Here is a 144,179-nt window from a genome sequence, read left to right as displayed (position 1 = left end):
GAGGTCATTCTGTCCACTAAGCCTAGCCACCAAGACTCAAGTCAAAGCATTACCAACCAAGTAACGTGAATCATCCTGACATATAATAGACAACATCAATCTATTCGCAGAATATTCAACAAAAACTGGGGGCGTGGCTTACCGCCGACGGGAATGGCCGCTCGGTAGTTTTACTCCGGTGTGCCACTCCCCAACAATCCTGAATAACTTTGCTCCCGCTGGCCCGATTCCTGCCCGTCGGTGTGTGGCTGTGGTGCCCGGCGATCGCCCTGGTGATTTTCATACATATCGGTGAGAGTGCCCCACAAGTGCTCCAGGGACCGGGACCTTGCGGGTATCTCTGCCTGAAGGAGTGAAGCGCTGCGCCGACTGCGCGCCATGCAAGACCGCTGCTGTGGCCTAAATAGACGGGACCGTGGCAGACCCCCGGAGAGACTTCGCATTGGCGTGCCCGCTGCAGGGTCCATTACGGCAGTTGCTGAGACCCTCCCTGGGAGCCTGGTGAGTTACGGGGGCCGAGTGAATGTTGTGACAGCCCCCGTGGTGAACACTAGCACGGACCGCAACAGACGCGTGCACGCAGGCCGGAGACGGCCCTGAGGCCTGTGGGCGGCTCAGAGGCAGACGCAGCGGGCGGCCTCCTGACAGGAGAGTGTGCGCTGGGGGCCCCTGGACTGCACGGGACCTCATGTGATCAAGGCACTGCCAGGGAAATTGCTGAGGAGACCTGGAGTGGTGGCGTTTTGCTACTGATCGTCGCGAGGGAGCTGGGGCCTGGACAACAGCCTCATTGGAAATTTGGTGGCCCCCAACAGTGCAGATAAGAGCGGCCGAGGGGCGGCCAGAGAGAGTGAGTTAGAAGTGGCCCTCAGACTGTATGGCATTCTCCAGTGGCCCTGCTGCTGATAGTCTGATGTGGGTTTTGTGAGGCGGTTTAATGGCCCCAGACCCTACACTCTCCAATAGACACAACGGCCGGACTGGGGTCAAGCTGCTGAGACCCACACTGGACGCTAACATAGAGCCGGTCACCACTAGGCGCTGGGACCTGGAGAGTGCTACCGGATGGTCTAGAGCGGCACTGACCCTTGCAAGGTATAATATTTGTTCCCAGGGAGCTGCAGACGTAGTGGAGGTCCTGGTTCTTCAGCACGCCCGACACGGCTGGAGGGGAGACCTTTGTCCCATGTGTCTCTAAGACTTCCGTCCCCTCTCACAACTTACTTGCTACACAGGTGGGGCGAGACACTCAGTTGCGAAGAAGAGATCTCTACGACTGAAGGGGTCTGTTTCTGATCCTAAACTGACCGTCCACAGCTAGGAATTTGGTGCGCATTATCTTTCCTGCTGCCCGCACTACGTGACAAACCTAATCAGACACCCCTCTGTGTAGGGTGCTTCCTGCGAAAACCGACAGGCCGGGTTGAGGTTCCGTGTGAGACGGAACGACACTTTTTGAGTGGTGACGAATATGGATGAGTTTGGTGTCTACGAACCGCAAATGACGAGCATAGTGGGTGTACGCAGTTTCGCTACGCAACCACGTATGGTTCGTCTCATTTTTGGGTTTGTTCATCCGAACCCTCGGGTTCCATTTTAGATACGACATCCATTTTGTTTCTTGCCCTCAAGTAGCCAGCGAACGGACGTTGCCCGCTTCGTGACCCTGGGACTCCCAAGCTTACATGAAGGACACGTGTTTCTTTGAGGGTGACTTTTACGATAAGGGAAATGACACGTCGAAGGCAGATGGCCCCGCTCGGGACTCATCTTGCCGTGATAGCCTATTGTTTCAGTCATGCATGCATTGGACACGAGGTCTTTGATCCTGTCATCAAGTTTCCTTTATTACTCCCGACACTCTTCTTTATCCTGTTGTGCATCCTTGTCCTTTCTTTGCATCTGTTTTTGTCCTCTCTCCTAATGTGTTTACGGTCAGAATGGAATGTGTTTTATTGCGGGGTAGATATGTTTTTACAGTTGGGAACCGGCAATGCTGCTGTAATTATGTTCCGGCCTCCTGAAATATGAACACGACTCTTTTGAAGTTTATTGTGGGAACTGAGTTGTAACCTTTGTTCGCCATACTGTGCAATGGCAAAAACGTGTATAAAAGGAGCGATCCACTTTTGCAATTTGAAGCAGTCTCCGAGAACCTACACGTTGTGTACTTCTTGTGATTTCTGTATCCCTGCAGTAAATAAACGCTGATCTCTGACGTCGCTGGAAGTGTCCGGTGTCTCTGTGTTTTGTACGCCAGAACAGGTAACCCACGAAGGTTTCAGGTGTTGTCCCCTGGCACCGCTGGGTCTTAGAATAACCCAGTCCTTCAGTTGGCGCCCAACGTGGGGCGACATCAGCGGTACCGGTCCAAAGCCCGACGATCGTGAGGAACTTCGTGTGAAATCTCCGAGGGAAGGTGCACCCCGCTTCATCGATCCAGTTGTCGAAATAAGTGGCCCGACGTCTTTTCCCGCGAAGATCCCCGCCTCCTGGCGGCTGCGACGGACTGATGCCCTGCCTGTCAAGCTGTTTTGGCGCCTGGCGTAGTCCTTTGTACGGCGAGACGATAGACGGGCCTTCCTGGTGACGCCATTGCTCTTTCAGTTAAGTATTTGTGGGTCGCTCCCAGTGTTCCTTTGTTGTTCGCATGGTTCCATAGCGTTTGTGGTTCTTAGTTGTTGGGTTTTATTTGACGATTACAATTGCCAAAACCGAGGGTCTCGCATTTTTGTGCGAGGACATCATAATTCGATAGCCCTTGAAGTTTGTAAACTCGGTTAGTGTGCACGATGCCTGGCCGTAGTACTTTGTTCGGGTTTCTTAAATGTTGCAGAATGGATTCCCGGCTGGAGGATTCATGTCCGATACCTCCGGTTGGAACTCCCATTTATGAGCTCTATAGTCGCCATGGCGTGGGTCCTATCGTATATAACGAATATTGGGTCCGTTACACTAAAAATGATGGTGTTCTTAGTTGGCCATCACATGGTAGTTTCGAAACTGCCGTTTTAGATAATTTGGAAGCTAAACTGTTTAAAAAGAAGGCTAGGCCAGCCATGTTTGATTCCTTCCGGTTATGGCGTAAAGAGGCCAAGCAGAAAGAAATCAAACAGAGTAAGAAAAATAAGAGAGAAGGTGTCATTACGGTGATGCGAAATGCTGAACAGTATCAGCGAGACAAAGATGAGAAAGAGCAGGAAGTTAGTGCTCGACTTCATCATATGGCGGTGGATAAGTGTTACCCGGTGTTACCGTCTAATGCTGATAAGACGGGAGAAGACGTGATAGAAGATTCGCTCCTATCTTATTTGTTGAAATCACCACCTCCCTATGCTCCAGATACTGTGGGTCCTATGATTCTTCCTATTCCTCAACCTGCTGGTTTGGCGGCTGCTGGTCAGCCCGTCGTTCCTCCCGCTCTCCCGAATCCTCTGGTGCCGCAAATTGTCCATCCTCCTTTACCGGCTTTTCTTCCTACTGCGCTTTTCCCAGCCCCTCCTCAGCCTGTCGTTCCCGCTACTCCTGGGGCCGCGTCCACCTCTACTGTTTCCACTCATACTGTTGTTGCTCCTGTGCCTTCTTCTTCTTCTCCTTCTGTTCGTAGCCGTCTCCTGAATGCTGTTGCTACTCTTTATTCTCCGCTTTTTGGGCCAATACTTGGATCGACTCTTTCTGATGTTGCTCAGAGGCGTAGCCAGCTTCCTGATGGTAGGGAACGTGACTCCTTGGTAAAAATAGCGCGTAAATGGATTCGTAATCCTGTTAAGTACACTTCGCGTATAGTGTTTGAAACATTTTCCCAGTTTAATGCGCCCACGCAACGATTCGTGTTTGAGGAAATGTGTAAATCGTTGAGGGAAGAATGGGATCATGATGTGGTCGACGATGTGGTCGACAATGTACCGTCTGAGGTTTCTGAGCTCCAGCATCAATTTACAACTGGTGTGATTGTAGGTGATAAGGTTCGAGCTGCTCTAGAACGTCTGTTATCCTTTCGATGTACAGTGCAACCTCGAGCGTTGTTTAAAGACGAGACCGAAGAGTGGATGGCAAAACCTGGTCAATATCCTATGCGAGAAGTTCCCCCAGTGTGGATGCCAGGTGATCCTAATGCTAATCCTGCTGTCCCAGGACGTTTTCAGAGAGTGTGGATACACCTCCCTTGGAAGCGATCGGAAGTTTTGCAGGTGAAGCAAACTTTGCCCGATCCTCGTAAAAATCCTGCAGGTTATTATAAGGAGTTGTCCCAACTAGTGGACGCTACTGTTATGAATCTTGCTGATATCGACATGTTGTTTGGCAATGTAGTGCCTCAGCCGATTTGGGCGAAAATTCATCACGAGAATCACGCGGCTGAGTTAGGCGGTGACTGGGCTGCCCTTACGGCGGCAGACGCCCAGCAAGTTGGTGGGGCTAAACCTGAACAGCTTATTGTGGATTTGCCCCAGAGGATAATTACTCTTATGAAAACGCTTATGCCAGCAATGCGCGTCAATTGGGACAAATTGTCCGCGTGTAAGCAAAAGAGGGATGAGAGTGTCTCCGATTTCTTTACGAGATTTGAGGAAGCATTTGTTGATCATAGTGGTCAGGACATGAGTTCGGAGGGTGGTCAGCGGTTGTTCGTTGATGAATTTGTATCGAACTTGTTGCCCGAACTCAGCAACAAGTTGAAGAATTCTGAGAGTTTGTGGGCTGTTTCTACCACTGCTCAAATATTGGCTACGGCCCAATATTATGAAAACAGAGAAAAGGAAGAAAGTGAACGTGCAGATAAGAAAACGAAGGATCTTAAAACTAAGGTCTTATTGCAGCAAGTGTATCCTCCGCGCTCAAATTTCAATGACTCGCAACAGCCAAACCGCTCACAATCGCAGTTTCCCAGATCACAGGTGCGCAATGACTCTCCCGCACCTCGCTTTGTGTTGGGGTATAATCAATGTGCATATTGTCGAGGGGAGGGCCATTTGAAGTTTAATTGCCCAGTTCTACGTGATAGGAACAATGGTGTGTCGGCTCGAGGAGGTCGTAGTGGTCCTCAACAAGCTTCATGTGGTAGAGGTCGCGGTGTTACTCAGACGGAGGCTGAGCGTCTTGCGACTTCGTCAGACTCGCAGAATTGTTTCGATCGACGCGATCTCTCGTCTGGTAGATCTGCGCAGTATCATGTGGACGACTATTATGTCGAGCGTGATGTTGATACGGACGGTATCTACTAGGACGGCCATAGACAAAGGAAGGGAGAAGTATCAGTTCCGGTAGATCAGAGAGGGCCTTATGTCGCAGTTGCCACATTGGGCGTCGTTGAGCCTTTTCTGTTGGACACTGGTGCAGCAAAAAGTTCCATCATGCATTCGAAACTCCCTGGCGCGCCTTTGTCTGGCTTAACGAATGTTTCTGTTGGATTCTTTGGCGCCCCCGTTAGCAATCCGGTTTCTAGCCCCTTGCCCCTTACGATTGGGTCTCATGAGTTAGAAGCTCCTTTGATTTTGACTACTGGTTGTGGTGAGAATCTTTTGGGCTTGGATTTGTTGAAAAGGTTACATGCGACTTTGTACTGCTCTCCTACGGGAGTGGAGCTTACATTGGGTCAGAGAGTGATTTCCCCTATGTATCTATCGATCGACAAGCTCCCACCGGAATTGAGTTCTCTTCCGGCTTCTTTGTGGGCGACAGGTCCCAATGATGTGGGCCTGCTGGAAATACCACCTTATGTTGTTCAATTGAAAGTTGATGCGCGATTACCGCGCATACCCCAGTATCGTATCTCCCTTGATGGTGAACGGGCACTATTAGCGATCATCTATGATTTGATCGATAAAGATGTTATTGAGGAGACACGAGGTAACATGTGTAATAGTCCTGTGTTGCCTATTCTGAAGCTAACTGATCCCTCCAAGCCCCCTGTGTACCATCTAGTTATTGACTTACGGGAGGTAAATAAAATTGTTGTCCCGCAGTTTCCTGTGGTGCCCGACATTACAGCTTTACTGACTCTGATTCCAGCCTCTGCATCATGGTTCTCGGTAATTGATCTGAAGAATGCGTTCTTTAGCATTCCAATTGCTGAGGAAAGTTGAGATTTGTTTGGTTTTTCATTAGGTGGTCGTAGCTTCCGGTTCAAACGTGCACCTCAAGGCTACTGTGAGAGCCCATCGATCTACAGCCAAGCTCTCAAGAGCCAACTTGATGCATTCGTGCTGCCAGCTGGTGCGGCCTTGATTCAGTACGTTGACGATCTGTTGGTAGCTGCAGACACTGAACAAATTTGCAAGACTGCTACTGTGGCACTGTTGCAGCATCTATGTGACTTACACCACAAGGTGTCACCTTCTAAATTGCAATATTGTTGTCAAGAAGTTACCTATCTAGGTCACTTATTGTCAAAGGCGGGAAGGAAGTTGACCCCTGAAAGAATCGCAGCAATTGCCCGAATGACTGTGCCGACGACTCAGAGAGACGTGCGTGCCTTTTTAGGTATCACGTCATACTGTAGACAGTGGATTCCAAATTTTTCACTGTTAGCGAAGCCATTGATAGCTCTTACGTGCAAGGATGTTTCGACTCCTTTGCCATGGACGGAGGAATGTCAGAAAAGTTTTTCTGAACTTCGTGATGCGTTGTGTTCGGCTCCTGTGTTAGGTACTCCTGATTACAGCAAGCCATTTACACTATACGTCCACGAGAGGGAAGGTTGTGCGTTGAGTGTTTTAACGCAACAATTTGGTGACAAGCAGCGCCCATGTGCATATTTTTCCTCGACTTTAGACCCGGTAGCTAGAGCGTTGCCGAGTTGCTTGATGGCGACGGCGGCAGCTGCGGCGTCTATTCGACAATCCGCAGGTCTTGTCATGGATAATATGCTCATAGTGATGGTTCCGCATGCAGTTGATACTCTTCTGAATCGTACAAAAACTCAACATCTGACGAGTGCAAGGTTGTCTGGGTACGAGCTGACCCTTTTGGCAAGTCATATACAGATCAAGCGTTGTAATGTACTGAATCCGGCGACATTGTTGCCGAGTAATACGGAATCAGATGATGTACCACCACATGATTGTTATTTACGAACTGAGGAAGAAACAAAGGGTCGTGTGGACCTGAAAAACACTCCTTTGGTAGATCCTGATGGTACTTTGTATGTTGATGGCTCTTGCTTTAAATTGCCGAATGGCGATGTGACGACTGCGTATGCTGTAGTGACGTTGAGCACGGTTGTGGAAACTGTGATATTGAATCAGAATTCAGCACAAGCGGCAGAGTTGATTGCATTGACAAGGGCATGTGTCTTGTCTAAGGGAAAGCGAGTGAATGTGTTTACCGACAGTCAGTACGCATTCGGCGTTGCGCACAGTTTTGGAAGACTTTGGAGAGAAAGAGGATTTATGACATCGCATGGGACGAAGATCCAACACGGGCAGCTCGTGAATGATCTTTTGGATGCACTTACCTTGCCTAAACAAGTGGCGATTGTTAAATGTAGCGCACATCGGAAAGTGACGGATGATATTGGTCGTGGTAATGCATTTGCGGATGAGATTGCTAAGGAAACGGCTAAGAATCTTACAACTCGAATGTACGTGACAAGTTCAGTGAGATGGCCGACGGAAACTGGTATGTGTGAAGACACTGTTGAGAGTGTGAAAGCAATTCAGAACGAGGCAACTGAAGCTGAAAATATCAAGTGGAAAGAAAGTACGGGAAGGTTGGATATGCATGGATGTTGGGTTGACTTGCCGGAACGTCAGAGGTGGATGTTACCAGATGCGTACATATTAGCTGTCGTGACGATGGCTCATGGGTTGTCACATATTAGTGCAAAAGGGATATGTAAGTTCTTGTCCCCTGTATGGAAGAATGAGGGTATTACTAAGTGTGCTGAGAGAGTGGTTAAGAATTGCATGGTGTGTTTGATGTACAATCCTGGCAAGGGCACCCCCACTCCACCTGGTCATTTTGCTCCCCCTGTTTGTCCCTTTGAGGTGATCCAACTGGACTTTATCCATATGGAGAGATGCAATAACCTGAAGTATGTTTTGGTTGTGGTTTGCGCGTTCTCTAGATGGATTGAGGCCTATCCTCTTAAGGATAATACTGCCCTGTCCACAGCGAAAATCCTGCTGAAGGAATACTTTCCTAGGTATGGAATGCCACGGATTGTGTGGTCGGATAATGGAAGTGAGTTTGTAGGAAGTGTGATGCAGAGTGTGTGTAAGGGCCTTGGAATCCGTCAAAAATTCCATAGCGCTAATCATCCTCAGGCAGCGGGTTTGGTTGAAGGGTACAATGGTACCCTGAAACTGAAACTTGCAAAAATACAAGCTTCCACTGGTCTATCATGGCCTGATGCCTTGCCTCTGGCTCTCCTATCAACCAGGGCGACTGTACACTCTCGAGTAGGGCTTAGCCCATATGAGATTGTGTTCGGCCGCCCTGCGAACATTTGGGGAGTCCCGAGACCTAAGGCCTTTGATAGTCTTGAGTATCCAATGCTAATTGATTACCTTCATGATTTGACCACTAAACTACGGTTGATCCATCAACAGGTCTTTGAAGCTCTACCGGCGCAGACAGAGGGTCCTGGACATCAGCTCCGGCCAGGCGATTGGGTCGTTACCCGAAATTTTGGTCGGAAACGTAACTTGGAGCCAAGATTCGTAGGACCCTTTCAAGTCTTGTTGACAACGAGGACTGCGGTTCGATTGGAGGGCCGGAAGAATTGGGTTCACGCCGGCCACACGAAAAAGGTACCGATCCCCTCACCAACAGACGGTTGGGTGAGAACTGGGATTGCGGCAACGGAAACTGAGACTCCTTTAAACTTTGTGCCGTTTAGTGACGCTCAACCAGTAGGAGATGATTTGTCGCTGCCAAACCCACTTGTGGAGTCATCAGTAGCAGAGAACCCAAGGTCCGACTCGTTGTTCACTTTATCGAACACTGTTGCGCCAGCTGAACAATTGTTTATAGAGCAAACTCGACCTGGAAGAAGTCGATACTTTCTTCGTTCAAGGACTGATAAAAATTAAGTCGTATATTTGGTTTTTTTCCCCTTTTTCGGTGCTATGAGCATTATGGACAATTACATCCTTTCTTTTTGAGTTTTTATGTGTTTTTCACTGCTAAAGAGATTTGTATTAAAACTGAACGTTTTGAGGAAACCCTACCATCCGGGTTACCGTAGGGCCGTGCGGGTACTCCTTTCTGTTTAGCAGGTTTCTGACGCTAGGTCGGTTACTTTTGTCGATTCCTGGGAACTCCTGGGGATTGATAATCGCTACTCAGAACGAAGTGCGTCAAGTACGTCACGGACGGTTTGTAGAGGATGGCATTCTCTAAGCTGTTGGAAGTAGAAAGGATGTCGGCGCAGAGATCAGAGTTATATAGGATTGTACGAACAAAATGTTTTCGGTTTCAGGTATTCCTACTGTTTCTGACTGTATCTATGCTATTGGTGGGCGGAGTGTATTTTGGAATACAGTTGTTATTGCCTTTTGTTTCACCTACCCTTTCTCCTAAACTAAGCTCCATCACCACTGTTTCCCCACATTCTTTTCATCCTTTGCCTCAACACGAACAGGTTAGACGTGCGGAATTTATGAATAACTCCTTCGTTCAACTCCTACATCAGCATCAGTTGGTGATGAATACTACCAACTGTTGGGTGTGTGGGTTAATGCCACATACCATGGATAGGGGTATTCCGTATTTGGTCCTTCCTTACAGCTCCCAGGGTTCCGCTCGAGCATTCCAAACTATGTTTCGTAGTGCACTAGATTCCTACCCCAGTCGAGAGCCACGCTCTGTTAATTTTGGTCCCGGTCCGTACCACAAGCCTTTGGCGATAGCGATAGCGGATTTAGATAGAGATGTTTTTGATGCATCGCTTATCCCAGATGAAGAGGTGCAAGCCTATAAGGATCTGAGTGAGGCTGATTATAGTGTTTCAGTGGGTGATAGACAGCTTAAGAGCTCTTCCCCAATATGGATTGTACCACACCTCGGTAATTTCTGCTTGAAAGGTTTGGGTCGAAATCCGAGAGCACAACTTGGGAACAGTGCTTGTACTGACACGTATGTCCTACCGATGCTCTCTTCCCCTGTTTTCTTGACTGCTAAGGGCACTTATTTCATATGTTATGAACGCGCATATACATGGTTACCCCGTGATTTTTCGGGTACCTGTTATATTGCGAATCTTTTACCACCGACTTTTACAGTTGCCTCAGACTATCACAAGACTAGAGTTGTGAGAGGCGTTATTAGCAAAGAGGATACTGCCGGTCAAGAAGCAGGAGATTTCTTTAAGGGTTTCCTGCCGTTTTGGGGACCTATGGTTAATAGTAGGAACCTAAGACAGTTGACCCGTGTAGTCGAGTCAACTGCTAATATTACCGCGAGTGCCCTTGGTAACTTAACAGCTGAACTTCAGGCGGATAGACTCATGACGTTGCAGAACCGGATGGTTCTAGACGTCGTCCTCGCAGATAGAGGTGGTGTGTGTAAAGTTATCCATTCGAGCTGTTGCATTTTCATTCCTGACAATGCTCCAACTGTCTACCAAGCCATCTCAAAGTTGCACAAGATTTCCGAGTCCATACATGTGGACGAAGGTAATTGGACACTTCTAGGATGGTTTTGGGGCTTGATATCCACTTGGGGTTGGAAAATTCTGATGATCGTAGGGGTTGTTGTAACGTTTCTATTCACGTGTTGTCTTTGTGTACAGTGTGGTCCTGCCTTATGTGGCCTTTGTGCTACAACGTGTATAAGACGGCCATCTGTTACCAAGGAGACATTGATGAGTAGAATGATGTTCCAGCAGCAGGTGAACGATCTGATGAATATTGAAATCGATTCCGATCTTGACTAGTGCTTGCCTACCTGAGGGCAAAAGGAGCGTCTGAGGTTCCGTGTGAGACGGAACGACACTTTTTGAGTGGTGACGAATATGGATGAGTTTGGTGTCTACGAACCGCAAATGACGAGTATAGTGGGTGTACGCAGTTTCGCTACGCAACCACGTATGGTTCATCTCATTTTTGGGTTTGTTCATCCGAACCCTCGGGTTCCATTTTAGATACGACATCCATTTTGTTTCTTGCCCTCAAGTAGCCAGCGAACGGACGTTGCCCGCTTCGTGACCCTGAGACTCCCAAGCTTACATGAAGGACACGTGTTTCTTTGAGGGTGACTTTTACGATAAGGGAAATGACACGTCGAAGGCAGATGGCCCCGCTCGGGACTCATCTTGCCGTGATAGCCTATTGTTTCAGTCATGCATGCATTGGACACGTGGTCTTTGATCCTGTCATCAAGTTTCCTTTATTACTCCCGACACTCTTCTTTAACCTGTTGTGCATCCTTGTCCTTTCTTTGCATCTGTTTTTGTCCTCTCTCCTAATGTGTTTACGGTCAGAATGGAATGTGTTTTATTGCGGGGTAGATATGTTTTTACAGTTGGGAACCGGCAATGCTGCTGTAATTATGTTCCGGCCTCCTGAAATATGAACACGACTCTTTTGAAGTTTATTGTGGGAACTGAGTTGTAACCTTTGTTCGCCATACTGTGCAATGGCAAAAACGTGTATAAAAGGAGCGATCCACTTTTGCAATTTGAAGCAGTCTCCGAGAACCTACACGTTGTGTACTTCTTGTGATTTCTGTATCCCTGCAGTAAATAAACGCTGATCTCTGACGTCGCTGGAAGTGTCCCGTGTCTCTGTGTTTTGTACGCCAGAACAGGTAACCCACGAAGGTTTCAGGTGTTGTCCCCTGGCACCGCTGGGTCTTAGAATAACCCAGTCCTTCAGTGTGAAGGTATTCACTGCAGGCGGCGGGGAGTAGCAGGGGCGCCTTGATCTTGAGTGGTGTTCACGTGCCAAGGAGAATGGCGACTGGTCGAAATAGTCGGGCGACGACCCAGACCAAGTTTGAGAAATTCGCCTGGCAGAAACAGCAGACCGAAGACTGTATGGAGAAGACGACACCGGGGACTGCTGCCGAACTGTCGAACAGGAATCTCCTAGAGGCAATTACGGTGAGAAAGACCTCCCTCGAGGTGCGAATAGACACGGTAGCCACTGACGTGGCACTGAGCCGAAAAGATATGAAAAAACTGCAGAAAGGGTGGGAATGGTGGAGAACACTACTAAGAAACTGGTCACTGACGCTGCCCTACTCAAGAAACAAGTTGCTGATCTGCGCTCGTCCCACGAGGCGATGGCCCTGCAGCTGGACGACTACGAAGGTCGAATGCGACGGAACAACAGCCGCATTATTGGCATTCCGGAACGTGCAGTGGGGCAAACGGCAGACCTTATTGTGGAGGAACTGGTCCTCAAACATCTGCATCCCAGAGGACTCTCCAAATGTTTCATATTAAAAGAGCACACCGAGTGCCTGGGGGTTGTCCGAAGCCGGGAGCGCCCCCAAGCCGCTTCTGGCACGGGTATTTAACTTTAGGGACTGTGATGTTATTCTTCAATTGGCAAGGGTGGCCCCGTCACTTACCCTTGAGAACAACAAGATTATGTTTTTCCCAGACTTCACGCTACAGGTACAGAAACAGCGTCGAAGTTTCCTGGAGGTGAAGCGAGGCCCGACGAGACCAGGAGGTCAAATATGCAATGATGTTCCCCGCCGAGCTGCGAGTGGAAGCCAATGGAAAATTGGGGTTTTACACTCATTCGGAGGATGCCTGGGACTGGCTTGATGGCTGGCATACGGTCGAAAAGAAAGGGAAAAAGACACTCTTGATAGCAGATGACCACGCAGACTGGCACCAGCGGAGGCAATCTCCTCCGCCTTTTGACTCGGACTCCCAGGGACATATGGGAGGATGTTGATCTGGCGATTGGTAAAACTGTATGGGGGCGACCCTGGCTTCTTGAGGCACTCAGGAACGCTTTGGCGCATGGTCTTGGAGCCATGGCCATCAGAACGAGTGATCACAGATATCTGGGGTCTGGGGGAAAGCGGGGGTGGATTCCTTATACGTACGTAATGTTTTTGGTCCTGGGTCCTGGGATTGTCCTAGCGTTTGAATAGCCTATTTGTATCTTTGATTGCTATGATCGTCCTAGTGGTTTAACCGTTTTGAAGGTGATTGCTTTTCTTTCGGGGGTTCGTCGCTGTTCTACTATTGAGAGCGTGTGCGTCACATGAAACGGGGCCACAGTATTGCGGGTTGTTGGTGGGGTGGGGGTCGGGCCGGGGGCGATGTACTGATTGCATAAAGATTGTAGGATGGGGAGTGGGGTAGCTCATGTTCCCTGGAATTTGTTATGGGTGGGCGACAGGCACTCTGCATGTTGGGGGAGGTGGGCGGTTTCAGTCCCGTTCAGCAGGGAGGGGGGTGAGTTTTTTGGGTCATGGATTGTTTTGGGGTTATTTTGTTTGGGGTGGTTACATTGTGAGGTATTTTGCAGCATGCTAAAGTAATAGATTGTATATGCACATCTTAGCTGGTTTCTATGTTCAGATCGCAGTGGGTGAGGTTGAATACTTCAAGTTCGACATGGTGGGTCTGGGGGTCACCCAGAATGGGCATTGGAGGGTTTGTTGTGTAATATATCCTCCATGGATCTTATACTATCCATACCGGTGATAGATGGCGAAAGGTCAGGGACTTAAACTTGTCACCTGGAACGTCAACGGGTTGGGAGATAAAATTAAGAGGGGTATTGTGTTGCAGTATGTCCACCGCCACGGGTTTGACTTAGTGTTGCTACAAGAAACCCATTTGATCGGTAACTCTTGCATGGCCCTCGACAGGTAAGGGTATCGAATGGTAGCACACTCAGGTTTCACCAATGGATCCAGGGGAGTGGGGGTCCTCCTTCGTAAGGGCTGTCCGTACTTCATACAAAATATCTGGACGGAACCGCAAGGTAGATACACAGCTTGTACAGGTATGTGGGAGGGCAGAGTCCTAAATGTTATTTCGGTGTATGCCCCACCGGGTCTGCAGCGTTTGACATTGAAGGGTGTAGGGACACTGTTACTAAACTTACCAGTTGGGACGTTGATTATGGGAGGTGACTTTAACCTGACTATGGATGGTCGACTGGATAGATCCCCGCCTAGATGTGACTCAGTACACGGCTCCCAGCTACGAGAGTTTATTGACGCATTAGGGATGGTGGATATCTGGAGATGGGCGCACCCCCCAGACACACACTTTACGTTCCAGTCTGGTGTGCAGGGCAGTCAATCACGAATCGACTTCCTATTTTCACATGCACAACACATACATGAATTTTCGGAGTCTGCGTGTTTGGCGCGGGGGTATCAGATCATTCCCCTGTGTCTACGGTTCTTGGTGTGCAACACCCGCCTCAACCTGGTCCGATAATGATTCAGCCCTGGGCACTAAAGATTCCACATATTAGAGACACCTTGCGGAAAGACACTGACTATTACTTTGCGGAGAATATAGGCTTGGTTCAGTCAGCAATTACGCTCTGGGGGGCATACGGTACAGTGATCAAAGGGAGGGCACTTTCTGTGATGGCGGGCCACAGGGCTGAGCGCCATCCGAGGGTGCTGGAGCTGGAGACCGAGGTCCTGCGCCTTGAGGTCGCCGTTTCCCGGGATCCTGACCCGATACTCAACACTTGCTTAAGGTTAAAAGACAAGATTACAGACAGTTACTCCTAGAGGATGCCAATAGGCGCGCGCTGGCCACCCGGCATTGGATTTATACGAACATGGAGAAAGAACCGGCAAGCTGCTGGCGTGGCTGGAGCGCAAAGAGCAATCAGTGAGATGGGTGCGTGCAGTAAAGGGGCCTGATAATGACTTGATTACGGACCTGCAGGGCATCGCTGAGACCTTTGCAAATCATTATAAAAAAGTATATGGTGTTCCACAGGACTCACAAGCTTTAATGGCGGCGGAAATCCTTGCCACTATAAGAATGACGTGTCTCTCTGAACAGGGAAGGGAGGCATTGGAAGCTGACCTATCGGTTGAGGAAATCCACAAGGCAATTCAGGAGATTAGTGCGGGTAAAGCGATGGGCCCGAATGGGCTCCCGATTGAGCTATTCAAACCTATGGCTTTCAAATTAGCACCCCACTTGATCAATTTATATAACGAAAGTGATGAAAATTCCCTCCTCCCAGAGGATAGCTGAGCGGCCGCTACTGTGGTCATCCATAAACCGGGTAAGCCGGTTGAGGAGTGCGCCTCGTATGGACCTATTTCTTTGATTACAGTGGAGGTTAAAATTTTGGCCAAACTATTGGCGACTCGTCTGCTCCCCTATCTCACTGACTTGATCCACCCAGATCAATCAGACTTCATGCCTGGACAGAACACAGTGCGCAATCTGCGTCGGGTGCATGGGGCCCTGGACCGTGTATACACAATAGAGGAGAAGGCGATACTACTTGCTCTTGACGCCAAAATGGCATTTGATACAACAGCGTGGGAGTATTTGTTTGCAGTTCTTGCCCGCATCGGGTTTGGACCCAAATATATTGGGTGGGTCATATTGTTATACACACAACCTGTGCCCCATGTTTCAGTAAACAACCATCGCTCCGCACCTTTCCCCCTGTGTCGGGGCACACGACAGGGATGCCCGTTGTCGCCACTCCTCTTTGTCATGGTTCTTGAGCCTCTGGCAGTTTGAATCAGGGGGGACCCAGGAATTAGGGGTATTAGATGGACTACTGACCACGAAGATTGCATATCGCTGTATGCGGATGACATTCTGTTGTGTCTGACCTCACCGGCGCGCTCACTTCACTGTGTACTCCATATTTTTCATATTTTCGGGGCACACTCTGGGTATCAGATAAACTGGTCTAAATCCCAGATGTACTCCCTTTGGGGAGAGCCACCGCAAAGTCCTCGGGGATATGATATTCCTGTGGCGTCCCTGGTCTTTCGTTACTTAGGAATTTTTATAACCACTAATGCCACACTATTTTTTGAACGAAACATGATCGGGCCGTTACAGAAGTTTTGCTCAGACGTAGCGCATTGGAAGACGCTCCCCCTTTCTCTGTTAGGATGTGCGTCGTTGTTCAAAATGCTAGCTCTACCACGCTTTCTTTACGCCCTACAAAACACTCTCATTCCGGTGCCTAACACTTATTTTCTGCAGATTGAGGCAGCAGTGAGGGATTTATTGTGGGACAGTAAACAGCCCCGAATAGCCATTGCCAAGCTTACTATGGGATGGTATGATGGGGGTATTGGGCTGCCAGATATGGGTCTCTATTATCAGGCTGCACAGCTCACGGCTATCAGCTGTTGGGTATTCGGACGGCACGATGATCCCAGCTTTTGCACTGATCACTGGTTGCTGGGGAAGGGAGGATACAACAGAGCGCTCTGTACAAATCACAGGAAATTGCGCCTGACTGGCCCCACGGCGCGTACGGTGGAGGTGTGGCTTGGGGTGCAACGACAGCATGGGGTGGCAGAGGCGCCTTACAAAGGCTACCCCCCTATGGGAACCAGACATTCTGGGCCGACTTAGTGCCTATGCAGAGTTCGATAAATGGGATACGATAGGGATCTCCACGGTGGGCGATATGTGGATTAAGAGCAAGAAGGCGGCGTTCACTGAACTCCAAACTAAGTATCAGCTAGCACCTTCAGAGGGGTTTCGGTATATCCAGATCAGCCACGCCATTGACTCCGCCCTCCCTAAAGATACTCCCCTTCCTGACTCCTCTCCTCTGGAAGACAGGCTCTTGCTGGACCCTATGAACCGCAAGGCCAACTCTCTCACATACAAGAAGTTGATCAATATTTGAACCGATCCGATGGTAAAGCTAATGGTGAGCTGGGAAGCTGATGTGGGAGAATTAGCCGACGAAGACTGGACGGAGGTGTTGCCCTCACCCCGAGAAGTAGCCATCCCGATGCGACTCCGCCTGGTTCTTCACCGGGTATATTTTGATGCCACACTGCTTTACCGACTGGGAAGGAGACTTGATCCACTCTGCCTCCGACACTGCAATCAGACAGGTACATTCTTACATATTTTATGGGACTGCCCTCGCATACAACAGTTCTGGACGGACGTCACCAGACAATTGACTAGGACTTGTGACAAACCCATCCACATGACTCCCACACTATGTCTCCTAAATATCTTAACTCACACAAGCTGAACAATCCTGGGCCACGATGGGGTGGAGTATAGCGAAACGGAATATTGCTCAGAAGTGGGGCGTAGACACAATCCCACAGCTGAGAGATTGGGCAATAGATATGGACCATGCCATGATTGCTGAAAAAACAATCTACAAGGGGAGGGGATGTCCACGCAAACGGGATCATAAGTGGGGGCGCAGGAATAAATATAGGGGAGATATATGTGTTTCTCCGACGGTGGAATTGAGGAGGGAGAGACTCTTGGAGTTAGATGAGGGAGACAACGAGATTGTGGCACATAATGGGGGTAGTCGGGAATAGATATGGATTGATGAAGTTTCCTGACCCGGGCACATAATGCAGCCCGCCTACTGACTGTTGCAAGGTTGTTGAAGTGTGTTTCTCTGGGCTCCTACAGGCTCATCAGTCAAAATGGTAATGCTGTATTTATGAACATTTTGCTTAAGATGTCAATGTAATGTCATAATTGCTGCTCATTGTTTCTAATAAAAATTGTTTAAAAAAAAAAAATGGGGGCTGGTGCGCAATAATCTGGTACTGAGTGAGCAAATATCTAAAACCCCTGACCTAACATTCAGAAAAGCACGCTCTGTGAAGAGTATGCTGGTAAAAAGTAGCCCAGAGATTACAAATGTTAAGAGCTGGTTGTCCTCTCTTAAGGGATTTGTGAAATGTTCCTCATGCAAAGCATGTAAATTTGCTAGCAGTAAAACGGCATACATTAGCCCATTCAGATCAGAAACAGTACCCATTACCAAGCTGTTAACATGCAAAACAGAATATGCGGTATATGTGCTGGAGTGACCCTGTGGCCTGCGATATGTTGGTAGTACCAAGCTGCAGGTCCACAAGAGGATACTTCAGCACATTAGGGCTATCAGTAATTGTGACCCATCATATCCTGTTGCAAGGCATTTCAAGGACACACATAGCAAAAACCCTGAGCATCTGAAATACTATGTGATTGATACAATCTCGCCATTAAGAAGGGGAGGCATTCTCGAAGCACGCTTACGCCTATTGGAAACCACGTATATCCTGGAGTCAGACACAAAATCTCCTTTAGGTCTTAACTCCAGTGAGGATTTTTATACCTGCCTTTAATAACTGCCAATATCTTTTCCAGCTCAACTGCATAGATTTAAGACTTATTGCTCATGACCATTTTTTATCTGTACATATGCTTCCTCACTTTTAAAGTCTTCAAATCTAGCACTTAGCACTTTATGAGCCGTGATCGGTTCAATTGGGTGGCACTTTTAGCACTGGCACTTTAAACACAGTAATGGAAGAATTGATTTTATGCCCACTACTGGCAATATTGAGTAACAAAATAGTAAACTGCACTTCGACATATTGAGGTGCAGCTCTATCTTTTATGGTTTTTAACTGAAACAATAGAGTTTGCACAGTACTGTTTACAGTTGATACAAATGCATTAGCATGGTATAATATATCTGTTTACAGTCACGCTATTTTATATAATTATATATAAAGTGTATAACAGGTTTTTTAAGTTACTGAACTGGCTTACATTTTAACATATTTATATGTTTTAAGGTTCCTGAAATGCAACATGCCAACATTTCCTTATAATCTGTGGTTACGTCCAATTGGTGTTTTTTTACGATTTATATGAATGAATTCTTCTATTTCTATCAATATACCATGTGATTGGTCACGAGTCAATGCACGAGCACTTTAAATTTATGAGGGCACTCTGCATGAGCGTAATGTGAACAAGACCTTTTGAAGGTCAAAATGCGCCGTGACGGAGGAGCAGGGCATCTAATAAATACCTATGCACTGCAATCTGGGTCCTTTTTCGTCCTTATCTTACGAGTGGATGTTGTGTGGTGAAGTCCTGTGATATATATATATATATATATATATGTATATATATATATATATATATATATATATATATATAAGAAATGATCCCCAACCAAATCTGATTAAGGAGGAAGCACTCGTCTCATGGGGGTTCTCTCGTTTATAGCGCAGGTTACATCGGGCCAAGGATGTAACCTGCGCAATAAACGAGAGAACCCCCATGAGACGAGTGCTTCCTCCTTAATCAGATTTGGTTGGGGATCATTTCTTGTACATTACATAGCGCTAGCGGTAGCGCTATTCTTAAAGCACCACCAGTGATTTGGTAGCACACCAGCATTGCCGCAATTTGGATCGCCTGCATTCGCCAGAAGTAGCTTAGTTTGGGATCTTAACCATAGGAATTCTCACATATTCAATTATGCTTTTAATACATTTTAGGATATTTTATCCAGAATCACCCCAGGCTGCCCACGTAACATTCGCCCAGATTATAAGGTAGAGAAGTCATCCTACAAAACCCATTAGGTCTTTTTCTTACCGATTGAGATCTTTATGCAATTTTATATATTTTATATATTCATGTATTTAATATATTTATGAGGTTATATTTATATTTATATATTTGTACATATGTGTGTATTTTGAAAGAGGCTATCAGCTGAAAACCATTGAATCCGCTATCTCCAAGGTATCTAACATGGATAGAAATACTCTTCTCCAAGACAAACAAATAGTGAAAAACTCTGAGACTATTAATACCTCCATCAGTATGAAAACAAAGGAAGAATTCCGCCTTATCATAAGCTTCAGCAAACAACACAGGGCAATTCACAAGATTATCCAAACATGTTGGCCTTTAGTTCTGTGTGACCCAGTAATAGGACCCCTGCTACCGCAGAGGGTGTCCATTACCTATAGCAAGGCACCATCTATGAGGGATTGTTGGGTATCAACTAACCCTGAAATTTTGGAAAAAACCTCGTGGCTTCAAACACACAAAGGTTTTTTTAAGTGTAAAACATGCAAAGCATGCACCCACGGGGTTAACACACTTTTCTATACCACTCCCTTTTGCCAGACAATGTACAAAATTACTAAACTGCTCACATGCAAAACTGAATTCGCCATATATGTATTGATATGCCCCTGTGGCCTCAAATACATTGGGAGCACTAAACTCCAGGTTCATAAGCGCGTTCTTCAACATCTCCGTGCAATTTCGAATGAAGACAGCACATATCCAGTGGCGAGACATTTTAAAAAATCCCACCAATCCAACAACAAAGGTCTCAATTATTTTGTAATTGATGCCGTACCTCCTAGTAGGAGAGGAGGAGATCGTGAATACAAGCTCAGAAAACTCGAGACTAGATACATACTACAATTAGACACCAAGTACCCCAATGGTTTGAATGTGACAGAAGACCTGTACACCTGCCTTTGAGCAAGTGGATTTACCCTTCGCCTGCATTCGCCAGAAGTAGCTTAGTTTGGGATCTTAACCATAGGAATTCTCACATATTCAATTATGCTTTTAATACATTTTAGGATATTTTATCCAGAATCACCCCAGGCTGCCCACGTAACATTCGCCCAGATTATAAGGTAGAGAAGTCATCCTACAAAACCCATTAGGTCTTTTTCTTACCGATTGAGATCTTTATGCAATTTTATATATTTTATATATTCATGTATTTAATATATTTATGAGGTTATATTTATATTTATATATTTGTACATATGTGTGTATTTATATTTATATTCATATATTTATTGTCTGCATTTTGCACATCCCCTTCCCTTTCCTTTTAAATTCATATATGGGTGACTATGTAATTGGGTACTCCAACGAGTAATCTTCCTATATGGATCATCAGCCTGTTTTGTCAGATACAACATGTGGTAATTAATTACTCCCTTGTTCATCTGCTTACCTATCTGTTTTTGAGCATAGTTTTGGGAATTTCCTGATCCTAACTTTTGGCTTCCAGTCCTAATTTTATATGTTTAAATTTGTTAGGTCTTTTATAACCTGTACCCCCTCCTAGGAGTTGTGATATTTGGTATTTGAGATTTGATATTTGATATGATATTTTTTATCTGATATTTTTTATCTGATACCTTACATTTGATACGTGTTGTTTTTACATTTTGGGACACTATGCCACTTTGCGTCTTTTCAAACTGTATTTTACATTGATTTGTTAGCAGAGATGCATAGCAACCACCTATGTGTATAATATCAAATTCTCTGGTATTCCATCAGTTTTTTCTCATGGCTGCTCGATAGTTTTCAATACGGTTTATCTACTGTTCTCCGTGTATATAGAAGAATAAGTAGAATTTTAATGCACATGTGTTAATTCACATCAAGCACTGTTATTTGCACATGCTTAACCCCTTTTACCCTTGGTCAAATTTGTGATTCATTTTCATGATGTAACACTTCTAGCGGAATATGTAAAAAAAAAAAATATATATATAAATTTTTTTTTAATTTAATTTCAGTACACTAAACCAGGATGTTTACAGTATTAGTATCGTCCATCCCCAACTGTATTTTAAATATTGTTTAGATACATGTTATTACACGCTAGTATTTTGTTTATGTCCACTTTGTTTTGACACCACGTGGGGTATCACGTTTTCATGCACGGTCACTTTAAATTTACGCAAAAAATGCTTCCATGTCGAGTGAACAAGGCTCGCCCGAGCCGAAACGCGTATCGACGACATATGGATAATAAATAATATCGCAAGCACCTACTCTGGGTCTGTGTCCATCCTTTTGGTTTCCCATCAACTTGGAGCCTTGCTGGAAAGAAGTGATATTTTAGACCGTTGCGATCCACCCGGTCTTACACAGATCCCTTCTCCGTCTTTGGTCGGCGTCTTCAGTGGATTAACACTTCCGGGGCAACCCGGCAGCTCAGCAGTCCGTGGAGGAATCAGACGCCGGACCCCCCCCTTTGGACAAGACACTTCGTCCGGACCCTGGACTAACCCGTAGGACACCGAGTCGGAGGACGAGGCGAACTCGGAAGTACTCCAGGTAGGACTGTCTGAAATTTCGGGGGTGGAGAAGTGTGCAAGTCAGTGGAGACAACCGCATTTGCGAGAGTTTAGCTCCACACGACCAAATATACATATATATCCCGCAATGTCGTCGGACATGGTGAAAGAGAGGGAGGCGGCTGCTACGGAATTGTTTTCCGATACCCCTCTGACCACACGCACTTACAAACCAATGGAAACAGCGAGCACTGAGGAAACAAGTTCAATTAAATACAAATTTAAAATGCTGGAGAAGAAAATGCGTGCAGAACAAAGTAAATGGTGGGAGTCACGCTCATTACAACGGTATATTGAAGTGGAGAGAATTCCACGAGGTTTGCGCATACTTACTGCCCCCACATATGAAGACCCAAACCCCGATCTCATGCGTGACTGGGCAGAATGTAACCTCGACTAATCCCGTAAACTTACACTTATTCTAATAAAGTATGCGGATATAGACCGAGCCAGGTTATTGAACGAAATTGATGAAATTAATGATGATCTTGACAAAATCGCTATCACTGAGGAAATTACCAAACTCCGTAAAGAGATGCTTATAAGACTTAAGAAAGAGGAAGACAAAATTAAAGAACGCAAAGCCATTAAATTCATAAGGGACAAAAACGATTATGAATTAGGCCAAATATTTACTTTCGCTAAAAAGTACGATGCCCTCAGAGTCTCCAGAAACAATAAAAAAACAACAACAACTGCATCTAAAACCAGAACCAACATCGAATTGGCACAATCAGATCTCAGCTCAGGTGCAGGGAGTGACTCAGAGTCAGAAATGCGAGTGGTTGAATCTACATCGGCACTTAACAAACCCTCCCCAGGGGAAGAATTGAATTTTTTGTGCGAAGAGCGGCGAGCAACTCTCAGACCAAGGGCGCAAAAAAACTTCTCAGGACCAATGCCAACTACAAACGAAGACAGAGGCGGAAAGCGAACAGAAGACGCCGGCAACAAGAGAAGGGGTCGAGGGTACTGGAAGCGCAAGTGAATATAACTAACAAAAATAAGAACAAAAATACGATCATTCATCTTTTGAAAATTGAACTATCCCCTGAAGAGATTGACATCTTAAGCTTAGGCCTTTCTTACTGCCCACCGAACAACTTTGACTACGCATCCACTAGAATGGATATTTACAAAGGGGTGAGAAAATTAAAACTTAAAAAATTCCATATGCTGAGGGGACCTGACAAAAATAACAGCAACTATTCGTTGAGTAATCTCCAAATACATCAAGACAATACCAACGACACGAACATTTTGTTAACCCAGGAGTTACAGGACCTTTGGGATGGTAGGGAAACACAAAACCCCTCTCAACAACTCGACAATGATACAACACAAACAGTATCTATAAAAACTGCATTGACGCATTTCAAACCCAAATCCACCTTCAACCCTATAACTTTGCATGATTCTATCGATACATTCCACGAAGCAGTGACCACCAAAATCAAGAGGCTTAACAAAACAATCATGATGGCCAAGAGACAATATCGAGACAGAGATATCAAATATAACAAGCTGATGTCTAAACTTAAACTCAATAAAGAGACTGTAATACGCAACAGTGATAAAGGAGGTAACATTGTTTTATGGGCTCAGGAAGACTACACAAATGAAGCGTTCAGACAACTGAATGATAGAGATTGTTATAGCCGCACAAATACGGCGCATCTGAAATCAACATACCAGGAGTACTACATCAAACTAGCAGGTTGGAGAAAGAGTGACCTTATCAGCGAAGATGAATATAAATACTTAAGAAAAGACAATCCTACAACTCCGTCTATCTACTTCATCCCCAAAGTTCACAAAGACATTTCCAACCCACCAGGACGCCCTATTATCACTGCTAAAGAAGGCCTCCTAGAAAATACATCCATTTATGTGGATTACTTCCTACAGGATTTTGTGAAAAAACTGCCGTCATATGTTCGTGATACTAGTGATTTTATAAGAAAAATTCAGGGATTTACATGGCATAATGACTATCTAATGTTGGCACTCGACGTTACTTCCCTCTATACGAGTATTCGGCACCCTGATGGCATCAATGCAACTAGATCTTTCTTGGCCCTACGAGAAGTTGAATTTCTGTCACACAATGAAATGTTGATATCGATGATTGAATTTTGTCTTACAAATAACATATTCATGTTTAATAACCTTTTATTTCAACAGACCAGAGGTGTAGCTATGGGGGCCAGCTTTTCCCCCAGCTATGCCTGCATCCATATGGGCTGGTGGGAAAAGCTGGTCCTCAACAATGAGTACCAACATACCGTGGAGAACCATATTAAAATATGGCTCCGTTACATTGACGATTTATTTGTTGTGTGGCAAGGCAGTACAGAAGAAGCACATGAGTTTGTCAACAACCTGAATTGTAATCAACTTAACCTACACTTCACGGTTAATGTTAGTGACACTTCGGTTAACTTTTTAGACACTCAAATATATGCACACAACAACAGACTAGAGACCCGCATCTATAGAAAAGAAACTGCTGGTAACTCAACTTTACATGCTTTGAGTTCCCACCCCCAACATCTCATAAACAGCATCCCTTATGGGGAAATGCTTCGTTTGAAACGGGTCTGCAGTAACGCCACTGACCTCTCTATAGCTCAGGAATGTAGCAAAATCAAATTCCTTGAAAGAGGCTATCAGCTGAAAACCATTGAATCCGCTATCTCCAAGGTATCTAACATGGATAGAAATACTCTTCTCCAAGACAAACAAATAGTGAAAAACTCTGAGACTATTAATACCTCCATCAGTATGAAAACAAAGGAAGAATTCCGCCTTATCATAAGCTTCAGCAAACAACACAGGGCAATTCACAAGATTATCCAAACATGTTGGCCTTTAGTTCTGTGTGACCCAGTAATAGGACCCCTGCTACCGCAGAGGGTGTCCATTACCTATAGCAAGGCACCATCTATGAGGGATTGTTTGGTATCAACTAACCCTGAAATTTTGGAAAAAACCTCGTGGCTTCAAACACACAAAGGTTTTTTTAAGTGTAAAACATGCAAAGCATGCACCCACGGGGTTAACACACTTTTCTATACCACTCCCTTTTGCCAGACAAAGTACAAAATTACTAAACTGCTCACATGCAAAACTGAATTCGCCATATATGTATTGATATGCCCCTGTGGCCTCAAATACATTGGGAGCACTAAACTCCAGGTTCATAAGCGCGTTCTTCAACATCTCCGTGCAATTTCGAATGAAGACAGCACATATCCAGTGGCGAGACATTTTAAAAAATCCCACCAATCCAACAACAAAGGTCTCAATTATTTTGTAATTGATGCCGTACCTCCTAGTAGGAGAGGAGGAGATCGTGAATACAAGCTCAGAAAACTCGAGACTAGATACATACTACAATTAGACACCAAGTACCCCAATGGTTTGAATGTGACAGAAGACCTGTACACCTGCCTTTGAGCAAGTGGATTTACCCTTCGCCTGCATTCGCCAGAAGTAGCTTAGTTTGGGATCTTAACCATAGGAATTCTCACATATTCAATTATGCTTTTAATACATTTTAGGATATTTTATCCAGAATCACCCCAGGCTGCCCACGTAACATTCGCCCAGATTATAAGGTAGAGAAGTCATCCTACAAAACCCATTAGGTCTTTTTCTTACCGATTGAGATCTTTATGCAATTTTATATATTTTATATATTCATGTATTTAATATATTTATGAGGTTATATTTATATTTATATATTTGTACATATGTGTGTATTTATATTTATATTCATATATTTATTGTCTGCATTTTGCACATCCCCTTCCCTTTCCTTTTAAATTCATATATGGGTGACTATGTAATTGGGTACTCCAACGAGTAATCTTCCTATATGGATCATCAGCCTGTTTTGTCAGATACAACATGTGGTAATTAATTACCCCCTTGTTCATCTGCTTACCTATCTGTTTTTGAGCATAGTTTTGGGAATTTCCTGATCCTAACTTTTGGCTTCCAGTCCTAATTTTATATGTTTAAATTTTTTAGGTCTTTTATAACCTGTACCCCCTCCTAGGAGTTGTGATATTTGGTATTTGAGATTTGATATTTGATATGATATTTTTTATCTGATATTTTTTATCTGATACCTTACATTTGATACGTGTTGTTTTTACATTTTGGGACACTATGCCACTTTGCGTCTTTTCAAACTGTATTTTACATTGATTTGTTAGCAGAGATGCATAGCAACCACCTATGTGTATAATATCAAATTCTCTGGTATTCCATCAATTTTTTCTCATGGCTGCTCGCTAGTTTTCAATACGGTTTATCTACTGTTCTCCGTGTATATAGAAGAATAAGTAGAATTTTAATGCACATGTGTTAATTCACATCAAGCACTGTTATTTGCACATGCTTAACCCCTTTTACCCTTGGTCAAATTTGTGATTCATTTTCATGATGTAACACTTCTAGCGGAATTTGTAAAAAAAAAAATATATAAAAATTGTTTTTATTTAATTTCAGTACACTAAACCAGGATGTTTACAGTATTAGTATCGTCCATCCCCAACTGTATTTTAAATATTGTTTAGATACATGTTATTACACGCTAGTATTTTGTTTATGTCCACTTTGTTTTGACACCACGTGGGGTATCACGTTTTCATGCACGGTCACTTTAAATTTACGCAAAAAATGCTTCCATGTCGAGTGAACAAGGCTCGCCCGAGCCGAAACGCGTATCGACGACATATGGATAATAAATAATATCGCAAGCACCTACTCTGGGTCTGTGTCCATCCTTTTGGTTTCCCATCAACTTGGAGCCTTGCTGGAAAGAAGTGATATATATATATATATATATATATATATATATATATATATATATACAGATATAGATATATGTGAACATTTCAATAACAGAATTCATTCATTTTGCCAATCGATTAAATAGTAAAATATTGAAACCCCAAAAACATATTTACTAAAAAATAATATAAATATTTTTAAAAATGGAAAATTATTTATAACAAATAAACAAATAATGATATAAATTCTCTGTCACCAATATTCGGAAAAGTTTTGGGCTCCGAAAATATTAGATATACCATTCCCACTCCAGTTTAAGAAACAGTAGGGAAAGTTTTGGACTTTGGAGGGGGTAGATTTACTATTTCCACTCCAGTCTAATCAACAGTAGGGATAGTGTTGGATTTTGGAGGGGATAAATTAACTATTCCAACTCCAGTCTAAGTAACAGTAGGACAAGCGTTGGATTTCGGAGGTTTTAGATTTACTATTCCCACTCCAGTCTAACCAACAGAAGGGAAATTGTTTTGACTTTTGGTTAGATTTACTACTCCTACTTCATTTTCAGCAACAGTGGGGAAAGGGTTGAATGGTGGAGGGATTAAATTTACCTTTCAAACTCCAGTCTAAGCAACAGTCGGGAAAATGTTAGACTTTGGAAGCCAAAAATGTACTATTCCAACTCCACTTAAAGCATCACTACGGAAAGTGTTGGACTTCAAAGAGGTTACATTTACTATTCCCACGCCATTCTAAGCAAAAGTATGGAAAGTGTTGGACTTTGGAGGGATTAGATGTATTATCCCACTCCAGTCTAAGTAACAGTAGGCAAAGTGTTGGACTTCTGAGGGGTTAGATTTACTAGTTGCACTCCAGTCTAAGCAACAGTAGGGAATGCTACCTACAAGTGTCTGGAAAGAAATTAAAATCAACCTTTTTGCATTCATTACCGCACAACAGCATCTATTAGTTGTAATAAATTCATATTTTCTTATCACAATGTAATCGCTGTGCCAAACTGTGCAATAGAAGTAGTCATATCTGCTCTGAATAAATTATTATTACTTTTGGATTCTTGTCCACAGACAAGTCAGACAGTGATCCTCCATTTTGAGAAGAGAAATCAACAACTTTCCTGCATATTTAAGCTTCATTCATCAGAAAGTAACTCCAGTGCGGCCTCAGGCCATTGACATTTTTGAGTGCTCCATAGCAATACTAAGGAAAGCACTCTAGGTCGCCACGACTAGGCTCTACGTTTATAAGACTCAGTCAAGACAGTACGTGATCTGAGTGACACCCCACATCGTATAAATAATGCCTCAACAGCAGTACACTCATTTGGGCGGCTGGACAGAACCAAGGTTACTGACTTCACAGAGGAGCCAATGCACAACTACATCTGAAAGCATGGCCTCATGATTCAGCCAGAAAGAAAAAATATAAGATCATATGCCAACAAACTATGGTGAGCTCAACTTTTTTTCTGTGTCAAAGAGAGGCATTTGAACTTCCAACAGCAGCCCTATCTGGCCACAGACATCAAGGCATCTATTGTCACTGCATGGTGAGACTGCATCGCCATGACATACACCTACTTGTATTTTTGTATTGTGCAAGGTGATCCATGTGAGTTGTCTATGACAGAGTAATCCTCAGATCCTGAAGTTCACTATTAAGAATATATGCAACCAACATGGACAATCTCAGTGATACAGACAATGGCCCAAAATGTCATCCCTACGATATGGATTCCTACTGCATTACTACTTCTTGTGCTTCCTCTTCTCTTCCTTCTTCTCTGTAGGAAATTACTATCTTTTGCATGATACACCACCTTAATCTTTGCCCTGTCGGTTTTTCTGGCTTTAGAACTCTGCACTTTACCCCTGCCAACCAGTAGTAAAGTTCCTATGCTCCATTTACTCATGGTCTCATTGGCATACTTATAATTGGTATATTTAAAGTCTTTAGACATTTCTACAGCAAAGTCTTTAAGCATAGGATTAGCACAATGCCATCCATGCCCGGCTGTAACATGACAAAAGTCTTTTAGCACTCCAGCACAGTATTACAGCTTTGGGTGTGTAAAACACCATTCAAGCAAAAAAAGGAATGAATGAAAACAACCCCTGACACGTGTTTTGCTATCATTATAGCTCTTCAGAGAGGTACTATTCCTGGTCACTCCCACATGTACTGCTAATTTGTATGCCTATTTAGGCGTATATCTTCCCCACCGTGGCAGACATCTTTGTACAGATAAGTTGGGAAAGGTGAGATCGTTGGTTTATGAATTGCATTTTATAGTACGAGTATCACTACTTTATGTAACACAAAATGTAGGGGGAGATTTACTAACAATTTATGCAACGCAGTGCAGCCCCCCACGAGGCTGTGCTGCGTTGCGCGACAGGGAGGGTGAAGGAGAGCGCCATATCTTCAAAGATATGGCTCTCTCCTCCCCTTTCCCTTGCGCCAGCGCTGATTTCAGCTGCCGTGCACCATGCACACACCTTAGTGCCGCAACGCTAGGGTGTGTGCATGAGTGTAGCATAGGTTTTGTACAGGAAGGGTACCCTTCGTGTACAAAATACTATGCTACACACGAGGGAAAGCTTTTCCCACTTTGCATACGCGCTGCACGGTGCAGTACACATTCAAAGTCAGAAAAGGAAGGAGAAATGAAAGCATTTCTCCTTCCTTGTGCCTAGCTGAAAAGGGAGCAGATTTCTCACGCTAAACTCAATCTACTGTTTTTAGTAAATTGGGTTTAGCGTGAGAAACCTTGGGTGGTTGCATTGGAATGCCCATGCACCACCCTTGGTACGCTTTGCATTACTTTTACGTCATTTCCAGCGCTAAACAAATTTAGCTCTGGAAAGTTCACTAGGAAAAAAAGATTTTGCTCCATTTTGCGTCACTTTTGTGACACAAACTCAGGCACAAAATCTTAGTAAATCTCCCCACAAGTGTGTGAATTGGGCCCTTGGTAAGTCCTTATATAAACGCAAACCATCAGTATGGCAGCCCTCACATTCCTTAGCAGTATCATCAGACAAGCACCCACCTTACAAACCCACGCACCTCTCACAAAACATTAGCTAAATCTCCTTGTGCTTGATGAAAAAAAATCTTTACAAATGCAGTTCACTCTATAAAGATTTGTTCTATTGATTTGTTGACATATATTGACTCAAATGAATAATATGGGGCATATCTAACGCATCTATTTGCCACACTTACTGCAAACAGAAAGGCTATGATATCTTTTTGCTTTGTAAAGCATTCCAAATCGCCCTTTGCGGTTTTAAGGTGCCACTAATCAGCTGAGATAGGTCTGGAAACATGGCTACGTCAGAGAATCAGAAGGGTTTACATAGTTTTTATGTGATCAAGGATAGGTTTAATGACGCAGGGAAGTTCCGTGCACGTGCTACTGCACTCGAGAAGACACCCAATCCGAACCTGCGGTTCCTAAACTTTGGGCCAATAAGATACGTGATTTGAACTCAGCTCTGTTGACGCACACGACTGCCGGAATTGAATACCATGCCTCTGGCGCTGCTTTCCAAGTACCAAGCCATCTTAAGGAGATATGAAACGACTCTTTTGCTATTCAATTTCTGCTAGTAGTCTGGAATAAACAAGCTCTGTTGCGAAAATAGCAGACATGGCAATTTCTCTGTTTCCGTAGTGGTGTGCTCAATGTGTCTGAAAGGGGTAGTATTGTTAATTACAATTTTTTCCACCGTTCGTTAATGACCACAGGCATGCCTTCTAAGCTTTCAAACCAGCATAAACTTTGACCTCACATTTCTTTCAAATAAAATCAGAGGTGTGGGGCAAATGAGGGACTACAGTTGTGTAAACAAAACTGTTAGCAAATCAGTACTTTTAAGGGATGATTGCAAGGTGGCCAGAGTAAAGGGTATAGCATGAACCAAGCCCCAGCATAGAACTTTCGAGAATAAACTAACAAAAGGGTTGTTTCATCTCTGTTTAGTGTGGCATGGTATTTTGAAAGCATCGCCAGAGGAGTGGTGGTACTCGATTCCGACAGTCGTGAGCACCAACAAAGCTCTTATAAGTAAGGTTAAAGAAAACTGACTTGCAAGTGGGTACTGTGATTAAGTAATGTTTTGATTACTTAAAGGAATTATGTGATTGTGCGGCCGCTGCGATTTTCGCTTAATGTGAGATTTTCGGATTTTGCCACATGATCCTTCATATGTCACATAATTTGCATATTTTAATGAAAAAATAATTTTGTTTCTAGCTTAAACGGTTCAAAAGTTACTAAATATGCAACGACACATGTTGCCAAGCACAGGGCCGTTTCTAGTTGTTCTGCCGCCCTAGGCGAGAATTGAAAAATGCCCCCCCCCCTCCCTTTTACTACCATCACTTTCTCCCCCTGTCATCCAGGCTAGGAGAATTAATGCATTAGATATAAAATTACTTGTATCAAGCGCTGTTTAAGGTTGCGCCATCTCAGCATTTAGGCTTTCGTTTCGAGGGATAAATGTTCATAGTTTAGGATTGTTGGCACAATTTGTTTTGTAAAGTTGTATTGTTCAAAGGAAACGGATGAGCGATTCGTGAATGCAAGTTTCTTGTTTATTTGCTGAAGAAGACAGTTCAATACAAGCGCCCCATCGGTCTGTACAATCCTTCATCCCCAGTCTCCAACCGACCTCCCACTCGAATCCCGCATTCCACAACCCGTCACAGAATCCCCTCGAGCTCATCACACGTAACCAAACACATCCATACAATGGCTTGCAAGCCAAGAATGTAACACATCTCCTTTCTTCAAAACAAAAACAAAATCATAACTATATACACAATAAACAAAACAACTAATGACATGAATGAGAGAAATTCGGAAACTACTATGATATTGAAAACTTTCGTTGCAAATGACCAAACTGTACAAACAAAAACATATTACTTGAATCAATACACCATATGACCACAACCTAGTTAAGAATACACATAATCTTTTTGCCACACAGGTTTTTGAATGATTCGTCCAGATAATCTCCTAAAACCAGTCTGATGTGCAACGGATGACTTATCTTCAACCTTATCTTTAGTGGCAACCAACTCAGGAATACCCTGTTTAGAAGAAGGGACATTGTCCTCCCTCTTAACCCACACTCTAGATTCCAGCTCATTACATAGCGTCACTTTCCTGAGATTCCACCATCTTCCATCACTTAACTTAACACAGTTTTCTCTAGTTCCCAAAACCTCCTTGGGTTTAGACCATCTGGACATACCCATTCTGGACAGTCCCTCAAGAGAAGTTCTCACCCAATCACCTACTCTGATTGGTCTCACTTGCCCTTTGATTTTACAATTATGTCTCAAAGCATATTTGTATTGATAATCTTCAACTCTTTGCCTCATAATTTCCTTAGGAACTTCCCTTATACTGTCCTTATGCAGCCAAGCAGGAGTGATTTTACTGCATGCTAATCTACCTTTGAGCAAACTGAAAGGAGTCTCCCTAGTAGCTGAATGAGGAGTATTGCGGTAGTTCCACAACATTCTCTTAACCGATACTCTACAATCCTCACCCCCTGTTTCAGCCAACTGTATACACTCCTTCAATACCCTGTTAAATCTTTCCACCATCCCGTTACTCCTAGGGTTGTAGACTGCAGTGGTAATATGTTTAATTCCATGAACCTTCATATATTCTTGAAATTCATTTGCTAGAAATTGTGGACCATTGTCTGTAGTAATACTCTCCGGATAACCCTCTCTGAGAAAACTTTCCTCGCAAAAACTTATGACATTCGATGCTTTGATTTCCTTAACAAAAGCAACTTCAGGCCATTTGCTATAATAATCCATCAATACCAATGCAAATTTGCCTGTTATATAGCCTGTACTAAATGGACCACAAATGTCCATTGCTAACTTCTGCCACTGTTTATCCGGAAAAACAGTAGGTGCAATAGTGGTGTCTTGTGATATGTGAGATTTGTCACTACACATGCAAGCTACACAGTTCCTTACAAATCTATCAATGTCCTTATCAATTCCAGGCCACCAAAAATCACATATTGCCCTCCTTTTCATGCTGGACATACCAGGGTGTCCTTCATGTAAAAGTTCCAACAATCTATGGCGCAAACTCTCAGGCACCACCAATTTATCAGTTCTTCTTACTATGCCTGTTGACGATTTCACAAATAATTCCGACCAGACCATTTTGTATTCTGATAACTCCATGTTGTCCAAACCCTGATGGTTATAATTCTTACCTAAACATGATACAATACGTTGTAAAACCGGGTCTGTTAAGGTTGCCTGTTGCCATTCTTCAAAATTGATTGCACCATTGCATACTTCCTCAACTGAAGCTATCAAACAATCATCATCTAGGTCCATAAAAGGAACATCCTCCTCGGAAACTATTGGAAGAGGTAACCGTGATAAGCAGTCCGCATTAACATTTTTAAGGCCAGGTACATATACCGCTTGAAAGTCGTATTCTTGAAGTTTGTACAACCACTTCGCAATTCTGGGGGTGGCCTTCCCTGCTCCTTTAGTCGTGCAAATATCAATTAAGGGCTTGTGATCAGTCATTAGTTCAAATTGTGTACCCCACACATATGCTCTGAAATGGTTTATGCCCCAAAAACACGCAAGAGCTTCCTTTTCAATTACGGAGTAAGTTGCTTCCGCACCTTTTAAGGTGCGGGAAGCAAATGCAACTACCCATTCCTTGGTACCTTCCTTCTGCATTAGAACAGCACCCAACCCATAAGAACTGGCATCTACCACAATGATGGATTTGTTGTGGGGATCATATGGTTTAAGGGCTACTGCTTGACTGATGACATTTTTAAGGTTATCAAAAGCTAGTTGACAATCTGAACTCCATTCAAAATTTACACCCTTCTTCATTAACAGCCTCAAACAATGCACCTTAGAAGCAAAATTGTTTACAAATTTAGAATAATACTCAACTAAACCTAAAAATGAGCGCAGTTGTTCTTTATCCACAGGAGAAGGAGCATTGTTAATAGCATCTAAGAGGTTCTTCTTAGGTTTGACACCATCAGCTGACAACGTGTGGCCCAAGTAATCGATCTGGGTCACAGCAAATTTACATTTGTCAGCTGAAAGCGTCAGACCAGCTTGTTGAAGTTTACATAATACATCATTTTAAATTGCATCATGAGTTGCCATATCCTTTCCCCATACCAGCACATCATCTTGAAAAACTAGCATGTTGTTTATACCTTTGAGAATATTACACATGATTCTTTGAAAAACTGCAGCTGCAGAAGCCAAACCGAAAGGCATTCTAAGAAACTGAAATGCTCCCTCCGGAGTGATAAAAGATGTGAGATGACGTGATGTAGGGTGCAATTTTATCTGGTGATATGCGTTAGATAAATCGATTGTTGAAAAATATTTGGCATTTTTGACACAAGCTATCATTTCATTTATGCGAGGTAGAGGATGACGATCTATCCATATGTTCTTATTTAAGTCCCTTAAATCCACACACATGCGTAAATTGCCATTGGGTTTGCGTGCCAAAACCACAGGACTAAGCCATTCAGATGATTCAATAGGCTCTATTATCTTCTCACTACATAATCTATCCAGTTCTAACTTCAATTTTGATCTTAATATCATAGGAACATTCCGAACTTTGTGAACAACAGGCTTTGCATCAGATTTTAGTATTATGCGATGCTCAAACTTATTTAAACAGCCTAGCTTGACTTTGAACAACTCGGGAAATTTTTCTCCCCAACTTGACATGTGAGAATCACTTGTAAGTAATACCTGGTTAGGATGATTGGGATCTAGAATTATTCCCAAACCCCTTTGTTCTTTCCACCCCAACAAGGCTCTACCTTTGTCGACTACATAAATTTTAGCTTGTGTGTTCCTGCCTAAGTAGGATAAGTTGCTGATAAAATATCCTAAAACAGGGAGTTTGTTACCTCCATATCCGACAGGTTCAACGTCAGGCGGTAACAAATCCTTCTTGCCAATAGATGACCACAAATGTCTATCTATAATGGTGAACGGTGAACATGAATCTGCCCACATAGATATCTCTACTTGATTGATTAATATCATACATTTGGGTGGTTGATACATGTCTGACAAATTGTTTACCACCAAATCCCAAATTACCATTACCTCAATATCACTGTCCTTGTCACTTAAGGGTGAATCATTGGTATAATTAACTGTATTTACAGACTGTTTCCAAAATTCACGATCCCCCGTTTTGCACATTTTGGAAAAATGACCCGTTTTACTACATTTAAAACAAGAAACATTGATGGCAGGACATCGTGGATTGCCAGCAATGTGCATGTTGCTTCCACATCTGAAACAAAAACGTTTAAACCCAGCTGATTGTACTTTTCCCTTGTTAGTATGAATACGAGATTCATTCTGTCTATCTGCATCAGACTTTGTTCTTGGTTTAAATTTGGACATGTTGTTATGATCTTTAGGTGTACTACTTGTGGTCCTGGTTGCACGGTTGTCTAAAAGATTTACATCACTCTTTGGACTTTCTCCTTTTAATTCTTTTACATACGTGAGGTATTTTCAATTCTTCTTGTTACGCTAATTGTTTTCAGTAGGTTAGGATCTTTTAAGTCAAGTAATCTCTCTTGAATTTTTGGATTGTTAGTTCTGTTAATAAATTGATCTCTAATAATTTCTTCATGCAAATCTTTGAATTTACAAGTTGCTGCTAATGTCCTTAAAACAGCAACATACTGTTCTACAGTTTCCCCAGATAGCTGAGCCCTTGAAAAGAATTTGTGTCTTTCCACAACTATACTAGTTTTCTTCCCATAGTTTGTTTTCCTCTAATGCCATTAATGCCTCAAAATACTCATCAACATCTAAAGATTGTACTTTAGAACTGTCGAATACAGTTTCTTCATCAGTGGAGTTTCCACCATCATCTCCCAATACCACACTATTTAGTGGTGCTTTAATATTGCAATGTGTAGGTAAGGTTTTTAACACTTTTCTACCTTCTACTCCCAAATTATGTTTTAACAAAGCTAGCTTACGTGACGCTAAAAATGTTTCACCACCTATTGCTTCTAGGTAGGTTTCGAATGATTCTTTCCAATCCTCCCAAACCATGGGAGGTAAGCCCGGATCTTGCAAGAATTTGGGTGGAGCTAATATTGCATTAGTTTCCATTGTGGCCGAAAAATGTGTAAATATGCTAATAATAACCCACAAAAATTACTATAATGCCGTCAAACAATCATTACCAGGTTCTAAACCCTTAACATTTCAGTCTTAACATGAGAAAATGAACATAACCATGTCACAATGAGTCAATGTGGTAAACAAAATAAATTAACATAAAAAAGGTAGTCACCGTCGTCAGATGTTTACTTCCAAAAGCTTCACGATTAGATTACACTGTGAAGGGAAATCGATTTATTTATTTATTTATTTTTTAAAATAGTTCACACTGTCACCGTTGTCTTTTCCTTATTGAGCCGGTTTCTTTTAACCTCTTGTACCATAAGTTAATGAACGTTCTAGAAAAGCAAGTTCACACTTTAAATGTTGGCTAACTTATAAGTAACCTTCGTGAATGAACATCGTTACTAAGGAAATAGAAACCATAACATGATGACGATGCACGTTTCACGATGCAAGCCGACGATCACTTCCTCTTGCAAACGGAAACACCGCTCGTTTGCTTTAAGAATACGAACAACGTCGCGCGATGGCAGCCGTCTGCAACCATTCGAAGATAATCCGTGTCACAAAGTTAACGGTACAAAAAAATGTTATATTCTTGTTTTGATGTGAATCGAAAGGTTTGTGGATCTCGTGCCATACATCCAATTTGTTTTTTTTTTTTAAACAGATTAGGATTACTTTAAGACGAATCAGCTCCGGAATTATTCAATTAATATATGTCCGATGGGGCCATCAATGTTTTACCCCTACTTATGGTGCAGTATGAGATAAATAATGAGGCTCGATGTGTGCCCCCGATTTTAAATAGATTATGCGTCCACGTACCTTCCCTTAGATGGTCCGCAAAAAAAATCTCTATCCGTCTCTCCCTTTGCACGCCGGGTACAAATCGTCGCCCCTTTTGTAAAGTTGTATTGTTCAAAGGAAACGGATGAGCGATTCGTGAATGCAAGTTTCTTGTTTATTTGCTGAAGAAGACAGTTCAATACAAGCGCCCCATCGGTCTGTACAATCCTTCATCCCCAGTCTCCAACCGACCTCCCACTCGAATCCCGCATTGCACAACCCGTCACAGAATCCCCTCGAGCTCATCACACGTAACCAAACACATCCATACAATGGCTTGCAAGCCAAGAATGTAACAATTTGTATGAACTTTGTTTTACTCTTATGTATGTATTCATAAAGGCTCGGATGTCCGTTCCTTAAACTCCTTTCAAAATTATTGATATTTGATAAAAACATGTTTAATTACTTACGTGATGAAAAAGGTACCCTTGCTATTTTTATTTGCGTTTGTTTAATATAACTTTGCCAAATTTTTATTGTGCTCTCTGCTTTCCAGAAAACTCATTTTAAATACTTACTTGCACTTCTTATTTACACGGGTTTAAACAGTTAAGTTAGCTTTTTAGGGAACATTTACTCCAGGGTGACACTCCCATTCACATAGTAAACATTTCCTTCAAAAATAGTGTCTAAAGGTGCTGCTGTTGTCACTACTTGATGGGCTCGACATGAAAAGCAGTAATTGTAGTGCATTATGGGCGCCATTTACTGCTGAAGCACTATCCTAGTTTTCTGCATTTTTCTAAATAATTATTACAAAATTAAATAAATGTCAGCATTAGGCCACTTTTTAAATATATTCATTTTTATTGTTAAACGCATTGTTGATTAAATTCTTGGAACAGAACCTCAGCACTCCACCTAGTGACTATCTGAGTTGCTACACTTGTATATCTATTACTACTCTTCAGAATGTTTATGACGAGCCCTATTTAGTAAAACTAAATTTTGTCGAGGTCCCCCAAGTGCAATTAGAAGCTAAAATGTTTAACAGTGAACACAGAATACTGTTGGCCTAGCATGTAAGAAGTTAGGGCAAATGTGTGGGTAAAATCAAAGCTAGAAGAACAAGCATGATATTTAATGGTACAAGCCTTGGAAGTTCCATACCTTGCAGACTACAGACCCAGTCTTAGGGGGTATCTGATGGACAGGCACAGGGGATAAGCCATCATTTCCCCAAACCTCAAAGACTTGGCTCTACACCTACCACAAGTCAAATCCCCCTGACAGGACCTGCCTTGAAGTGACTGTTCCTCATTTCAGACTTTTGTGAGGAGACAACATTCTGTTTACGTGTACATGACTGTATACGTCGCCCTTAAAATCGGGCATTTTCTACATCAGAAATTATCCATATATATGTATGTGTGCTAGCTTTCCTCTATTAATATAACTGGCCCATTTCGAGTTTCCCCATGTTATATTAAACACTTAGGCCGGAAATATTCCCTAAAACGTTGCGGCTTTAAATGCCGGGCACCTCTGTCGAGAGTCTTTCTGAATAGCGGCGAGATTTTGATGGGGGCTTTCTCAGTTACTTCAATGGTTTTCCGGGAGCTCACCCCCTAAATGTCATATATTGACGAGTTTTTCAAGTATATTGCGTTATTTTTAAAAACGTGTATGATCCGACACCAAATGCGGCGTTTTTATGCGCAATGCTGCTTTGGGGAAGGATGTTTCTCTGTTGTGCGGCAGCGTCTATAGAATGCTTCCCCTCACCTTTTGCAGAGACAGTTTCTGCTCAGTCTTTACCTTTTCAAGTGGGGGTCACTAACGTATAACTTTATTGCCACATTTTAACAGGTTTCATGGCGCACATATTAGGCCCCAAACAGCGCGGACACTGCCATGTTGAGTGTGCGGGAACATCTGTCAGCATTTCCCAGGGCTTCACTGGCACATGGACCCTGGGCAGGATGCCAGCCCAGTAGGACTTTCTGAGACGGGCTTGTCGGGGTCTGAGCGCCTGGCCCGTGATAGCTTTCAGCGCGCACATGACCCCTATGCACCCTTTTCAGTGTCTCCAGTGATGTGCGGCCCCTAGAGGATTGCTTCATTCCTCTGCAGTGACATTCACCTAAAGCCCCATGATGTCACAGGGTCTAATCCTGGCAGGCAGGAGGTATTGCAGACATCCATAGAGCACCCCACAATGGTACTGGGTTTTCGCCGATATGCAAACCGTCAATGTGCAAGGTCAAAAGACAAGGATTTGACGAGACGGACAACCCCAGATGCTGCTGGGGGTCTGCCCTCTTTGGCAAGATGTTGTAAGGGCCTTCTCACATCTGTCACGGTTTGTAGGGACACATGTCTTAACTTGGGCCGGGTTGTTTGGGGGGCTACCACTGCTATAAAACGAAATGTGTGGGAAGTGCCCCCTCATTTATTGCCTAATGGCATAGGGCCAGGCAAGCAGAACATCAGAATTAAAAGCGTCACAGGTTGTGTGAGCGGCGGGGGGGGGTGGAGGAGGGCACTACCATAGGGACTCTTTTCGCAGAGGTTTCCTTTTCTGTTTGTTGCCGGGGTACGCCGATCTGTTCTGCTGCCGCACAGGTGATTTGCAGGGCTGTATCAATTAATGCAGAGTCCAGGTTTGCAGGACGTAGGGCCTTCCAGGACATGGCTCGATTTACAGGGTCCTTTCTAACAAAATTACTGGCAGAACGTGCATGAGCACGGCGCCACATCTTGTCCCGAGTTGTAGAACTACAGCGCACTAAAGCGTTTCGTGTCCAATCACTAGTACACACTATTAAACACTGGAGTGAAATCGGAAGTTGCATATTTATAGCAGCGCGCACTAATGGTTTTTGCCGCCCTAGGCGGCCGCCTAGTCTTGCCCAATGGTAGAAACGGCCCTGGCCAAGCAATGGAAGACCTTTGTAAAGCTGGAGTGGTCTCCTTTCTGTTGCTTATTGATATATTTGAGTGTTAAATTGGCACTAATGTAATGCAGCCAATGCACAGAATGTGATACCAAGTTTAAAAATGATGAAATAATGAAGTAATACTGTTACCTCATAATATGCCTTTTCTTTTTAACCCTGCCCTATAATGTGGCCCTCTCCCGCCACTTAATTCCAGTGGCCCTGCTTATAGGTAATCTTCATTACTCTGAGAGCTAGTCTTCCTCATCCCTTTCTTGTTTCCCCTCTGAGTATACTCTCTGGGTCCCTGACTAAAGGCACTCGCTTAGTTCTGTCAAGTGTTGTCCGACTGTGGAAGGATTGAGATGTGGGGAAGATTGTTGTTTTAGTATTAGAAAGGTAAGACAGAGTGGTCATTAAAGAATAAACAGCTAACAAAAAGTCTTCCCAGATAAGGAATTGAGGATTATCTGTCTCATAGGTAAGTAATGAAATGAGATGGTAATGAATGGGCCTCCATTGGTCCAGTGGCGTAGTAAGATCAAGTGGTACCCAGTGCAGAAAAGTTCTTGTTTCCCCCCCCTTTGAGAAACGCTGCTCTAATACGACTCACAGTGATGAAGCCAGCAGATTGCCTTCATGCAAGATACACACAGCGCGACGACACAAAGCAGGAAAGATGTACCGCTACTATACAAACACATAACATACATCCTAACGTTTACGTTACTTACCAAACTCAATATCATAGAGATGTGGATGATCACAATGAATCAATAAAGTAAAACATTTAACAAAACAAATTCAACACAGCCCTTATAAGCTTCAGTAATAATGCACAACTAACTCAACAGAATGACGTGGGGTGACTGACCGGCACGGCTGCGGTTAGGATTGGTTGCGGGTTGAGTGATGATGAGTCACCAGTTGTTTACGTCTTGCTCGAGTACAAACTGCAGAGACAGACTTTGGCGGAAAGAAACACCCCTTCCCCTTCCTTATCCATACGCACTCCACTACACAGCGTTGAGTTCAGCAGCAGCGGATAGGATTGTGTGTTGAGTGATGATGAATCACCGGTTGTTATGTCTCACTCGTGTATAAACTGCAGAGATAGACTTCGGCGGAAAGAAACACCCCCTCCCCTTCCTTATCCATACGCTCTCCACTATACAGCGTCAAGTTCAGCGGCAGCAGATAGGATTGGTTGCAGGTTGAGTGATGATGAGTCACCAATTGTTTATGTCTCGCTCGAGCACAAACTTCGGAGACAGTCTTCGGCGGAAAGAAACACCTCCTCCTCTTCCTTATCCATAAGCTCTCCACTACACAGCATCGAGTTCAGCCACGTTTCGTTGCGTTTGTTGACTGAACTAAAACGTTTCAATACGTATTATGTTGACTTGTTGAGGTTAACTAATTGTCAGACGAAGTAATTAAAGTCGTTTTAAATATTAATATATATATTTTTTAAAGTGTTGTGTGCCCCCAATTTTTATTTTTATTTTAAAAACACATATTTTTGCCATTTTGTCAACCTCCTCAGTGATGAAACCCGTGGTGGCTTGCACCCACCGCACCCCCCTTCCTACGCCACTGCATTGGTCAGGGCAGAATGTGTAAATCTGGAAACTGGTTGTGGTTGCTACCCCTGTCCACAGGGGCTCAATCCACCTGGTCTGAGACTGACTCCAGGCTCACAGCTAGAACACACTGTTGTGCACGTGCAGTGTACTTGCTCCCTCTGTTTAATCTGCAGAATTTACCAGATGCACTGAGGTCAGAAACTGGGATCTGAAATTTTCGAAATACGCCGGGCCTGGAAAGGTATGGGGGCTGGGCCTTAAAATGTGACGTGCTAACGGTAAAAAGGCTGGCCAAAAGCTCACTCTGGAGAATCTACTGCCTTGCAGAAGGAAAAACGACTCTACTTTTAGATTTACCATGCCTTAATTTATTACTAAAAAGAAAATATCTTATTTACAGCAGGAGTTCAAGTATTCTGCACTCGGGGTCCAATTTAAATAAGAGTTCTCTAGTTAGCACAGAAGAAGAGAATCAAGAATAGAGCCAGGCTCGGAACTAAAGCATCCCTGACAATAATGCTCACACAAGTCCTTCCTAACTTCTCACTCTCTCTCTCTCTCTCTCTCTATCTCTCTCTCTCTCTCTCTCTCTCTCCCTCTCTCCCTCTCTCTCTTTCTCCCCCCCCCCCGCTGTGCCTGCTGTCATAAGTCCCATCGTCAGGTGACTCCATTTTTGATGCAGAGCGGGGCCATTATGAAGGTTTTTCTCCTAGGTTAAGACTCTACTTTTTTCTTCAGTTCTGTCTGGCTCCATCGGTCTTTTGCCAAAATTCCAGTAACGTAGACCCCTCTAAAGCTGACTTTCAAAAATTTATCAGGAATTCCTATGGTCTCTGATTAATACAATGATTGGTCTTGTGAGATCTTGCTCTCCTGAGCCTTCATTAAATTTTGAACCGTTTGGACTTTTTGGGACAAAAGGTAAAAACGTGTTTTATGTCTTGTAGGAGGGAATGTTTTGATTACTTAAAGGTTACATTCATTGAAGAAAGGACTGATTTTTAATAGTGCTCTAAGAATCTTCTCAGACAGAAGGTTGGTAGTCGGTGCAATAAGACCCAGCGAGGTGCGGCCCACACTCGATCCTATATGTGAACTGAAAATTTCCATTCTTTAAATGACATGTCACTGGCCGCTCACCAGGGGCAGCATCAGCCGCCACCCGACAGCTTCCCAAGTTGTCATCGTAGGTGATATCCTTATCCCAGGCTTCAAGTACCAGCTGCTTGCTTGGAGAAAGCGTTACCGTCCCCATCGAGAAGGCTGCATTCCAACGAGGGTTTGCGTTATCTTTCACCCAGTTTGTGCGATACTCTTTTCCATCATAGAAGACCTTTACGTATGGATCGGGTGGGTTCCCTGCAGCGTCCCCTTTAAGACCATTGGCTCCTACCACCACCACAGACATGGTTGCCAGGCCCCTCCTCTTAGCACAGCAACCAGTGGAAAGGAGGCTGCTGGATGGACAGACACAGTTGCATTTCACCTGTGGATCGGGGGAGGCCCCGCTGGGGCAGGCAGCGCAGGTTTTCGTGAGAGACTTCTCAATAATGTAGTCGGTGATGGCCTTCCTCAGAAGTTGCTTCCTGGAGTCTCCATAGGGCACTAGTTCATGGAGTGCGGCTAAGGAGTACGTTGTGACATCTGGGGTTTCCTTGAGGGACAATATCCACTCCTTATATGGGCTGACCTGGTTGTCTCTGGGGAACAAGATATCAATATGTGCATCCAATTTTCCTCCAACAATGTCAGATCTCCTATCAATATATTTTTCAGAGAACTTCTGATTGAATAGCTTCTGTTCTCGAAGATTCTTGCATTTGTTGATTGCCGACTCAACTGATATGGCCTTGATTGACAGTGAGGCCTCCACCCCCAGGCAGTCCTTCACCTCCACAGTGCTGAGTTCATCCTGGGTCACCTCACAGGTTCTCAGGGCTGTGACCTCATTGACACTGCCCCCTAGCCACACTTGCTTGATGTAATGGGTGCCATAGATGTCAATAAGGTTTCGGAATCGAAAGTGGGTCGTGGAGTTGTATACTTTTGGGAGCAGTTTCAGTTGATCGGAGAATGTTCGCGATAGCTTTGGAAAATCGTGCACTCGATATCTGTAAAAGAAAAGAAGAATGCAGCCATTATCTAACACTTTGTAACAGCATGCAGACCAGAGATAACTTGTGACATCACATGCTCTTCAACCTGGAGTTTTCTCAGGAGGTCATATCACATGATCTTAACCCTGATGACATCACAAGTGCCATCACTTCACTGAAGTTCCATAATACCTGCATGATCAATAAAACAACATACCAGGGATATATGTCTATTCTGGATACCATCTACATTAAGCTGGAGACATGCTTTTGAAAGTTCTGGGGGATAATACTTGACCTGAACCGCAGAAAGTGAATGAAGCAAATGAAACAGGCCTCTTTTAAGAGGGTTCAAGGGGTTCTGCCACAAAGAAAATATTAAAAGCCAAAATGGGATTGAATACTGCATTTTAAAGCACAATTTCCACAAAAAATTGTTAAAATGCCATAGGTTCTGAAAGGACACTCCTTAAATATTCAAATCCTTTTTATAGTGTTTCAAGCCAAGAAAACCTCACATTCCCCAGGAGTTGGTCCCGTTTTGTCAAAATGTGGTATGGATGCCCCCATATGTTCCATTGTGCCAGGGACAGCACATATTGTCGTGGGTGCCCTCTTAGGCGAAAAAGAATGTCAGAACGTTGGTTTTTCCATCCATCAATGATTTCCATTGGGACTCGAGCCTATGTGTAGGTCTGTAGGCTCAGTGTCCCCCGTCTGGCATCTTGAGTGCTTTTGGTGTGGCCCCCTCATCCCTGCTTCCCCATGCCTACTGTGGATAGTCCACAAGTACAGATGGTACTCTCCACAGCGGGCAAAAGGTGGGTTTGTGTGAGGTCTCTCCCCCTCTGCCTGTCGGGGGTCCCAGTCATCCCCTCCAGGCTGTTTCCCCCTGTCTGGGGTGTCTCTCCTGCCTTGAGTATGTTCCTACAAGGGATTAGATCACTTCAATGCCTGAGTAAACCTTATGTCAAAAATTAGCTCAGTGTATCAGGCCAGCATTTTGTCATGTTTGCACCCATCTAATATGGCATGGTTGACCTTCCTCATGACAATAATTATCTACAGTGTGGTAGTGGCAGTATTTTGCCCCATGCTTACTATTTACTCACATATGCCAGCGCCAGCAGTTTTCCACCGGTGCCCTATGTGCCAATTATTACCTCTAGTATTCCAGTATCAGAATTTTAGCATTAGCCCAAGAACTGCCTGCAGTGCAAATTACCTCTAGTTGTAACCGTAATCTTGATTTGCCGGTGGACACCAGGAAGGAGAGGAGGGGGACTCCGCCCTCCTGCCAGGAGGCGCATAATTGCCCAGCGGGTCTCCCGCGGCACTGGACATGCGCGGGGGCGTGCCCAGGTCGCATCCAGACAAATCTGGGCAGGGGTGGGCACGTGTGCACCTGTCCACGGCCGTCCGAGGCCGGGCCGGCCCAACCCTCTAGGCCCCACATTGGTGGGTCAGTAACGTCTTCTATGCAACCCACGACTGGAGCGGTGTGATTTTGTTGATCGGCGGCTAGGTGCCAGAAGGAGAAGGAAGCGGTTGGGGCTGGGGACTGCCGACTGCAGGACAGTGACGATTGAACCAGCTTGTCAGGGAGAGCAAAGGGGGGCTTATTACATTTGTTTCATAAACCGTCCTTGGTATTTCAGTATCTGTACTTCATGCCTCGCCCAATGTACAAGTGATGTTGCTGTCTAGTGGCAAGAGTAGACTCCTCTTGGTAAATTTTACAATGAGGGAGCCATATTCGAGGGTGAGTGTAACATAATGTAGCTGGGGTTAGTATTACGGGGTTGTATCCTGAATGTTCAGAAGTGTCATCATATCTTCTTAACAGGGGACTTTAATATCCACATGTGTGGGGATATCAGAAAAGGAGGAGTGGAAGACAAGTGTTTTGCATAACAATCGGGCCTGCACATGGAGTATACCCCTCAGGGTAGCAAGCTTAACTCTTTTCTGCTTGAATTTGATTTAACATCAGTCATGAATAAGTTGCCCCCAGGGAAAACTGACATCACCCCCACTTTTATTGGTAGAGGGTGTGAGACTTATATAGATTTTACTTTTGTATCTACCCCCTTATTTTCTTTAGTCACAGATTTTTTAATTCATACAAGTGAATTCAGTGACCACAATCCTATTTGCATTACTAGAGGCTGGTCCCGAGGACATGGACGTTCCGAGGGGGGCGGTGGAGGAGCCCCTCTCAAAGTGGCCGAGGCAGGGAGGAATTTAAAATGGGGGTGTATATAGCACCAGAGGCATTTCACGTGTCCCTCACAAATCAGTGTTGTAGGGAGTTTGCTATTTGTCTTGATGGCGAGGCTGGTGCCTAGGACATCTTGGGTGCTTTCAGCACTATGTCCACCGTCATCCAGGGGCTACTGTGTGATCCGGACGGGGGCAGGGAGCCTACAGGCCCAAGATGGTTTGATTCTGCATGTTTCCAGGCTTCTAGGAAGTTGAGACAGGTTCTGAGCTACAAGCCCCGTGACATGGTGGCGGTTAAAGGTCTTCGTAGACATATAAGGCTGCGTTAGCAAACCGTTAGTCCACCTTGAAGGACGAGGTCTGGTCGGACGTAGTGGAGGCAAGCACATTGAGAAACAGCTCTAAATTCTGGGCTACCATTAACAGCCCATTTCTCTCAGAAGAGAATGCTCACCTATTGGATGCTCACATCACGGAGGATGATTGGGATCATCATTTTGAGGGTATCTTTCAGCCAGACTCCACGCCTATCGAGAGGCAGAATATGGTGGAATGTAAGCGGATCTCGTCTTCTCCAAACTAGTGGTTAGAGCGGGCATACTAGGCATGACAAAGGGTTTTTGAGGGATCTTCATCGAGACTCTAGGGTCGTAGTACGGTATTCAAAGGACTTGAAAGTGTCCCGCCAAAACCAACATAAAGAGGGGGGTGTTCCAGGAGTCTATCCTCGCACCCTTCCTTTTCAACTTATCTATTAATTCTTTAGAGAAGGTTCTTTTAGACACTAAAGAAGACACTCCTCAGGCAGGCAAGTGCAGTTTGCCGGTCCTCTTATATGCGGACGACGCAGTCCTCCTGGCTCAGACTGCAAGGGGCCTACAACGTCTTCTCAACTCTATTGCCTCTTTTATGGAGAATCTGGACTCATCAGTGAATCATTCTAAGTCATACATCATGCAAGTGGGCCCTGGTAAGGCGAAGGCAAAGCAGCCCATTTTTAAATTAGGATGTTCGGCCAATACCTAAAACCAAAGTCTTCTCCTACCTGGGAGTAGTGTTTGACAACTCCCTAAGCTGGAGCCCCATGATTAACTGCAAGAAAGGGGACCTATTGATAGCCTCTGCAGACGTTTTTAACTTTGCCAGCAGAGTGGGAGGGAAGCCAATAGGGGCCCTCCTGAAGATTTACCAAGCAAAATGTATCTCTAAGGTTAGATATGGGAGTGAGATATGGGGTCATATTGAACTTGGGGCCGTGCAGAGCACTGAGAACTCATTCTTGCGAAGAGTCCTTTCTGTTCCGCAATATACTTCATCTTATGTTGTTCACGAGGAACTGGGGATGTCTTTCCTTGCTGATGATCTAGCTTTCCGCCCTTTGTCCTTGTGGCTCAAAATTTGGTTGAAGCAGGAGAATACACTTAGTAAAGACATCATATGGGATTGTCGATTGTCTCACACTTGAATATGCCTCGCGTACCCAATGGCTCCAGTACATAAGAGTTGGCCTCGCCAAGCTAGGAAGAGTAGATCTTTATACGAACCCAAAGGGTATTTGTAAAAGGGACCTCGTTTGGGTCAAGAAGGGTTTTTTAAGAAATTGTCATCATGATAGAGAGGATAAAGAGCTGTGTAAACCGAGTGTGCGAAAATATGTCATAGGGAAAACTGTGCCTACCACTGAGCCTTACCTTTTACGACTCAAAAGTACCTACGACCAGTTTCTATTGACGAGGTTCCGGCTTGATCTCTTTCACTATTTATTGGCACACCCCCAAGGTTCCCATAGAGGTCATTGCGTTATGCCCTGTGGCTGCGATGGAGAGTCTCCGCAGGACATGATGCACTTTTTAATGTTTTGCACTTTTATTTTGTACCCAGAAAGTTATTTATTATCCTCATTTAGAAAAAAAAAAGCGTTTTAGGAGGGTCAGACCAGCTTTCATCTTTTTACAAGTTCTTTCTAGCGATACTGTTTTGCACACTCTTAGATTTTATGGGATGCCATTAGACTTAGGAAAAGCTGCAACTAATATTTGTATTGCAAATCATGTATTTTATCTTGTATCTTGATTATTCGGATTTCAGTCCATCTGTGATTTTGTAACTTGTATGATGGTACCTTGTAGGCCAAATAAAGTTTCTTTATGATGATGAAGCAGCTTGTGTGAGTACTTTATCCCTCGCTACCCCTCCCATGGAGCTCCCCTAAGCACTTTGCCTCGTATTAGGGAGGTGGGTCTATTATGTTGATAGTTTAAATACGCCATGGGGAAGAGGAAAGGTGCCCCCACGTGTTCCCCACAGGACTTAATCAAGAGAAACATTGACTCTTTTTTGGTAAAAGCAGTGGTGGCGATAACCAAAGAGATAGATAGAGCAGAGATGCGTCTCGCTCTAGATAAGGCAGGGGCTGCAGCGTTGCGTCGCTCCTGGAGGAGTACGTGCCCCAGGTGCCTGAAAATTCAGCAGAGGGTGTCCTGGGACAAGGCCACGATGAGGTAGTGGATGACGTAGAAGGCTCCAACCCTGGCACTATTCTAATTAACACAAAAGTTGGTCAGACTATACATAATAGGGCCATGCCGACAATCACCCATGGTATGGATTTAAATGGCCCACCAGCTCCGAAGAAACAACGGAAAGAAATGAAGAAAATAATTCCCGACAAAGAAAGGGGAATTCACCGTAGGCTTAGACATCAAGGCTGCTAAGGACTTTGAAGACCTGTGGGGGCCCCTGAAACAAAGAATTGTGGAAACAGTGACTCGCCTTTTGCATGACTTTTTAAATGAATTCCCGAAAGTACTGGCAGAAACAAGGGCAACACTTGATAAAATTGATAATACATTGTCTCCCTTCCACCAGGCTATGAAGAGCGCAGCTCCCAATAATAAGGAGGATCAACAAGTAACCCCCCTATAATTCCTCCTGTAGAAATGCACATTGAGACCCAGTCCCCTCAAGTTATTCCACGTGCAACAAGGTCTGTGACACAGGTCACGAATCTGGGGTCAAGGATGTCTGAGCCGCTGGCTTCTTACATCAGCGAGCCGACTCATAGGGGTCACCAAGGCGACTAGCAACTGCAACAGCAGTCATTTAGGAGTGTTACCTTATCTGCCCCTAACACCCGAGACTTACCAGTCAAAGACATCCCACTGCTGGGTTTCTTTTACAGGCCACTATCGAGTCTAAAATTGTCTCAACGGTCTGCAGTGCAGGATGCGGGTTCCATCCTGGGCGAGGGACCCCTGACTTTAAGAAATGCATTTGCACCATTGAAGGACCTGAATGATACAGACTGACTAGTCAAGTCAAGTCAAAAGCACTTTATTCGATTAGTTAAAAATCATAAAAGTATACTATATAGTTACATACAGTTAAAAAGTTTCCAAAGCATTTTATACAGATAAAATTTTTAAATATATAAAAAGTCAGCGACATATACATATAAATCCGCACATACTAAAATTTAGTAACAAATATGACATGATACAAAACCCCAATATTTCATGTATTACAAGGGGATTGAATTAAATTATGTCATACAAAACTCGGGTAAACATTTACAAAACCAGAACCTACATTCAGCTTAAGTCTTTTCCTTCTAGCGCGGATACAGGCAATCAGAAAATTGGCTACGCCAAACATTACTAAAGGGGTCTCCATTAATTGAAGAAAATACAATGCAGGTTTGAACTGTACAAACCCCTTTTCTCTTAACAGCGGTCTAATAAACTTTTTCCTACTTTCAGAAAAGAAAGAACAGAAAAACACAAAATGTGTCTGATCCTGATCAGAAAAATTATCACAGTCACAAGGTGCGTTTTCCTTTGGGTGACACCACTTTTCATAAGTTCCCAACAAAAAATGAGCTTGATTAAATCTGAATTTTGTTAGGAGCCACCGATGATAGGGTCTGGTAACGATAGTCAGATAGGGTTGGGTTGACAAAGACGAGATCAACAAAAAATGTGACCTGACTGTAGGCTTAGTAATTTCCTTTGCTTCTCGTTCTGATTCACGTAAATTTATCAATTGTGTTTTTACCCATGGAATATCTTCTTTAGTGAGATTTTCCGGATTCAGGTATAATTCAGGGCGACCCAACAATACTGCATATGTTTTAATAAAATTCAACCACAAAATATCCGCCACTCCATCCCTCTCCATACAATCTCTAATGATCCTGTGGTTCAATGTAAGGTTAGGGTTCAGCCAGGTTCTGATCCAGAGTAAAAGTGGTGCCAGATTTAAAATATCCGTAATATACCCTATCCCGAGCTCCATATGAGCTGCAAAGGATGATGTAGATTGGGAAAGACCCAAAACAGATCGGAGAAATTTATTTTCTTCTCTCTGAATCGGTGCTAGATCTTTATAGCCCCAAATACCTGCCCCGTACCTTGCTATGGCTAAGGTTTTAGATCTATAAATCATCAAAATGGCCTCAGCTGGTTTGCCACCCAGCCTTTTGGCAAAGCCTAATATAGCCGCCGATGATCTTTTCATGGCTGCTACTTTATTAGCAACTTGGGGCACCCAAGACCCAGTGTCATCAAACACTACACCAAGATAGGTGAATACTTTCACACTCGATATTACTAGGCCATTACAAAAAAGGGTTCTCATGTTCTTCCTACCTTTCCCTATGGCCATGACATGCGATTTCTCTACATTTGTTACTAGGTCCAGATTTTGCATAAAATCCCCAAAAGAATTTAGCAGATGTTGTAAGCCTATTGGGGTCCTTGACAGCAGCACCGTATCGTCAGCATATAATAAAACCGGCACTGCTGTTCCTCTCATGCATGGGACGTCAGCGGATGCAGCCGTCAAGGAGGAACCCAGAGAATTTATATATAGAGAAAAAAGCATTGGGGCCAGAATACACCCCTGGCGAACTCCCCTGCCGGACTTGAGACCAGCGGAACACTTCCCGTCTTGAGTCATGCGAATGACCGCTGTTAGATCTCTATGTAGCTCCGCCAGGAAGCTCACCAGCACCCGATCTAAGCCCAGCTCCAGGAGCATTGTCCACAGTTTCGACCTATTAACTAGGTCAAAAGCTGTGGACAAGTCCATGAAGGCCAGGTAGATTGCCCCTTTTGTGGCTACAGTGTATTTACTAACTATTAGATGTAGATTCAGGCACTGGTCTTCGGTGCCTCGACCTGTTCGGAAGCCATACTGTGCATTACACATGATATCATTGTTAGTAACCCAAGAGGAGATCCTAGACAGGATGACCTTCCCTAGAATTTTAAAGGACGAATCCAATAAAGATATGGGCCGATAACATCTAGGGTCCCCCCTCTGGCCCTTCTTAAAAATCGGGACAATAATCGCCCGTGACCAAGAGGTAGGTACTCTGCTATTGTCGAGACAGACCATGTTAAATACATTTGTAAGAACCACAGACCAAATATTAGGGTGTGCCTTAAACAAGTCAGCGGGTACTCCATCTGGGCCGGGGGCCTTATGAGCAACCGTGTCCTCGATAGCCTTTTGTGTTTCTTTAATAGAAAATCTCAATGGGGGCTCCTCTTGGTTACTCACAATCGGGACAGAAACATTTACTGGGATGCCATTGCCATAAATTTTCCCAAAATGATTTAGCCAATCACGCTCAGATATATTTGATTCAAGCGGGGTGTTTTCCTTGTCGTTAAAAAGTGGAAAATTAATTATTTCCCAAAATTTAGAGCTGTTCTTAAGGCTAGACTTGTCATACAAGGAGTCCCAGGCGTTTTTTTTATGACGTTCTTACGGGACTCAACAGTCATTTTATAGCATTTCCTTAACCTGGCCACTTCTACATTATCTCTAGGACTCTTTTTCAATTCCAACAGTACGTCTCTATGGGCTTTTGAGCATTTTTGGTCAAACCAACCGTGTAGTTTTTGCTCCTTATGTAGTGTCTTGCATGTTAAGTCCACAGCCACCTGCTGGCAGATTGAGTCAAAGGATCCAAGCAATTATTAATTTCCTTACCCACCTTATCACTCAATGAGATATAAAAAGCCTCTGGAATTATGTTATTCCATTTTAACCGTCTCCCCTGATCCTGAACAGATATTTCCACGGGAGGTACTGAATTTATGTTTGTATTATCATTAAGTAGATATGGGTTGTTGTTACGTAGTTCTAATAATACTGGGTTGTGATCGCTAAATGCAGCGTGAATTGCATTATAAAAAATGACATTTTGCAGCAAGCCAGGAGAGATAAATATAAAATCTATAATGGTATTCCTATTCCTAGCACTATATGTAGCTACCCGGTCATTAATGTCAAAAATCTCCGGTTCAGCTAGTTCAGCATCGGACAGTAGGTCTTCTAGAGCAGCACCCTTTATTGAATGTTCAAAATGTGCATAGGGCAAAAGATCAGTATCAGTTGAATCCCTGTATTGACAATTTAGCTGGCACATATGTGTGTTAAAATCCCCTAGGAGGATTAAATGAACAAAAGTGTTTTGACTGTTCTTGTAATTTGTTAAAAACTTTGCCGGGAGGAGCCAAGATGGCGACCGGGACGGCAGCGTAGACTCCCGGCTCCGTGAACCTCCGCATCCCGCACGGATATCCTGCATGAGATCCTCAACCTGTGCTACGCGGTCGTGTTTCTGAAGGAGAGTGGCACCCGACTGTGTGACTCCGAGGTTTCTGGCTGCGGTATCGCCGGAGAAACGTGCATTCGAACTTTGCGGCCTGTGCGGCCCTGGAGCCGGGACCTCAAGTGGACGCCGTGGCCGGGTGGCAGTTCAACAACAGCGGCCTGTTGTGAGTGGGCGGAGGCGGTCCACCGGAGCGGTGCCAAACTCGGCCTACGTTTCGTCGTGGTCGTTTCCACTGTCAGGTGTAGCGGACCGAGTGCATGCCCGTGGGTGCAATTCTCAGATCCTCCGGTGGCTGCCCCTGCCTTTGATGGTGAGCTGCCTGGCCGCCGCCCGTATCCTGCCCTGATCATTGCGGGCCGCCCCCGGATTTTTACGGGAGCGGGTCCGTAGTGGGGACGACTGTTGCCCGTGACCACGCAACGGATAACTTTTCGCCTGCCCCCGGAACCCGGTCACCAGCGACGTGGCCGTCGAGACGCTTGTCCCAGGGTCCCGGCCCCGGTGAGGGTCGGGCATGCTTGGCGGCCATCTTGTTGCGATGAAGCCTACCATCCTGTCCGCTGGGTCGCAGCGGGCTTGTGAGAGTGCGACTTTTGGGATTGTGGCGGCGCGATCGCAGAGAGCTGTGCTGGGGTATGGCGACCTCCTCGAGGCCCTTGGTGCTCTTCACTCCTCCTTGATTCATGGTGTCGGGGTCTTGGGGAGTAAGCTCGACGGTGTGGCGTCGGCGTTGGGGCAATGGCGGCCCGCCTGTCTGCACGTACACAGGGACTACCCACACTGCGTACAGGAGGACACTTTGGCGGCCACCCCTGAGGTTAGTGCACGGCTGGACACTCAGGCCAGTATGCTACAGTGTGTACGTCCAGCTGAGGGCCTGATCTGTCCCGGAGGCATTGGACCTGAGTGGGATGTGGTAGCCTCGTCCCGTACGTGCCCTCCTGCGACCCAGGGACAACTCCAGCAACTATTGTCTGCTTTGGCTGCTTCTGCCTTCCTGGACCTTGAGTGCAGTGCATATCCTGGGGCAGCACTGGGAAGCCTGTTTCTCCACGCTGCGGACTGTGTTGATGCTCAGAGACTTCCACCCCACCTGTGTGCGTCGCTTCTCGGACGTTTTTGGACAATCCTCTACCTTGGAACGTCGGATATGGTGCTGGGTCGAGGGGTAGGCATGGGCAGAATTCCAAAGAGTGGTCAGGGATAGGGCTGATCCTTCAGGGGTGGTCATCTAGTGGACGGGCGGGCTCAGGGGTTGCGTGCTCTCCTGGCATAGCTAACAGCATAGTAGGTGCATAATGCTCCCCATCTTTCTTTGAGAAGATCGCTTTTGTGCTGTTTATTGTTCACTTTGGGGGAAACTTACCGTGCGGGAGGGAGAAGCCGGGGGTATGTTTTGAAGGCCCTCCTCCGGTTTATTAATACTTTCTCTACCCCCCCGTCTGGTGGGGTTCTTTTCCTACTTCTTTTTCCCTATTCTCCTATATTTCGGGTCTTGTTCCAGGGCGACAGGCACACTGCTGGGGGGGGGGCCGTACTCATCCGCAGAGGTGCAGGGTGGGGAGTTGGGGGAGGGGATTCTTTCGTCTTTTATCTCTTTTTCCATGGCCTCCTTTTTCTTCTCTGATTCTTCTTGTTTTTCTTTTTCTGGGATCAGCGTGATACTCCTCCTTTGCTATGACTCGTTGCCGCTCCATGTGTACCACAATTTCCGGGGTGCTCTCCGGGAGTTCTGGCGGGGGACTGCAGGCGCAACTGCTTATGATATTCTTCCTCATCCTGATGTTCTTGTGTTTGCGCCATTGACCTAATAGATTGCTGTAAATCGTTTACGTCTATTACTCTGCATATTTGTAATTGTTGTTTGAAAATTGTCTGGCACCTGATCCTTCTGCCTCGTTTCATTATAAAACGAAAACCTTTTTCTCCTGGTGCCCTACCTACGCTGTTCACAGTATTAGCATCACGATTCTGCTCCCCGATGTGCTGCCTGTGTTTACACTTGCCTGTTTTTGCTCTGATTGCTTAGCGGCCGGCCCCGGGGGGTTGTAGGCCCATACTTGTTCTCTAGTGAACTGTCAATAAAGGTTTTCAAAAAAAAAAAAAAAAAAACTTTGCCAATGCAATGATATTTTCATTACAATGTATACCACAAGGGGCATTATAAAAGTTTACATACACAATTTTGTGTTTATTTGGAAAGGTAAATTCCAAAGCTAAAAAATTCGGGGATGAGGTGTTTAGGATTTTTGCGGTTCCCATATGTTTCACAGAGATCAGCAGCAAAAGCCCCCCTCTATCTCTCCCTGAACTTGTTGCTAAAGCAGCTACAAAATGCGAACGATATCCATCTATCCAAAAATTACATTCCCTATCCCAGGTTTCCTGGAATGCCACAACATCATACTCCTTAATTTGTTCTATCCATATACTGTCAGCCCTCTTCGAGCGAAGCCCAGCAATATTCCAGCTTATGATTTTAACTGGTTTGCCAGCTCCTGTGTCAACAATAGGCGTTCCATGCAACTGTGGTTCAGGATCGGCATGGCGAGTCAGTCAATCATTTTCGTCTAGATGGGATAAGGCTGTATACCTATTTGATAATTCCAAGGGAGCCTTATTAATTAGTCTAGTGACATCAGTATGTCTTTCGATGAAACCTGGTGTCTGTAAGGGCCAAATTAAGGAATCAGTTGGTCAACTCGGGACTTCGTGTTGGCCACCATCACATAAGGGTGATTTAGGGGGATATGGTCGGGGGTAAAAATAACCTAAAGGAACCACACGAACCCCACCTGCCTTAATAGCAGTAGCATCCCAGAACAGACGAGCAGCCACATTGGGTCTATTAAAATTTACAATAATGCAATCTCCCGGCAATTTTTTTGACGTAGGGCCCAGCCAGTCAACTCGTCTTGCTGTCATGACGTGGGAAGATACATTTTTTGACCCTGTACAGTTTTCATCGCACCATAACTTAACATTCTTTAGTAGGGTACCCTGTGACTCTTCCTCCTCTGGTTTTAAAGGTGGAAGATTTACTAATACAGCAACGAACGGAGTTGCCTCAGGTGGTAAATTAACACGGGGCTTTACACATAACCTTGTCACACCCTGTGAGGTGCCGCCGTTGTTCGCAGCAATATTTACCGGGGAAGCAATGGGGCTACCCTCCTCATGGTTTAATTGCCTGGGAATCTTATTCTTATTCTTAGTTTGCAGGGTGATAATTTTAGGAGGTTGTGGCTGCAATTGGATGTGTGCAGGTGGGGGCCGTCTTAATACTAAAGGCTTGTCGTTCCCTGTTATAGGTGGATCGTGATTAACCGTACTCCCTATAATTTGCGGTTGCGGGCAATCCAGTGATGTTAAAGATACCAGTTTACTTATCTGATCACATTTCCCTAATATTTCCGCCACACATTCTCTCAGAGTCTCAATAATATCATTAGCAATATGAACGAGCGTAGTTTCTAGCTTGTCCGTGAGTACTTTTTCCACCATATCCTTTAGACGGGATTCAAAGTTACTTGTAGCCGGGCGAGATTTTGAAGGATAGTGCACATTCTTCTTAAGTAGTCTCTTTGGGAACCTTTTAGCACGCTTAGTGGCTGTACCGGTAGCCTCACGTGAGGGGCTTAGGGCAGTGTCAGTACACAAAGGGGTGAGGGCCCCGTGGGTTGTTATAGAACATTGAACCTGGGGTAATATATCCTTAGAAGAAATGATGTTAATCACGGGCTCCAAGGGGATGACTTGTCTGCTGAGCAGTGGAGACACAATGGGATCCAAACAACTGTTTTTTAGCCCTAGTTCCCGTTCTGTCTCAGCAATCTCTTGGTTCAGTTTCCCCACTGCAGAGGTAAGGTACGACATGATATTATTTGATGTAGAAGTTATTCGGGGTACCTTCACTTTCCCTGTCCCTCCAAGGGTTGATGACGGAAATTTGCGCTTACCCATGGTATGACGCTGTACTCAGGGGGTAAGCCCGTCCCGTCCCCTGACGGCCACAGACGGCCCGCCCTCTGCCCGGGCTCAGCCCGGCGACGCCCGCGCGCGTCCCGTGATGCGGAGGGTAGGCTGGATTTTGTAGCGCCTCCTGGCGCGGGTGGCGGGTAGTGGGCGGTAACTTCCTGGAAGCAGTGGTCGCCGGGAAATGTAGTCTCCCTTCCAACCGCGGCCGCGAGGGTGCCAAACGCGACGGCGGGAGGGAGATGCAGGCGCAGGAGAGCCCGCAGCAAACGTCAGGACCAGCAGGGAACACACACAGGTCACCAGCCCCTCAACGGACAGACACGAGACCCCCGCTCCACCGAGGGTAGGCTGGATTTTGTATCGCCTCCTGGCACGGGTGGCGGGTAGTGGGCGGTAACTTCCTGGAAGCAGTGGTCACCGGGAAATGTAGTCTCCCTTCCAACCGCGGCCGCGAGGGTGCCAAACGCGGCGGCGGGAGGGAGATGCAGGCGCAGGAGAGCCCGCAGCAAACGTCAAGACCAGCAGGGAACACACACAGGTCACCAGCCCCTCCACGGACAGACACGAGACTGACTACAAGAGGGGGAGGGTACGAGTAGAGCTACTGACATCCGGCCTGAATCCCCTGGCTTATTGTGTGTGATGGAAGTGACCAATTCGGGAATAACTACACAAACCCCCACAAGTGTAGGGATTATAGTCAGGTGGGACTAGAGAGCATAGAGAGGGCTGCTATCGCTCCAATTATCTCCCCGTCCTCCTGTTCCCAGGACAAGCATATTGTGGGCAATCTAAAAATAGTTGTGTGGAATGTAGGGGGCTTATCTAGCAAGTTTGTTGATGAGCAGTGGCTCCATTACATCAGAGATTATCATATAATATGCCTCCAGGAAAAGTAGGAGCCAGACAATAACTTCTTCATTGAAGGTTATAAAACTTGATTCTGTCCTGCATTAAGGTCGAGTTCAGGGAGAGCAGGGGGGGGCCTAGTCATGTTTTAAGACCTTAGAATTCGTGGTAGGTGGAAGACCCTATCATGGGACTCGGAGGTCGCTCAAAGACTTACATTCTCAAGTAACATTTACAGGCTAGTTTTAATAAATTTTTATAATGCGAAATCACACTCCCAGGGATCGACTAGCCTTGATGAATTAAGCAGACGACGGGAGCAAACATATGATGATTTTAGCTGGAGATTTTAACTGTCACCTGTGTCCTAACCTGAGGGTGACCCATCGGGACTGGTCGTCCTGCACACTAAGAGAGGGACCACACATGAAACACACTCAGGAAGTGGGGGATTTGAGTGGCCTCCTAAACACCTATGGGTTATTTCACACGCTGGATTTGATTGCTTCCCATCCTGACACAGCTGTGCCCGCGACTTACAAAGGTAGAGGCTGCTCATCAATTATCGATTTAATTTTTCGGTCTCATACACTGAGAAGTTTTATATCATTTTTTAATATTAATTATAGCACATTTAGTGACCATAATCCTGTGATCATGTAACTTGTTCCCCCTTCGTTATCACCCAGCCCCTCACAGAGTAACTGGGGGTCCTATATCCGCAAATGATCAAGGTAGGCGGCTAAGCTGGGCACAGGTGGACACTGTTGCTTTCAATACTTCACTTTTTAAACAGGCAAGCAGGTGATTCTGAAATGTCTAGACCCAGAAGTGCAAGGGGGTGAACTAGTTCAGGTCTTTACCGACATAGTGCAACTAGTGCATGATTTACTTAAAGCGGCAGCTTACTACCCTAGTACGGACGCCCCAAAATGGTTTGACGGGCAATGCTCTCGGGCCCTTAGAAATTTCAAATTGGCCCTCAAACAGTCTCCGAGAGACAGGGTTCGAGTGGCTGCCTGCCATAAAATGTATAAGCAAGCCGTCAAGGGGCGGAAGTGCCAACTACAACAGATGGCCTGGGAGGAGTTAACATAGGCATCTTAATTAAAGGACTGTACCCGCTTCTGGAGGGTCATTAACAACCCATGTTTTAAAGAGTCGAATAACCCAGGGCGAAGCCACAACATTTTACCTGAGCAATGGCAGGCCCACTTCTAGAGATTGTTTAATCACCCCCAACGAGCGGAGCAACCTCAGGCACCAAATCCTGAGCAGAGAGTTGCCCCCATTAACGTCTCTCTGGATGAGGTGGGAATAGGAATTGAGGGTCTCCCACAGAACAATGCACCGGGACCAGATGGGATCCTGCCAGACCTCTTCCGATGTAACATAGAGGTATGGGCGCCTCTTTTAGTAAGGGTTTTAGTAGTTTCGTTATGCCAGCATCATGGTCCACTGCCACTATTGTTCCAATTTTTAAGAAAGGAGATAGGGACATCCCACATAGCTATCGCCCCATATCTCTCATCGATGTGACAGTGAAGGTTCTGTGGCGGGTGGTATTAAACAGGTTGTCGGAATCGGCAGAGGCCAACGACATTATAATGGATGTCCAATATGAGTTCCGACCTGGTAAAGCCACTGCAGATCAATTGGGGGGAATTTGCATAGTCGCGCTACGCAAAGCTTTGCGAAACGGTAAAAAATCTCTGCGAGCACACAAAAGTTCCAGAAAAAAGCGGAATTGCTTGTTCTGCCCGTTCGTGATGCTTTTTTCTTTTTCGCTAACGCTGTTTGCGTGCTCAGGGAGAAATATCTTGCGAACACGCATTTTGAAAGCGCAAACAAGCAAGAAAATCCGCGAAGCCACGGATCGCAGCATTTTTGGCAATTCCGCGTTCTTGGCGGAATGCGAAACTACCCGAATTCCGCAAATTCTGCGAGCGGAACGGAATTTACCGCCCAGGCCTAGCCTCAACCCCTATCTCATCACTGCTAAATACACAATAGCCAAATTAGGGACATTGTACTTAACTTTATGGACCTCACTGCGGCTTTTAACCGAGTGAACCATTGTAAACTCTGGAAACTCACGGGAGAGCTCATGGTGGACCCGGAACCCTAATGGTCCTACACTCGAACACAACCACAGTAGTTGGATACACACAGGAGGGGAAAATCATGGATCATGTTAATTGCTCTAGCGGGGTAAGACTGGGTGGTATTTTAGCTCCATGCTTGTTTACATTGTATATTAACGGTCCTGACTCTGCTCTGACGGCCTTACCCCAAGGATAGGCACAATATCGGTCCTTGTTCTGATTTATGCAGACAATGCGGTTCTCCTCGCATGTACCCCAAAGGGCTCACAGCGTTTATTAGTTGGTTTCATGACTTTTATGAATAAGATAGATTTGTCCCCTAATCTAACTAAATCATATATAATGGAAATTGGCAAGAAGTGCAGGAAGCCTCACAATTATACAATAGGCAGACACAACTTAGGGAAATTACCGGCCTTCTCATACCTGGATATTTTATGCGATGAAAAATGAAGTTTTAAATATTTATTAGAGGAGAAGTGCCTTGGTTTGATATGGTCCGCGGGAGCAATCGCAAATGTTGCTGATAGATTAGGCCGATGGTCACCTGGGATGATTTAAAAGTTATATAACTCCTTTTGCAGCTCCAGAGTTTTATACAGTAGTGAGGTTTGGTGATTTAAGGTGGCTAACAAATTACAAATCGCAGAGAATAAATATTTCAGGGGCTTGCTGAGCACCCCTGTGCACATTGTTCATGAGGAATTGGGGTCCAAGTACATCTCTGATATGGTGGCTTTGAAACCCCTATTCTGTTGGGTGAAGATCTGGTCCAATGATGAGGCAGGCTTAAATATGTTGGTGATACAGGACTGTCTGTCCCTTGATCATGCGCTAAAAATCCTGTGGTTAAAATATGTAAAGGACACCCTCTGCACACTAGGACGTGCAGAGTTGTTTACCAGTTTTAAAAAGGTAGGATAAAAGGAAAAAACGCTCATCAAAGATCTGTTTTTTAAACATGTTAGTGCAGAAGGCAAGGAAAGGGAACTTTAAAAAACCATGGTCAGAGAACACATTTTAGTTAAGTCACCGCAGGGCATGGAACCATACTCATTTCTCATAACTAGTGCACTTGACAGATTTTTAATCACTCGTTTTAGGCTGAACTTATTTTATCATCTATTGGCTGTACCCTCAGGCTTTACGGTACACACAGAACATAGAGGATACCATACATTTTCTCCTCCTCTGTCCGCACTAATCATATCCGAGAAGAATGTTCCTTAAGGTGCTTTTAAAAAAGCTTGGATTTAAACAGGCTTGCGTTGTCTTACTGTTTTTACAACTGTCATCAGATGTTTTTACACTTTTCTGTGTTTCTAATTTTTTAAGATCTGCTTTAAAGTTAAGAACTACAAGGGGTGCCTGAAGGCCGCAAGAGTCTTTTCTAATTTTGCACTGAGTGAAGGTGCTTTAAAAGTATGAATTGAGGATTTTATTGCTTATACACTACCTGCAGTAAAGTTTGTTGGCTGTATTATGAATTTAAGAGACCAAGGGGGACCACGACATATTAAACTTTGTGATGTTTTAATGTACATGTGGCTGTTTTTATTATTATTACCTCTAGTTGTCAGTACCTGTATTAACCATTAGGCCAAGAATTATCTCCAAACTGCCAGCATTTTGTCACAAGTGCATGTCATGCTAAGGATTGCCAGCACCAGTATCTTGTCATCAGGGCCTCTATTAGACAGGAATTGTGTCCACTATGCCAGTGCAAGTGGCGGAGTGACAGGCATAGTATTTACTGCATTCCAATTCACGTACATTTATATTCACTAACTCAACACTCTTTCTCACTCACTCTCACCTTTCATTTTCACTAACTTACACTTGCTCAATCACTGTCATTCACTGTTACTCTCACTCCATAATTCTCACTCACTCACACTTATCACTCAAAGTGACTCAGGCTGACTCAGGCTGACTCATGCTCACTCAAATGAACTCTTACTCTAACTCAATCATACTTTGGCACCCACACTCACTTGCAGTTCTCTTATTTTAACTCTTTTCTCACTCACTGTCACTCTTAATTATTCTCACTCATAGTGATTCTCATACTCACACTCATTCATTCTCACTCACACACATTCAGTTGCTTTTTTTCTCACTCAGGCTCAATCTGACTCACTCATACTCAGTTGCTGACAGTCAATCTCACACATCACTCACAGCCTATCACTGACTCTCACTTTACCTCACACACACATGCTTAAACATACACACACATACACATGCTCCCTCACATATAAACACTCTCACATGCATTTTGTTACCTTCCTCAGCTGCCAGGAAAGGTCCCATTGCAGTTAACTGTAAACCATTTTTATTGCACTAATAGTGATTAATACAATATTACTCACAATTTGTGTCATATAAAATTGGCAGAAAACAAGGAGAATGCAGCCCCAACTGACACCCATTAGAGTGAGTTACCCCTGAGTTCCTGGCACTAATTTTGCCACCTCTGAGGCCAGGGGTCGCAAAGTCAGTGCCAGGGGTTGCACCTCAATTTAGGTTGGATATGCAACAACAAGAAAAGTAGGTACCGCAATTAGAGTACTACTTTTTGACACAAGTTTCGGTTAGGAAACTCACCCATATTTAAGGTCCTGAAGAAGTGCCAAAACATGTTGACCAAAGTTTGACACTAAAAAGGGTAACAATACTAGACTACGAGTGCCCATTATAACCCCTCAAGTATCACTAACCTATAAAGTTTTTCAATCTGACATGGGAATGCATATATTAAAGCTTTAAGCGATATCCCTAATCAGTTTTAGCTCACTCCCCACCAACACTTCACACCACCCCACCAAGACATCCCTTGCACTCATCAAACAGCATAAACAAATGATCTCTGCTAAAGTGACCCTTCGGGGGACCCGTATGGAATTGCAGTACCGACCCGACTACGAGCAACTGCCCTATGATGAAGTATGACATCCTTTGGGATGTGTGAGGGGAAAATGAAACAGTCTCTTTGACTGTCCCTCACAATCTGCCCAACTGTTAGATACTCCTTCTTTCTTTCCTTTCTAGGAACAGTGACGCCCATCTTTGCATTTATTTCTTTGTTCACCCACCTCTAGTTCTCAAGCTTATCCAGAAAGATGTCCAAGGCTCCTGAAGACTATGGATGTGTTAAGGAGCCAATACTCTACATGAGTAGCAAAGTATGGGCTGAGAGGTAGACCCTGTGGTAAATAGTGTCCTGTGAGCCATCAGGTGTCCACATTTCAGTAGCCCTGAATTTAAAGAAAACTTGAGGGTAGGACTGAGAAAAACCGAGCAAGAGGAAGTGATGCAGTCAGAAGAATGGATGGAGCACACGGGATGTTTGCTGAAGATTAGGAATGTGTTTAGTACCCTTCATTATTTAGAGCAGTGTAGTTCTTCAAAGAAAAGGCTGACACCCAAGAATGTGTTTTATTTTGACCACATTTAAGTTTCACTTAAGTCCTAATGCCAAAGAAAATATTATTGCCAGAGATGGATGCTCACAAGAAGTTAGATGGTGTTCACGTTAGAAAGGTCATAGTATTCGCATAAGGGTGACTAAAGTTTCTGTTTGCCCAAGCTGAGAATTAAGTGTTATTTGAATGGAGGAACTGAATTTACAAGCAACACAGTTATTTAATATCTCATGAAATTATGAGAGCAGATTGTAAATTTAAGTATGGCCAAGCAGAGTCTATGGCCAAACCTGCCATACTGTTATGTGTTTTTTATGTTTAAGAAAGTAAAAAATGTTGCAGCCTGAGAGGTGTGCAGAACGTTTAATCAACACTGGTGTGGCACACTAAATATGAACTCAAGCATGTCTTTGCTCATCAGTGAATTCATACATTTATTGAGCAATGTGGTGGCAGAGCAGGGCCAACCTCATGAATTGCTAGTGTTTCTGCACTGACAAGCACTTGGTTTCCACGCTCCATTTAGAATCGATCGGGGTAAGCACTGTCGTTAGATCTGCAGAGACTCTGGTGTCACTGCCAATGTACATTTCTGACATTGGGATCTGCACACTAAGGGGCTCCCAGCTGACATTTGAGGGCATCAAAACCATTACTAATTTTCTGCCCATGACTGACATGAAAGGCGTGGTGAACCTGGTTGAACTTGAACATGGTTGTCCTCTGGAGCTTAAAGTTGCCCACAACAGGGGCAGTGTCTGATGAGAGAAGAAAGGTAAGAATAACTAAGGGTCATTGTGGGTGAGATCATGAGATGGCCCAACCCAAAGTTCTTCAATGAACAAGGCAGGCAAAGGTTCTTCTCTTCCAGGACAGACTAAGGCTGCAGTATCCCGTAGACCGAATCAACACACTCTGCTGGACAGGAATTGAATTGTGAATTGTCGAGAACAGAAATTAACACATATTGACTACTGTTGTTTTAGTTCAAAGGCCTCTGGCTAGAAGTTAGAACAGGTTTAAGAGGTGGGTGGTAATGAGGAGGTGGAGCATGGGACTGGACTAGACAAAGGAGCACAAAAGGGAAGTTAACTTGTGGAGGCATATGTAAAATGTGTTTTTTCCAGGACTCACAGATCAGAGTAGAGCTCGACTATTATTAAACAAACTGAGAACTACTAAATTGGTGCCATGCTGCTGTTCCACCCAGAATAATGGAAGTAGGTTAAGTCTTCATTTATCATCTGTTTTTTTACCCTGAAATGTTGTTCCTCTCTAATAATGCAAGTGAGAGTTGTTCTGGGTGGAAATTCTAGAAGGTCAAGAGGATGCCTCAGTATGTAAAGTAGAAAGAACAAGGGTTTATGGGATCCAAGATATGTATTGGGCATGGACTTCATGGTAACTTGAGAGAAGCCAATTTGCTTTGCAACGTTAGGGCAGCAACCTATCACACGCTTCGTCTCTCACCCTCACTTGTGCTGGGTGTCCACCTAGCTAGGGTCTGACCTACGATCTAACTATGTTTCACTCGACTGTGGCTCATCCACTTTCAGGAGTCTAAGAGATGCTTGGTGCTTCAACTCCTGCTCAATATTTTAACTTCCTTCAGCATAGCAAGAGTGGGTGGGTGCCGAGACTTTTAAAGTTTGTATGGTTTCTGCTCAGATTTGCCAGCCATGATTGCTCGTCCACCTCATTTCCACTTCATTGAGCGTTTTTTTTTCAATAGTAAACAATTTTCTATGTTTAAAATAAATAAATAAATAAACAAAATGAAATGGTGCATGGCTTCTGCTTGTATCACCATTTCCCATTTGTGTTCTTTTGGTATTCTTTTACCCATTTGACAGCATCTCTTCCTGGTGCTTGTTGTTGTATGGATTGCTGGGTCTTTTCTGATTACCCTCCTTTCTAGGGTACAGCATGCAGCACCACACTGCCTCCCTAGTGAAGCTGGTTAGTCCCTATTATAAATATATTTTGCACGTCTGTTTCTCACATACGCTCAATCATCACAAGGTCAGGTGCTGTGTCCCATAAGAGATAACTGCACCTCAGTGGTCATCACTCATGACATGAAAACACTTCCCATATATACTAAAACCCAAAACAACACTCTCCCAACCGTACACCCTACAAAGTGTAGCTTGCTATCCAAGTGGGTATTTGCTTCAGCATCCCAAATAGGGGTAATAAGGTCTATATAAATGCTGCAATACAATACAATAGGGAACAGCAGATTAACAGAAACAGCACATACACAGTATTACTGTAAAGTGGCTGAGAAGGAGTGAGGGGTAGGAATAACAAGTGACATAGGGAGCAAATGTCCATGGGGCAGAACTATCAACTGACAGGGAGGGGACTGAGCAGGAGAATCACTGCCAAGGGGACATGACAGGGGAAAGCGGCTCAGGATTGCCAAGGACTACGGGTAGAGCCAAGGCGTAAATTGCAAGCAACTTCTCAAAGATGGTCTGACTTGCTAATTCTTCCCCATAGTTGTTAGTGGCTTTGGGCAAAGTGACTTACTGGCACATGCATCAACGTAGGCTTTTGCTATTCCTTAATTGCGATTATTAAGGAGTCGCAATTAAGGAATTGCAAAAGCCTATGCATGTAGGAATCGCTATAAAAATAGCGATTCCCACACATTCCTTAATTGCGAGTCGCAAATTGCGAATCGCAATTAAGGAATGCCGTCCCATTCATTCCTATAGACCTCCAGGCCCATAGGAATGAATTGGAGATTGCATGAGTAATTTGCGAGTACCACTAGGTCGCAAATTGCTCATGCAATTTCAAGGGTGCAAGGATGTGAAAATGACACCCTTTTGCACCCCTGAAATTGATCTGTGCACATATGTTGCACACACACATGCCCTAAGGGCATGTGTGTGCGCAACATGAAACTTTGAAAAATGCACAAAGGTGCATTTTTCAAAGTTTTAGCAAATTACCATGAAGTTCAACTTCATTGAAATTTGCTCCCCCTATTAGCAAAATCGCAATTTTTTTTACTTTAATGCATTGCATTTAAGGAATCTCAATTTGGGATTCCTTAAATGCAATCGCAATTTAAGTAATCGCAATTTAGATATTCCTTAAATTGCGATTTTTGCATTTGGGATGATGCATCCCAAATACAAAAATACCGGTCGCAAAGGGGCAGATTCTGAGAATCTGCCCGTTTGCGACCGGTTCTTCCTTTGATGCATGTGCCTGATAGTGCCTTATTTAGAGTTTGGGTGTCGGGTTGTAGTGGATGTTACATCTGTTGTATTACACGTCCATTACAGAATATGGCACTTGTAATAGGCCAGCGAGGAAATCTGTGACATTTTGAGGATGTATCCCATCCACCAAACTCTAAGTAAGGTCCTATTATGTCTTCTCTAATTGCTTTGTTCTTTGTTACTTTCATTCTGAGAAATGTGCTGATGAGGTAATATGGAATTTAAGATCCTCATTTGTGTTTTTTTTTAAATATGTCAGGATAGTCCTGTTTCTCTTTTTTTGTGTGTGCCTTGAAAGATGTAATTTCTTGATGTAAAATGCTGTGATCACAGAGCCAGAAGATTACATTTTTGTGGCTGAGGCATTCAAAACAGCCCCCTTGAATGAACCTTATGTTACTTCTATGCAAACGAAAGGTATAGATTTTTATTATTATGTTTTAATTTGAATATTGTGCATTTTTTGTTATATTCCGCTTTAGGGTGAGGGACGAAAGATGAATTTACCCACTTGTTTTTGTTGTTTGATTTCTGTACAATAAACCTTGCATTCTATTAAGTTTTGTAGCTTTTTAAGCATCTTTACAAATGTTATCTATTACCTGTCTTAAAGGATAGGAATTTTAGACCAAAGCAATTGCTAGTTTCCTTGAGAGAGCTTTTAATGTCAGGAAATCCTTGCCTATTTAATATGTAATTGAATTAGAATTTTATGCTTTTAAATATGTGTTTTATTCATTGGATGTGTATTGATTTTATCCGTATGGTTTTATAAAAACAATACAAAGATAATAATGAATGAATGACAACTTTAAATGTTGTTCTCACCTTTAAATAATAGACATGTGGAAAAAGAATTACTGCTGATTGTTCTGAAATATGAAAACATACTCCTCAGGATTCTAATTTAAATTTACATTGCAAAAGGTAAAATTGATTTGTTTCTCGACATTATATAAAACACAACAGAAATAGTGAATTGTGGTTTGGTGTAAAATCAATTAAAGTTGGACAAGTAGGTTAATCACGGTCCCAAGAGAGAGAGTGGGACGGACGCCAAAATGTTTGTGAGAGACAGCATAGGGGCGACCTGAAACCTGTGGTGGAGTCTACAACTCATGAGGGGTACTAGGCAAGAAACAGCTTCAACAGTTGTACGTGTGACATAGAGGAGAGTAGTGTCAGTTCGTGGGCGGGTCACCAGCAAGAAAGAAAAGGTCAGATTCTGTCCCTTATGGGCTTGTGCCCCAAGGGGAAGAGAGCCGACCCTCTTAACAGCGCAGTTGGAGAGGAGCTGTGAGGAGGAAGGAGAAGGATCCTCAGTGTAGGCTTTCAGGTTGGATGCTAGTCATAAGGAGAAGAGTGCCCCCTGGGATTAAAAGTTTATTCACAGACCTCTGGGAAGGAGCCAAAACGAAAGTTAAGGAGGATGGATGGGCTGGAGTTCTGCTTGCAGCAGTATGGCAAGAGGGAAGACATTGAAATATTGCAAGAGAGTTTTGACAAGGGCTTTAAATGGTGCTATACAGGTCCATGGATTAGGAGGTGGGTCGTAAACTTAAAATCTGAAGAGGAGTAACTGGGGTTAGTTAAAGAAAAATTCAGAAAAAAGATAGGTTAATTGAGGATGGTGGGTCCTTTCAATGATTGTCCTATTAACAATTTGATTGTGTTGCCAATTGGTGTTGTACGCAAGAAAGAAATGGCCAAATTTAGATTAATACAATACTTATCTTGGCCAGACGGCTGCTCAGTTTATGACTTTATTTTCAAACAGTTGATTAAGGTGAAATATTATTCTTTGGTGGATGAGACAATTGAGTTGATCTAGGTAGTAAGGGTCGGGGTGGGCATTGCAAAGAGCTGTTACCGATGCTCCCTGATTAGTTTGACCTGTTGGTGATGCCGTATGAGGGCCAGTGGTATGTGGATAAAGCACTGCCAATGGGCTCCTCTGTTTCTTGTGCATTGTTTAAAAAAGATAGCTCTTTCTTGCAGTGGATGTTTCCATGGGCAACAGGCAGGACAGCAGTGACACACTATCTTGACATTTTCTTTTTTGTGGGAATAGGGGGCTCAGTAGACTGCTAGCGGAAGCTGGTAAGTTTTAAATAGCTAATGGCGGATATTGGAGTGCCTTTGGTGAAGGAGAAAATGGTGGCACTGACCACAGTAATATCATTCTTGGGGAATTAGATTGATTCAGTGAAAAAGGAGGAGAGGTTTCTGGAGGATAGAAAGTAGGTAATGCTGGTGATCCTGACCAATACATTAGCTAAAATGAAGGTGAGGGTTTTGGAAGTGAAGGTTTTGCTAGGATATTTGAACACTGTGTGTGGGAAGAGAGTGCAGGTAGACCTATTTGCAGGTCCTTGGGGCGGGCGCTATCCGGGTTGTTCCTTCCTCATTACATGGTGTATCTTTCAGCAGGCGTCACGGTAGATTTGAGGATGTGGAGTACGTTTTTGAAAATTTTAACAGGATAGTACTACAAGGGATGCGCAAAGAAACAGAGTAGAACATGTGCATTTTTTCGCATGCAGTCGTAGTAGCAGAATTTTGACTTTTATAGTAGGAGTAGTTAGGCGCCAAGCAGTGGCAGGAAGCATGGAAAGGGGCAGTGGAAGAATTGCGTTTTTGGAGTTCTTTCAGTTAGTGGTAGCGTTGGCTTTCTGGGGTGGCAACTTTGCAAACTAAAAAGTGCTTTTTAATGTCAAGAATACGTCAGTGGTCAAAGCAATAAACAGACAATCGGCACAGGACATTGACAGTCTTGCAGTTGCTGCATGTGTTTGTGTGGGGCTGATCGAAATATTAGATTATTTTTTGAGCGAGGCACATCCCAGGAATTGACAATGAAATTGAGGATACTTTGTCTCATTCACAGCGGAGGAGATTCCGTAGGCTTCCCTGCGGAGCGGACAAGGAGATGACACAAATGCTGCAGATTCTCTGGCTAATAGATGACTGAGGATATTGGAACTGGTGTTGTGGTTTTTGCCGGGTCTACCAGGAAAGCCTATGTGCAGTCTTCTAAGGAGTTCCTGCAATCAGGGACACAGAGAAGAGGTGATGCCTGGCTGGAATGCAACAGCGGATGTGGCAAAGATCATTATGTCATTGATTTAGAAAGGTTTGACTCCCATAATGATAGAGTATAAGCTGGCCAGTGCTGCATTTTTCGGTATGTTGCTGTTGGTATTTGTGCTACTGGTGGGCGAACTGTTGTCTAGGATGCTGGAAGGATGGAGTTTGGAGTTGAGAAATGGGGGCAAGGCGTGGAGACCTTTGACTTAGACAATGATTTGTAGGTTGATGGCTACACTGCCAAAGGTGTGCAGAAGGGAAGGCAAGAGGTGTTTTTTTCAGCTGTAATGTTTTGGATGTTCATTGGGGCTTTTAAGGTTTCTGAGTTGTTGAGAAAGAGTAGCCAGGTCTGAGGACATTGAGTGTATGTCTGAAGGATTATTGATACTGCTGTGAAAATCAAAGACAGATAAGAGAGCACAGAGAATATTGGTTTAACTGCAGGCTTACCCAGTTTCCCAGTTTTGTCCAGGAAACGCTTGTTGGGGGAGGCTAGAGGGCATAGTGAGGATGTGTACAGACACCAGGGCAGGTCGAGGGTGACAAGTTTTTAAGGGCTGACAGTACCGAGAACATTAACAGAGTTGGATATGTTAGAAGAGAAATATGGTATGCACTTGTTCAGAAAAGGGGTGACAACTGAGGCAGGGAAGCTTGGTAGGTCATGGGACAGCATTAAGAGTTTGCTGGTGGTCATCTAACTGTTGCAGACAATAAATGCGGGATGGGGTAGGGGATCGCTGAAAGGAAGAATCAAACTGTTTTTAATTGTTTTAAGTTCAGTTCCTGGCCGCACTAGGGATGTGATGATAATATGGATTTGCAGGCACTCCTTTATCAACTAGGCAGAGAAAAAGGTAGCAATGAGGAGACATGGGAAGCAGTTGGGTTTGGAAGATACGATAGTAAGTGTAAGGTAGAGCGGGAAGGGGTGCATGAAATGGGTGGACTTGCTTCCCACCTTAATTAGGATACTACCTTAATTAGGATACTGGGGAGAGAAGGCAGGCTGGATGTACTAGTTGTACACTTAGACAAAAACTACCTGGAGAAATTGTAAGACCTAGCTTTGATTAAGGCAATGAGGGGCGATTTGACTGAGGTTAAGCGGCAATGGGCAGGCACCTTCACACTATGGAATGAGTTGATAAACCGAGGAAAACTGAGGGGGACAGTAAAGTCTACAGCTATACATAAAGCTAGAAATAAGGTTAACAGAGAAATTAAGACGTTTTGCAGGAATGAGGGAATAGGCAGGGTTGCAAGTCCAGCATTGAGATACAAGGAGCGTCAATTTTTCAGGGAGGCTGGTGTCCATTTGTCCCCAATGGGTTTCGAATTGTATTTATTTCAGATGGGAGAAGCGATGGCGAAAGTGGTAGGTGTAAAGATGTAAAGATGTTGTAAGCTTTAGTATGGGCATTAGCTGACGAGGCAGAAAAAAACCTTATAAAATGTTTTTCTGATTGTCAATTTGATAGGATGTTTGACAACAAGAAAGACGTTCATTGATTTAGGGGGAGCACCAAACCGATTCAGGGGAGAAGAAGGAGGAGTCGGACAGTTGATGTTTAAGCAGTCGGGAACTGGAAGGGTTTAGACATTTGGTAGTTGAATACAGTCATGGTTGTCGGGTCTAGGGAAGAGCACTGCAATAGTCTGTTGGTGGAGGGCTTGGGTAAGGTTGCAAGTTATTTTATTTTAGAGTGAATCGCTCTGCTACTTTTAAGGCTATGTGTCAAGGTTGTAATGCTTGTGATGTGCACCTGAGTGGTTAAAACAGCCTTTTCATACTAAAAGTTGAAGATGTATCGGACTCACTGAGTACACTTTGTGCTTCATTACCGCTCGGAAGGTGATAGGGGTATGGAAGGGCTGTCTCCTGTCTCTTTCTGAATCATGTTTCATTGTACCAGAGATTTGATTCTGCAATTTTCAGTCACAAACCAATGATTGAAGCAGGTGTTATTGACAATGATTGCTGTACACTGACAGCTGCAGGCATCAGGTGAAACAAAGCGGTATATTTAAAAGGCCCTTGCTCTACTGGAGCATCAATTTTTGACGCTCCAGTGGCTCAGTGTGCTGGCCCATATTTACAATGCCTCACAGAGCCACTTTGCATAGCTTTTCATGGCCTTGCAAATATGGCCCCCTTTCAAGCATTGTTCTGCGTGAAAGGGGTTTTCATGGGTGTTGTTGTCCGTGTGCCCACGCAACACCCAAGGATTCTGACGCATTCCCAGATTTACAAGGTTTCGTAAACCTGGGAATGCGTGAGAATACAATGCCTTCCCAGGGGAAGCAAAGAGGTGCAATAAGGAAAAATACTCTCACTTCTCTTCAGTTTTTCCTCTTTCTATGTGTGCTACATTCTGCAGCACACATAGAAGGAGGAAAACGGCATCAATTATTGTTTTTCTACTGGAAAGTCTCCATTCCTGCACAAAAACAATCACCCCTGCAATGCAGGCTTCCTTGCACCATGGTGCAAGGGTACCTGCATTGCTGCTAGGCAGCCTATTGTGCACCTGCACAGAGGAAAGCACAGGGTTGCATTGTATTGTAGTAAATACGATGCATCCCTGCACTTTCCTAAAGACGCAGCTCGGCACAGCACGATGGCTTGCAGTGACGCGCTGCATCATTATTTTGGAAATTTGCCCCAAAGTTTAGTCACTACATGCTACCTCCATTTTTTCCACAGGGCATGCCTTTGCTTTTTTCTGAAACCAGCCCCAATCCCTGCATTCAAGCACATTCAATAGAATTCGCAAAAAAAGGTTTTGTGAATCCTACCGAATGGGCATTTTGCACTGTACCAGTGTTGTGTATTCATCACAGCACAAAATGAAGATGGGGTGACAAAGCAAACAGCGTTTTAAAAAATCTACTGCTTTGTGACCTCATCTTTGTTTTGGTCTCAATGTATATCTATGTGTAATAATTATTTTTGTTTGTACTAGCTTTTTAGAATCCATCAATAAAACAATTCTTTATCAGATTAAAAAAACACACAACGCCGCACCCAGCTCCCCGAAAGCACTACAATTGGACACTGCCATTATTAGGGAGCAGGGGGAATTTCCAACCCACACACGGCCTTTGAAGATACACGGGGCTTATTTACAAGCCCCTTGCGCCATTGGTGCGTCACTCTTAACGTGGGGAAAATGATGTACTGGTGACACTAGCGGCTTGTAAATAAGCCCCACGGAATGTAAAACATTGTCTAACTCTTACTCAGCACTATGTCTGGCTGCAAATTTGGTTGAAAATCATGGTTCTTCATCAGAAATTCACCTGTACACATTGCAGGACGTTTCTTGGGTGGAGTAACTGTACTTGTCTTTTTCGGAATGTTGCATCGCAAACTCTGAAAGCTTTGAGTGAGAGCCTGCTGTCACCAAACCAACAGAAACTCCTGGTACGGGCATGACGTCCAGTCCGATGCGCCAGTCATTCTCAATTTTGCGGCTGGTGGAGTTGGCAAATGACAGGCCGGACTCGTGGACTGTGCTGGTGACAGAGAGGGAGCACCTGACATCCTCGCGCCAGTCCTGGACATTCAGTGGCACCTTCTGCAGTTGGTTTGCGAGTTGTTTGTTCTCACAGAGGGTGCAAGTATCATTTTTCATCAGATAACTCTCCATATCGATGACATAGGCACCTTTCCTCTGCAAAGTTATGACATCAAAGCCTTCTCCACCCAAATTGTGGGCCGGAATGAACTTTGCGGCACTGCACTGTGCTGCGGTGCCTGTGGTGCACTGGGCATGGACCGGTGGGATGAGAAGAACAGGAAAGAGGCTGCAAGCCCAGAGAAGGAAGATCCTTCTGAAAAACATCATGGCTGCCACCTATAATATAAAAACAGAGACAGTGAGAAGTGCATATTTAGTGTGTAGTCAGTTTCAAAATTAGCCACAGGAAAGATCTCCCATCAAAACTGCATGAAACACAGACCTGTGGAGGTGAGGGAAAGGTTTTGTTTGCAAAGCACATACACAGCCAGCTCCTTTGTGACTAAGGGATAGTCTTACTGTCTGTAACATAATTGATTTACATCTGTGCATCTTTAGGGGGTGATCGGCTGATGGAGCACTGAGCACGAAAGATCTGTCAAATCTGAGGGATGGCTCAGCTCTCCAATGAATGTCTATATTAGATCTGTTTCACTCAAGACATAGCACTGCTCCCTAAGGCCTAATTCTGTAAGATATGTAGGAGCTAATAGGTGTTCCATATGTACGTATCTGTAAAATTGTTGAAATCCGATAGATTGCTCGATATTCTGAGGCTTGAACCTATCCAGTTTGTTGTCACCCGCAGTATATTTGTAAGGCTATGAGATCTGAGTGTCACATGTGAGGTCTTTGCCTCCTTATGTCTAAAAGTGTGTCTCAGGAATCAGTGCCACTACTCTCCAATAGAATACCTCATTGCAGTTACAAAGGGCTAAGTACATGGGAAAAGGCCAATCTATTATTGGAAATCAAGGCCACTACTCACCAATGAAAAATACCAATACAGTGATACAGGACCACGTTTGTGGTTAAAGCGCAGTCTATTTTTCTTGAAAATCAGTGACAGTACTCCCAATAGAATATCCCTTGTGGTGACCCAGTGTCAAGTACATTATAGAGCACAGTCTCTTATTCTCGGAAATCAGTCCAACTACTCTCCAATGGAATACACTGTTGACATTGCACAGAGTCAAGTGCATGGACAAACCATGTCAGTAGTTGCTGAGTTATTTAAATACATTTCCAACTGTATATATAGGGACATGGATCCTCCTTGGATCCTTTTCCGGATTTGTGAAACCAGTCGCCAACAGCAATGCCGTGATTGGCTGGTCGCAACTTCAGAGGAAAGTTGTGGCCACCATTTTGTTCGTCGGGACTCAGTGCCCTGCAGGAAAAATAACTTTAAAAAAATGATAGAATGTTCTACACCTAAAGCAGGCGGCCTATCGGGCCCTCGTCACGGAGGCGGCCAGGGGCCTCAGTAGAGAGCAGCAGGGGCGATTGTATGATGTGGGTGATAAGGCTGGCAAATTGATTGCGTGGTTGGATAAGAGGGAGAGAGCGAGCCGTGTGGTGCCTTTGATTGAGAGTGTTGATGGTGCGTGTGTCACTGAGCCGGAAGCCATTGTCTCCTGCTTCGCGGATTATTTCCGCGGAGTCTACTCCCCGGTTTCCCCCTGCTCGGAGGCAGACTCCCATGCCCTGCTTCGGGACATCGCACTGCCCTCCCTAACGGTGGAGGACAGGGATTCGCTGGACGCCCCTCCCACCTCGGACGAAATTGCCTTGGCTATTCGCTCGGTTGCATCCGGCAAGGCCATGGGCCCCAATGGTATTCCCATCGAGCTCTACAAGCTACGCCCGGATGTGTTGGCGCCCCACCTGCGCGCGATGTTCCTGGCGGCCCACTCGCGGGGTTCCCTCCCGCCGGACCAGCGTCTAGCCACAATTGTGGTGATCCACAAGGAGGGGAGGCCCCGTGAACGGGTCACATCCTATAGGCCGATTTCGCTTTTGAACGCGGAGCCCAAAATCCTCGCCAAGGTGTTGGCCAACAGGTTGGTTGGCGTGGTGGGCGATTTGGTCCACCAAGACCAATCTGGCTTTATACCGCACCGCAACACGGCGCTCAATCTGCGGCGCTTGCACGGGGTGCTCGCGCGTGTCCCATTTGTGCGGGAGCCGGCCATCTTGGCGTCCTTGGACGCCACCATGGCGTTTGATACGCTTGAATGGCCATACATCTGGGCGATGCTGGCAAAATTCGGGTTTGGCCCGGGTTTCATTAGCTGGGTCAAATTGCTATATTCGGGCCCATTGGCGCAGGTGGTAGTGAATGGGCGAGTCTCGGCCCCATTCGCGCTGGGGAGGGGTACGCGACAGGGCTGCCCCCTGTCGCCTCTCCTGTTTGCCCTGGCCCTGGAGCCCCTGGCGGAGTGGCTGCGGTGGCACCCTTCTATCCGTGGTCTCCGCTGGACCCCCGAGTATGAGGACCGTGTGTCCCTCTATGCTGACGATATCCTTCTGTATCTCGCCTCCCCGCGTAAATCACTGATCGTCCTGGTTGATGTTTTGCGTTCATTCGGTCGCAACTCAGGCCTGGTCATCAACTGGGCGAAATCCTGTGTATATGTGCTTTCCGGGGAGGCTCCGGCCCTACCACGGGACTGTCCGATCCAGATTGCCTCCCAAGGTTTTCGGTACCTGGGTATCTATATCACTCTTGACCCGGAGGCCCGCTACGAGCGGAATTTGTTACCCCCCCTTCGGCGTTTGAGGGAGGACGTGGTGCGCTGGCGGCGTCTGCCGCTCTCGCCGCTCGGCCGAGCGGCCTTGTTTAAAATGATGTCCCTGCCACGCTTCCTCTACGCCCTCCAGAATACTATGGACTTGGTCCCGGCACGCTATTTCCGTGAGGTGGAGGGCCTCCAGCGGCGCCTGTTCTGGGACGGGAGGCCGCGCATTGCTCTGGCTAAATTGACGCTCCCGTGGTACGATGGGGGGGTCGCCCTCCCTGACATTAAACGGTATTACTGGGCCTCCCAACTAGCTGCAATTAATCATGGCCTTTACGGGCCCGCCTTGAACCCTGCATTCGAGATGGATAAGATGCTCCTGCCCGGTGGCGATTACAATCGAGCGCTCTACGCTGGCGCGCCCGACTCCCGTTTGACGGGACCGACGCGTGTCATGGTGCGTGTCTGGCACGCGGCTAATGCAGCTATGGGGTGGAAGGACCGTTTGACCCGGGCGTCACCGCTGTATGCGTCTGAGAGGTTGGGCTCCCTGTGGACGTCGAAGGGCTTCGAGAAGTGGGACACGATCGGAATCAGCACGGTGGGAGATCTCTGGACGAGGGGGGGATTCAAAACTTTTGAGACGCTGCAGGCGGAGTTCCAGCTACAGGGCAGTGAGTACTTTCGGTACCTACAGGTCCGCCATGCGCTGGGCTCCGTCTTCCCGGATGTCGCATCCATTCCGGAGTCTTCCCCCCTGGAGGACAGAGTCCTAGATGGCCATGTCCCGGACAGCACGATCTCCCTCATATACAAAAAACTGATCAACGATAGATCGTGCCTGCTGACTAGTCTCCGCGAGGCTTGGGTTGCCGACGGGCTGGAGCTGGACGATGAGGATTGGATTTCCGCGGTGGCCTCTCCGAAAGAGGTGGCCATCCCGGCTCGCCTTCGTTTCGTCCAGCTCAAGATCCTTCACCGGGTTTACGTGACGGGGCCAAGGCTTCTGCGTATGGGTTTTGCTGGTGACGGAATGTGTAAGCGTGGCTGTGGTGCGTTGGCGACTTTCATGCATATACTGTGGGAGTGCCCGAAGGTGGAGCGATTCTGGCGTGGTGTGCATGAGGTCCTGCGTGTGGTGACGCGTGTTGCGCTGCTGCCTGAAGCGAGGAGATGCTTGCTGAATGTATGGGAACCGAATGACTATTCGGTCCCGCAGACGCGATGGGTGACTCTGGGATACATGATAGCCAAGCGCGACATTGCTCAATTGTGGGGATCCCAGAGGCCCCCTGCGGTGTCGGCCTGGAAAGAGCATATGGATTGGTGTATGTTTCGTGAAAAGGTGGTGTATGTGGCGAGAGGTAAGCCTGGGGCGTGGGTGAAAATCTGGGGCCCCTGGAACGCCTACCGCGGGGGTATTTGTGAGCCACCACTGTTACAGGCTGCCTCGCCTGCTCCGTCTCCCTAGACGGCCCCCCTCCCTCAGCCGCGGGCGCGCGGTCCCCCAGTCCCTGATCTATTCCCATTCCCCTCTCCAGAGTTCTGCTGCTGGTTTGGATCCCCCACTTATGGAGCACGTGCTGTTATTTTGGATCGCGGGTTGCCTTGCGAGTGTGGTTTTTTGGTGTTGTTTTGTTTCAAGAAAAGGGAACCGTACTGTGGGCTTGGAGCTGTGTGGCCTGCACCATTGATTACTCCTGTTTCACTGCTCTACACTGCCTAGAGACTTTTACTGTATGTGTGCAATATGTTTTCGTCATTCTAGCGGCCGGCCGGATGGTTGTAGGCCCATACCTGTAACTTTTACGAACTGCAATAAACGGTTTCAAAAAAAAAAAAAAAAAAAAAAAAATGATAGAAGGGGTCAGGGAAGAGGTACCCTGACCCCATGGGACTAATGGAGGGGTCTTTGAGGGACCACTCACGGGTAAGAAATTGATCAAAAGCCTGTTTTATTTACCACACCAGGAGTTCTGGATCCTCCCTGGATTCTAACTGGATCCTCATGGAATTTAGTGGATTTGGGGAGGATTCAGGGATTCAGACCCCAATTAAAAAAACACACTTACTCACAGATCCACATACCTACTCACACACTCATTCGCACACCGACTTACACACCCACCCACACACCCACTCACACACCTATACAGCCACTCACATACCCACACAACCATTCACACACCCACTCACAGACTCACACAGCCAGTCACATACCCACTCAGACATTTACACAACCACTTACACACCCATGCACCCACTCACTCTCCCATGTAGTCACTCACACATCCAATCACAGACCATAAAAAATGACTCACAGACCCACATAGCTTTCACACACTAACTTACATACCCATACAACCACTCACACACACACTCACACACCCTGAAAACCACCCACCCACACACTAACTCATAGACCTGCACAGCTTTCACACACACACTTACACACCCACACAACCACTCACATTCCCACCCACACATCCATAAAGCAACTCACACACCTACTCACAGACCCTCATCACCACTCACACACCCACACAGCTTTCACACACCCACTCACACACCCACATAACCACTTAGACAGCCACTCACACACCCATACAACCACACACACCCACTCCCAGACCCACAAAACCACCGATACACCTACTCACACACCTACACAGCCACTTCCACACCCACTCACAGAACCACACATTCACTTACATACCCACCACACACACACTTATATAACCACACAACCACTCACACACCCACGTTTAGGAACGTTATAGTTAGCTAATAGCGTTTAATAACCATAGAAATCCCTCAATTGTTTGATTATTTTGCAAGTGGGTATCAAACCCAGGCTCTATAGATTTTAGATGGTTCACTAGGGTTGTTAAAAGATCAGGTAAGTAGGATAATGTATCTGCTATGGCATTGCAGCTACAGTTGACAGTCATCCTTGGTTCGGTGCTTGTTTCCAGGATTTCCTGTTTTGCCCTGTTTCCTTCCGCATTGTCTACATTCTTAGGGGCCATGTATTGACACACACAAGTATCCAGCTTCTGGTTAAGTTTATCCATTTTCTAGTCCCCATCTCGCCTCCTGTCAAATAGATCACACCTTCTTCTACTCCTGTGGCACTGCCATCTTTGACTGTGCACTGATCAACTGGTTCTTCTAAGAGCTTTTCAAAGGCTCCAAGGCTTAATGACTGGACTGAAAACAGCTTAGGGAGACTTGTCATTGAAGTTGTTTGATGGCCACCGCATCTCCTTAGAGCTGCCTGTAGGAGTTGGGCGTTTCAGTGTATTACTGCCCACGGCCATGAGCCATGATTACTTATTATCAGTTTGGTGGATTTGGATGCCAACCTAAGTGTAGAGATGAGTGATGAACTGTCTTGTTTTACCTGACATATGCAGCTAGTTAAGGAAGTTTGGCGACTTGCCCTTGTTAAATACTTATACATCCTGCTCCTTAAGGAAGTGATGATTTGGTCTTGTTTTCAAATATCTAGCCCAGGGTTATTTCCTCCCCCCGCCTGTGCTGTTGCTTGTATTTTAAATGACTGATGCATCGTGACCATGATGTGTAAAGTACATTCGCTAAAATGTGTAGGCAGATGGCCCTGATCGCCCTTTCCTCCTTCCATGGTCCTTAATTTTAGCTTACCCTGCTTTCTTCTGATCATGGCGTTAAGTTTACGAGCCTTGAAGACTCTGCGGGAGATCTTCCAATTCAAGGCAAAGACTACTGGCCAATCTCACTTGCGCAGCTACCAACTTTTCTTCTGCTGTTGGTTTTGTTGTTATTTCTTCCACCATCTGCATGTTCAGTGCGCGATACCTGTGAGAAAGTGTTTGCTTGCACCACTCCTCTGGATTCTACAAATTTGAGGAAGACTCTCTTCTCTCCTTTCTCTCGCTTCTCCTCTCTACAGTACTTCAGTCATGAGTAAGGAGAACATGTATCCTTAGCTAAAGGATAAGCCCAAGTCTAAGTCTAAATTCAAGCAGCGATGGATAGGTATGTGGTAGAATAAACAATGAGTGGTGAAACTGCTGGGCTGGACAGACAGGGGAGAACAAGAAGGAGTTCAGCGAAAGGCACGCAGCACCCAGACCTAGCTCGGCCACCTCCACGGAGCCATCGTAGTGGGGATCGGGACCGCCCACCATGCATGTGGCAGTCCTGCACTCCAAATTAGGATGCATCTTACAATTTAACATTGCGGCGGGCGCTGCTGACTGCGGCACCCGCCGCAATGTTAAAAATGCATTTGGTGCATTTCACTGCACTGCGTGGCAGGCAACACACAGTGCCTGCCACTTAGTGCAGTGAAATGTAGGGGGGTACCATGGTTACCCCACAGTACACCAACACCTCTCCCCAACACAAGGGGGGCCCACAATGAGCCCCCGAAACCAAAACCCACCATCCTTTCCATGACGGTTTGGCTGCCATGGAAAGGCTGGCTGAAGCCAGCATCTGGATTTGGCAGACCATTTTAGGGATGCAGACCACTCCGCCAGGCAATTAAAACGATTTCCTGAGGCGGTTCCATGGTGGACTGTCTTTGCACCCGCTACGGCCATTGTCTGGATCGACCCACCATCTTAATCTGGCAGGGGGTGAATCCACGTTCGATGGCGGAGGGCTCCCCATCGCACGGCTGGCGGTGGCAGGTCTTCTGACATCGTAATGACCCCCATAGTTGTTAAAAATATCGATTTTTTTTATTAATGTTATGTATTTTAGTATATATTTTATGTGTGTGATGTTTGTTTTTTATATAAGAATTGTTTGTATTTTTATTATATGTGTAAAAATGTTAGTAGTTAATCATTTTTTTAAATTGAATTTTGTGTTTTTAGTTCCGTAGCTTGTTGTGGGTTTATAGGGGAATAGGGTGGGAAGTTATTTAATTATATAAAATGTATCGATTATTTATAGTAGTTATTAATTTTTTTATTTGAAATTTGTGTTTTTAGTTCCGTAGCGGGTTGTGGGTATATAGGGAAATAGGATGGGAAGTAATGTAATTATATAAAATGCATTGAATACGTTTTAGTTATTGATATTTGTTTAGTAGTGATGTTATAGTGTTAAATGTATAAATTAATTTATTAATGATTGTTTAATAATTAGTTGTGAATTCATTTAAATTAATTAATTAGTAATTAATTATGGTAATTGTTTAATTAATTTTAGGTGTGTGTTGTGGTGTTTATAGGTGTCGATGGTGTGAAGGGTGGGAAGTAATTTATTTTTTATTGATGAATTATTAATTATTTGTTAATTAATACAAATTAGTAATTAATTATGGTAATTGTGTAAATAATTACTTTTAGGTGTTTGTTGTGGATATTATAGTGTTAAAGAATGTGTACTCAATTAATGTTTATTATCTTTTTTTATTAATAATATATTTTAAATTAATTATTAATTATGTTAATAATGGAAATAATTTTAAATAAAAACGTTGATTTCTTTTTATTGGTGTGGTGTTAAAGGGTAGGAAATAACATAAATACATTTATGTTTTAAATAATTTGTTTGTGAATATTTGCTCCTTTTAAATAAATATTGTTTATAAATGCATTTATTGATTTTGTTTGATCATATGTGTACCTTATTATATGTGTTCTTTTTATATGTTTATTATATTTAATTGTATATGTTTTATATATTGTTTCTTTATTTTTAAGATTATTTCATTTTTTAATTGTTTAAATGTTAATAGTAATTTTTGTTTCCCTGCTATCTCACTGGAGTGGGAATAGTTATTTTTACCCCTCCGCTATCCAATAATTTCCCTACTGTTGCACTCACTGGAGTGGGAATAGTAATTTTTACCCCTCCGCTATCCAAAATTTTCCCTACTGTTGCACTCATTGGAGTGGAAATAGTAATATTTACCCCTCCGCTATCCAATACTTTCCCTACTTTTGCACTCACTGGAGTGGGAATAGTACATTTTACCCCTCTGTTATCCAAAATGTTCCCTACTGTTGCACTCATTGGAGTGGGAATACTAATTTCTACCCCTCCGCTATCCAATACTTTTCCTACTGTTGCACTCCCTGGAGTGGGAATAGTAATTTTTACCCTTCCGCTATCCCGCACTTTCCCTCCTGTTGCACTCACTGGAGTGGGAATAGTAATTGTTACCCCTCCGCTATGCACTGTTTTCCCACTGTTGCACTCATTGGAGTGGGAATAGTAGTTTTGAACTCACCGCTATCCAATACTTTCCCTACTGTTGCACTCACTAGAGTGGGAATAGTACTTTTTACCCTTCTGCTATCCAGCACTTTCCCTACTGTTGCCCTCGCTGGAGGGGAAATAGTAAATTTTACCCCTCTGCTATCCAACACTTTCCCTACTGTTGCACTCTTTAGAGTGGGAATAGTAATTTTCACCCCTAGGCAATACAGCACTTTCCCTACTGTTGCACTCATTGCATTTGGAATAGTGAATGTAAATATTTCGCTATCCAACATTTACACTACTGTTTAATTTATTGTATTGTGAAAGGTACATTTTAATTTTGTTTTGATAGTTTAATGTTTTAATTAATTACAGAATGTTTTTTTAAATTTTAACTTATTGATATATGTATATTTTTTATTTTTATATAATTTAAAAGTTAAAAAATTCAATAAAGATAATAGTTAATAAATTATTTCAAAGTAAAATATGCAGATGCATAAATTATTATGTTTGTGTGTTGATATTTTTTTAATTAAGTTTAATTTTAATATTTACTAAAAATGTATATTAAATGTAATTAATTTTGTTAAAGATAATATTTATATTTTATATATTTGATATATATTATTTTATTTTATTTATATTTTTAAATCTATATTTTTTACATCTATATTTTTAACTTCGTTATTTTAGATTCAATATTTTTGTACTTAACTGTTTAAGTATAGGGAGTCGATATTTTTACTATCTATATATTTTTTTCGATATGTTTACCATCGATGTTTTTACCATCGATATTGTATCAGTGAACCTTTCCTGTGCCTCTGGCCTTGAGAGCTCCTCAACCTTGCACCTCAGCCACTCAGAGAGAGAGGACAAGCTCCCACTGCCCCCAGTACTCATAACTTACTCAGTTACAGCTTGCTCCCCTGCTTCAGCTTCAAGTGAGTCCCAAAGGCTGACGGAGGGGGGCAGGTACGAGGAACTTAAAGAGGCGCTGATGATGGTTGGCTCCCAATTAGGCACAATGCACTGAGAAGCAGCTTCAGCTCTTCTTTCTATGGAGCTACCTTCAATCTATAATTTGAAATTTCTGCATCTTTGTGGGTGAGGCTGCTCTATTTACAGCATGAGGTTTCGTGTAGAAAGTCGAGCACCTTTTTTTTCCATGTGGATACGTTTTTCTACAACAATTAGTAGGTAACTCAATGGATAACAAATCTGTTTGTTCTCTTCGGAAACCAACCACATTTATATGAGTAAATTAACATGAGTCTGTATATTTAAGGCCATCGTTGGTTCAAGTAACAAAATTTAAAAAAAGCACCTTCCAACTTGTCCATTCAAGGTATGAGCCCTCTTTCACCAAGTGTTGTCTCTTTGGTATGTAATGTGCAAATACATTGTAACCTCCAATGTGACCTCTATTAAGCCCTACCACATGTTCCAACGTGGCCTCACAAGGTGTGATTTACCCTGTTTATTAAGAAAGGAGGATATATGATGCATTTTTAAAGTGAGAAATCCCACCATGCAGCCTGCCGCACCTGAGGCGCCTGCCACTGTGTCACTCATGCATACCATTTATGCTATGCCCTCTTCACCTACACAGACAGTTTCTCTTACTCTCCCTTAAACTGCCTCCTGGGCTGGTCGCTGCAATTGACTATTTATAGGAGCATTGTGGCTTTGAACCAGATGCAATTTCAGACATCCAAGTTACATTTGCTTGGTTGGTTACCTCATGTATGATCATGTGAAATACCTGATTGCACATATATGGTGTCTGTACACAATGTGTATCGATTATCACTTTATGCACTCAGTATATCGAAGGAGTTTTTATGTAAGTGGTTTTAGTTGTAGCTCTGCTCTTTGGGATTTTTCTAAACAGGCATTCAAAGCCCACACCAGGCCGAAACGCATTATCACCCCTACAAGGCCAACCCACCATATGAAAGGAGGAAAACAATAAAAGGTTCTTACTAGGGTGTTATTAATAACTGACAAGCTATAACATCCAAATGAGGGTACCCAAGCACACGTAAAAATCAAGGTCATAACAGTTAGAATGTACATAAACAAGTAACACAAGTGAATCTTCGTCTCTTTCTTTTAAGTTTCTTCGATTTAATATTCTTTTCTCAGAATGTATTTCACAGTCTTCAAAGTGGTTCCCAAGCCAACACGTGTTTCGTCGCCTTTAGTAGTTTTTTACATGCGACTTGTTCACGGCTAGGTACAAATTGATATGGTAATTCACATTAGTTTAGATGTTATTACAAGATGCAAACATTTGTAAACAACGTAAACAAATGTGCTCCCAGGGTAGGTGTAAGTACTATGGGTTGATTTATCCATAGGTGGTATCACAAGGCTATAGTGTACTATCAAACACCGTGAGGTAAGGTGAGTACTAGCCTTATCATATCAGTTGGTGACTGTCAGATCTTCTACAGAACTTGCGTGTGAGTGACATATGTGAGACAATCATATATGTGCTGGAACTTCATTCCAGTCAAAGTTAATCAGGTATCGCATGCGGTATGAACAGTCCATATAGTCAGAAAACACAATATGTACGCTGGCTATTATCGTAAAGAAAGAACTATGAATAGGAATAGGTCGTGTGCCAAATGGAAGGAGCAGGTGAGGCAAATAAAACAACTGACCTGAACACTGTTTTATATGCAAAATCTGTAATAAATGTAATCAAGATGAGAAAAAATGTCGCTATTAGTAACTATTTAAAAGGACACTTTGTAAAAATGCTGGAGTAGTGGACGAATTCATGTCCAAATTCATATACATACGTCCAGTATGACGATAATTCCAGGTCATACAATCATACGACGAGGGAGGGGGGGGTTTTAGAATTTCTTCAGGGTAAATGCTTTCCAATCTCAGCTGTGCTCGGAATTTGAGCACCCCGTCTAAAACAAAGAGATAGATTGTCTCAGTATTGCCATAGGGCAACAGAACTGATCTGTCTGTCAGAAATTTCGTTTTTGCGGAAATCACGAGGTGAGCTATACATATATATGTGACCCGTTAAAGTATCGTCTATGCTCAGTATTAAAACATCTAGTCTTAAAACCAGAGAGATGCAGAATATGATCTCCACATTCAGACAGTATATTGCTGGTCTGCCCATAATATCACTTGCTATTAACGTAAATATAAAATATGGTCTCAGCATACACGAGTATATTATCGGTCTGCCCATGCAATCATTTGCTCTCAAAGGGGGACCAAAAGAAAACTAAAATACTTAATCGCCTCATTCCAATATTATCTATGTTCAGTAAAAAAGAAACCCCATTATAAACAAATAATTATCATAGTATCCTCACTATCTGGCTTGTTATCTATAAACGTATTTACTCTCGGTAGAAAGTAAAAGGTTATGGTGAAATGAAAACGCGTGCCCCGTTATACGTTCTCAACGGGGCACGCGTTTTCATTTCACCATAACCTTTTACTTTCTACCGAGAGTAAATACGTTTATAGATAACAAGCCAGATAGTGAGGATACTATGATAATTATTTGTTTATAATGGGGTTTCTTTTTTACTGAACATAGATAATATTGGAATGAGGCGATTAAGTATTTTAGTTTTCTTTTGGTCCCCCTTTGAGAGCAAATGATTGCATGGGCAGACCGATAATATACTCGTGTATGCTGAGACCATATTTTATATTTACGTTAATAGCAAGTGATATTATGGGCAGACCAGCAATATACTGTCTGAATGTGGAGATCATATTCTGCATCTCTCTGGTTTTAAGACTAGATGTTTTAATACTGAGCATAGACGATACTTTAACGGGTCACATATATATGTATAGCTCACCTCGTGATTTCCGCAAAAACGAAATTTCTGACAGACAGATCAGTTCTGTTGCCCTATGGCAATACTGAGACAATCTATCTCTTTGTTTTAGACGGGGTGCTCAAATTCCGAGCACAGCTGAGATTGGAAAGCATTTACCCTGAAGAAATTCTAAAACCCCCCCCTCCCTCGTCGTATGATTGTATGACCTGGAATTATCGTCATACTGGACGTATGTATATGAATTTGGACATGAATTCGTCCACTACTCCAGCATTTTTACAAAGTGTCCTTTTAAATAGTTACTAATAGCGACATTTTTTCTCATCTTGATTACATTTATTACAGATTTTGCATATAAAACAGTGTTCAGGTCAGTTGTTTTATTTGCCTCACCTGCTCCTTCCATTTGGCACACGACCTATTCCTATTCATAGTTCTTTCTTTACGATAATAGCCAGCGTACATATTGTGTTTTCTGACTATATGGACTGTTCATACCGCATGCGATACCTGATTAACTTTGACTGGAATGAAGTTCCAGCACATATATGATTGTCTCACATATGTCACTCACACGCAAGTTCTGTAGAAGATCTGACAGTCACCAACTGATATGATAAGGCTAGTACTCACCTTACCTCACGGTGTTTGATAGTACACTATAGCCTTGTGATACCACCTATGGATAAATCAACCCATAGTACTTACACCTACCCTGGGAGCACATTTGTTTACGTTGTTTACAAATGTTTGCATCTTGTAATAACATCTAAACTAATGTGAATTACCATATCAATTTGTACCTAGCCGTGAACAAGTCGCATGTAAAAAACTACTAAAGGCGACGAAACACGTGTTGGCTTGGGAACCACTTTGAAGACTGTGAAATACATTCTGAGAAAAGAATATTAAATCGAAGAAACTTAAAAGAAAGAGACGAAGATTCACTTGTGTTACTTGTTTATGTACATTCTAACTGTTATGACCTTGATTTTTACGTGTGCTTGGGTACCCTCATTTTGATTCTATGTGGTCTGACCGCAGTTTTTAGGGAGGCTGGTGGTTCTCCCCTACCCTCTAGCACCGTCACTGATTTAAGAATTTTACAGATACCAGGTGTACTCACCATATGCGCCTATTATCTATTACAAATACCACTGTGCAATACGTTAACAAGCTATAACATCCTTTATAAAATGTGAGTGGGTACTTTTACTGATTACCTCAAGAACTCCTTTTTGAAAAAAAATAGCAAGTCTTGTTTGTATGCATTGATACATTTGCATCTTCTCATATTTTTGCTCAAATAAACAGTGATTACTTTGAGAATACTTGTTGATCAAAAGAACTATATATGCATGATTAAATCATTAAATTAAATGATAATATTCACGAGGTTTCCTTAGCTAGCTGCAATTAAGTAATTGATCTATTCCTATGAGAGCATGCCGGTTTGGTCTGGAGTTGCTTCCCCCATCTCCAAGGGGCTGTGCAGAGCACCCTAAGTGTGTAATTGATCTATTCATCGAACATTCTGCATGAACCTGGAAGAAAGTTTAGTGTCAGAAACATTTCTCCCTTTTCATGCAGACAGAATTCAGACACAGAAGTGATCTGTTCTCAAGAAAAACTACCACGAGAGAGTTACAGTAGGGTTATCTCAGCTTTCCAGCAATACTTGTCCCATCGCTGAAGTTACCAAATGATTGTGGTAGAAAGTGATCACTGATTTATTTATTAATTTATTATTTATTCTGAAGTTTTATATAGCCCTGGCCAGACCCGAAGGTATCGGAGCGTTTTACAAAAGTTGTATTGCACAAGATCAAAAATACAGCAGTCATATAGAACATGGATGGGGAGCTTCAGTGGGTTATGTATCCAAGGGGCAATTGAAGGCTTGGAAAGCCTTCGACGAATACCATAGTCTAGGGCCGCGCTTCCCTTCCAGGGAGTAATGTCCCTGATCTTCAGGAACAAACAAATTGGGTACAGGGAGGGAGCAGAAGCCGGGTGGATTTCTTAAGCATGGAGTAACAGGGGGCCAGAATTACTAAGGGCAGTTTCATGAGCTGCAACAGAGTCAATGAAACCCTACTATCTTTACAAGTTCTGTCCCCAAATAACTTTCACTGGGGAAAAAAATGTGCTTAAGCTGTTGTAGTTAGAGTTGTATGTGAATCCAGCAAGTTTCACGGCATAGTAGAAAAAATATAGCCTGATTTGTTAATGCCCTTGCTTGAGATAGCTATGTTATCTCTAGTCACAGGCTTGCACCATGATTAAATAGCTGTGAAAGATAATTGGTATACTGCTTTATAGTCTAGGTAGCAAAGTACAATAGATTAACAAACTCGTACTTTTAAAGTTTACCATTAAGTGCCACAAAATTCCATTTTCATTGTGAGCTGTTTAAAAGTTTATGATTCATGTAATCACGTACACACTCAGCATATACATAGATTACACACAGCTCTACGTATTTAATATAGAGACAGAGGTAGCAAATGAAAGAAAACCTTGAAGATTACATTTTATCTCTTGTCATGGTGCAAAGTGACACACTGATTGTCTCTTTTCTCTTATAGGGTGGTAGGGCTGGTGACAATGTGTGCGTGGCAGGGGGGTTTGTTTGACAACTGTATGCATGTGTGTATGTGGTATTCCTATAACGCAAACCTGACCAAAAGGAAGCAGAGTTTTGTAGAGGATCAAAGACAAGCATAAAGTCAAGGAGTGATAGAAGCGGTAGCTGGGGTGTGAATGGTGAATGCATTGTGAAGTAGTGTTCTTTAAAGAGATGGGTGGGGGTACTGATGGACACGTGGATGTTGTTCATGATCCTGGGTGCATAAATGGAAAAGGCCTGATACTTGTTTTTTTTTCTTATTTACACATCCCAGTTTCCAATTCTGGCTGCAGGTGCGCCGAGTGCTAGCTGTGCCGAGAACCACCAGGGATGGTGTGCTTGTCTGCCAGATAAGGCGGGTTGTGCGGGTGCACTTAGTGCAGGCATAGCTGAAATAGAAGGAATTGCTGATAGTTTGTGAAGTGAACTATATGAAGCTAAGTGGCAAGGTATAGAGGATAACAAGTCTCCCCACCCTACAATGTGTGAGTCTGGCTCACACGCTTAACCTATGCTGGCGCTGCAGCATGTGTCCTGATGCAGACACGCTGCACTGGGATGATTTGCTGGGGCTGGACCCGAACCTGGTTCCGGCTCAAGAACAGCCGCCGGAAGACGAAACTAGCTGTTTCTCGCTCTAATAACAAGGTGTGCAGTAGGTGCAGCGGTGATGAGATCCTCTTAACCCCAAGCACAAGGGTCAATGGGCAGGAGGGGCCTTGTATAAAGTGAAACAATGCTACACTCTAGTAGTGCCCTTTGCTATTAGAGGTTAAATGTTCAAGACACAGCTATCCATCGCCTGCTGCTATTGGGTATTACATGACAACCAATTGCCAATCGAGATAATTTTGTTGACCCAAGACAGTTGAGCTGTAGAGTAATCCGGGTCAAGATCTAAACCAACTACCTCCAATTTTGGGGCAAGTTTCTGCAGCAGAAGCCTAAACTACTGATCTGTGTTGTCCTTATAGTCATCAATAAGGAGGAGAGCCTGGTAGTGTACCAGTCAGGACCCTGGCGCAATTGCTATTTCTCACTAAACACAGTTGTGCCTGGGGTTGGGCTCTTAACATGGACCTGGGCGAGCAGCCTCCTAGCACTGTGACAGACTGCTGCGTCATGGGCGTGGATCACTATGTGGTGCTGCTCACATCCAGTGCACAGTATATACTGTGCCTGTCAGTCCCACAACCTGCTGCCAGGGCCCGGCTTAGGCATCTGTTTTCTACTTCTGTGTGTGGACGGAGGATGGGCGACATGGTTGTGTTCCATCGTTAATGGGTTGTAGCCATCCTCTGTAATGCAGGCAGTGCAATATGCACTTTGCTCTCCTGGCCTCAACACCTTTACTATGGTGGGTAGGTAGACAGTCCATGCAGGCTGTGCTGTCTACATGGGGGTCATCCAAGTTGGTCACCCAATCAGTTTCAGGAGGATGCTCTGAGGAGTCCAGCCCAGCTCACTGTAAGGTGAGCATTTACAGACTGTGAGTACTATTAGATTTGACACCTCAGTTAATTTTTCCCACATCATCCTGGGGGGAGACATAGAGGAAAGCCTTCCTTTGATGATTGTTGGCATTTTAGCATGCGAAGGGTGTGCTAAAAAATTGGGGAGGATACAAACCCATTTGCTTTTCATCTTGATAATCTTCACACAAAGAGAAATATGTATAAAATGGGTTTCAAATATATCACCTTCTTGCCTGGACAGGATGGACTCTGCTAAACATATCGGTAGACTGGACTGTTTAATTGGTTCAGCGAAGAGAAAGAAAATGTGTTAATGGCCATTAGGAGGTAAGGGGGTACATTTTAACTATGATAGTCCAAGGATCAAAGTCAAACTTCAACAGTAGCGCAGTCTAACGGTAGCTTCCGCAACATCCCTCTAACAATTGCTTGAAGGAGACTAGATAAAGGAGGTTAAACCCATAGTGGTTATTCTACATTCTCAGGTCGTTTCCATACTACATCTCCCGCCTATGTCATATATGAGGACTAAAAATATATATATATATATATATTCTCACATCATCATGTCCTCATGAAACATATGCTACTGGCAACAGATTAGTAGTTAGCACAGTTTCAATGTCAACTGTCCCAGTTGGGCAAACACCCGCAGCACCAGCCAGGCACTCACATGTGCATGCACACACACATGTGCACACAGCCCACCCTCACTCATTCTCTAACAATCTCTCTCTCTCCCCATCTCTGTGACTCTCTCTGTCTCTCTAGTGCTTTTTGATAATTTCACAGAGAAACCCATGGATCTGCTTAATTGAGTGACCATCATTGGTCCTCGGTATGATGCAGCGAACGGTACTGAAATGCTTAGTCTATTCAGCGATGTGGGGGCACCTAGCAGGACTGACCCTATTCCAGGGCTTACATTAGGACCCATGATCCTCTGGTTGCATGGGGGGGTCTTTACAAAGCTCAGGACATTATCGTGGACCCAGATCAGACACAAATGGAACTTGAGAAGTACATTTGATTTTATAAATGAGTGATGGTTCAGTACTCTAGCCAGCCTCACAACTCAAACATACAAACGTAGTGCATTCACCCCGGTGCCCCAGCCTGCTGTACAAGCCCAGTAGGAACTGGGACTGGGCCTTTTTCTGCTCCCATGCACCCCAGCCCACTTCCACAGCTTTGGAGTGCCAGGCCTTGCACCATATTTCTTGTCCACAGTGCTCATAGCTAGGCCAGGAGCTGTCCTCCTGCCACCAAGATGGCTGCACCCAACTACAGCCATGCCCAGGGGAGCCTGTTCAAGTGTTCCGAATAGGAAGAGTGGTATTTTTGTGTAGAGTAAGTGGCTGCAATGAGCCTTCCTTTATTTTATTTTTATGTTTTTGTATCTTTTTTAAACTTTTATAGATGTTTTCACGAAAACTTGATTTCAGGTCAATGTTTGGTTAACTAATAACAGCAGCATGAATACAACACTATGAGAGGCTGTAACTTTACATCATGATACAGGTAGCACAATAGGTTTGCCATTTGCTATTTTAGGACATTTGATAAGGAATTAATGTAGACGATTGTTAAAGATATTTAAGTTAATTGATGTAAAAACAATTTAAAGCAATTATTTGGGTTTACTTGTAAGAAATGTGAGGAATCCTCCTGACGAAGGGAATTCACTGAAAAGCATCAAAGGTTGGGACACATATTGTACTGTGTCTGTTACTCGTTTTCTTTTTTTTTTTTTAAACTAAAGCGTTTTGGCAGTTGTAATTTTGTGTTTTTTCCGTTATAGTAGAAGAGTAAAAACATCTGATAACCAGTAATTGTTATATGAAAGCTCAAGGCTCCATGCTATGTGTCCTAAAGACTTGAGCAATATGGTAATCCTAACTGGGAAAGTGGGAACTCTCTACAAAATAAGTCATATCTGCCTTATTGGTGCGTCTGAACTGACCTTTACATTTGTTTAAAACAAGCACCTTATGCATTCAACCTATGGCACACAATAGAAATACAGAAGGAACAAATCAATAATATCAAGGCTGTCTAGTCATCGTTCCACCTCATGCCTCTTTCTTCCAACTCTTTCTTTAGTTCACTCTTGCAGGTTCTTTTTCACGCCTGCTTTCTCGCTTTGTCACTGTTTTGTTCCTGTAGTTCTCGCCCTCCTTCTTTCTCCCTTTTCTGCCTCTCTCTCTCTCATGCTTGGGTCAAAGTCTGTCCCCCCCTAAAATAAATGTCGGAGTCCACCACCACCAAATGTAGCACAAACTTCACAGCTGCAAATATTCGCATGCTTAGCTTCATAGGTCAGAACTTGCTGAGCTGCAACAGTATTTTCTGCTTGGCCAGTATTGTTACATATTTGTTGCAGTTATTGAATTTGTCAGTGTTTTTGCATTGGGGTTTCCTGCTGTGTATTTGTGTTTTTTTTATTATTTCTGCTTCAGATGTAACAATGTTTTATGGCTCGCTGTTCAGGATGAGTGATAGTTTTATAAGGCTCAATCAGCAAACGGTTGCCTTTGTTGTTTTATGACGATTATTACAACAATTCCTATCAGTACATTTATTTTCAGCCTGCTTATTTTGCAAAGGTGGCATTGTCCTTTTAGTTCTTACAAGTTTACAGTATAGTTCAAAGGAGTTTCAGTTCTGCTTTCTAGTAGGAGGTATTTTTCACTGAATGGGTTTCGCTGTATTGCTACAGTGTGGTGCAGCAGTGGCATTTTAGGTTTTGCCAACACAGCGCTTTCGCTATGCTTGCAAAATCTCTTGCATTTAATATATCTTAAAAGGGGGGTATTATTATTTCCCGTCTCCGAATAGCTGTGTACTTTTGTGTGGAACTTTTTTTTTGTTAACTTCCCCTGGCTGCACGCTTTTATGACACTTCTACTAAAGCGGTTCACACTGTTTAAGCCCCATTCACTGTCAAGATAAGATCTCTTCCCACAGAAAAGGCAGACAGCTTTTAATAGTATACCGGAATGCTTACTTTTTTTAGGTCGAGCCTAGAGCCAGTGCACATGCGCTGCTCTGCGAGACTTGTTGCAGTAGCATATGGAATAGAAGCTCCGCCCATATTTGTCATTGATTTGTGTCCTTCGTAAATGCTGGATTCTGATTGGTAAATAGGCTGTTAGTCCCTCCTTAGTACCGCCTTGTCTTTATTTGTAACCTTCCATGTCATCTGACCCTTTTACTTCAGTTGTTACATGGTACGTGTTATTTAGTCTATAAGCTCTACTTTCTTTACTGAGTTTCTCTTACTGCAGGCAGCACATGGGCGCCCTCTTTCAATAACATCATGGTCGCCCACTTTCACTTTAACACAGGCGCCCACTATTATCTCAATCCCTCACGCACCCAGTAACTGATTAATTTCGCTCTGTCACCCTCATGTCTGTCCCCCCCCCCCCCCCCAGGAACCAGACCTAAAGCCCCTCCTCCACGACACCCTCTACGTTGCCCATATACCAGCCTGTCTTGGTTAGGGTCATACTTCAGTTTTCGAATGTATCCGTTGTTAAAATCAAGGCTTCCCTTATGATATTTGTACAGTGTCAGAACCGATGCTGAATCTTCACTCTTGGCTTAATAAAACAGCACAGAAAGATGTTGCCGACTAAAGAAGCCAATCAAATAATACTGTTGCACCAGAGTAAACTCATCAGTTCAGCAAACATGCGTTGTCATTTTTTAGTCCTTTAATATGACTGGCGGATATAGTTGGTCAATAATTCAAACCTTAATAAATGAAAATTTACTATTCCAATTCTCTGAATATGCACAAGAAGTTTCCTAACAATAGTGGTTAACGTTTTACATTAACAACTGCACACATTAACAAGAGTAACTGCGTGCAAAAAAATAGCTCAATAAAATGTTTTCAACATAAAAATGTATTGAAGCACTACTTTTTAAAATTAACATTACCAATTTCTTCAGCTTCACAACGTTTCTGTTGTGTAACGTTTTTCCATGAGCCACAAAATGCACACTCAAACATTGTCACCTCGTTCACACATACTTGAGTCCTGTTCGAGCGCCAGTGCCATCTTCTATGTCTACGCGGAAGTCTATAACATCAACACAGTAACAACAAACACAGATAAGATGGCTGCTGTAAGTGTACGTGGCACTCTTCCTTTTTCTAGGCTGTTGTTTGACAGACTCACCCTCTTCCTCGGATGACTTCAACTCCGTGTTGGTCGACTCCTTCTCCTGCCACTGTACTAGCCAGCTGACCTACCCACTACACGCATCTCCACTGGTGAGCTGTAAACTGTACTAATCTACTCCTAAGGTGCATCATGATGACACCCCCACCCCCGAAACATGAACTAGATGGGTTGTCTTCACTACCACAACCCCGCCCCCCTTCCCCAGGCGAGACACTAGGGTACCGCCCCACCCAATTTGAGGCAGTCTGCAAACAATGTGCAGACAAAACAGCTGGTACAAATATGAATTTTGAGCCAGGGCTTCTGGCATTAGTGTGCTCCATCATTCAGGAGAGAATGCGGTTTCAAAGTCACTTGCTTGCAAACATTTAACTTTGTTCATATTAGAGCCTTAGGTGAATCTCTAAGCTAGCGCTTGTCTAAATACCCTCCTAGGAATTACTTTACCCTCCCAAAAGGTCCAAAAGCTTTCCACAGACTGGAGTGGGGGACGTCTGGGTTCCAAATCTTCCGCAACCTCAAAACAAGCATTTGCAATGCAATAGGTTTCGCATTTGCGAGAGTTTGAGCTATTGGCATTGAAATTGGCAATGCCTTTTATTTATGTGTTGGTTTTTAAAACATAAATAAAAGGCATTGTCATTTACAATGCCAATAGCTCAAACTCTCGCAAATGCGAGACCTATTGAATTGCAAATGCTTGTATTACTTAGTTGTGTGAAGCAGATGCTTTAGCCTTTGAACGTTTGTGTCATTTCCTATTCATGCCTCAGTACCTTTCTTTGCACTTTGTAGGTATTATTGGATTGATTATATTACTAAACAGGCAGCCACAAGAGCAGTTACCTTGCAGACAACAGGGTCATGATTTGAATGGTGCAGCAGGTGCAGTAGCACTGGGCCCTAAAGTTGTCAGAACTCCTCTAAGCACCTAAAATTGCTATATTTGAATACTAAACAGGCAGTCACAATTGCAGTTAACTTCCAGTTTGAAAGGACTTGATTTGAATGATGCAACTGGTGCTGTGACACAGAGGCAAAAAGCTCTGGGGACCCCACTAAACCCAGATTCTTGCTAAAGTTTACTACTAAACAAGAAAGTCACAAGTGCAGTTATCTAGCAGGCAATAGGGGCATGATTTCAATGGTGCAGCGGGTGCATTAGCATCAGGACCAAAAGTTCTAGGCACCCCACTAAACGCCTAATATTACTATATTTTACTACTAAACAGGCAGTCACATGTGCAGTTACCTTGCAGACAACAAGGTCTTGATGTGTATAGTGTAGCAGGTGCACTGGCAGAGGGCCCAAAAGTTGTCAGAACTCCTCCAAACACTTGATATTGCTATATTTTACTAATATACTGGCAGCCACAATTGCAGTTATCTTGCAGTTAAAAGGGGGTTGATTTGAATAGTGCAGCAGGTGCAGTGGCACCGGGCCCACAAGATTCAAGGAACCTACTAAATACAGAATATTTCTACATTTTACTACTAAACAGGCAGTCCCAAGTGCAGTTATCTATCAGGCACTAGGGCAATGATGTCAATGGTGCTGCAGGTGCAGTGATACCAGGGCCAAAAGTTGCTAGAACTCCTCTAAATACCAAATATGGCTATATTTTACTAGTAAACAGGCAGTCACAAGTGCAGTTATCTAGCAGGCACTAGGGCCATGATATCAATTGTGCAGCAGGTGCAGTGGCACCGAGCCCAAACGTTGTCAGAACTCCTCTAAAAACAAAATATCATTATTACTTCAATTAATTCTATTATTTCCCTCTTTCATTTCATTTTTCAAAATGTTGCTATTACTTACCCGCATTATTCCACTAGTAACAGCACAATATATTGCCTTTTTGTACATAAACAAGTCATAACACTTTAACAGACTTTCTGTAACTTGTACAATACAACTGTTCAGCAAGCTACAACTTACAACAAAAAACTGCTTATTATTAGTCACATAGCCCAATTCTAATGCATTTACCAATGCTTGTCATTTTTAGCAGATGTTGCTGTGAACCTGAGCCTTAGAGGTTCATGTTGGTAAATTCCAATTTAGGGTCTTATTTACAGGTTGGCTGGTCCGTTGGTCTGCCAGGGCAGCAGAGGGATGTATTGTGGTAGCATTGTGGAAGACCAACCTCCATATTTAGAGATCGCCACAAGACAGGCAGAGCCCTCTATGACTTTAGAAATTGTGCTACGTGCAAATTTCTGTTGAAGGCACTGAAAGTTTAATGTGGAAGTTTGTTTTGAAAAACATAAAATAAATGGCCCTGACATGCAGGGAGTTTTTTTCCAGTGTAAGAGAGTTATGTTTTTCCTTCCCTTTTCAGGACCACCACGATTTCCATGGCTCTTCCAAACTGGAAAATAGTAGATCCCAACATCTGCCCTAAATTGAAGGTATGGTCTGAAGTACTTTGCCCGATAACCCAATGTCAGTTGGACCTCCAGTTAAATGTTTCCACTGGCAGAGCTATTGGATGCTCCACAGCTGGAATCATGGAGATTCACCTGATTCCCGCCCACAATGCAACAACATTTGTGTACCCTGTCAACCAAAATCTAAATAAAGCACTTCAATCTTTCAGCTGTAGGCAGATCTAGGATAAACAAGTTTAACTTCTCACATTGACAACCGACTCAGGATTGAGGTTTCTGGAGGCAAAGAATAGTGGCTGATTTGCATTGGAGTGAACAATGTTCATCGCTACCCATTATCTTCCGTTCCAAAGGAGTTGATGGAGTTCTTAAGTGTTGCAGAAAGTTGCAAATCTTGACAATATAGATATCTTGTTGAGTTGTGTTATCCCTGTGTCTGCAATGTCAAACATTTTTTTCAGGTCATGGGCTGCAGTTTTTTTCTTCGGGTCACCTGGACCTTAGATAGAGATACTCTTTCTTGCAATTGGTTGACCAAGCCCTCACAAAGCATCCTTGGCTTGCAAGGGGCTTGCCAATTGTAACTGAATCAACAGTCTATGCTAACTCTTGGAGTTGGTTAGGATTATGATTTCGAGTACAGTATGGCACAGTTAATCACACACTGGTCAATGTCCTTTTCATGGTAATTCTAATTCTTAAAATTACCAAAATATATAAAATGGCAGTGGGTTGATTTCTTGCCCCAGAATAATCAAGGCTTAGAAGATTGAAGTGAGAGGATGCTATTCATTCATGAGGTAAAGATTTCTTCCAGGGAGATGCTCTCAATCATCACAAAGCCTTAGCATTTCTCAGATTGTTTTCGGTTGCCATACAGCCAAAATCTGTGAAAACTGTGATTGTCCATCAACCAGTCAATGGAAATTTAAACTGTCACATGACATGTCAGTAGGTCTGGCACAACAGTGTCAGTTTGTCTTTGGGTGAAGACAGATTGGTTCACTTACATTTCTGACACTGAGTGCTGGGAAGAAGGTCAATTCCCTCCCCAAAATGAAAAAACCCACAGAATATTTGGCAGTTTTTACTGGATGTTTGGGTACATGTTGTTGTAAGAAGTTTCTGATGGCGCTTGAACCTCCCCTTCCTCTTGATGTTTTTGGGGAAATCTAGAAGATGCACTGGTGTTTGCAAACTGGAATGCCAATTTTTGGGTAATTATGTACTTTCTTTTCACATTTCAGTATATCCAAACCGGCCATTCATAGTCATATGTCTTGTAGTTGAGACTACTGGAAATGATTTGTGGAAATTGGTATAGTCTCTGTTGGATGTGGCTCTCTCTGGAGGGCCACCCCCAAACCTTTTGCCTTCACCCCTCCTATTTTTTAGCTGAATTCATTTTTGTTGGCCTTAGGAATCTATGCAGTTCACCTCTGTTAACCAGTGCTATTGTGCTTTTGCTCCATCCCTAAAACATGGTAAAACATGGTAATATTGGCTTACAGCTGATTACCATATTTGATTTACTTATAAGTCCCTGGTAAAGTGGTAAACCATATACCCAAGGCATGTAAATGTAATACTCCTAGTGGGTCTGCAGTACTTATTGTGACTTCCACTTAAGTAGTAAAACATGCTTCAGGCTTGCAATTTCAGCATGACTGCAGTTTTATTCTGCTACTTTGACTTGGCAAAATAACCCTTTGCTAATCTGAAAACTCCCTTTAATACATATATGTCACCCCTAAGATAGGCCCAAAACTGCTCATAGTAGTTAAAAAAGTTTTACAAGTTTTCCATGGCTTGGTAGTGAACAACTCACAAATTTGTTCTTCACTACTGAGAGACCTTCCATTCCTATAGGACAGCAATGGGTTTGCTTATTACAATTAATGTGCTAACTTTGGATTGGGAGCAGGTAAGAAAACAAGTTTGGTGACTGGTGAATTGTAATTTAAAATCTTCTTTAATTATAAAGTCGGATTTTCAGTTACAATGCTGAAAATGCCAGTTTCAGAAAGTTGGCATTTACTTTTCCTAACCTTTTGGTTCCTGCTGCTTGTTCCTTGGTCATATGACTAGGTGTAGTTGGCAGTTGGTCTTTCTGCATTCTTCAAACAGCATCACAATAGAGGGTTTTGGCAGGACGGGCCACATCTTGATAAGGGTGTGGAGCTGACACCTATCACACTTACACTTTAAAGGCAGTGGCTCAGCTCCCACACAATGAACTTTACACAGGCCTATAGTGCCATCAGACAGACTGGAACCAGGGAAGAAAGGCAGGAAATTCCAGACGGCTCTGTAAAAGTAAACTCCAGGAACTTCTCCCACCTAAACGTGGGTACCTGGTATGAATATTGGCCCCTCAGGCCCACTCTTCAGATCCCTTCTGGACCTTTGGAATACTCAGAAGATGGACTACTCTATTGTCATGTTGCTCTTCTGCCCTGTTGCCTGAATAAGAAGGACTGGACCTGCACCTTGAACCCAGGACCACCAGAGTGACTCAAAGGGCTAGCTTGCTTGCCTCCTGATCACACCTGGTGCTGGGTACATCACAGGCTGAGGAGGAGACAATGGGGGTGCAGGAGGAGGACCTGGTCATGGGTACTGATCTGCAGCACTTGGAGGAGAACAAATCATCCCCAGGTTTGAAGCCTATTGTCGGGGCAGTGTGTATTCCAGTGGTTTGTTTTCAGAGGAGCTGGAGGACAGAAAGGCTGAGAGGAACATTAAACTGCAGTTGGTCAAATTGAAGGTGGAAGCAGCCAAGGAGGAAACTGCAGTGAAAAGGGCCCTTAAGGAAAATAAGTTGCCCTAGAAGGAGAGGAGGACTAGGGCCGAGAGAGCCTTCGCCAGAGTCTGAAAGGGCCTTGGCTGAAAATAATCTACTGCTGGAGCATGAGATGAGCATGAAGGAGGTGAAGCTCAAAATCAGGTATGTCTCAGACCCATCAACAATGGTGGCAGAAATACCCCAGTGTACACTGGAGAAAAGAGGGTTCATATCCCCAAGGATCTAATGCCTAGATTTGCTGTAGGGGATGACATAGATTAATAGTTTGAGGCCTATGAGGTTGCTCAGAAGATGCACAAGGTCCCTTGAAGAGGATTGGGGGGTAGTATTTGGAAGCACATTCCCAGTGAAGCAAGGGATGCCCTGTTAGCCGTTGGGAAAGGGGACAGGATGCGGTATCCCCTCATGAAAGACACTCTCAGCAGGAAATATTGGCTACCCCTAGAGAAGTATAGTCAGACGTTTATTGGCAGCCAGAAGATGCCCCAACAGTCCTTGGCAGATTTTGTGGCGCTTGTTTGCAAGGCAGTGGATGGTTGGATGAAGGGCAGTGATTTCAGTGATTATAACGGGTTGTGCAATTTTACTGTCAAGGAGCACATATGCAGCAGTTGTTTTATAGAGTTGCACCAAAGCCTAGCTGATAGTAAGCTCTCTGACCTCAGAGTGCTTGAAAAGGAGGCAGACCAATGGCTCAGTACCAGGGTCCATAGGAAGGTACTTGTGAGTGACCCCAAAAGGGGTGGTTCAGGTTTCCCTCAGCAGGGGGGGTCAACGAAGACACAGGAAAATCCCAAATAACATGGGGGAAAGTATCCCCAACCCCCTTCTGAGAAACAGGGGAGAAGTTCTGGTGGGTGGTGACCCAGGGCACCCCATTTTCAACCGCGCTGCTTTGAGTGTTCCTAGCTAGGACAGAAGCAGGGGGATTCTGTCTGTCCAAAGAAACTACCCACTGGTGGGACCTCTACACGGGTGGCCAATGTGGCCTTAGAGGTAAGTAGCCCTCAGGGACAGGAGGTAGACCATGCCATAATCACCCTTATTTGGGAGGTGCACTTAGAGGGTATATGAGGGTGGCATAAATACCACTTAATCGCATCCAGATTGTCCAAAATGCTGCTGCATGCCTCTTGCTCCATCCTCTAGGGTACAGATCTTGGCCAGTCTCAGGCTATCACCCCTGGTCTAGTGGAAGGAGAGTGGAATACAGGTGCCTAAAACCCAGCTCCCTCCCCCCCACTAAAAAAACTCAGAATTCAGAGAACACTAAATGCCCTGGTGACTGGCTCTTGACACTGACAGCTGTTAGTGGGCACTGTTGGTTGGTATGATAATGGTCAGAGGTTTCATTGGGTTGGGGACAGATCACTTTGCTAGCCATGGTGGTATGTCTGCCTACTGGGATGAATTTGTGAGGAAGTTAAGGTTAGGTGCTTCATGGATGGGGTCCACAGTTGAGGAGAAGGGTTCCTCATGGATCAGCTCAGTGGCTCAGGAGAGTGTAGACAGGGGCATCCAACTGAATTTAGAGGGGCATACAACTAGCAAGGGCCTCTGCAGTATAAGGCCATTGACCATGTTCTACTGATTAGTATCCCCTTGCATTTGGAGGGAGGAAGGTCCTGTTCAGCTTGGCCATCTCCGCAGAGTTACCCACAAATTATTTGTCTTCAACCCTCCTATTATTTTGCTGAAATTATTTTTGTTGGCTAACCAGTGCTAAAGTGCATGTGCTCACTCCCTAAACATGGTAAAATTGGCTTACACCTGCTTAGCATATTTAATTTACTTATACATCCCTAGTAAAGTGGCATACTATATACACAGGGCCTGTAAATAAAATGCTACTAGTGGGCCTGCAACACGTATTATGCCATCCTCTTAGGAAGCCCTGTAAAACATGTCTCAGGCTTGCCATTGCAGCCTATCTGCAGTTTTAATTTGATAATTTGACTTAGCAAATGAATAACTTATTTGCCAAGCCTAAAAATCCCTTTTTAATGCATACAAGTCGCCCATAAGGTAGGCCTGAAACAGCCCATAATGCAGGGTGCATTGTAATTAAAACATTTTACAAGTCATGGTAGTGAAAAACTCACAAATTTGTTTTTCACTACTGTGACACCTACCTCTCCTCTAGGATAACATTGAGTTGCCTTTTTACATTTAATAAGTGCTAACTTTTGATTTGGAGCAGGTAAGAAAGTCAAGTTTGAGGTCTGGGGAATTATACCTTAAAATCCTATTTAATGGTAAAGTCAGATTTTAAGTCACAGTTCTCCCACTTCAAAATGGGCACCAATATTGGACCCTCAGACCCTCTTTTCAGATCACTTCTGGATCTGTGGAAGACTTAGACGAAGGACTGTTCTGCTGCTTTGCTGCTCTGCTTTCTGCTGCAAGAAGGAGTCCTCTGCTGCTCTAAGGCTTTGCGGCCCTACTGCCTGAGGGAGAAGGACCAAAACTGCAGCTTGAAAACTGAACACTAGAATGACTCCATGGGCTAGTTGGCTGGCTTCCTGATCAGAGTCCAAGGGACAGAAACGATTCAAGCCATATTGAAAATTGCACCTGGACTCTGCCTACTGTGAGTCCTTACTCCCCATATGGTGCCTTTCCAGTCCTGGATGCTTGAAAGTGGGACTAGAGGTGCTCTGCCAACCCACCTGTGGGCCCCATCAGAACCGACAAGACACAACGCAACCCAACACAGGACCTCGCATTGCGGCCTTACAGCTCCTCATTGTAACCGATGTATCGTGTCACAACTTGACACGGAGCTTGTCTCATAGCTCTCTTACCTTCTCATCGGAACTGATGCAGATCAACGCAATCCGATGCAGGACTGTGCATCACGTCTAGGAACCTCCGCTGCATTGCACAATGCCCCATATCAAGGACAGAAGGGGCAGTTCTCAAAGGGCCTAACCTACACCATGTATCTGGACACACTCCATTGCAGCCGGCGTGAACTTATGACTTTGTCCTGGCCCAGTGCAACCAGATAACCTTAGTTGGCGTTTTGTGCTTTTAAGCACTATTTTTACCTAAACCTGTAAAATTGTATATCTCCAGTTCTACTAATCGGTTTTGGTGTCAAATAATTTATTAAAATGTACACTATATTTCTAAAGTGGTGTGGGATTTTTCTTGTGTTGTGTTTTCACTTTATTGTTTTTTGTGTGCTGCATACATACTTTACACATTGCCGCTAAGTTAAACATGACTGCTTCTTTGCCAATCTACCAGAGGGTTAAGCACCTGTTAATTTAGTGACTTTAGTGCTTCCCATTGACTGGGATTGAGGTTGTTTACTGAGTAGGGCTCATACCTTCATCAGCCAACAAACGAATTTCTCACAGCCTCCAAAGGAAACTTCAGAGACTGACCCCCAGGAACAACTAATCATGATCAAACAACTATTTAGATGGTGAGTCCCTACAGTCTTGCAGCTCCTATTGGGATGCTGGGCAAAGTTTCACTTTTGGCATTGTCTGTCTCTGCCTACCCTCACTGCTGCCTCCCATTCACATAGGAAGCATGTGATGGTGAAGTTGCCCACCCAAACTTGCATGTCCAGTGTGTGCCTGGGCAACGCTCTGCTACACTTCTGCACTTCTACTTCCTGAACCATAAGTGGGAAGGCAGTGGGCCAGAATGTTAATCTCCCTCTCCTCCTCCATGACTGATAGAGCATGGTTTGATGGGCCGCCATCATTATAAACACATTGCGTTTTGTTCTACAGCATTGTATAGCTTGGGCTCTCATACATCCAGTGCCTGTGGAGGGGTCTGGTGGTAACCCATGCCTAATAGTAGACCTGATGACATGGACTCTGGATCTTCTTTACTGCAGAGGTCAAAGTGGATAAGAACTACTGGGATCAGTTTCCCTGTGCCTTTTTCGTTCATACATATCCATTCCTATACAGCATGAATAAAATATTCCCCTATGATAGACTCTGACAAATGCACCTCATGAATTTATTCTAAAGCCAGGGTACCAACACAGATGATCGTGCCATCACTTACACTCTGCATCCTCTGCAGACATTATCACAGAAGGGATAGAACTGCAAGGAGTTCTTATCCTAGGGCCTCAGCCCTTTTGAGCTCACTTTGTGCTGGGCAATTCCGTTGGTTAGCAAGCCCTTTTGTTCAACATAAGTGTAGATATTTGACCAGTAGCATTTTTATGTTTGCAATTTACTCATGAAATGACATCTCTGCCATCTCCCAAAAAACTATGGATAATATTTGATTTTATCCAAGAATGTGGTCTCTCCAATTAAAAAACTGTGACTGCTTGTTTCACAAGCAAACTCAATGTAAGCTGTCAGAAGGCCCCATGTGACACCTTAATCCTTAGTCTAAAAAATGGCTAACATTGCTTTGCGTTCTGGAGCATGTTTTGCTCATTGTGTTATATCAAGTTGTTGGTGGATAATTAGTAAGGCTCATAGCTTTTTCTATTCACACTATCCCTACTGAACCTGCCCGATGGTCATCACCTTCCCGGTTTCTACGCCTGTGTGTCCCCCTCACAGTTCCCAAACATGTTTTTCCGCTTAGACTACTGCTTCAGTGGGACAGGACAGAGGCAGGGACAGAAAGAGACTGCCCTGTGGGATAAAACTAATTTATCGTTTGGTTCACCTGTTGCCAAATTAAATATCGGACACAGAGTCCCAGTTTGCGCCACAGAGCAGGAAACTTGGCAAAGGCTGGGGCAGTTCTTTGATTACAGAAAAAAATTAGCTGTCCCCAGGCAGGTGCAAACTCTGACACTTCGCACCTGTGATTGGCCTAACGCATTAGGGATGGATGGAGCTGTAGTTTAAGCCTGTAGCTCCTTCTTTCACTGGAAGCAGAACTGACCTCATTTTTAAACAGCAGCAGGGACGACCCTTTAGCCAGGTGTAATGAGTGACTGCACCTGCCTGTGTAGGAATGTTCAGATTGTTGCTGGGATCCCTGTCCCTCTCGCAAGTGCACCTGTGGGGTCCACTGTTTGTCCACTGTTTCACATGCGGTGCAATAATTGTCCACCACATGTGAAGGGGTGCACAATCAGTTGTTTGCCACTGTGCCTTATTTGCCCTGTGCCTGCATCTGTAATGCAGTGTGAGTGCAAATGCATTCCTTCATTTGCATGGGGCTACATCTCAGTGCAAATGAGGAAAGCCCTGTTACAGATGGGGTGCACAACTGTCTGTGGCTCCTTCTCTAGTATCTTAGAGACCGGGTGGCATATTTACAAGGGGATATCGCCACCAGAACATCACTTTTAGCAACATTCGGATGGCGATATGCCCTTCTCCATATGTACATAGCGGTGTTAAGCGACTTTTTCTGGCTAAACGCCGCCTTGTAAATAAGACTCCTTTACACGTATCACTTAGCGTGAAAGGGGAGTGCAACGCGTATTGCTGTGGACTTTCCACCACAACACCTATTACATTTCGACGCTGCCCCAGATTTACAACGAGGTGTAAATCTGAGGCAGCACCAAAAATTAACTCCATGCAAGAGCAGGTGTTAGAATGGCGAAACAAGGAGAAATATTTTTATTTCTCCTCGTTTTTGCCTTTCCTATGTGTGCTAAAACAAAATGCCATTATTGATTGTTTATGTGCAGGAAGGTGTCCCCTCCTGCACATAAACAATCATTAAATAATGGGGATTCGCTACTTCTATATGTGCTGCATTTTGCAGCACACATACAAGTAACAAATCACCATTAATGATTGTTACCTTCCTACACATAGTCATTCCCTGCAACGCAGATGCTAGGCAGCTAAATTTAGCGCCAACACTAGGGAAAACACAGGGGTGCACAGCATTCTTGTGAATACGGCGCATCCCTGCATTTTGAAAATGTCGGAGAGTGGCATTGCCAAATTTGGCACAGCTCCGCGCGCTAACATTTTCTCATATATATGCACCTCAGTGTGCAAAAAGTGGGCAAAACTCCAGTTGCGCATCAGCTTGTTATACAGACCCTGTATATAAAATATTGTAGTGGCTTTCATTGGAATCTCCTCACCATTCGTCAACTATCACGTGTAACTGGTCATTGGCAACATTCACAGTCTAAGTCCAGAACTAACCAATAGTTCTATGACATTCTTGGAACCAAGGCTGACACTTAATTGGGTTATATCTCTGCAGACTGGGGCTGCCTGGCCCCACAACTTGGCCACCATGAAATCTTGCAAGGTAACAGCTCTTGATGATCTCTCAAGACATCATGGCAGCCATCTAGGGATAAGGCCACACTGACCTGCGAAATGAGAATCCAGTATGACGGGTTCCCTATCGAGTTCTGGTACAAACATTAAAAAATGAAACAAGCCGATCTATATTGCCATTGCCACTTCCATATAGCGCCTGACTGAGAAAGAGGTGTACATTTGATGACAGTGCCCATCCAACAGGATGGGGGATGCTCTCTTATCCTGGAGAAAGACCGTTTTTACCAAATCCCCACTGTAATAGGTAAATATCCTCAAAATGCTTTGTGTAATAATGACTTTTCTCTCAAGCAATGACTGAAGGGGGTTGATTCAAAGCAAACAAGAGGCAGAATGGGGCAGAGCCTTTGTGCAACAAGAGGTCTTGACTGCACTAGATCTAAAATAGCATTGCATACCCCACACATTCAGATCCACAAAGGACAATATGCAAACTGTTACCATTATTGATGGAGGGAGTGTCATCATGACCTACTCTAGTCTTTGCCAGGGGCGTAGCGTAGTGACCGAGGTTTGAAGGGTGCGAATCTCAAAGGTTCCAACTAAAAAAGGAGTGGACTGCAGGGTGGAGTGGTCAGATGACCATACATATTTAAGTTTCGTTTCCCAAAAAATTAGCAAGTTAAAAGCTCTTAGTGAAATAAAACCAACAGACATAGCAGACCCGACGCAGGACCCCCAGGGCCATTTAACCAGCCAAGAAGGCATGTGGAGGGGTATCATACCCCAAACCCCCTCCCCCCAAAACTGTGTCCCCGCCCATCCCACCAAGGCCTGGTAGTTTTCCTTGGGAATTCATGACGACAGTCACATACAGCACAGCGGCCTGAAGACCATGCCCTGGGATCAATTATTTTAAAAGCATTTTGACTGCACGCGCTCTGCTTTGTCTCTGCTACGAGAGGCCTTAATGGTAGAATTGTCAACTCGGTACGTGTAGGCAGGGCTCCATGTTTCCAGTCATTGCCTTTTACAAATCATTTTATCATGTGACTGACGGCCCCATGGGCTAACCCTGAGTTTGAAAAATAGAGGTGGGCGCACCAGCAAAATAATATACAAGTTAAGCTAGACCGGAGCCACGGGTCTCGATTGGCTCTAAGAGTTCTTGCACGAATCAAGCAATGAAAATGTTTGACATGTATATTGTGCAACAAACATAAAGTAAAAGTATGATACAGTCCCTTCAAAATTCAAAAAAGTTTATTTCTTTAGCATGTGGAAGTGTTTCACCTTAGCACATCAGATTATATCACTACATAGGCAGATTATTAAAAGTGACAGTTTTTAATCATGAGCTGAGAAACATTCATACCACTGCCTTGATGGCAATGCATGTAGTGAACTAAGAGGAATGTCAATAGCCTATGTAAACCCTTAAACATGGCCTAGATTCTGAATATAGATGGAGCAACATTATAGGCCTCTAAAGGAAACATTAGTTGCTTGTACAGCGCACATCCCGCACTCAAAGTTTTAAAAGTGCAATCATATGTGATATTAAACAAAAAGGATGCTCGGTGACATAAAATGTTTGCCTCAGATCACACATTATGGATAAACAGAGAAGTCTGTATGAATCCCAGGTTATCTGGTTTCACATTTCGAAATTCAGCCACCAGATGTATATCACCATCTCTATCTCTCCTGTTTTACATACATCAAAGGTCACTGTTTTGGCTTTTATTTTTTGCCCCGGACGAGAAACCGACACATATACATCAGACCCAACTCAGGGCCCTTAGGGCCCCATGCATCAAACGAAAAACCGGTTGCAAACGGGCAAATTTGCAGAATCTGCCCCTTTGCAACCAATATTTTTGCATTTGAGATGCATCATCCCAAATGCAAGAATTGCAATTTAAGTAATCGCTAAAATAATAAATTACTAAATGCAATGCATGATGCAATCTCAAATAGCGATTTCGCTATTGGGGGTCGCAAATTACCATCAATTTGAACTTGATGGTAATTTGCAAAAAACTTTGAAAAATGCACTAGAGTGCATTTGTCAAAGCTCCATGTTACACACACACATGTCCTTGGGGCATGTGTGCGCGCAACATCTGCACACATGCATATTTCAGGGGTGCAACAGGGTGTCCTTTTGGTACCCTTGCACCCTTGAAATTGCATGCGCAATTTGCGAGTACCTATTGGGTACTCGCAAATTGTGCATGCAATTCACATTCATTCCTATGGGCCTGTAGGCCCATTGGAATGAATGGGAAGCCATTCCTTAATTGGTACTCACAATTTGTGAGCCGTAATTAAGGAATGTGTAGGAATCGCTATTTTTTTAGCGATTCCGACATGCATAGGCTTTTGCGATTCCATAATTGCAATTTCTTAATAATCGCAATTAAGGAATCGCAAACGCCTACCTTGATGCATGTGCCCCTTCGACCTAACTACCAAGAAAAGAATGTATTTATTTGAGGGAGTCACAGCCGAAACACCCTCCCTGAAGCTATGGCCCATGCCTTTACCTTTCGTTGTGATCTCTCCCCTTACTTAACAATGGTAATACACACCATGTGCTAGTCTGCACATCTGCACACATGCTATAGATAACATTTCATACTGACATATTTATATTTAAGAAAGTGACACAGTTATGACTTAAGGAAAATATTCCTGCTTCAATGCAACAAACTGTAGCATATTAATATTGACCCAGCTTCCAAAAAGAATATTAGTATATGACAAATAGTTAAAGTATACATTCTTCCTAAAGAGAATATGTTAAATTGTGGGACTTTGTATGTGCACATCTTTTGAAATTCCGGGAAAACAATAACATTTTTATTAAGTTTGTGAAAAACAAGAAAGAAATTTGGTGGGCGAAAACATCTGCACATTGATATTTTGAGCATTTGTATTCTTTTTATATATAAGATAGCTTTAGTAATTTGTTAGCTTATTTAGCTGGGGAATATTTTTTGCTCAAAGTTTTAAAAGGTTTTTTCAAATAATGCATTCTGGGAGCAACAACAAACCAGCAACTGTGCATGAGTTAATTGGTTACTTGTCAGCTGTTGATCGCTGTATTCGCACATTACAGAGGCGAAGATTGAATCTATGTGGTGTTAAACTGCACAGTTAATGGAAAGAGGAACAAGCTATTCTTTCTAACAGGAAACACAAACCGCAAATGTATTTCATACAGGATAGAAAGAAGAAAACTTTTTCTAAGGAATATTTTTGTTTCATCATTGATCCACATTCATGTTTAATTGATAACTGTTGTATCCTAGCAACATGTGCATTGTATCCTAGTGATGCTGAACATTCCAATGCTATGGAAAGTAAGCAGAACTGGAAATGCTGTTGCCTGAATAGGAGTCTTCAGGGGTTGTTCTCCTGTACTTAATAAATCTTCTTCAACTTAAATCCTGCGTGTACCTCTACTTAAAAATAACTACTTTTCTCAAAGTAACAGTTGTTATCATGACAAAGTCCAATACTTTATATCTCTTTTGAGATAAGGTGTGTTGATTTTTAAAGGACCTAACAGGGAAAGTCTATGTACAATAGGGCATATTAACTAAGAGATATTATAAAGATATTTCTCCTCCTTGCGCCAGCCTCGGGTTGGCACACCATTTTGGCACAGACCCATGTTAACTGACTTTAGTAAATATGGGTTTGTGTCAAAATACATGGGTGCACAGGAACGCCCATGCACCACCCATGGTACTCCTTCCAGACACAAGGTAATACAAGACGGAGCTAACGCACTGCATTGCTTTATACATTTTTTACAAAGTCAAGCAAATCCTGCTCTGCGTGGCTTTGTAAATACCAAAATAGAATTTGCATCATGCTGGGCCAAAAATGTGACGCAACCCTGATCCAAAATTTTTGTAAATCTAGGCCTAAATTTGTTGGGGACAGATTTATCTAAACTTTGCGCTATCACAAAGTCAGGCAAATTGACGCAATGTGGCACAAAGACATGATAGGATATTTACTTTCTAGTGCAACAACCATGTTTTTATATGCAAACTCAATCAGCTAAAATGATTAAATCGGGCTTTCCATCAAAAAATAACTCCACCTTAAGCCAGGTGAAAAATTGGAAACATCTTTTTATTTCATCTAAATTTTCACACATTGCAAACATGGTACACTGTACAGCACACATCCAATGTGTGAAATGTTTTAACGTTTCTCTAGGTTTAGGATTTTGTACAGGAAAATATGTTTGCAATAGAAAACCTATGGTAGACATCAAGCAAACACCTAAGCTCTATGGTGTAAACGTCTGTGTGGTGCTAGGCTGCCTATTTGAAAGGCAGAGCAGTAGCAGGCTATATCTAGTAAACATGGTTCTGTGCTGCAGTCTCCCACTTTCCGCCACACTGAGACAACTTTGGTGTCTGCGCTGTATTGCGCTATATTTTGGTAAATCTGCCCTCATCATTTGTTCCGCGGAGTTGTTTCTCAATGAAAAGAGAAGCACCAATATGCCATATAGTGTGAACACAGGGCGCACTTGAAACAGAAAAGACATTTTGGAACATAATATGGATTTGCAGTATAAAAGGGGCCCACTGTGCAATTTTGTATTTGTTCAAATTTGTGTATGTTGTATATAAGCTATCTTTTCCGCGAGAGGTAGAAAGGACGGTATTAATATAATGTTCACCCAAAATGGAAACATTTTTTTTCATTCGATCTGTCGATTTGGATCCCAGATCGCTGTTGACATTCTATGAATTTGTGACACTATTTCCTCAAAAGCAAGAGGATCCTACGCCCCTGTGCCTTGACAGAGAACCCCTCCACGGCCTACCTGACAGAGGACCAATTTATGGTTGTTCTAGAAGGAAACAGCTGTAGACATTGGAACTCTTCATCTCCAGCATGGCATACCTCAACATACCAACCCACAACAACTCCAGGGCACCTTAATTTCATACCATAATTTTCTGAATGAATAAACAAATGTATGCAGCAAATTGGAGCTTTTTCACTCATGCGTTCCTCCTCTGCACCCCTATCACATTAATCCCATTGGTAAATATGAGGATCAGCAGCTTTTGAATATTCCAAATAAGTTACCACCAGCGCTTAAGGTGTGCCAGTGGATGCACCTCTTTTTCAGTAGCGGCTGCTACATTGCATCAGAGGTGGGGTGGGCATGGAGGGGAGGGTTAAAAAAGAAAAACTGAAAAAAAATTAATAGATATACTTACCTTGCCGGCGGCCGCCTCTCCTCCATTCTTCTTCCACGACAGCAGGAACATGAAGCACCCAGGCTTCCAGAGTCCTCTAGTCAATCACAAAGCTGCTGATAGCAGCGTTGTGATTGGTCTGAGCACTGTGGATCGGCCCTCAAATTGGGACTGGGGGCCTGGGGATGTTCCTCACCAGGCTGTGCATTGCAGCCTGGTGAGGAACATGCACAGTGAACATGACTGTTTGCCTGGCCCGAGACAGCCAGCCAAGCAGTTATGTGCACTTAAGGAGTGCCTACCACTCCTCCCCTGCTCTTTGGGTAATGCAACCCCTCCCCTACCGGCACCTGGAGATCCGCTAGGGAAAAATAAAATGATAATAACCAGGCGTTATTATCATTTTATTTTTCTTGTGGGGCTACACTCCTCCGCCTTAGCGGAGGTGCCGCCACTGCTATTTTTCATCATCAGACGTTGGCTCAGATTAAGAGTAAGATAGGCAAAAGAGTAACAAAAAAACAGAAAGAGAAATATAGAAAACAGAGACAAAGAGAGAAAGCAGAAATCATTAAAAAAAAATAACAGCACAGGTGAGATAAAGAGACAGAAAGTGGAGAGTGGTGGTAGTAAGAGACATGACATGGAATCATCACTGGCAGCTTTGGCATTCAGCAGCCCCAGCAGTTGAAGGCTCCTGAGAAAAGCCTTGGGTCTCTACAGTTATTTCTTTACAAATTAAGCAGTGGACCACTTCCTGGGAAGAACTCACTGCAGCTAGCAACCATGGACACAGTCAAAGAGAGGTGTGGTGCAATTACCACCATCACTCATAGACACCTGATGTTAATTGTAGTACTGTGCCACTGACAGCTTCATCGACTGAGAATAACACATACACACACTTCTACTACTTATATCACCATGATTATAACATAGTTCCCCCAAAAGGCCCAGACTGAAAATCAGCCAACCCACCACAACAAATGACTTCACAGTCTCCAGCACAAGGCCTCCAGATTCAATAAAGCAAAATGACAGTCAACCACCCACACCTTTAGTTACTTAACTGAATAGGACAGGATGTTTTCTTCAGTGTTGTGAATTGTAATCCATGTGAACGAGACAAGGGGTCTCTATGCCACTAAACGTGCCAATCCTAGAGACATGAACACACATATGCACGCACACACACACAAAGGTTGAGGTAGAGGCAGTCACTTGTGGGGCATTTCTGACAAGAAACTGACTTTATTAACCCTACCAAACTTTTAGACAAATTCCCAAAATAGGCCTCTAATTGAGGCGTATCTGTCTTTTACTAAGAAGTCTGGTGGCTCATGTAGGGGTGCCTCTTTTGTCATGCCTTGCCTCGTTGGTTTTCTTAAAGGGAAGCCCACAACTTCACAGCCACTACAGTAGCTTTAATTTCTAGGTACATTTCTCACTCCAAACCTCCTTTTTCTGTGTTATCTTTTTCTTCCCCCAACTGTTCTCTGACCTGTCTCTCTCTTCCTCCACTTCCCTGATGTCTCTCGCTCTATTGCTCTCTTTTTTTGCAGCGTCTTCCTTTCTTATTTTTCCATTTCATTGCTTCCTTTAATCTCCCTGTTACAGGCTACTCATCTCTTTCATGTTTCATGGGCCCCATTGGTCGTCTCCCAATGAAAACAAAAATCTGTTCTTGAGGAGTCCACCACCATACCGTGCAGTACATGAGCAACAATCAATGACACACAACACTTACCTCAGAACTGTTCTTGATTGGGTGCTCTAAAAGCTAGGTGACAGACCACTGCCTTTATACCTTCCTTATCATAAAACCACAGCTTCCTGAAGATTAATTCCTTTCAATGATTAATGCAATCTTCTGTAGTCCAAGGACAGTAGAGGGAAACTCTGAACCTTCAGATCAATAACTTATGGCAACTTTTCAAGTTCCAAGATCGATATCTTCCAGTTAGTTGTTCCAGGAAGTACCCAGCAAGTATATGTGCAACCTATAGGTTCAAGGAGCAGATCAGTCTACTAAAGCCTTATATTGTAATCCTCATTTTGATACTCTTCGCACTGCTACTCCTTTGATTGGAAATTCATACAAGTGCAACACAGAAGTTGAGGAACAACAACACTGAAAAAAGCAATAGCAGAATTTAGAGAATTTGCCATCTGTGGGTCACTTTCTGAGTAACCCGGTGAAGTGCATATTACTCCTGTTCCGGTTATTCGGGTGGGCAGAGTTAAGGGTGGGACCCTCGGGGTCTCTTTGAAATGAAGAAAAACGAGGGGACCTCAATTGTTCTGGTTATTCCTTATTAAATACTTGGAATTTCACAAGAAGACTGTGTCAGATTTCAGTTGCTGAAGTCTGTGGGTGAATAATGCCAGGCCTGAGGTTTTTCCATGGCCCTCCTAATTCCGATGGGCACTGTCACTCCTGTAAGCGACCATGTCAAAATGATGAAGGCACACATAATCTGGGCCTATATGTCAAAGGTGGGTAGTGATATAGGAAGACTGGATGGGCCCAGCGGTCTACAGTGGTCTACAACTCCCATCAATGTCTTTGTTTAGATTGAGGGATGTCGTGGAGCCTGATTTAGAGCTTGGCTGTGTAATTTTAATCTGCTGTTGCAGCAGACTCACCTTCTTATCCAGGGCAGAGGAAAATCTGCTGTTTTTAGAGATCTCTGCCAGGCCCGTGGCTGATTCTCTTCAAAAAGGGAAGGATTTACTATTAAATGAGTCAACTGAGGGACTATACCACAGTGGAAAATATGCCAGCGCCCTTCTTTGCAGGTGAAAGCACCACTAGCAAACATTGAGACTGGAAATGTACCCCCAAAGGAAAGATACATGGACAATAACCACATATTTAGGCTCATGAACATGCTGGGGGGGAGGGGGGTGTAAGCATGTTCAAAGCACCCTACATAAGTTATTGTAAAAAACTGCTAGCTTTCAATGCCTGTCCTTCACAGTGGTGCCTGTACTAGGCATGGTGGCAAATCAGCCATTTTGAATCGGGCACTGGATCTGCCACCATTTCTGGCAGAGTTGCAGCTCAGACTGAGGGGAACAGAGAGGCTCCCACTGGTGGGATATTCACCATTTTCTATACTCCCAATTGTTGGTTCGCCAACTGGCAGAACATGAAAATGAGCCTAGCCTAATTCTACAGCTCTCATCTATATCAAGCAGAAATCAGGAAAAAGGGTCTAAAAATAGTAAGTTGTAATTTACGGCAAAAATTAGATAAGCACGATCGCAGTGTTTTGGAGGATTTTAAATCAAGTAAACTCTAAAGGAGGGGTTGCTCATGCAGTAATTGACAATCAGGAAGACCGACAAAGTGAAGTCACAGTTGCTGTAGCCAAAAACAAACAAAAGTAAAATTGCACCCACACGCACAAATACCCGAGCTCTAATCAGTCACTTAGATATTATCAAGCTACGAATGATGTCAAAAGCATTTTATTGCTCTAGTCACCTGGAAGCACACATCCTGTCTGGAATTGACATCTGATGCAACAAAGAACATAGATGATTCAAATAAAAATGTTGAATGTAAAAAACATGGATGACAGCAGCAAAATAGGAACAACATCATGGCCAACAGGTCACACCTCATGCCTCCAGAATCAAAACACTGGCAACATCAGTAGCACACCAGCAGAAGCAACCTCCCTGCCTGCTAAATGTGCACAGCAGCTTCCAGTACAAAGACTCTGCAGCACGCACACCCCAGGGTTTATATATAAAAATAACAATAAGAGAGCAAGGGCCGCAAAGAATTATGGCATGTAAATAATGACTTCTTGCAAAAGGAGCCGCACTGGATGGAAGGGGAGGCTCAACTGGCTCATGTCCTCGTCATCCAAGCCAGACAAAGGGGACACACACAGGAGACAAATAACCAGACAGCTAAAAACTCCACAGGTCTTCATTTACCGTAAATGCATCCAGAGGTATCACCTGAAAAAACATCTCATCAAGTGCATTCTATACTTGATGAAAAAACACTTCAGACATCAAAAAGATGATGCACGAGGCCATGGCTTCTTTGAAAAAATTGTTAAGTGCACTCAGATGTTGTGCCCGAGAGTTCCTGGAGATATGCTCAACATTTTATAAACACTTATGGCAAGGCAATGTGGCATGCCAAAGGCACTCATATCCCACATATCCCTCATCCAAGACAAACATTCCAAAATGGCAACACACCAATAGCAACCAAAGGCCCCTTCCTTTAAAACCACAAATAAAATGCCATGCATGACCCTCAACATTCATTAGATAAGTACTTCCTCCCTACACTCCACTGCCCAGGGGCGTAAACAAAGGCCCCCCGCAGCCCCTGCAGTGCGGGGGGCCCGAGCTCCAGCGGGTCCCCTCAGCACAGTATATGTCCTGAGAGCTCCAGAGTAAGTCCAGAAGGGAGCCCCTCCATGCACTTTGCAGTGGGGGGGGGGCTGAAGTTTTGTTATGCCACTGTCACTGCCTATACACAACATTTGTCTGGATCATGGCATGATGCTAGCCCCAGAATGCCACTTGTGAGGTCATGCAAATACAAAGAGATACAGGCTGTGTCTTGCTGGCTGTTATGTTACGTGCATGCAGTGACATACCACGGTGCACAAATCCATGCACCTGAACACACTAATCCAGAGGTCTTCAATCTGTGGGGCGCGACCCCCAGGGGGGTCGTGGAGTCCTGGGAAGGGGGTACTGCATTCCCCAACTGCACTTGTGCCTGCTATTGAAAATGTGTGCTTTCCTTTTGGAAAAAGACAGCCATCCTGGGATGGCTAATTTATATCGTTATCAGATGAAGTTTCATCAATTGAGTGTCTTCTGTGTGAAAAGACCCTGTGCCAGGATGCCTGCTTGCCAGAGTGAAATGCAAATGTGCGCTATTAGGTAATCTGCAAGTGTAAAGGGTGTTTGGGAGCTGGTTCTGACTTTAATTGCTGCAATCACTACATGCTTTGGGATGACAAAGATTTGGGTTTTTGGAGTGGGAATGCAAAGAGTTAACAACTGGGCTGTGATGTGCGTGCTTTTAATTGTAACTGCATTTACACAGCCCTTAGTACGCCTAGGGAGGTGTTGCAGGGACAGTTAGGTAAAAAAAAAAAACATTGCTTTACATACGCACTGGTATTACTAAAATCTACATTTTGAAAACATTTGTGTGTAATGCAAGTATAAAAGAATGACTTACATATCCACAGTGCTTTCTGTCACATGCTGTGACCTCGTAGCACTAACAATACACGTCACTACTCTCCACTTCACAAAACAAGATCTAATTAACTTGCTCTCTGGTTACACACAGACCTCTGCAGTGCATTACCTAATAGAGGTTTCATAATGTACTACAAAGCATTTCCCACTGAGTAACAACCTTTAACAATGTATTTTTCATTTACGCTGCCTAATATTTTATATGTAGTTATCTGATGGTGAAAGACCTAAAAAACATGCAGAATATTTTGGGGCTTAGTTATGAGAGGCTTGCATCGCCAGAGCATCTCTTGTTTTGAGGCTCCGGCGGCGCAAGCGTCTCAACCATACCTATGAGGAGGTGCAAAGCCACCTACATGGCTTTGCATGGCCTCATATATATAACACAAAGCAGCGCAAGTAACTGTGCTGCCTTACTCTGCATCAAGGAGGGGTTCCATGGGCTTTGTGTGGGGTCCCCACGCAACTGCCATGGATTTTGATGCTGCCCCATATTTACAAAATTGTGTAAACCTGGGGCAGCTCCAAAAATGGACGCCTCCCCAGCGGACCCATAATGAGGAGAAATGTTTTCATTTCTCCTAATTTTTTCTTCTTTTCACGAGTGCTACATTCTGCTGCTCACATAGAAAGTGGAAAACGCCTCTCAGGATTGTTTTTGTGAAGGAAGGTGCCCCTTCCTGTCAGGGTTGGACTGGGACCCAAAACCGGCCCTGGCAAAGTGCTTGGCCAGTCCCCCAGGGGTTTGGGGGTGCGGCCGAGCAGTTCACCAGGTCCAGTTTCTGCCGATTTTAGCAACATATTGTGTGCTCGCATCAAAGGATCCACAGGAGTCGAGTGCAAGCACTCAAGCCCGCTGGCACTACTGCACCCTCTGAGACAAGGGGCAGGCGGGCATCTGCCACAATACCTAGGTGTTGGAAATGCTGGTAAAAAAATGTGGGTGTCCTGCACTTGAGGATGTGTTGCTGACACATATAAGGGTAAGGAGCCTACATGCAGCCACAATTATTTATATGAAAACAGGATGTAATTTAACCACTGAGTGGTGTCCTAGCTACAGCCATCCTTCACACAGCTACTTACACCTACAGTGGTGACGCCTTGAAATAAGCATGGGACAATCTGATGTGTAACTGCTGCCCCTCTGACTCACTACAACATGGAAAGAGTTAACGGAGAGATGAGGTCTTAAGTGGCAGTAACACAGCCATTGGAGGGATCACAACAGACTATGGAAAGGTTAGGAGAACGATGCCAGCTGACTGTTGGTCGGTCTTAGCAGAGGAGGAGGCCTGGCCAACTGCATGCATAGATCCACCACACACATTTGGTGTGCCTGGTCAAAGAGATAAATGTCCTGGAGGTCAAAGTAGTAGGCGGGACATCATGTTGGAGTTCGTAACAGTCAGTTGTGACAGTGTATTCTCCCTATCACTATTCAGTGTGCATCTGTCAACCAGTAGTCACCACAAGGCTTTCCTTGAGCTTTTAATAGCATACCTGTTGTAGGTTGGTCCCACCTCTAACAAGCATTTGCAATGCAATAGGTCTCGCATTGGTGAGAGCTTGAGTTATGCCTGTTGCGTCAGGTTGTAAGGCTGAATGATCCAATAGCAGATGGCCATTGTTTAATTATGTTTGCGTACAAGCACATGATTGAGGTTGCACTGCCTGGATACCACTAGTAGCCAGCTGAGGTTTTTTCGACTCAAAGATATTTTCCCATAAAACCTGAATATTGGTTTTTTTGTATTCCGCTTTGTTTTAGTATTTTGTTATACTTACTCAATTGTAGGAGGCATCTTCAAGTAAAACATGTCACACAGACAGCTAACTAATATAATGAGCAAGGTATCTCGCGTGACTTTTGTACAGCCAGGGCATATGACACCCAAAAATATGCTCACCATGCATATTACGAAAATTACTCCGGTTCAGCTGTTTCTAACCACGAGCTTCTGTCTGTTCCAAAGAATAAAAGAACAAAAATGCAGTAGCAATATCTCCACTGATTTCAGATTAAAACAGGTTTATTTTCTGAAGGTGTAGAAGAGTGTGTCATTTTCTAAGATTAAAAGATTTATTGATGAAGGAAACCTTTTCCTTGGCAATAGTGGTCCGGTTACGTTGCAAATTCCCTTCAAATGTATGTAAGCATTATTGTATGTACTTCAAACATAAAGGCACTGATGAAAATACAAAATCATGATTTCTAATGAATGCTGCAAGTGTGAACACAGTATGCAAAGGATAACCCTTCTTGGAGGAAATGTATTTTTCATTTGACTAGCAATAGTGCACCTGGGTAGCCAAATCGGAAATAGAAAAGCAGCAAAAATATGTCCTATGGTAACAGAGCCCAAGATGAAGAGACATTAAAGTTTGAAAACAGAAACACAAGAAAAATACACAATAATGTCTAAGAACAGCTCGACAAAAAACTAGCTAGAAAAAGTGGACAGAAATGTAGAGAAAAGCTGAACGAGAAAACTGAAAGCGAAATTGTCAAGCAACAATGAAACGAGCTATTAATGCAGAACTAACAGAGAAGAGCTAGACAGCATGATAGGAAATCGAAAACAAAATGGTTAAGCGAAGTTGTTAAATAGAAAATGCTGAACAAAAGTTGAAGAGAAGAACAGAAAAGTAGAGTAAAAGTATGACAAGAGAAGGAAAGACGGCAGAACAATAGCAATGCAAATAAGGAGAGCGGTTGCCATGACTGTGTCAGGCCCCAAAAGAGAAAAAACAGAAGGAGAGAAAATAGAAAAGAATGGAAAGAGAAGGAAAACCGCTGAAAATAAACCAGTTCACATATGGACGAAATCTCTCAGCAGGTTAATGAACCTACTGCAGAGATCTTTGTGTAATCTGCAAATCAACACTTGCAATCCTGGAGAGAAGTGTGTTATTTGTAGGTCACTGAATCCAGTGTTAGTGAGAAAGATCCCTGGGTCAACATCCCAACGGCATGGATCTGTGTCCGAGGTGCAGGTCTCAGCAAGAAAGCTCAGGGGATAAATGCCTTTTTCTCAGGCATGTGCATATGTAACCTGAACAATATAGTTTCTAATGGGAGACAGCCTTTACAACGCAACTGTTACAACGCATGCCTTTACATCGCATGTCGTTGCAACGCAAAAAGTGTGCAGCTGTGGGTAGAAGGTGTTGGATTTAACTCCAACACCTTCCCTACTGTTGCAAACGGTGGAGTTTGAATAGAGAATTAATATATTCCAACTTCCAGCGCCTCTCCGACAGATAGTCGGAGTAAAAGATTGCGTTGCAACGGCATGAGTTGTAACGTCACCTATTTGTTTCTAATAGCAGTGACAAAGCTTTATGGGTTAATGCACATTCTGCAGAAAATCTCAGATTAAAATTCTAAAAAAGGTTTTTGTTGTTGCAGTTTTATATAGTGCAAACTTAATCTGAGGCCATTAGGGCGCTTGCCACGAGCACTAGATTTACCTCTTATGCACTCCTGTCCCCTGCCTTTCTTGCCAATGGGGCCCTTTTGCTTTAAATCTGCCTGGATGCGGTGTGTTAGGAACAGCAGAGGTGTGGAGACGGGTGTGTACAAACAAAGGCTTGGCTTACAGCTAGTAATTACAGAAAGGCACGCTTCCAGGGCCCGTAGAGTGTCCTTGGAGGATTAGTCCCAGCTGTCTTGCGAGATGATATAGGGCCACATGCATTAAGCTAAGGAATAGTGATTCCTTAATAGCAATTCTTAAGGAATTGCTATTAAGGAATCGCTATTCCTTATGCATGTAGGTTTTGCTAAAATATTTGCAATTCCTACACATTCCTTAATTGCGAATTGTGAGTGCCTTAAACCATGATGCATCGCAAAAGCCCTTTTTGAGGGTGCAAACGGACAATTTTTGCGAATCGCACCGTTTGCGCTCGCAAAACAGGTTGATGCATGTGCCTGGTAGTTCTGTCACATTAGTTACTTCATATTCTTGTTGGAAGCAGACTCAGCATCGTGATCTAAATTAAATGGTTGCCCAGCAGTCATCGTGCAACAATGTTCCTAAAGTCATGATCTTTACGGATACCACAGAAAAACTGCAAAAGTGAATAACCAGCAAATAAAATCAAAAACGTGAAAAACATGCACAAGTAAGATTTAGGTAAAATATTTTACAAACAACACATACACTAAAACAAATAAAACTATCTGCTAAAGTATGGTTCTCACAATACAAAACATCATCAAATCTCATAAAATCCACAACACTACAATTGCAAAACAAAATGCAATTTAAAAATTTGAAACTTATCTACCAATTCCAGTGTATGACACACTGCAATTAAAGACGCAAACAAAACAAAATGAGCGGATTGCTTCTTGGCTTTCAAAAACAATAAGCACAAATAAAATCCAGTCTCTTTATGGACACAAACTGTTACCAAGTATGCTACTCTATTTGAATAAATAAATAACATGAAGACTGTAGGAAGGTGGATATCTGACTATGGTTACCCCCAAATTTTTGCCTAGTGTCTAGCTGGTTTTTCGACTTAGTTGGCCTGAGATCCTGCCATTCAGGCTCTCAGGCTATCTGCTCTCTCTGTAAAATGGACTCCATGTACCCTAGGTACATATCCAATTGGTTGGATCACCCTGTCAGCCCCTGTACCAGTGTACACTAGGTACCCAGGGCATTGGTGTACCCAAGGCCTGCCCGGGGCTGAAGCATGTATTATGCCACCCCAGGCTTGGCCTAACAAATCTGACACAACTGGCTGATCACTCAGCTGGGGTAAGTTGGTGTAACCACCTCTTACTTAGGTGTAGTATACCTATACCTAACCTTAAATGGGACACCTGGTAACCTATAAGTCACTCCTATGGCAGGCCTTAACAATCCTGAAGGCAGAGTGCTTGGTTCCATGTGAGATGGTGCTCTGGCATGAGCTGAGCCTGTCTGCAGTGGTCGGAACAACTTCCTTCTACTGTTTCCAGATATCGTCATACCATATACTCTTAAGTGCATTATGAACCTCGCGGTTAAATGCTATCTTTGGTTTGGCTTTATCAAAACATGTCGAGTAAGGTGTCATACGAATTGGAATACTAACCCCTCGCCAATTCTGGCGACGGGGTTAGCATTCCACCCTTCTAGAGGGACACGACATGTACAGTACCTGAAACCCGGGTAAAATCAGACATAGCCTCAGCTCCACAAAATGGATGCTGCCACCACAGACACAAGTCTGCCCTCCTGCTGCTGGGAGTCCTTCCAGCTTGGGAGGTGTGGACAAAGGGTTTCCTGCCAGGGGAGGTGCGTGCACCACCCCCGACAGGATTTTGTGTATTGGTCAGGTAGGGCTTGAAAGAAACCAGACATGCCTGTGGCTCACAAGGAGCCTCGGTGCATATGCCAGTTCAAACCGGTCCTGGGGCACACCAGTCCCGGGCCTGGGGCGAGCTGGACAAAGGATTGGGGGTGTAACCACCCCCCTTCCTGGTCCCACCCATAGGGAGGGACCTAGCAGGTAGTCCGGCCCCTAGAATCCGAATAAAGGTAGGAGCTGTGTCCTAAGACTTCAGACATCCTGAAATCAACTTAAAACTAAGAAGAAGACGGGAACTTCGACGCTCTGCTGCACAGAGGACTGAAGCCAATCTCCCCTGTGGTCAGGGAGTGACCACCTTGCTAACGCAAGCACCATCCAGCGAATCAACGTCTGCTTTGCCGCCGCCTCCCGCCGGAGCCCGAGCCCAGAGACTGACAAGACCTGGACCTCCAGACCTCTCACCGCCCGATCCACAGTCCCTGCAAAGAGGAGACCCGTGGAGGCACCGAGACACGTGGAGCCAGCCATCTTGAAACGACTACGACAAGCTGACCAGTGCAACAACCGAGGCTCCCTCCAAGTTGTGCTTTGGGTCCTGAGAAGCCCAACCCTCGAGCAGCATCTGCACCAAAGGTGAGCCCTCCAGCATCTCCACGATCTGCGTGGGGCCCTTCTGCATTTTGCCACTCGACGCGCCTAACCGGTTGCTGGCCCGCTGGCTAGTGGCCATCTTGGCGACAAAATCTACGACAAACACCGCTGGTCTGGTTGCTCCAGACTGGCCCTTGCTCCCCCCCAAAGGAGCAGTTCCTCTGACCTTGCTGGTCAGAACCATCAGCTTATCTCCTTGCCTACAACAATTGCTTTTGCCAAGGCTTGTTTGCTTCGATCAAGTCGCCGACACCGCCGACAGCGAGAGCCTGCGTGGGACAGCTCGTGACTCGACTCCTGGACGTCGTCGACCTTCAGGGACCACGTGGCTGCAGAGTCAAGCTACACCTTCCTTCCTGTTTGCACCCGACATCGCCTGGCACCCACCTGGTGCCACGCTGGTCACTGGCTAGTGACTGTGAACACTGTCCCCTCTGCTTACAGGTCTTCAACATCTCCGATCCACTCTTGGATCCACTGCATCTCTTCCCGACCGACCGCCTGCAGCACTTTTGTCTACAGGCCCCACGGAACAGATAGAAGAAACCCGACGCACTTCGAGGCCTATGCACCCGCTTCCTGTGGGTGAGGTAAAGCTGGCACACCTGTGCCCAAGTGTAGTAATACATCTCTAGTGCCTGTGTTCCAAGTCTTAAGTTCCTAGGTCATCCGGAAGATTCCTTTTGCAGTAACTTTGTACTTTTTACGCACCCATTGAAACCTATGGGAGCACGCGTGTGACTATTTGCTCTGCACACGCCACCCGTGGACCTCCTGGTCACTAACTGACGTTAGCTCCTTGTAGGCCCCGCGATTCTAGAGGCCCTAGGCCTTTTCCCTTTTCTGTTCGTGGTACTTATACCACTATTTTAGTATATGGTTCGAGTGGCCACCAGGGCCTATCCATATAAAGTGCAACTTCTGTGTATTCTACTGTAATCTTGTTTGACGATTTGTGCTCCTGTGCTCATAAAGAGACTAGGGGTTACTTTGAGAAATAAATACATATATATTTTGAATATATATCTGTGTGGTGTCCTTTCATTGGTATAAAAGGGGGTTACTATTGGTAAAACAGCTTGCTTAACACGCATCACGAGTTTAGCCTCAAAGACTGCTTAGCCTACGCTACCACTAGGGCAGCTAGTCCAAAAAGGTTGACTTACAACCACACCATAAGGGTTGCTTGGCATGGTACAAGGTGGTCACTAGAACTAGTGAACAGCATATACCAGGCCAACTTCTCACATTGGTGAGCAGCGGTTGGATTTGAGCTTGCTGTGTTTTACCATTGTAATCTCTTGGTTACCAATTGAAAGATCACATAGGTACCTGTAGGTACATATAAAACAAGATTAGATATACTTAAGTTCTACTGAACTTAGTTGTTGTAGAGCAAAGGGAGTAGCACACCCTGACTACAACTACTAGATAGGTTTAGTAGGTAAACCCAAGTGTAGGTAGATTGCAACACATCCACCCACACTTAAGAGCAATGGCTGGGGCAGAGGGGTCCACTGTACCCATCTCTGTTGAGAGTGACCCCCCGAGGGCACCATCCATCTTTGCTACCCTTAATCAGAATGAGCTCAGGCAGTTGGCAACTCTTAGAGGCCTTAAACAGCCCAAGAACCCTACCTCTGCTGTGCTCAGAGCACTCTTGCAAGATGATGAGAATCAAAGAGAGCTCAAGAGAGCTTCCCAGTTAGCCCCCTTAGGGACAGGAACAGGAGGCCCCCCTTCTGAAGATGCCACAGAGGTACCCAGTTCCAATAGCCATCCCTTAGATGAGAACCATACTACAGGGGAGGAAAGTGGTGAGGATACAGAAAGTAGTGATGATGAAGGGAGAACTAGCCCAGTGCCAAGTATTATACTTGGCCCAGCTAAACTAAGGCTATTGGGGACTGACAATGGGTTCACCCCATTGGATCTCCCCAGTGGACTTAACACAGGGCTTGGGAGGCAAAGGAATCACTCAGGTGACTCCAATGCTTCTCATGGCTCCAGAGGCTCTCAAGGTCACTCCAGGAGAAGGATGACCACCCCTCAGAGGAGGGAACATGAGGCCAAGATGCAAGAAGCCCAGCTGAGGATCAGGAAGCAGGAGCTAGAAGTAGCCCTGATGGAAGAGAAACTGAGCAAGGCTAGACAGCATAGAGAGAGTGGGTCTATACCCACTGGTGGCAGCAATGTCCCTAGGGACAAAGATAGGGTCTTTGACAATAGGAACCTGTCCAAGATTGTGCCCCCCTACAAAAGTGGGGATGACATCCACAAATGGATGACTGCTCTTGAGAGAGCCTGCAAAGTGCAGCAGGTTCCTGAAGACCAGTGGGCAGCAATCTTATGGCTCTCCTTTGAGGGGAGAGGCAGAGATAGACTCCTCACTGTTAGAGAAGAGGATGTCAGAAATTACAGAGTCCTGAAGAGTGTCCTAGTTGATGGGTTAGGCTTAACCACTGAACAGTACAGGTTAATGTTCAGAGACACCCAGAAGACACAGACTCAGGACTGGTCTGAATATGTGGAATGTGCCACTAAGGCTTTGGAGGGTTGGTTGCTGGGAAGTAAGGTGTCTGATTATACAGGATTGTACAATTTGATGATGAGAGAGCAGATTTTAAGTAATTGTCAAAACCAGCTTCTCCATCAACACCTGGTAGACTCAGATTTGACCTCTCCCCAAGAATTGGGAAAGAGGGCAGATAATGGGTCAGGACCAGGATCAGGCCTAAAAACCAGGGTGGTGACCAAAAGAAAGATACCACCAAGCCTCAAGAGAAGGGTGGGGATAAAGAAAAAGAGAAACCTTCCTCAGGGCCCCAAAACTCCACACAGGGTGGTGGGTCCCAAGCTCCCTCCTCTACCACAGCTAAAAAGCCCTACTGCCATGAGTGTAAAACTCCTGGGCATTGGAAAACTGACAGCGGTTGCCCAAGGGCTAAAAACAAAACCGTTCCTCCAATTACTCCTGTCACACCACCTATTACTGTTAGCAGTAATCCCCCAGGTGGTGGGAGTGCCCCCAGAAATCTGGGTGGGTTTACTTGGGGAACACAGGGGGACCCTGGCTTAGCCAATCCCCCTGCAGCAAATACTCTTGTCTGTGATGGTGGCATGGGGTTTGCCAACTTCACTGCCTGTCCCAACACTTTGGGTAGGTACAGACAGGAGCCCTACATCAATGGTACAAAAGCTGAGGCCTACAGAGACACTGGAGCTAGCATCACAATGGTGGCCCATTGGCTAGTTCCCTCTGAGCAGCTTTTGCCTGGTTTCTCCTACCAGGTGACCAACATTGATGGCAAACAGAACAGTCATCCCATGGCAGAGGTGTGTCTCCGCTGGGGAGGTGTCACTGGCCCTAAAAGGGTGGCAGTGTCCCCAACCTTGCCTGTAGACTGCTTACTGGGGAATGACTTAGAACTCTCAGCTTGGGCTGGAGTTGAACAAGACACCCATTCTAAAATGGTAGGCCTTTCACAAAAGGGTAGGGGGGTTGTGCCATTCACAACCCCTGTCCAAATAGATTTCCTCCCTGAAAAGGTTGGAAGGGCAGTGGTAGCCACAGCCCAGGCACAGACAGACTTCCCTGTAGGGACTGGCAGAGCTGTGACAGTCACAGCTCAAACACAAACTGAGTGCCTCCCTGAAAAGGTTGGCAAGGCTGTAATGGTCTCAGCCTATACTCAGACTGACATAGGTGTAGTGAAGCCTGAAACAATGGATCACTCCACACAAACTGAGAGTAGTGGGGAGGAAGAAAAATCTCCCTCTCCCCAGACATTAGGAAAAGGTCAGCCTCCTCAGGGATCTGACCTCACCCCTTGTGAAGGAACTGCCCCAGAGGTAGCCAGGCCTGGCCTGGCAGAGCCTCTGATGTCAGTGGCCCCTTCCAAGGTGGGATCCAGTCTGGTGCAGGTAGCCTGCCTCTCTCTACCCTGCCTCAGTCAGCCCAGGGCTGCAGAGGTCAGGGAGGCCAGTGGACCCCCAGAGGGCCCCTGTCCACAAGAACCCCCCCATCAAAAGAATGAGGATTGCCTGGCTAGTAGCCCTAGTCAGGTGATGGGTAAAAACATTCCTGAGGGATCTCCTTTACAGGTAGTTAGGGACCTCCCCCAGGGGGATTCTGTTGGGCACAGGCAAACATGGGACCTTAGGGCCCCAAACCTGACCTGTCCCTCCAGTAAGCCCACAAAAGGGACCCAGCCTCCAGCTTTAGGTAGCCAGAGGCTGACCCTGAGAGCACAGTGCAACTCAGTTAAAGAAAGAAAGGCATCCATGGTGGAGGATGATTGGAGGAAGCTGAGGCCTCACTTTGAGGACACTCACTTCAGTACTCCATCTCAACACCAGCCTTTTACTTTGCCAAGACACACCACAGGTAGAGATTCCCTATGGTGGAGACCCTCTGATACCCTTAGGGTGAGGGATTGCTTAGTGGACCATGAGACAGGGGGTAACCATGCCAGTGCTGGTTCCTCCTTATATGGCCACTTGGGCAATATAGGCTTACCTGGTCAAGGTCAGCCTTATCTCCCTTCGTTTGGGGGGGGGGTTGTGTAGGAAGGTGGATATCTGACTATGGTTACCCCCAAATTTTTGCCTAGTGTCTAGCTGGTTTTTCGACTTAGTTGGCCTGAGATCCTGCCATTCAGGCTCTCAGGCTATCTGCTCTCTCTGTAAAATGGACTCCATGTACCCTAGGTACATATCCAATTGGTTGGATCACCCTGTCAGCCCCTGTACCAGTGTACACTAGGTACCCAGGGCATTGGTGTACCCAAGGCCTGCCCGGGGCTGAAGCATGTATTATGCCACCCCAGGCTTGGCCTAACAAATCTGACACAACTGGCTGATCACTCAGCTGGGGTAAGTTGGTGTAACCACCTCTTACTTAGGTGTAGTATACCTATACCTAACCTTAAATGGGACACCTGGTAACCTATAAGTCACTCCTATGGCAGGCCTTAACAATCCTGAAGGCAGAGTGCTTGGTTCCATGTGAGATGGTGCTCTGGCATGAGCTGAGCCTGTCTGCAGTGGTCGGAACAACTTCCTTCTACTGTTTCCAGATATCGTCATACCATATACTCTTAAGTGCATTATGAACCTCGCGGTTAAATGCTATCTTTGGTTTGGCTTTATCAAAACATGTCGAGTAAGGTGTCATACGAATTGGAATACTAACCCCTCGCCAATTCTGGCGACGGGGTTAGCATTCCACCCTTCTAGAGGGACACGACATGTACAGTACCTGAAACCCGGGTAAAATCAGACATAGCCTCAGCTCCACAAAATGGATGCTGCCACCACAGACACAAGTCTGCCCTCCTGCTGCTGGGAGTCCTTCCAGCTTGGGAGGTGTGGACAAAGGGTTTCCTGCCAGGGGAGGTGCGTGCACCACCCCCGACAGGATTTTGTGTATTGGTCAGGTAGGGCTTGAAAGAAACCAGACATGCCTGTGGCTCACAAGGAGCCTCGGTGCATATGCCAGTTCAAACCGGTCCTGGGGCACACCAGTCCCGGGCCTGGGGCGAGCTGGACAAAGGATTGGGGGTGTAACCACCCCCCTTCCTGGTCCCACCCATAGGGAGGGACCTAGCAGGTAGTCCGGCCCCTAGAATCCGAATAAAGGTAGGAGCTGTGTCCTAAGACTTCAGACATCCTGAAATCAACTTAAAACTAAGAAGAAGACGGGAACTTCGACGCTCTGCTGCACAGAGGACTGAAGCCAATCTCCCCTGTGGTCAGGGAGTGACCACCTTGCTAACGCAAGCACCATCCAGCGAATCAACGTCTGCTTTGCCGCCGCCTCCCGCCGGAGCCCGAGCCCAGAGACTGACAAGACCTGGACCTCCAGACCTCTCACCGCCCGATCCACAGTCCCTGCAAAGAGGAGACCCGTGGAGGCACCGAGACACGTGGAGCCAGCCATCTTGAAACGACTACGACAAGCTGACCAGTGCAACAACCGAGGCTCCCTCCAAGTTGTGCTTTGGGTCCTGAGAAGCCCAACCCTCGAGCAGCATCTGCACCAAAGGTGAGCCCTCCAGCATCTCCACGATCTGCGTGGGGCCCTTCTGCATTTTGCCACTCGACGCGCCTAACCGGTTGCTGGCCCGCTGGCTAGTGGCCATCTTGGCGACAAAATCTACGACAAACACCGCTGGTCTGGTTGCTCCAGACTGGCCCTTGCTCCCCCCCAAAGGAGCAGTTCCTCTGACCTTGCTGGTCAGAACCATCAGCTTATCTCCTTGCCTACAACAATTGCTTTTGCCAAGGCTTGTTTGCTTCGATCAAGTCGCCGACACCGCCGACAGCGAGAGCCTGCGTGGGACAGCTCGTGACTCGACTCCTGGACGTCGTCGACCTTCAGGGACCACGTGGCTGCAGAGTCAAGCTACACCTTCCTTCCTGTTTGCACCCGACATCGCCTGGCACCCACCTGGTGCCACGCTGGTCACTGGCTAGTGACTGTGAACACTGTCCCCTCTGCTTACAGGTCTTCAACATCTCCGATCCACTCTTGGATCCACTGCATCTCTTCCCGACCGACCGCCTGCAGCACTTTTGTCTACAGGCCCCACGGAACAGATAGAAGAAACCCGACGCACTTCGAGGCCTATGCACCCGCTTCCTGTGGGTGAGGTAAAGCTGGCACACCTGTGCCCAAGTGTAGTAATACATCTCTAGTGCCTGTGTTCCAAGTCTTAAGTTCCTAGGTCATCCGGAAGATTCCTTTTGCAGTAACTTTGTACTTTTTACGCACCCATTGAAACCTATGGGAGCACGCGTGTGACTATTTGCTCTGCACACGCCACCCGTGGACCTCCTGGTCACTAACTGACGTTAGCTCCTTGTAGGCCCCGCGATTCTAGAGGCCCTAGGCCTTTTCCCTTTTCTGTTCGTGGTACTTATACCACTATTTTAGTATATGGTTCGAGTGGCCACCAGGGCCTATCCATATAAAGTGCAACTTCTGTGTATTCTACTGTAATCTTGTTTGACGATTTGTGCTCCTGTGCTCATAAAGAGACTAGGGGTTACTTTGAGAAATAAATACATATATATTTTGAATATATATCTGTGTGGTGTCCTTTCATTGGTATAAAAGGGGGTTACTATTGGTAAAACAGCTTGCTTAACACGCATCACGAGTTTAGCCTCAAAGACTGCTTAGCCTACGCTACCACTAGGGCAGCTAGTCCAAAAAGGTTGACTTACAACCACACCATAAGGGTTGCTTGGCATGGTACAAGGTGGTCACTAGAACTAGTGAACAGCATATACCAGGCCAACTTCTCACAAAGACTAACACAAACCCAAAGATCATCACATCCTTATTTAATCTCCTGACATTACAGGAGGGTACTACTGGAAAGCTAAGTCCGAGAATGGAGGACAGTGCAGGGTTCAGATTCCCAGTGCACACCCAGGAAATCAAGTTATTGTTAAGTTTTTTGAGAAGGGGGGATTTTTATATAGCATGAAGTACTGTGATATTTAACATCAGGTTCCAACACGAAGTTGAGTTGAAGAAAGTTACTTTTATTCCTCAATAGAAGATCCTACCCAGCAACATCTCATTAGATCCAAACAGCTCACTAACAGCTCTCCAACTGCCCACCCCAACCTTCTCAGAACATAAGTAGGTCATTCTTGACAACGCAACCACTATGACAAGCATAGCAACCAATACAGGAATAGCAATGCAAGATGCCACACATCTCCCTTCCTTATAAACAGAAAACACAAAAAACTACATACAAGGAAATAAAATACCTATCTATACATAATCCTTTAAATACTTTGGTTGTGAAGAATGTCTCACAGAACGTCGCAAAGCCACCTCCGGATTCTTCAAACTCCTCGTCAAGGTATCCTTATCCAAAGTTATGTGAAAGTCATTCCCAATCACTTTTCCATGTCCATCCTTTAAAACCACCACCCTGTTCAAATTCCAAACCCGATGATCTTGAGTTTTGATTGCATTCTTAAAAACTTTGATAATAAAAATTCTTCCATTTCTTTTGATACAAATTGTAACCCATTGTCCGATAAAATCGATTTGGGCAAACCCTCTCTAGCAAACAAGGTTTTCAAACACTTTATGACATTTGTGGAGTCAACACTAGTTAAAAAAAAAACCTCAGGCCAACGAGAGTACATATCAATAATGACTAAGAGATACACCTGAGACCCTGACATGTTAATGGGTCCTAAAATGTCGATTGAAATATCATCCCATGGGGACTTGGGTCGAGATCTAATGACCATGGGCTGCACCCTAGGCACTTTCGATTTCTCACTAATATTACACAACACACAATCACGTATTTGCCTCTCAATAAATTTGTCCATGCCTGGCCACCAATACGATGAACGCAGCCTTTCCTTAGTCTTCGTAATACCTGGATGACTGACATGACCCAAATTTACCAACTCCTTTCTCAGTTTCTCTGGAGGAACCAATCTCATGCCCCTGAACATTAGCCCATCCTCCACAGCTAGCTCATCCTTCACATACCAAAAGGGTTTAGACTCATCCGAGCCACATTTCACACTAACCCAGTTAGTCTGAATCAAATTCATCACCTCTTTAAGAGTATCATCTCTTGCAACCTCATCAACCCATTTCTCTTGAGAAATATGACTACATTCAACCACACAAACCAAATCATCACAATCATCACTATCACCATCATCACTAGACCCCTCAGAACCCAATCTCGAAAACACATCCGCTACAACATTATCCACACCAGGAATATTGAAAAAGAGTATTCCTGAAGACCAATAATCCATTTCGTTATTCTACTCGAGATTAAGTCCAAACCTTTGTTCTCAAAAATTTCCACTAAAGGCTTATGGTCTGTCCTAACTTCAAAACTTACACCCCACAGAAGTTTTTTCAGTTTCTTAATCGCCCAAGAAATTGCCAACGCCTCACGCTCAACTACCGAATACCTGGTTTCAGGATCCTTTAAGCCACGTGACAGAAACAGGATGGTCTTCATACCATCAGGACTCATTTGTTGCAACACAGCACCAAGCCCTTTATCACTCGCATCGGTAGTCAAAATAGACTTCAAACTAGTGTCAAAACTCTGTAGGAACGGGGCAATCGCTAACCTCTCCTTAATCCTCACAAATTCTTCCTGACAATCTCTAGACCACACAAAGTTGGTCCCTTTCTTGAGAAGCAGTCTCATGTTAGAAGTCAAATCAGAGAATCCTTTAACGAATTTTGCATAATACTCTATCATGCCAAGAAAACTCATAAGTTCCTCCTTCGAGCTAGGAGCTGACAACTTCCGAATAGAACTAACTAAATCCTCCTTGGGTTTGACACCACTGCCAGAAATGTTATGTCCAAGATAATTCAATGAGTCCGTTCTAAATTTACACTTCTCAATCTTTATCGTCAAATTCCCATCACTCAACCTTAAAAGAATATCCCTTAACCGTGAATCATGCTGCTCCAAATCATTGCCAAAAACAAGAATATCATCTTGATAGATGCACACTCCCTCAATACCTTTAAGCAAACCTTCCATAACCCTCTGAAAAACTGAGGCCGCAGAGACCAATCCAAAAGGCATCCTTATGAAACGAAACGTTCCAAAAGGCGTTATGAACGCTGTTAAATCTCTGCAAGAAGGTTCAAGTTCAACCTGGTGGTATGCTGACGTTAGATCAATTGTACTAAAAACCTTAGCCTTCCCCAACAACGAGAGTAACTCACTGATGTTGGGTAAAGGATATCTGTCAACAATCACATTCTTATTCAGTTGGCGCAAATCAATGCATAAGCGCAAATCTCCATTGGCCTTCCTTGCTGCGACCACCGGAGAAAGCCATTCAGTTCCTTCCACCTCCTCAATGATGCCATTTCTTTTCAACTTCTCCAATTCCTTCATCATCTCATCCTTGACAGACAAAGGTACACCCCTGACTTTACAGGACAGTGGTATTGAATTATTCTTTAGTTTAATCCTATGTTGATATCCTCTCAAACAGCCTAAACCATCACTAAATACTTTTGGAAATTCCGTCTTCAACATCTTGGTAAAATCACAATCACCAGACCTGCTGACTACACTTACTTGATCTTTTAACAAAATTTGAGGTACAGAATTGGGATCTAAATAGACACCCAGTTCACCCTGATGAAACCAACTTATCAAACTGTGACCTTTTTTCGACACATACACCTTCCCTGATATCATCCTGCCTCTAAACTCAATCATACCCCAGAAATATCCATGCAACTTTATAATCTCACCTCCATAAGCTACTGGAGATATATCAGGCTTTAACAACTTCACCTTTTGTGCCAACTTATTCCAATAAAACTCATTTGACACAATCGTAATCTTAGCACCAGAGTCAAATAATACTCGAGTGGAGATACCATCAACTAGAATTTCATCATACGGACAAGTCCTCTTATTGATAGAGCAACTTATTTGCGAAATGATTTGTCCACATTCAACGTCCTCATAGCCTTTTTGTGAACATTCACCCTCACAAACATCAATTCTTTTTACTCTAGGGGCAGGTCTAGTTCTACAGACCGACGGATAATGTCCCTTTTTTTTGCATTTGCTACAGATATTATTTAAAGCAGGGCATTTACGATCATTCGCTAGATGACCTGATTTATCACACCTATAACATTTAAAAGAAGAAGTAAACGAGGAAGGAAAACTAGATGTTGTACCTTTGTTGTTAATAACTTTTCCCCTATCTTCTGTTTTATATGAATCTTTCTTTTCATTCACACTTTGTACTTTTGGGTCAGTTGTCTTGTCTTTGTTAATAATAGCCACACACTTCAGTGAGTGTTCAATTCTTTTGGCTACAGTTATGACCTCATCCAAATTGGGCTCATCTCTAAGCCAAAGTTCTTCTCTCACTTTGTCCATATTACAGACCAACATAAATTGGTCACGCAAACGCTCGTCAACTAAACCCTCAAATTTGCAAGAAGAAGCTAATTTCCTCAAGTCAGTTAAATAACCTTCCACAGTTTCTTCTTCACGTTGCATTCTTTTCCCAAAATGATACCTCTCTAAAATAGTACTTACTTTGGGCAAGTAATGTTTATCTAATTTACATATACAAATTTCATACTCATTAAGCCCTTGTGACTCTGTAGTAGACAGTTCGGGTAGGTGATCAAACACGTCTTGCCCTTCAGACCCCAAACAATGAAGCAACAAAGAAGTTTTCCTTTCTGCACCTAAAGATGCACCACACACCCTTGCATATCTCTCAAACACTTTCTTCCATTTCTTCCATTTTATAGGGGGTTCACCAGGAGATGCTAAAAAGAATGGGGCAGCAGTGACGTTCTGCATTGTTTCAGGTCTGTAAAACCACACCTGAATTTACAAACTCTTATTCTGTTTCACTTATCATAACATAACTTGTTATTAATCTTTTTTTTTAAAAACCCAAGCAACACACACTTATAAATCAACAATACTCTTGAAACCTTATCTCTAAGTGTCCGTATTTCTTGTTGAGTAGAAACAAGAAAATACAAACATAGACTTCAGCTTGCAAAATAATTGTGCCTAAAAAAAAAAATTGGAAACAGAGCAGATTAATAAAAAAAAAAAAAAAATACTCTTTCACACACGAATAAGCGTGTGCATCGCTGAAGAGACACACAAACATCAAAAGGAACTCGAAGATGAGCAAGCCGAACTACAGAACAGTTGTGCTACAACTCGTGCTTTAACACAAGTATAACATAGAGTTACCAGATCATTAGCACTTGACCCAGTTAAATAGGAGATTCCAGTGTAGATACTTTCTGTAGTCACCTACTTTCTGTAGTCACGACTCTTCCTGACAAGCCAAAAGCCAATTCACGCTAGCCGCGGAAACAAAACACGCTCTGAATAAACTTTACAAGAGATCGTGTGTCGTAGCTAAGCAACCGCAAACAACAATCTGACTCTCTTGAAGACGAATCAGAGAAGGCTCCGCGTCGTAGCTAAGCAACGATCTGACCTCACACCCAGAAGTCACGCACAGAGACGTAAAGCTGAGACATGCGCAGAGCGCTTCCAAGGCCTTTGTTGTCAGGCATCCACGTAAGAGGAACTGGAACGTCGCGTGGAATGTGAGTTCTTTGCTTGTTTGATTTTGAAAACAAAATGTAGACTCGGATGTTGCCTTGATGAGCCGCTATGCTGTGAAACGTTCAGCCTCGAAGATTTCACACCCGATGAGTAGAGCATCCACAGTACTTGAACAGCGATATGTAGAATTCCAAAGGCACACCCAAATTAGAAGCACACACGGAAAGCCACAAGTCACATCCGTGCTGTGTGTCGAACACTGCAAGATCGTACTTCTTGAGTAACACACACCAAAAAACACGGAGAAGCAAGATGACAATTAGCGGCACAGTCCGAAGATCAACACAGCACAGTGTGTTTAACGTTACCAAGACGAACTGCAGGATTATTAAACTCCTCAGAAAGCAAAGTCCTTACTCACACGACTCCCTTAATGAAACAGCTGCCGCTTTCTTTCATTGATGACACACAGCAAACAGCTGCCGCATCACCATTTCCCTTGATGTAACAGGTGCCGCTTTGCTTTACTGATGACGCGTGTTAGGATCTTCTTAAAATCTTCTTCCTTTTGCCAAAAGCTGCCGACTACGCCAGTGTGATATTTAACATCAGGTTCCAACACGAAGTTGAGTTGAAGAAAGTTACTTTAATTCCTCAATAGAAGATCCTACCCAGCAACATCTCATTAGATCCAAACAGCTCACTAACAGCTCTCCAACTGCCTACCCCAACCTTCTCAGAACATAAGTAGGTCATTCTTGACAACGCAACCACTATGACAAGCATAGCAACCAATACAGGAATAGAAATGCAAGATGCCACAAGTACTCGACCAGGAGGTACTGGAGTGCTTTACATGAGCATCAGTTTCATAAGAACATGTTCATGCTTTTTTGTGTTTTAGCCCCTAGGGGCACCATTTACAAGCCCATTGCGCCGCCAGTGAAACACTTTTTTTGATGCACCAGCAGCGCAATGGGCCTACCCATATTTACAATGCCACGTAAAGTCACCCTGCATTACTTTTAATGGTCTTGTAAATATGAGCCCCTTTCATACATTACTTTGTATGAAAGGTGCGTTCCATGGGTGTTGCTGTGGGTGTTTCCAGGCAACATCCACAGAACCTGACACATTCCCAGATTGACATAGTTTTGTAAAGCTAGGGATGCGTCAAAATCCTACGCCTCCCCAGGGGAGGCATAGGAGTAGTGCAATGAGGAGAAATACTTTTATTTCTTCTCGTTTTTTCCTCTGTCTATGGGTGCTGCATGCTGTAGCATGCATAGAAAGAGGAAAATGCCTTCAATAATTTTTTTGTACTGGAAGGTTCCCCTCCTGCACAAAAACAACCATCCCCCACTGCAAGCACCCTTGCAACATTATGCAAGGGTGACTGCGTTGATGCATGGCTGCTGTTTGAGCACTGGGAAAGGCAGTAGCGTAACGAAACTTGAGGGGGCACTCCTGCAAAGTACATGGAGGGCGGCACTCTCCCAGCCGCCCAGCCCACCACCTACCTCTTTTCTCCACCACCCAAAAATCTGGTATATTTCGATTTGAAACCACTACCATTTAATGAAATCCCTCTCGTTCAAAGTTTTAATAAGAAAGTGGGAAACACTCTTAATATGTAAACTACACCATTTGTAACATTATTGTCAAGAGCAGATTATTTAACTGAGACGACAATCAAAAGAATGGCAAGGAGAGGTCCTATTACCTTAGGAACTGTCTATCGCCGAATAACAAAGAACTATTTCGGGTCTGAAGTAGAATTTACATTGATAGACAATAACTTGAAACTTTGAAAGACAAACCCAAACCTGCAATTTCACAGACTCGATTGACAATATACATGAGGAGTACACAAGATATAACTCAGTATCCTGCCAGCCCCAAGAGAGATAAACTAGTGAATTATCTGCATGCCACACACTTGCGACTGTCAACGGTGTGCATGATAATAACGTGAACTGAGGTAGCACTTTTAATTTCTACCATCATCTCTTTATTTCTAAGCAGGACAAAAACAGGCAGGTAAATGAGGCGGATGATGAAAACTACTTGGGTGCTTCAGAACATAGTTGCAGATGTTTGTCTGTTTGAATTTATCGTTTCTGTAGTGTAAACATTGCTAATTGCAAGATTTAAGGAGCACGTTTTGCAGACAAGTGAAAGCAAAAGCATAAATAACACAGCATGTAGCATAAAAACAAACCATACATCAAGTACCTAATGACAGAATCTATACAACTACAGTTGGTAAAGCAAAGCAAAGAGTGTAAATACTTTCAAAGTGCAAAATAAAACAATCACCAATCCAGCAATATTCAAAAATCAAGCATGTTTTGTAAAATCAAGGATTGGATGCAAGAAGGCGAGTACTCAGGGGAAAGATACAAAAGAGGAAATAGAAGAAGTGATGGGATTAGGAGGTAATCACTCAACAGTTGGATGAGGACGATAAGAGCCAATAATGCAGGAGTTAAAGGGATAGATGCAAGATGGGATGATCTAAATGTACGGCTGCAAGGAGGCAGGAGCTAAAGGAACAGAGCCAAAAAGACAGGCGATGAGGGGCTGGAGCTGTCTTGAATGTATTGTATTGTTATATTTATAGAGAGCTTACTACCCCTATATGGAGCACTGAAGCGCTTGCCTACATGAGTAGCAAGCTACACTATGTGGTTGGAAGAGTGTTGCATTTGTTTTGATGCTATGTGGGAAGTTTTTCCATCTTGTTTTTGAGGACCACTGACTGAGGTGTGTGCAGCTTATTGTGCAATGAGACACAGTGCTAAGCAGTCTGGTGGATTCGGAGGTGTGAAAGATATGCACGCTATTTTGGTTTTTATCGCTCTGTAGGTCCATTTATGCTATTTCTTTTGTTCATAATCCCACTTTAGTGGTTACAACACTGAGTCGTCCATTCTGAGATACTGTGTCTACTGTTTAAAGTTAATGGTTCTGAGCAGGCTTAGCTTAAAGGGTAGGGATATGTGGAGATCTCTTCTGGAATGGACTTTGTTAAAAGCATCCCATATCTCATTTTCATTGTGAGGTGTCAAGAAGTGGTTGCCGGTGGTAGTATGTAGCTAGTTGGATCAGATCAGAATAGTCTCTGTGCTGCATAACACGTCTGCAGCAGGTTCGGCTGACTGCCCCTGAGCTTACTCAAGGTGAGGATGAATGGGGAGTGTGTGTGCGCTGTACTGCGCAAAATGAGTGAGTTCAAGATGACAATGTGAGTGATGCCTTGAAAAGGTATATGCATTTTTGGTGCAAATACCCATCCACAAATATGTTACTAAATAGGGATTCGCGCCACAAACATGGCTGGTTGCTTGTAATGCTTGAAATGGAAATATAAAAGTGTAAGTGCTCAATCATCTGGAGTACCTGTTTTTAGAAGTGCTGGTACTGTCCTGTTAAAAGTAGTGCACTAGCGCTGAGAAGTGCAGGTACCCTCCCAATAAATGTAGTGGACTAGTGCTGAGAAGTGCAGGTACTCTCCCTGTCAAATTTTAGAAGTGCAGGCATTCAGTACCAGACAACACCTGCCCATTTAAAGCACTGGTTGCATGGGACTGCCCATGGACCACCTATAGTACACTCCCTTAACACAAAGTATTGCAAAGTGCAAGTTGTTCTTAACACTGTATTATTAGGAAATGTCTGGATTACAAACTGTAGAAAACAAATGAAGATGGTTCAGACTTTCTAACAAAAAATAAGTTTCACTCTTTACTACTTTGCAGGCAGGAGACACGTTGATGGAATTAGAAACTCTTTAATGTCTCCTTAAAAGCTCAAATAAATGCGAGTGTTGGACAAAAGCACACAGCGTGATTCAGGCTGACCCTGTCTATCTCAAGGGTACCATAAATGAGGCAGCTGGGAAAACCACAAATCACTGTCAACCCCTCTGCAGCTCCACAGAAGTGATTGTCATCATTAATGCCAACTGTTGATAAAAATGCCTGGAATATATTTCAAATTCAAGGAAGCCAGGCAGTATTGTGTTCCATCATAACCACCCAATTGACTTCGACTTCAGGATTCCAGGCCACTGTGCTAGGGTGACATTATTGACGCCCCAGTTCATACAACATATTTTTCATGAGTTTTGTGGTAAATAACATAGGGGACAGGCATTATTACCTCCCATGTGAACAAATAATATGTTTACAATATACATGCATTTGATTAAAATGTAGGCTTTGTCATGCTGCTGGTCTTGTTGTACCATTCTTGATGACATGAAGCAAGAATATTTGATATTTGACACTAGGCAGTCTACGGAAGAGGAAGCAGGTGCAATCATGTGTAGTACTTCTGACTACTACTAATTTCTCTTAAATGTTGTAGTAGTGTAGTTAAAATAAATGCCAGGCTACTCACCATGCATCGCACAAACCACAATCTCGCATTTGAAAAATGCTTTGTGGGTTCAACCAGCTCTGAATTCTGTGAATTTCGGCCAATTCAGAATTCGCCCATCTTAATTTACCCAGTGATGTATGGATGAAATATGTCTGTAGATGTAGTGTTTGTTTCTGCAGCATGATACTCTTTCAGTAATGTAATTTTTCACATTGAGGGAATGGGATGTGAGCACACTTGTAATACAAACAGAAATGGAAATGTCTTCTCCATGATGGGCCTAAACGTGCCAGCACACATGGCATCTATGACCATCATATTTACAGATGGCCCCAGGGAAATCTTAAGGATTTTGGGGACCCAGGGCTAAGCATATTTTGGGGGCCCCTATTAGGAAGAGTTTTACATTTATGTTTCAGTTTCAGCTCTGTCATGTCCTCGTTGGCCTTGTCAGAGAAATTGCACAGGTACACTGGTCCAAATTCAAGTTATGTTTACATGTAGTATTCAGGAATAGGGGATGTATGTTTTCAATATTGTAATAAAGCAGCAACTCACTAATATTGACAGCAAATAATCTCTGTGACACTCTGACATTTCACATATGTGAGGTCTTGATTTGATCTCCCCAAAACTTTTTTTTATGGTTGTTGCATGTAACATAAACACAACATTTCGCTACAAAATGTCTGTAATAGACACTCACATATCACCCAAATTGAAAAAAAAGCAAGCGAGTGATTGATGAACATCATCTCTGCACATGATAATTACTTCAAATATTGCATAATATTCACACGGTTTCATAAAAAACAGACATGGGGGCATGCGTAATTTACTTTGAATGTCTGGATGCGAATCATGATTGGGTATTTTTAGCAAAATGAAAAATTAACATTGCCATATTAACAGAACACCACACCAATCCTCCGGACGAAGCATGTGATCATAGCAAACAATGTAGACTTGCAATGCCAATTGTCCGCTTTCTTTCATAGTTCCCACCAGGGTATAATGGAATTGCTGCCTATAATCCTTAAGAATGGCTGCAGCAGCTGCAGAAGTCATTTGCCACATTTTTATTTAGGTATGTGTCCGCTCTCCCTCTTGCAACGACTGGAGAGTGACCCACCCTCTGATAAAGAAGAATCAATAAATCCAACAATGCCCTCGAAGGGCCGCAGGCTCGAATTCAACAATATTTCACGCAAGGACTGTAAGGCTTATGTGTGGCCCGAGCCTCGCAACAGCAACCCTGAGTAAAAGCAGCCCCACCGAATGCAGAGTAGTGAACATACCTTAACTTAACACAGTAGTGAGCGACTGGACTACTACTGTCAGTCATGCCATCGCCTTACCCTCTCTTATGGACTCCCCTGAGACCTGCAGCTTCGATGAAAGGCACAGGCTGGTGCTGGCGGCAGAAGACCACAGCTGCCAATTCCATTTTGCTTTGGTCTGACACGGATCCATCGGCTCCTGCACATGTAGCTTACAGTGCGCATGACAATTCTGTCACACCAGCGCAGCTTTGCCCCACCCTATGCCCCACCCTGAAGCTGAAGACAGCGCTGAAGCACGCACGCGTGCAGAATGCAGTGAAAAGCGATGAGCAGTGTTGCCAGATTGGGCTATTTCCCTCACAATTGGGCAACATTTTTCCCATTTGTGCGGGGAAAACCCATACCTGGCGGGGGGGCTACTTTTTGGGCTGAATTAAGGCCAGTGTGAGCAAAATACTGGTTGGGGTGGCTCCGACCATGACGAGGTCGTGGCGTGCGCCTATCACTGTGGCGCATTTGTGTTGCTGGTTCATTTGGTGAATGAGTGAGCAGTGCGCGCTGACATTGGTGACTTGATTGGAGGAGGACCCCCTTGCCTGGCCAGCCTGTGCGCACATGACCATCACCCACATGAGTTGTCCCTCCCCTCCCCTCGCCCCCCCACACACACACACATGACGCAAGTCGCGACTCGGCGGCTGCACATCTAATTGTAAGTTCAAGCGCACTTGCTGCATGTGCAGTGTTGCACACCCACTACCTAACTTAGTAGTAGTGTGTAGCGGGCCAAATTGTGGGTCCCCAGGTCCATCAATCTTGTAGCGAGTGAAAGGGCTACCAATGATGGCCCTGGGCATCATTTTTGGCCAGCCCCCGCGTGGTTCGTTTATAATGCTGGCTGATGACCATGCGCTCTCCTCAGGCTCTCACCAGTTTCGGCACGTGTAACTGACTCTCTCTACTCAGGAGGAGCACCTCTCTACCAACTCGTGGTCGACAAGGACGTGGTCAGGCTGTGTGATCGGCAGGCCGCAGCAGGCAGCCTTGCTCCTCTCTGTGTGGTCTGGTGCCCTGCTGTCACCCACCCGTCCAGTACACTGTAGTGCACGTCTCTCTCAGCCAGTCATAGGCTAAGGCTGGGCTCCACTGACCGCTCATAGCCAGGGCAGGGTAGGGACCGACGAGGTACAAGAGCTTGGTGAGTCCCCGACTCCCGCTCTGAGGGCCCCCCTGCGGTCCGGACTCAGTCTCACTCACACAGCGGGTCATCACGGTTGGAGGGAGACTCGAGACTAGTAGTGTCTGTGGCACTGTGACTGCAGCCGCAGACAGTAGTAGGCACTAGTGGTTAATCTTCTCGTTGTCTCTCTCGTCACGCATGCCCGCGTGCACTGGGCTGCCTGGCCTGGGCTGGCTGGCCTGTGTCTGCACTGCCTGCTGCCAACAAGTCGCGGCCCGGCCCCAGCCTTCAATCCCAGTCTTTGAGTAGCTGCCTTCTTCAACTTCGGGAGGATGCCAGGAGTGGACCAGGATGGTTCGTTGACTGACTGTATCCTGCCCTAATCTAAGTAAGCGACTTAACATGTAATTTTTACCTCTCCGTCCAGGCTAACTATACAGTAGGAACTTGTCTAGGTTGAGATTCATGCCACAGAGGTAGGGTGACTTTCGCCAGCTGTCCCGACAGATTTTTGCAATTTTGGCTCATGTCCCGGTTTTTAGAGAGTGTAGACTGAAACCATTGAGAGGAACGTATTGGGTGTTGTAAAGTTGTACTAGTTAGCAGCTGTTATAAGTAAGCAATTTAATTAACAGATAGGATGCTGGTTTTAGAAATTACCTTTTTATTTATTTTCTTAGTTCTTCTCTGTTTCTATGTTTATAAGAGGTGTCATTCTGCGGAGCACCATTGATGTAAAATTGTAGTCCATCTATTTTTGCAAAATGTCCTGGTTTTTAGTTGTCAAGATCTGGTCACCCTACACAGAGGGTGTGTGTGCACTGACCAATGCGTTTTTCCAGCCAACCTCATTTGATAAAATAATTTCAGGGTGCTGCTGTTTAAGGTATCTCTCTGGGCTGGTCCAGTTTTCTTTATGGATATTAGGTGAAAGTTGGAAGGACACCACATGTGAAGTTACCCGAAGGCGAGGGGCAGGCCTGTGGAATGCATGTGTGGATGTGAAAGCATGGACTGCCTTCCCTGTGTTACTGCCTTTTTCCATGGGACGTGTGTGAATATTTGCCAAATCATTGAAGGGAAAATATGTAAAAAAATAAATTAATATTGAAATTAATGGTTGGTAGTTTTTGGAAAAAGTTGTCAAAGCAGGTTTTGTGTTTGGGTAAATGTATTGCTTCATAAAACAGAAGGCATTGAAGTTACAGCTTTAGCACGTGGGGGATAACCTAGTTAGTCAGTAACCTAGTTAGTCAGTATGCAATTGACCTCATGGTGTGTACCGTCACAGCCCATGATGTCACAATGTGTGGCATCACAGTAAGTGACATCACGCGAAGTAACATCAGATAAGATCCCACACATTTGTTTTGTAGTATATCATGACTGCATTAAGCACATTATAAGATTGAACAAATTGTGCTTTAGGCTTGTGCTGCAAAAGTGGCACAATCCCAATGTAAAATGTGGGGCTCAACAAATAGTACTAAAATTGTTTTTAAAAACCTGCCATGAAGAAATTGGCAACAAGAAGAATTTGGTAGGACATCTGTTATGCTTATTTGGTTGCAAAGTCTGCGTTTTCTAATATTTTATGGGGCTAAGACATCTGCAGAGGTGCCCAGTAAATATCAGGGAATAATAATTGGTGAGAACTCTGGAGGTTAATGTATTTGTCGGAGAGATCTCTGCTTTGTGTAGTCCCAGATCTGAATCAAAGTAATGTAGAAGGTTAATATGTCTCCTGCAAAGCACATCATGTAATATGCAGATGACAGATGTTTTTTAAATGTAACTGCTTTGAGCACAGATTCTTTTGTTCCTTGCAGTTCATAATTAGTAAGCCTTTTACTATTGCACAGTGAGCTATGTGTGACTGCTACATCTTTTAACCTTCACCGAGTCATGCAACACATCTTGTACATTGATTTACACACTTGCATTATTTATTGTCAATGTGTCTGTAATGTAAAGCACTCTGTATGTATGTATGTATAGCATATTTATAAAGTGCTCCAATCACCCAGCGGGCACTCTCGGCGCTGTGATCCGACTAATCCTGTAGAAAAGTTAGTACTAACAGCGGCAAGCTACTCTATCCTAGGAAACAGATGAGTTTTCAACTTTTTTTTAAAGGATAGAAGGTCTCCAGAGCATCTGAGCGGCAGTGGGAGATTGTTCCACAACTTAGATGCCATGTAGACAAACGAGCGTCCCCCCATCCGCTTCCTCCGGATTTTGGGGACCGTTACCAAACTAGCTGAAGCAGAGCGAAGAGATCTGATAGGGCTGTACCAAGTGAACATCTCCTGTAAATCAAGTGGTCCCAAACCATGTAAGGCCCGGAAGACCAAGCACAAAGCTTTAAATTCAACCCGCTGGGAAATAGGCAACCAATGCAAATCTTTAAGGGCTGCAGATGACGAGTCAGACCGTCGGCGAGAGAGTGCTAGCTTGGCAGCAAAATTCTGGACCCGTTGAAGTTTGCCCAATGCCGTGATGGGAGCCCCCAGAAGTAGTGCATTGCAGTAGTCAAGTCTACTAAGAATGATACTGCGCACTACTTCTGGTCTGGCATGGGCAGGGAGCAGAGGGAGAATCTTCCGCAAGGTACGTAGAAGCCCCATACAGGAAAACACTGTTTTGTCAATGAAACCCTCAAGTTGAAGATTGGGTTCCATCGTCACACCCAGATTACGAACCGAGCTTGCTGCTGCCACCGTGCCTTGAACAGAGGGAGGCCAGAAGTCTTGCGGTAGAGAACGTGGAACACGATCCACTGAACAATGCAACACCTCCGTCTTGGAGCTGTTAAATTGCAATGAGTTGTTACTTAGCCATGTTGCCGTGGAGACCATACAGTGATGAAAGGTCTCCAGTGATACCGCTTTCTCCCCCTCAAAGGAGAAGATGAGTTGGGTGTCATCAGCATAATTGGTGACCGTTATGCCAAAAGATTTAATTAATTTGACCAGGGGGCGGAGGTAAAGATTAAAGAGAATGGGGCTGATGGCTGATCCCTGGGGTACGCCCTGCCCTACCCTTCTGATGGTAGACTTGAAGGGAGGCAGGGCAATCACCTGGTGTCTATTGGCCAGGTATGAAACAAGCCAATCTCGGGCCAGACCCATCACCCCAGCCTCCTCTAACCTCCTGGTCAAGATGGCATGGTTGACCGTGTCGAACGCTGCCGACATGTCAAGCAGCACTAAAAAGGCTGCCTGACCATGATCGGCACGCGAACGAAGGTCGCTCAAAACGGACACCAAAGCTGATTCGGTTCCATGGGCTGGCCTGAACCCAAACTGTGCTGCGTCCAGACAGTCATTAGCTTCCAGGAAATTGGACAGATGTCTTGTGACCAATTTCTCCAAGATCTTAATCGGCAACGGAAGCAATGAGATAGGTCTGTAATTAGCGGGAGATAAGGGGTCCAGTGATTCCTTCTTCAGCAGCGGAGAGACTACCGCAAGCTTCCAGCTGTCCGGGACCTGGGCAGAGCCTAGAGATTGACAGCAGATTGCGTGGAGAGGAGGAAACAACTCCTGCCCAAACACCTTCCAGAACTTGTGCGGAAGGACATCTAGAGGAGAACCTGAAGACACGCTATTAGCTAACACCACAAATTCTGTAAAGGAAGGGGAGGGAAAACTATCCAACCTTACTCTTCCATCCTCCGCCTCAAGTGTAGACATGGGAGCAGTAACTGAGATATTAGGACTCATTTTGCTCAGGATAGTCGCAATCT

At 44.2% G+C, this 144,179-nt stretch overlaps 1 protein-coding gene across 1 annotated transcript; it reads right to left on the bottom strand.

The window, feature by feature from the left end:
• Positions 1 to 41,743: 41,743 nt before the first annotated feature.
• LOC146811727 (perforin-1-like) lies at positions 41,744 to 112,101 on the bottom strand. Its single transcript, XM_085618726.1, has 3 exons — positions 112,015 to 112,101; positions 72,329 to 72,885; positions 41,744 to 43,509 (listed from the first exon to the last, which is right to left on the bottom strand). Exons 2-3 carry the CDS (start codon positions 72,874 to 72,876, stop codon positions 42,423 to 42,425), a joined length of 1,635 nt encoding a protein of 544 aa, XP_085474852.1. The 5' UTR covers positions 72,877 to 72,885; positions 112,015 to 112,101; the 3' UTR covers positions 41,744 to 42,422.
• Positions 112,102 to 144,179: the final 32,078 nt, after the last annotated feature.

The sequence above is a fragment of the Triturus cristatus genome, chromosome 7 (assembly GCF_964204655.1).
Source record: "Triturus cristatus chromosome 7, aTriCri1.1, whole genome shotgun sequence".
Classification (NCBI taxonomy): domain Eukaryota; kingdom Metazoa; phylum Chordata; class Amphibia; order Caudata; family Salamandridae; genus Triturus; species Triturus cristatus.
The sequence above is the reverse complement of the archived record's forward strand: the minus strand, read 5'-3'. Positions and strand labels throughout refer to the sequence as shown.

Coding starts and splice junctions, on each gene's coding strand:
- LOC146811727 (XM_085618726.1), bottom strand. CDS start 72,876: ATGATGTTTTTCAGAAGGATCTTCCTTCTCTGGGCTTGCAGCCTCTTT. Junction 43,510..72,328: donor ACGTCCTGCAATGTGTACAG/GTGAATTTCTGA, acceptor TTTCTTTTACAG/ATATCGAGTGCACGATTTTC.